This window comes from Heloderma suspectum, chromosome 5, assembly GCF_057233095.1.
Source record: "Heloderma suspectum isolate Gila_16-S chromosome 5, 16-S_ref, whole genome shotgun sequence".
Classification (NCBI taxonomy): domain Eukaryota; kingdom Metazoa; phylum Chordata; class Lepidosauria; order Squamata; family Helodermatidae; genus Heloderma; species Heloderma suspectum.
Genome location: NC_139462.1, coordinates 94,607,792 through 94,711,123, shown reverse-complemented (window position 1 = coordinate 94,711,123; position 103,332 = coordinate 94,607,792). Strand labels below are relative to the sequence as shown.

At 42.0% G+C, this 103,332-nt stretch overlaps 3 protein-coding genes across 13 annotated transcripts; 1 reads left to right on the top strand and 2 right to left on the bottom strand.

Annotated features, from left to right (window-relative positions):
• Positions 1-378: 378 nt before the first annotated feature.
• PPAT (phosphoribosyl pyrophosphate amidotransferase) lies at positions 379-62,018 on the bottom strand. Of its 2 annotated transcripts, XM_084856709.1 has the most exons (12): positions 61,750-62,018; positions 61,442-61,647; positions 19,236-19,302; positions 15,025-15,231; positions 12,400-12,512; positions 12,126-12,271; positions 10,390-10,462; positions 7,657-7,808; positions 6,661-6,788; positions 4,798-5,019; positions 4,350-4,470; positions 379-2,207 (listed from the first exon to the last, which is right to left on the bottom strand). In XM_084856709.1, exons 2-12 carry the CDS (start codon positions 61,567-61,569, stop codon positions 2,032-2,034), a joined length of 1,533 nt encoding a protein of 510 aa, XP_084712835.1. In that variant the 5' UTR covers positions 61,570-61,647; positions 61,750-62,018; the 3' UTR covers positions 379-2,031. The 2 variants fall into 2 exon arrangements, with proteins under 2 accessions (XP_084712835.1, XP_084712834.1); XM_084856708.1 differs by lacking the exon at positions 61,750-62,018 and having other exon boundaries at positions 61,442-61,715.
• On the top strand, positions 27,750-80,834 carry PAICS (phosphoribosylaminoimidazole carboxylase and phosphoribosylaminoimidazolesuccinocarboxamide synthase). Of its 10 annotated transcripts, none has more exons than XM_084856697.1 (19): positions 27,750-28,137; positions 33,847-33,933; positions 36,144-36,581; positions 39,340-39,429; positions 39,540-39,644; positions 42,607-42,690; positions 50,084-50,155; positions 51,362-51,721; positions 53,537-53,602; positions 54,273-54,403; positions 62,641-62,689; positions 68,968-69,165; positions 70,040-70,218; positions 72,396-72,575; positions 72,662-72,775; positions 74,379-74,462; positions 74,553-74,733; positions 74,940-75,098; positions 75,913-80,834. In XM_084856697.1, exons 1-19 carry the CDS (start codon positions 27,759-27,761, stop codon positions 76,077-76,079), a joined length of 3,123 nt encoding a protein of 1,040 aa, XP_084712823.1. In that variant the 5' UTR covers positions 27,750-27,758; the 3' UTR covers positions 76,080-80,834. The 10 variants fall into 10 exon arrangements, with proteins under 10 accessions (XP_084712823.1, XP_084712822.1, XP_084712825.1 ...); XM_084856696.1 differs by having other exon boundaries at positions 36,102-36,581; XM_084856699.1 differs by lacking the exon at positions 42,607-42,690.
• On the bottom strand, positions 79,469-102,358 carry LONRF1 (LON peptidase N-terminal domain and ring finger 1). Its single transcript, XM_084856707.1, has 12 exons — positions 100,561-102,358; positions 93,397-93,515; positions 92,139-92,261; positions 91,049-91,201; positions 88,117-88,357; positions 87,938-88,034; positions 87,355-87,469; positions 85,723-85,844; positions 83,249-83,407; positions 82,996-83,158; positions 82,049-82,201; positions 79,469-81,209 (listed from the first exon to the last, which is right to left on the bottom strand). Exons 1-12 carry the CDS (start codon positions 101,180-101,182, stop codon positions 81,051-81,053), a joined length of 2,226 nt encoding a protein of 741 aa, XP_084712833.1. The 5' UTR covers positions 101,183-102,358; the 3' UTR covers positions 79,469-81,050.
• Between the last annotated feature and the right edge of the window lie 974 nt (positions 102,359-103,332).

Genomic DNA, 103,332 nt, shown 5'->3' with positions numbered 1-103,332 from the left:
CACCCTAATGGCAGAAAGCGAAGAGGATCTAAAGAGCCTCTTGTTGAGGGTGAAAGAGGAGAGTGCAAAAGCTGGTTTGAAACTCAACATTAAAAAAACTAAGATCATGGCATCTGGCCCCATCACTTCCTGGCATATAGAAGGGGAAGAAATGGAAGCAGTGACAGATTTTACTTTCTTGGGCTCCAAGATCACCGCAGACGGTGACTGTAGCCATGAAATTAAAAGACGCTTGCTCCTTGGGAGGAAAGCTATGGCAAACCTAGACAGCATAGTAAGAAGCAGAGACATCACCTTGCCGACAAAGGTCCGTCTAATCAAAGCTATGGTTTTCCCAGTAGTAATGTATGGCTGTGAGAGCTGGACTATAAGGAAGGCTGAGCGCCGAAGAATTGATGCTTTCGAACTGTGGTGCTGGAGAAGACTCTTACGAGTCCCCTGGACTGCAGGGAGGTCAAATCAGTCAATCCTAAAGGAAATCAACCCTGACTGCTCATTGGAAGGACAGATACTGAAGCTGAAGCTCAAATATTTTGGCCACCTAATGCGAAGAGAAAACTCTCTGGAAAAGACCCTGATGCTGGGAAAGACTGAAGGCAAAAGGAGAAGGGGACGGCAGAGGATGAGATGGCTAGATAGCATCACCGATGCAATGAATATTTCGTTCAATGAATATGTCGGACACGACTGAACAACAAACTTGTACTCTGGAGAGGCTAAAGAGCAGTGAGTCCCTCATGATGCTACTGTTGCACTTGTCCTGAGGAATTGAATGGAAAGGTAGGAACCATGCCCCCTGATCATGTGCATTGAAGGTGGAGGCAGGTTCCTGCCAAAATGCTTGTCTAGCTCTTGACAGTTCTGACTGTAACTCTGAGCAGGCACAGAACCCATATGTGGGACTCATTGTCATCACTGTGTGGGTCTCATTGTCATATGTGGGTTTGCCCAGAAACCACAAAGAAGCAATAATTTTTGAACAGGGTTAAAATTACTTGCAATTCTAATTCAAATCACAGATTTCCAATGCAGGATCTTATAACCACTAAGGAATTATTTAGACTTCATTCATTTAGAGACATACACAAAACCACGTTAAGAAAAGTACTGAGCATATCAGTAATATATATTAAATTAAGGAACACCATTTGTTAAAATACTCAATTTAAAAAGTTTGTATGTTAATTATTCAATTTTGGAGTCTCCTTTGAAGGCTTACATGCAATAAAAACATTCATTTAGACTACAGTTAAGTAAGCATTCAAGGTGGAAGAACATAATGGAGAAAATTGTCCCCTAATGTCTAAATCATAGTATTCAAGATGGTTATCAACCTAATTTTCCCTGTCACATTCCTTTGACATACAATGAAAACACTTTAAGACAGTGTGCTTGCCAGACTTGAAATCATTACGGCTCAAGGTATTAGACAGTTTTGGCATAGTATTTCCCTGAGTCTCCCAGTCTTGGCAACATATTGTATAAAAATAACATTCAGTCTCTTTGGAAGCAAGTTATCATAGATGGATTCAGTTACATAAGCAACAGTACAGGCACTTATTTCATTTTTCAAAATAGAGAACCAAAAACACTTGGATAAAAATGGCTACAAAAGCAGTTATTAACCGTAAAAATTTGTCATGTATATAAAACCAAAATGTACATTTTTTCCTGACTCAACACTGCTTAAAATTAGAGATGGCTTAATGGCTCACAGCCTCTCTGATAACATCTTTTGTAAAAAAACAACCCCAAAACACTGTTATGAATAAAAGCCAGAAAAGAGTGCCAAATTTCTCAGCAAGAGTAGGCCAGCTAAGGAATTAAGATACTTTGGTAACCCCTGCCCACCCCCAAAGTTACAGGACTAACGTTTATCATACTGCATGATTTTTGTGTTTCATTCTTTTATGCTCCTTACCATCCCTGATAATGTTTTAACTGAAATGTTAGTGGTTTGATAACTTGCTTGATAGCAATACACTTTATCAGTTCCAAGCTTTAATTCCTTGGTGACTGCATTCTGAAAATTCACCACTCTAACTCTACAGGGTATTCTCCAACAAGACAAGCTATGCAGTGGCCAATTTTCCCAGACCAGAACTTGTTGGTCTTTAGGCTGTTTTCATTGTCATGTCTTGCTTTGATGCTTTCTTGGACAGATGATACCAGTCCTTCTACTGAAAGATAGACGACACTGTCAGCACCTAGAAGAAAGAGAAAAATTCCAAAAAATTAAGAACTGCACTACTGATCATCTTCTAAAGATCAAGCTGTTAAACTAAAATACAGGGATAGGCTATGCTAACTGCAGTACTGGATGTACTGACATGAAGCACTACTGGGTTTTATTAATATTTCACATAAAATATTGTATTTATTATTTGATTTATACCTTGCCTTTCTACCAAAAACAGCACTCAAGGTGGCTCTGCAAGAATGCATAAACAACATCCTTCACTGTTTTCTGAAGAAAAGACCTGTGATCGAAAGCTGCTGCCAGTAAAGACTGACAATGTTGAACATGTTGAATCACTGATTGAATATGAGTCAAAAGCAGTCTCTACCGTCCTAAGCTCTATGTTGCTAATCCTCATTACCAGCAAATTTGGGGTGCAGGTTTGTCTGAACTCTGCTACTGCAGATGCCTCAATGAGAGATTCTGGACTAAACATGGGGTCTCATACATGCAAGATAGGTGTATTTCCACTTTAGAAATACAAACACAAAAGGTAACCTATGTTCTTTTATTTAGATACATTAGATAATATGAATATAGAATATTTAGAGTAACTGCAATTACATACAATTTTAGTTAGATAATCTACTGAGCTCTGCAGTGCATTAATATTAATAAAAGCAGAAAAAATAATTCATACAATGAAAGGGAAAATTGGGGAAGAAAAAAACACACACACACCCCCGGCAAGCAGAACCTGCCCCCTCTTCTGCCTTGCAGATCTTCCCCATCTTGGATTGCTCCATAAAAGTATTACAATGCTATGTTATACATGTCTACCCAAAGGTAAGTCCCACTGATATTTTAAAATTATTTTTATTGAGTTTGAATCACATGTTTCCAGTGTAATCAATGAGCACATAAAAATATTCTAACAAAACACAAACATTACATAGGAAATTCAATTACAGTCAACAGGGATCACAGGAGTTTCAATGTATTAATAACCTTATATTTATCCACAGGAGTTCTTTAGGCGTTTAAGATTCAGTTGTAATTATCTAAATGTATCTTTCCATATCTGTCCATGACATGGTGGTGGTTTTCCTGGGAACCTTGTTTGTTAATAAAGTCAGTGAATTTATACCAGATTGTATCGAAGGTGTCAGATTCTTTCTGTTGTCTTTGTGCCCTTATCTGTTTGTTTGTTTATTTATTTCATTTCTATACCGCCCAATAGCCGAAGCTCTCTGGGCGGGTCACAAAAATTAAAACCAAACAGCACACAATAAAACAATTTAAAATATATAGAACATTAAAACCACAATATAACAATACAACCTCAATAAAACCTAGCAGCAGTGCAGGAGTTTAAAATACAGATTTAAAACAGCAAAGCTAAAAGTCTAGAAAGCTAAAATGCTAAAATGCCTGGTAAAATAGAAAGGTCTTCACCTGACGCCGAAAGGAATACAATGTTTAGTTAGTTTTTCAGCTAATACAATATTCCAAAGGTAGTTATACCACACAATTATTGATAGATCTGTAGATTCTTTCCAATTCTTTGCTATTAATTGATGAGACGCTACCATCATAAAGGCCAGCATTTCTTTGGTAAATGTTCATTAGGGCCACTAATGATAGTGCCTTGCTCCCATCCCGTCAAGTGGGTATAGTATTGCAGCCCTAGCTGAAAGAACTACCACAGACATGCAGATAAGCAATTGCTAGCTTTCAGATGAATTGATGACAGATGAGTGAAAGATATGGTAATAACTCAGGCAATTTTGAAAATTGTCTCTTTCCACTAAATGCCTTTCTGCAGTGCCTTATTTCTATTATCATCAGTGCAGCCTTGTTAATTGTCGTAACTATTCTCCTTTTACATAATTATCACTGTCCTGTTCTTTTTGGATTTTGTTTCCCTCCGACCTTAGTCTTCTCCATTCCTCCCACCCCAACCAAGTGGGTATATATATGCCTGCCAATTTCATGCTTCTGATGATACGAACTCTGGTCCATAAAAGCTTATGCCATCATAAATGTGTTAGCCTTTTTGTCACCAGAAGACTCTGTTGTTTTTGCTACAACAGACTAACATGGCTACCCCTCTGGAAATCATTTCCAAGTATACCTTTATTGACAGTGATTGAAAAATAAAACATTTTACCAATGTAGTTGGCCAGGTCATGAAATTCAGGCTTATTGGCAATAAGTTCCTCTTTTGTTGGAATGTTTATTCCCATGTAACAAGGAAATCTTATTGGAGGTGAAGCCACACGAATGTGTACCTGAAAAAAAACACCATGGTATAGTGATACTGACACTGCCTCAATCATTCATTTGTATTATGGCAACACCAACAAAAGTCACTACAAGGAAAGTACAAGGAGAAGCTTACTGGCTGGCAGTAGCATCAAATGAATTTGAGTTTGTTATTGAGAGAGGAGCAGAATAGCACTGTGGGATTGATACCTAGATATGGAAACAGAAAAGCTGGAGAATGCGGTCTTCCTTTTTTTTTGCTTCTCCTCCCCTCTGTGCTATGACAGTGGAGAAACTATTACAAAGGATCCCAGTCAGGGCCTCTTTAGGGACTGACAGTAATATTTACTTACCTCTTTAGCACCGGACTCTCTCAGTAGTTTAATTATGGGTGAAATGGTGTTGCCTCGCACAATAGAATCATCAATAAGGATGACACGCTTCCCTTTGAAGTTGTCTGACAAGACTCCAAATTTTTTGGCCACTCCAAGCTGTCTTAACCTCATGTTTGGCTGAATGAAAGTTCTTCCTACATATCTGTTTTTGCATAATACTTCAACATATGGTAACCCACACTGTTGGCAAGAGAAGACAGAGGGTGAAGTACAATATTTTGTATTTGTAAAACGGCTACAATTAATTTTGCATTCAACACAGATGAGTTTGCACTAGCGTTCCTTAACTTCTTTATACACAGATGTGTAAACTAAGTGGGAGCAGTTCAAGTTGCAATTCCAAGAGCTCAGCCCTAACCTTGCTAACTTAAAAAGAAATCTCATTAATTTCCCAGGATATTTAGAGTTGTACCCAAATGTTTAAGTATACTAATAATCCTGCTATGAACTTCTCTTGTTTCACTTTAGGCTATGAAGCACTAAGAGATTATTCACATGTTGTATTATGTATATACAATTTACACCGACAAGTTATCCATTCCCATGACCAAATAACATATTACCCGGTAGCTTGTGGATTTAGCCACAGAAACGCAAGTGATTTCTTGGAGAACTGGCAACTACATAAGTTGCTGCAGTGGAGACCCTTGAGTTTCAGGGCTACCATTTCACATTGTTTCTGGGAATGCATGAGAATGAAGAAATGGCCTAAGAAAATGTGGACTTCAAAAACCTTATTCTAATGTAAACCAATCAGAAGCAACACCTAAAATATGTACAGCTTTTACAGTCATGGTTCAAGGCTTTGGAATGCACCACCTGTTGAGGTAAGGCAGTGACTCTCCTTGGTGTTTTGTTTTGTTTGAAAAACGGTGCAAAGTTTGTGTTGTAATTCACACAGGTGTCGATCTGCTGACCTTTTTATCTGGCTGCTGAATATTGCGTGCATATATGCATGTATATTTATAGGCTATGGGTTGTATCCAATCAAGTCCATCTGCCAAAAGAATGGCATCTGTCAGTGGAACAGATTCCTCTTCCTCTGTGCATCACACCCCAGAGGGAGCAGTTTTTAATGGGAGGAGGGAACGGAAAACTTCTGTAATATGATTGGTTGTCTGCTCTTGAGACTAGTATTGAATGGATATTAAAATCATTCAGTGGCTCATATTTTAGTTGTGTGTGTTTTCTGTTAGCTGCCTTGAACCACATGAAGGAAAGACAGTCTTTTAAATAAACAGTACCTTCTGTCAGTAATAAATACCACAAATATCTTGGAACAACAAGACATAAATGCTTGCTTGACCAGTATTCCCACAATGGTTTCTGTTCTTTGGGTGATGTACAAATTAAAACCATAAAATACAATAAAACAATGACAATAAAACAAATCAGATAAAAACGGGATAGAAACAGCAGCAGAACATGATAAAACGAAGAATAAAAATAGCAACAGCAGACACACAGTGCAAAGATCTAAAACCACTAAAAAGTTTCTAGAATGCCCGAGAAAGTAAAAAAAAAACCCTCTTCCTTTGGTGCCGGAAAGATAATAATGTAGGTGCCAGGCAAACCTCTAGGCTTTCTACAGATGGGGTGCCACCACTGAAAAGGCCCTCCCTCTTGTAGCCACCTACCTTTCCTCATTTGGCAGGGGTACACGGGGAAGCACCTCAGATAATGACCTTAGGGTGCAGGTAAGTAATCAGCTTGGTTATATGTTTTGTTTGGTATTATAAAATGTTTATTTCTCTGTACAGGCGATGTTCTTAAAATAAAAAAGAGATAATTTGGAGTAAAGGGAAGAAACAGCCACAGTACCTTTTGTGCATAGCCGAGGGCTGCAGGCGTTGCAGATTCTGGGACTGTGCTAACCAAATCTGCTTCCACTGGAGCTTCAATAGCAAGCTGTTGACCACATCTCCTTCTTACAGAATATACCATTTGACCTTTGGAAAATGAAAAAATCTCATATTTGTTTCTGTACAACTTTTATTTAGGCATCAGTAATAGTTTCTCTCTACTGCTTTTAAAATCCCAAGATACATTTGCACAGGGGTAAAAGTTCAATCCCAGCATGTTCAGCAATCTGATCTGTCAACAAGGGCTATTTTTTTAAGTGAATGTTTTTATTACAATTTTTTGAACAATATAAATACAATAATATTCAGAGAAAAAATGAAAAGGAAGAATCAAAATAGAGAAGGGGGACATGGGGAAAGATGGCTCAAAGTGTCTTGACCATATACATTGAAAGACAAATATACTAGACTGCTGGCTATGATGTACAATTCTCAAGAAAAGCTGAGCTAACATACTCATATTTAAATGATTTGCACTCATGTCAATACATCGCCAGTTCAAATAAGAACAGGAAGTGAAAATTGCTCCGTATAAGAATGGATTAACAACTTCTCCTTCCAGTGTTGAAGCTTCATATGTCTGGCTGTCCTAGCTTATGCATAACCTGGCAAATTCATGATAAATTCCGAATTGCAAGAATGCAATTCAACAAAAAACCTGTATCTTCAAAATCAAGGGCTTTTTTTTTTACTACCTTCTATCACCACTAGAGGGGGTTATGGACCTTTTGGATTTACAAGGGAGACCTACTTAAGGTATTATGTATCCATGTCTATTCCAGATGGAGTTCACAGTGTCTTGCATAAAGCAGGAATATACTCCCATATTTGTACAAAACATCTCTTTCACAAAATATGTTAACTAGAGAAAAAAGCAGCAGACAGCACAGAAAGTGAGAACACCAGGAGTTATCAATCTAAAAGAATGTTTGACAAGGAAGATTTGGTAGCTTGCCTTCAAAGATGCTGTCAGGCCTTGCGAAATACACGTATTCAAAAATACAGAATGCCGATGGATCTCCTGCAGGTCTTGGGACAACATCCAGTGTTTGGACTTCGTTTCTGGATATCTGCACAATCTCTCCAGGCATGACTTCACGGTAATATCTTGAAAATATGGTTGCACAGGTTAAAAACCTTACCTGATTTTTAGAAACGTTGCCATTGTAAGAACATTAGTTATTAAGAGATGCTGTGCCTTTGAACTGAAAAAACCAACAGCATGTATATCCCTTGCAGCTGTTATAATCACAATTATATAGTGCATAGTACAATTTCACAGGAGTGTAGAATATGTACAGAGTGGTATTTGGCATAGAATTACACTTTCAGAAAATCTCTGATTTATGGCCTGTGAAGATAATATTTGGAAGTGCAGGAATACCAGCTCAAATCCCAGAAGCAACAGGATGACTGAGACAGAAATCCTATACATGCTTATCTGGGCATAAGCTCCATTGAAAATAGCAATACCAGGACTTACTTCTGGGCAGGCATAGGATTGCACAGTTAATTAACTTTCTAGAGATTTAGGACAGGGACTTCGTGCCCTCCAAAGATTCTTACCTCTTGCCATGATTAGAAAAACTAGAACAAATTGGATCAATCCAAAAAATTCGTACAGACTGCTGAATAAGCTTTCATTGTGAAAAATTATAAATTTAATTAGCTCAGATTTATTTATTTATTCATTAGATTTATTAGCCACCCATTTGGTCGGCTACTTGGCTACTCTAGGAGGCATACAATACAAATAACAACACAAAATACAACAAATTTACATAATCAACTGAACAAAACAACATTGCTCTAAAAAACCCTAATCCACCCCAAAATGCCTGCCTGAACAGCTAAGTTTTCATTAGAAGGCTTATCATATTTTGACACAAAAATCTTCCATAAAAGAAAGGAAAAATGCTGTTTGAGTTTCTTAAAGTAAGATCAAGAACAAAAAATTAAGGTGGTGGTCATGCTTGTCCTGACATAAAAGGAAAGGGAAATAGCAGGGCCAAGAGCAAGCTGCTTACTAGCAACAAGTGACATTTAATCATGCTACAGGAATTGACTGGAAACTCCCCTCAGATGTGTGTGTGCGCAACTGGCCAAGAATTACTAAGAGTATAACAAAAAACCAGACTCTGCTTTGGTCAACACACATCAGAAGCTGACCTTGATATGTTTTGAACACACATCAGAAGCTGACCTTGATATGTTTTGAACACACAACATTAAATCAGATTGCACACAGATGTAGGATAAAATCCCAACATCACACTAGCAGAAGGTTGTAAGCGCAACAGGAATTTCTCCCTTCCCCGCCATCCCCCACTGCAGCCCTCCTCAAAAGAATCTGCTTTTTGGAGTAGGCTTTGAGGCCACTGGGCCGGGGCGGGAGGGGGAGAGGAAACATCCCCATCTCAGTTCCACTGACAGAAGTAGTTCTGTCAGTGGAATGACACCATTGGATCCAACCCATAGTTTTAATTAACTTTTGCTGTAATTCAGAGAGATGAAATATCACAACAGAAATTAAGGATTTTTTGTTGGCCTCATACATAATTTTTTTTTGCTAGATTCATAAAATGGCTTTGTGTCCAAGCAGATGGTGAATACTACAATCCAGTTATAGGTGCTTTATTAATGGATAAATTTCCGGTGTCCATGGGTTTCTTTCTGTGAAATCTTTAAACTAGATCTCCTTTTTTCCCCCATGAGAGTGGAGGTTTCTTGAGATGAGGCTAACATTTAAAGGTGCATTTCCATGTCAAGTTTTCTCTCCATTACTGCAATATGTAGTCCAACCTTTCCCAACCTGGTGCCCTCCAAATGTGTTGAACTGCAACTTGCATCATTCCCTGCCTAGTGGGGAATGATGGAGGTAGCAATCTGACACATCTGGAGGGCACCAGGTTGGGAAGGCTGACTTACTGCATGATATGTCATCATGTAATGAATTTCCCTGGACCAATTCCATGTATAGGCTAGTGGGGCCAGAGAAACATGCCATGTAAGATGCCATTTGTAAGGGCTACTACATGTTATGGAGAATCAAGGGAAGAACTCAACAAAGGAAATTCCGTGTTTGGTGGCATCCCCACATTTCCAGTAATGTGCAGTTTCTCCCCAAATTGCAAGGATGTCTATGAAAATCTAATATTATTTTTTTCTATTCCCTTTTTCATAAATAGATGACCATTATTCTGCAGGCCATTAATGAAACATTTTTGACATTTGATTCCATCCCAAATTTTAGAGACACATATTGTGTCTCCCTTTAGAAATCCAAATGTAGGGCTAGGGGCGGGCGGGCAGGAGGAAAAAAAGAGATTCCAAGGCTCTTTTGGACACACAATTGTGGCAGTTAGTTAAATGACTGAATGAGTTGTTTCCATATCCTACATGCATAAACAAAAGCATGGAACCAAGGATTTAATAATTAATTGGCTAATAATTAGTTGGTCTTCATAGATGAACCATCTCCTGTTTTGTCTTCTAAATACAGGCAAGGTGTTCATCAATTCAGCTCCCTTAAGATGAAAGGGAGTTTTTTTGCCACTGACTTCAATGGGCTTTGAATTTTCAGACCACCACTATATTACCTTGAAATATTACTATAGTACAAAATAACAGAAACAATCTATTGATTTTATTTTAATCCATATATTAAAAACGCAGGGAACAAACTTACTGTGCACCAATAGATAAAAAGCTACAGGATTCTGAGGAAACGACCCATCCTTCAGTTTCTACATTTGTTTTTCCTGTAACAGAATTTTAAAAAGTAATAACTGCTTTTTCAGAATTCTTCAAACTTTATTGCTATGTTTTTAAAAACATCCATTACAAAAGGTCATTTATCTTTTTCAAATGATACAGTCAAACATTCATACCAGTATTGATAATTTCTCAATACAATGACTAACCTATGTATGTTTAGACATTAAAAAGTACTTTACCTCCCAGCTTTCCCCTGCCAGGCCGGTTGAGGAATGCTGGGAGTTGTAGGAAGTTTTTCTGTCTAAACATACATAGGAGTGCATCCTAAAAGTATTAACACGGTAGTGATACAACTTGTAAAATATCTTATCTTGATGATTAGCCACTCACCTCTGATGTTACTTCGAAGCCCACTTTATGCCGCAATTTACATAGCCTTTTCTGTGGTGGCACCTCACCCATGGAACTCCCTCCACAGAGGGATTAGACTGGCTTCCTCATTGCTTACCTTTCGAAGTTGTTTTTATTTGGCTTAGCTTTTCATGACTACTAGAATATGATGGTTATCACTCTCATTCCTATATTGTGCTGTTTTCAGTTTTTTTTTAATTAAAAGTTTTAAAATTTTATATTATACAGAGCTTTGAGAATCTACGGGCTGAAAGATGGTATAGAAATATTTTATTAAATACATACATTAAAAAATGTGTTTGTGGTGGCAACAGTGGTATTTCCTACAAAGAACACAAAAAGGGTGAAGGGCAAACTGGTAGTGGATCTGCCTGGGAAGCAATGGCCAAATCAGGGTTCCCCAGAATGTGCCTGCAGCCGTTTTAGGAAAGCAAATATGTCCTTCACGCTTTCCATGATTACTGCACGATATGCTGGGTGCAACACCAGTGTAACCACAGCAAACAGAATTGCTGTGAAATCTGTGAAAGTGCCAAGATAATGTAACAGGTGAGTGGCTTAACTAGGTATTGAAAGACTCTCAACACCTCAGTCTACACCAAGAATTTGTTTAGAATCTTTACCTTTGAAATGTTTCTGAAGGTGCCCTAATATATACAAATTTATTCAAGTGTGCATAGGTACACATACTTTTTGTATCTCATTGTTGTCTTGCTGTTAGAAATGTCTGTTTTCCCAATGTAGTAGAAGTTATGGGCTAATCATAAAATTATTACATAGCAAAGAACATTTTTTCCCAGGAGTCTGCTCCATTCAATATATGACTGTATGCTACTTTCAAAAGAAAGCTGGGCCAGAAAGTCAGGCAGAAGGTACACTCCCTTCATTATCCCCAGTACTCCACCATTTTAAAAATATGTGTTTTTAAAAGATGTAATGGTTTTCGTATTTGTTAAGACTGCATTGAATCCAGTGTGTGCTGGCATTATGTACTTTCCCCTACTTTATTTTTCCACTCTTGTTCTTGTTTGAATCTCTGTGCTCTTCAGAGGGGGGGGGGATGATCATCCTAATCTTCATGTGAGAGGCACAGTAATCCCACTCAAACCAACATCTCGATAGGCGGACAATGGTTATACCTTGGAACAGAATGATTCACAGAGGCACTGTGCACCAATTCAAAAGACTGAGTTAAAAAATAAATAAAAGGAAAGCCCAACAGTGCAAGTGAAATGAAAGTATTTCAAAACAAACATAAAGTTCAGCTACTCAAATTACAGGTTAGTGAAGTCATACCTTTTCCACTAATATCACCTACTGGAACGAGACGGCCAATGCAGAGCGGACGGTTCCCATAGGGATCACGTACTGCATAGATAATATCTTTGTGCATCATCAGAAGAGAATATGAAGTGGGTGTTTCATTCATCAAGTTTTTGATCCTGAAACATGAAAGCTAATTAATTAAATTCATTTTTATCAAGAATTTCAACAACTACAAGGGCTGTTTTGCATAATTGGACTAGCTGCCCTTGCTTTCCATTCTTTCCCTTCAAACCAGGTGCTTTACCTTGCTACCCAATCTGGTGTGTCATCTTGCTCTAAAGGGGGAGTGAACGCCAGCAGCTGAGTAATCAGTTCACTGTCAGAACTGGTGGACAGTCCCACTCCGTGGCGCATTAGCTATAAAACAAAGGACAAAAATACAGGATTATCAAATATATACAACTACTGTATTCGTTTCAAAAGACAGTTATGCATCACAAAGTGAAAACATGCACAAAGCAAGTACATGCACCAAGGGACTTCCCTCTGCCTTTGAAAATCAACGGACCTGGTGTCCAACGGGGGAGGGGGAAGAGAATGCTTTCACTATGTACTTGAACTGGTTAATCCCTTATTTCCAGGGAATACTGGGAACTGTAAGTACAGGAGAAGAAGGGTTAGAGAGGGGGAGCTAGGCAGCTCTAACAGGATTCTCAGCACTATGTGGGAAGCTGTGATAAGCAAAAGTGATGTATAAAACCAAAGTAACTTTCTGGAGTGAACAGAGCCGAATGGCGCAATCCTATGCCTGTTTAGACAGAGAAAAAGCCTACAACTCCCAGCATTCCCCAGGCAGCCATGATGGCTGGGGAATGCTCGGAGTTGTAGGCCTTTTCTCTGTCTAAACATGCATAGGATTGCGCCCTAACAGAGTAATCCTACACGTCTACTCAAACATGTCTACCCTGGTAACTGTGTATAGCACTTCAGTCTAAGGCTGCTTTCACACATTCCAACAAGCACTGAAACAGGAAGAGATGTGCTTTGATAAAAGGGGAGCTCATAAATCCCTTTGAGATGTATACACTTCTGATATGGGAATAGCTATGCACTCCACTCTTAACTCAGAAACTCTTTAAGCACTACACCTTACTAAGGAGTTGGTTTGATGGTGTTGCTCGAGTTGCGGAGAAAGCAGGAGCTCTTTGGACCCTTCACAAGAAAAGGGAGAGTGGGTATATAGAGTTAAATGTAGGCTTCAGTTTTTCAGAAAATGGTATGAGAAGTGCTGGAACTAGATATGGAATATGGATGAGAGAGAAAGAAGGTGGGAGTTACATATGTATTTATTTTTGCATATAATTTTCCTGCAATTTCAATGGAGAACAATATGAAGAATACTCAGAATACAACAGGCTATAAAATCCTAACCCTATTCCATTATGTATTTATTAATGGAGAATAGACACTCCTTAGGTCAGTAATCATAAATATTAGCAACGAGTGGAAGAAAAAAGAATTCTCCATTAATTCCTATTGAACAAAAGAGTGCTTAAAAGTATATGAAAAGAGCCTAAGGGTGTTGTAATCTTGCATCTGAAAACCATACAGCCCAGTGGCATTCAGAAAACCAGTGGACAAAGTAAACTGCTGTGAAGCATTTTGTTCTCTTGGTGATTTGCTTCATTCACAACTACATACACAACTATAGCAAAATGAACAACTCTTAAAATGTTGTGGTAAACTTCCAGGCTTATGTTGCAAATTATACAGAGAGAGTAGCAAATGAACTAGAAGTGGAGATCAAGAAGTTAAATGAACACAAATAAAATGTAATTACCAATTTAGTACAGTACAAGAGTGGGAGAATAGATAAAAAAATCAGCAATATGGTTTCACGACACTTGTCTTGGATTTGTAGATTATCTTAATATTCTGAAGGTTGTTTACATCTCTGTTAGTCACACTAATTAGTTATTGTTTTGACTATTCTACTAGGGCATGGCAACCATTTATCATCTATCTATCTATCTATCTATCTATCTATCTATCTATCTAATCATAAAGGCTGACATAGATTGCAGAAGAGAACCAATCTTAAATCTTCTGACAATTCCAGAACTAGTTTACCTTAAGTACATGCGGGCAATTTGTGGTCTGTGGGCCACATGCTTGCTGCTCAGCTCTTTGGTGGGCTGGGAAGAGCAGGATTGTACTGGGCAGGAGGTGTGTGGGAATGACCCTTCCTGCACACCAACCTCTCTATGTAAATCACACACCTCCTCCCTGCCCAGCTGATTGGTGCTTTCCCCACTGCCAGTCATCTGGGCAGCGGGAAGGGGGATGTGCGATGATATCTCAGCATGTGGAGAGGGGAGGTTTAAGTCTCCCCATCCCTGTATGCTGTGGTGGGGGGATAGTGTGTATGTGTCTCTTAGTGAGTGAGAGTGCATGAATGAGTGAGAGGAATGCAGCCCCTGACCCACTGTCCATTCCCGCATGCGGCCTTGGGGGCAAAATTTTGCCCACCCTGACCCAAAGAATAAAACTGAACCAGAAACATAATACATTATGTTCTAGGTGACAGAGTACCACAGTTCAAATTCATTGTTTTAAAAAATGATGAAAGAGGAAGAAAGGTGGGACAATACTTTTCCTACAGGCTTTTGCATTAAGAAAAACAAGGAAGTGGAGCGCGAACAGTAACAGAGTACTGAATGGCAGCATGCACTGCATTGCTTCTTCACATTATGTAGCATATTGTGAGGAAAATATGCCAATATTGATGCAATCTTAAAATTATCGATTTTCATATGATCAAATAAGACAAAGTCCTGGTTATGTGCCATCTATAACTGTAAATAAACTTACCGCCCCCTTCTGCTTCCCCATGCGTACGAAGGTTGCAAAATGCTTGGTTGATTCCTACCTTTCTCCTTAGCCGCATAGCATTTGTCAGCTCTCCATTGTGGGCTACAGCAATCTTCCCATGCAGTGTTTCCACAACAAATGGTTGACAGTTATCCAAGACGGAGACTCCTGAGGTAGAGTATCTTGTGTGGCCAATTCCAAGATTTGAAATATACAGCTTCTTCAGACTATCTTCACTGAACACATGATTAACCAGACCCATTCCCTGAGAAACAAAAAGGGAACTGAGTAGACGCTCTTGAACATAACACCTGGTTCGCACGACACAACAACCCATGGTGGGTTATCGGCCTTGTTTGTTTCAGGGTGGCTTGTCATGATGTCCAAACCTGGCGCAGTTCCCTCAGCATAGTTTGTTAACCTTGCACAAGTCCCCCCAGGAACCCATAGCTTATTGTTGGGTTGCTCAGGGTCACTTGTTTTCAGAATGGCTTGTTGTGATGTGCAAAACTGGCACGGTGGCTTGCAAGTGGCTTGTCGGAAAGGGCTACAGAGCCTCCTGGCAAGAGTGACAAAAAACCTGGTTGCTCCTTGTGATCTTGCTAACAATATTCCCTCTCTATTAAGTCTTGAAATTACAATAGTCAATTTATTCCTCCACTTCATTGCCTCCCTAAACAGTGACACTTAAAAAAACAAAAAAAACACCTTCAGGGAGTTTTTCGCAAATTTAACTTTGTTCCCCACCTTAGGGGAGGTTTGTGCATATTGAACTCTATTTAAAAGAAAAACATTTGGGGACATTTGTGCAAATTCACTAAAGCATAGTAGTTACTGAACTTTAGCGAATTTGCACAAATCTCCCCCAACGTTTTTTTTTTTTTAAATGCTAAATATGCACAAATCTCCCTGAAGGTGAAAAAAAAATCTACAAAATAACTCTCCTCCACTAATGTGCACATCTGCACTCATTAGCACAGTATGCTGCTGAGGTTGTGCTGAAAAAGCCCATGGGATATGTGCCAGGAGCAGGCTGAATGACTAAGGGGGAAGCAAGCCACAGCAAGCTACAGAGTGCCTGATCGTCTGTCGGAAGTAACATGGGTTAGTGAGTGAACAACCAACCCCATTGTAGCTTATTTTCAAGGTGGGTTATCTTGACTTGCAAACTGGCCCATAGTTTCCAGTGGTGCACAGAATATTTTTGCAAAGTAAAACTAATCCACAAGTGCATACAAAAAGAGCAAGTTCCTCTCACCTCAGCTTTCCATTTTTATGGGTCAAGTAAGGTTACAGATATTCCATTCATTATAATATTGTCTCCTCTTATACCAACCTCTCAGGCTACTACAATCTTCAGGACGGGCCTGTTGACTATACCATGGCCTATGGATTTCCATTTGGTGGAAGCATGGAGACAGGCCTTCTCTGCAGTGGTGCTTGCCCTGTGGAATGATCTCCTCTCCTCTGTATGTCAACCCTCAATCAACACTGGTGTGTTTTTGGCATTTATTGAAAACTTTTCTTTTTTCCTTTGGCTATCCCCCAGCCATCAGCTGTCTCAAACAATCTCTAATATTGTATTATTGTGTATTTATTATATTGTTCTATTGTTTCACGGTGTTGTTGTAAACCACTTTGGGATTTGTGCAAATGAGAAGTATAGAAATATTGCTGATAATAAATAAGTGAATAATTTGTTTTGTTCAAGACATCTTTTTCAACAGCCTTAGGGTCTTTCTAGACCAAAAAAAGAGAGAGAAAAAGCACAACTGTTATGCACCTGTCAATGGGAGCTGAAGCTTCTTTTTCTTCTCCAGCTACTACATCGCTTGCTGAAAAAATCATGTTCACTACAGTTACTTTGTTGCTGGAAAAATGTTGCCCCTCTCATGTCCAGCATGCAAGTGTTGTGTGGAATTGTGTCTATGCAAGTGTCATGGACACCTATTTCATAGAACTAGCTTTTTACAAAGTATACTGCTGCCTCAGAATCTTATAAGTTGCCTTCAAATACTGTTCAGCAAAGAAGTTCCTAGCTGGCATAAGCCAGTAGTGTTATCTTATACTTTTCTGACAACCACATCTGTATCCCCTTCTAGAAAAGGAAATCACACTTATAATTCATTTCCTTACTGCTAATGAGATAAATTAGTGTCTGTTCCCTCCCTGCACTCACTCTGCAAGCATAGTAGGCAGGGCTGCCTTGAAGTATACTCAACAGCATGGATGCTGTCTTCTCCCACTACACACATCTAGTCAGGCAGCCACATTTATATATCATAGAAGGACGACAGTACAGTTTACAGGTAATCCAATGCATTATTTGTATATAGGGAAATGACAGTGAAAGAAAATCTGCTCTCACACAACCAGTTCAGGATCAGTAGTCAAAGGATATTCAGGCAGAATATTACTGGAATAGCATCACAGAAAGATAGCTGCATATCTTGATAGATAAAAACTGCTTATACCTTTTAAAATTAAGTGATTAAGGGAGCAATCTTATGGCCACTAGTCAGTGTCTAGACGGCCATAGGATATGTTGGTTTCTGGGAACCGCCCCCGTGCTGCCTCGCAGGCAGCTCGGAACAGCCCTGTGCTCCGCGCTCAGAAGAGGAGCACGGAGCAGTGAAAATGGGGCGTTCTGGGGGGTATTCCAGGGTGGGGAAGGCAGAAATGCTGATACGACACATCCTATGTGTCGTCCGGCAGCCGCTTCCCCTGCTCCGCCTGCCCACAGCTAGATAGCTGAAATCGGCTGTCCAGCTGTGAATGCAGGGTGGCTGCAGTGCGGGGGGGGGGGACGATCCCCTCTATGCTTCTCCTGCCCTGCATTGGATAGGCGGCCGCCTCCGAGTTGGATGCGGCCACATATCTCCATAGGATTGTGCCCTAAGAGGACAATCGTATGCAGGTTTATACAGAAAAAAGTCCTACAATTCCCAGCATGCCCCAGCTGGCATAGCTGACTGGAGGGATGCTGGGAGTTGTAGGACCTTTTTCTGTATAAATGTGTATAGGATCACACCTTAAACCCTGGTGAAGTATTATTATAGTTACTTACTGGAACCTTTGCCTTTTAAAGAGAGTTTGGGGTTCAATGTTAAAATACTAAAGGTGAAAACTCAGGCTTTAAAAATGCCAAAATGAAGTATCCCCTCTTCTTTCCAAAAGTTCTTCAAAAGAAACATTCAGAAATTTTCCACACAGGTGTATAATGGTACATTTACCTAAACTGGTAGCTGTGGTGGAGTTACATTGTTTCAAATTTAAATCAGCGGGAATTATTTTCCTGACTGGAAGTAACAGAAAGGTTTATTAACTGGTACCCTTCTTTAACAGTCAATATTGAACATTCCATCACTCTCCCCTTGCTTCTTGCTTACAGCACTCAGCGTGTTCCTCCTTTTGAGTAGGTAAGGAGATTTCACATTCTCCTGTAACTCACAGTTATTTTGCCATTGTGCTGGTGGAAGTCCTGATCTTATGTAGGAAGCAGCTTGCTATTGTTCTGAGACAGGAACACATTTAGTACCCATAAGTGAGTCAAATATGAAGCAAGGAGAAATAATATATCATAAATATGTACAAGGTAGCTTGGGAGAGTTTAAACTGCAGAAACATTTCTAAGGTAAGTTCTCCTTTCACGATCCTCTTGGATGTAGTGGCAATATTTTTTGTTTAAAACCCACTGGTTGGCTTTGGGCAAATCATTCTCTGTCTGAACTGCCTTTCAAGTCCCCTGGCTTCACACTAGGATTTTCAGTGCACCAGGCCAAAAAGCACCTGACCTTACTTTCAGTAGCTATGCCCTTAATCATTAGGTGCAGAAATCAGTAAGTGAAGTTTCCCATCACAGGGTGAACATTAAAATGAAAAAAGATGACAACCCCACTTCATCCCTAATGTCTTCCGTACATCATCATGAGGACAGATAATTTGTTTTGCCATGTTTGCATACATTTGGAAGGTACAGTGACTTCATACACATGTGGCAAAAACACATACATGTGACGATGTGTACTTTCTGTATACACCTTTTTTCTACTCCTCTTGTAGGAAAACTGTCATGTTCAAAGTGGTCTTTTGTAATGCTATTTATTATACATGAGATTAGAATTATGACTTGGATACTGGAAACTCTGGTTCAAAATCCTGCTCAGCTATGAAGTTTCCATTAGATCTACTCCTGGTATAGATGCTTTGAATCATCATACTTGCATTTTCTTTTAACCACAGAAATAATGAACAAGCTTTCCATTTTACCTTGTGCACTTTGAATGAATGGGCTGACTCTCCATCACTTGTCACAATCCCAGCACTTTCTTGGCCCCTATGAGAAAAGAAAAAGCAGTTTAACACACCAAAACTACATCCTATACACCAATAGTAAACTCATTCCAAATAGTAAACTCATTCCAAATGCTAAAGCTAATAAAGAAGTTCAAAGTAGGAGGTAGTTTTAGTAGATGCTTATTCTTTTTGCTTTTTAATGTTCATGAAGATACTTCCTTCTCTATGTCACACTTCCCTTTAATGTGCTCATTTAAAAGATGAAGGAAGTGTGTTGTTTTCTGAAGTGATTAGGTGGTTTAAGAGAGGACTCACTTCCCATACTGTAAACACATTTTTTCCTCAGTCTCGCCTCTGGTTGAACAGGTTTTGAACTTTGCCAAACCAGTTTGTCAGAAATGAAAGTGGCATACACTGCTAATAGTGATCCCTCTTTCCAACTGCCTTCAGCTTAAAACAACAACTATAATTTCTCTCCAGTTTGTAGCTCAGTCATATGGTCATTGTAAACAGCTGAAGTCCCCCCCATCCTTAAGTTCAGTTAGCCCTATTAATTTAATTAATTACTTAATTACATTTCTATATTTCTATACCACCCAACAGCTGAGGTTCTCTGGGTAGTTCACAACAATTAACCATAAAATACAACACAAGAAATACAACGGCCCTGTTCAGACATTATGCTAAGCCATGATGATTAGGAGTTTTGAGCTAACTATGTGTGCTTAGCGTGATGTCTGAACAGGGGTCTGTCCCAACCATGATGGTTTATTAACCAGACTAGCCACATTCACTAACCACTTGCTGAAAGATGGTTAGTGGGTTCTACAACGGCATGACAGCTGCCATAGACCTCTGCGGCAAGAGCGGCCAAAGAAGGAGGAGCCACTCATGCCTGAGCAGCAGATCTCTATGGTCGAGATCTGCCTAGCAGCAAATGACACAGTGGTTGCAAGACCACCGATACGCCGCCCCTGGCAGCAGCCCACTGCACACCAGCAGAGAAGCGAGCATAGAGTTGCGTATTGTGGCTGCTTGTGCCCTAGCCAGCCACCACTATGGGCACGCTGTGAGCATGGCTAAGTGTCACCATGTGCGATGGTGCCTGTTACAATGTGACTGCAGAGGCAGCATGGACTCCGGGCGTGTGCTGCAGTGGCATAAACACTTTGCGGAAGCGACAGAAGCAGATGCCTGATGGCCATCCATGTCAGTTTGCGCCATAGCCAACAATTGAATGCGCTATGCCTCACGGCAGCGGATTACGGTAGTGAGGAGCGATTATAGACCTCCAGAACAGGAAAGACGGATCTCGGACCATGTGAGTCCACGCTGCGGGACATGCCCAGGGCCTCTGTGCCATGGAACAAGGGGCAGCGGGCTGAATCACTGGGCACCAAAATGGCTGACAGCGCCAAGCACCAAAATGGCTGGCAGCACAAAGGCTGCTGGGATGCATGGCCACCCATTCGGAGGCCTGTGGGTTCCTGCTGGAGGGAGGGTGGTTACAGAATGGTTTGTCGAACCACATTGCAGAACATGGTTACCTGCACGTGTGGCAGTCGCACTCGCAGTGGTTAGCGGTAACCACCATGCACCATGGTTAGCCTAACCACACTTCCTCAATGTGTGTCTGAACAGGGATAATAAAGGTTTAAAACTACAGTATAAAATAAAAAATAATAACCAAATAAAACCGAGCAGCAGTGCAAAGATTTAAAATACAGTACCAGATTTTAAACAACAAAAACTGAAAGACTAAAATGCCTGGGGAAGCAATGTTTGTTGTGTTTTTAGGGGTGGGTAGCCTGCCTGATAGGCAGGAGCGAGGGGGCATGTGTCCACCTGATGGAGGCAGTGGGGGGAGTGTTGGGGGCCAGAAGATACCGAGGCTGGGCAGCAGGCGCTGGCGGAGCGCTAGGGGCAGGCCATGCCAGGTAAGGGGAACAAGAGAGAGTTGTGTAATATCTGTCCCCTGCTCCAGGCCTGTCCAGAGCCAAAGGATGGCTGGGGGAGGCGTGACCCCATCTTCTGGCCTTCGTTTGCTGCTCTGCAATGCCAGGTCTGTTACCCAGAAAACCTCCCTCATCCATGACATGATCCTGGATGAGGGTGCAGACCTGGCATGTATTACGGAGACCTGGCTGGCCGAGGCTGCTGCTCCAACCCTTGCAGCCATGTGTCCAGCTGGATTTTCGTATGCACAGCAGCCGAGGGCTGGGGATCGGGGAGGGGGAGTGGCTGTTATCTACCGAGAGTCCTTGGTCTTCACCAGACCCCCTCTCCGGGAGACCAAGGTTGCTGAGTGCATGTACTGGAGGTTGGGCCCGAAGGGCAGTCTGGGGATTCTGCTCATGTACCGTCCACCCCGCTGCACGACTGACTCCCTGGCCGAGGTGCTTGAGGTGGTCTCTGATGTGCGTGTGCAGTCCCCTAACTTATTGGTGTTGGGGGACTTCAACGTACATTCGGAGGCCATCCTGACAGGAGTACCTCGGGACTTCATGGAGACCATGGCCTCCTGGGAGCTGCACCATATTCTAACTGGGCCCACCCATGTAGCCGGTCATGCACTAGACCTTGTGTTTGTTTCTGGAGAAGTGGGGAGTGATCTGGAAGTCGGGGGTATATCCACCACCCCCTTGTCATGGTCAGATCACTATCTGGTGATGTTGGACTTTTCGGTTCCACAACCCCTCCGCAGGGGTGGAGGACCCATTAAAATGGTCCGCCCCAGGCACCTTATGGATCCAAATGGATTCCTGAACGCGCTTGGGGATTCTCTGGGGCATGCCAACGGCCACTCGGTCGAGACCCTGGTGGGTGGGTGGAATGCCGCAATCACTGGGGCATTAGATCGGGTGGCTCCAAAACGCCCTCTCCCCCTGAACAGGGCTTGGACTGCACCATGGTTCAATCCGCGGTTACAAGCTCTGAAACAGGAGGTGAGACGGCTAGAGCGCCGGTGGCGGAAGTCTCGCTCCAAAGACAATCAGACACGGGCTAGAGCTATATCTTCAGCCTATCACATGGTGGTGAAGGCAGCAAAAGAGGAATATTATGCTGCCTCCATCGCGTCTGCAGAGTGCTGTCCCAGGAGGCTGTTCCAAGTGGTCCGGAGCCTGGTCGGTCCTGTGGCTCCGGAACCACTGGAGCATTCTAAGGCCTCCTGTGAGGCCTTGGCAAGGCACTTTGCAGATAAAATTGATCAGATTAGGTGTGTTACTCAGCACGCTGTGGATACAGTTAGTGAGCAAGAGGCGGCCTGTGGCAAACCGGTTTTGTGGGATCGGTTCCAGCTTCTTCCTCCTGATGAAGTGGAAAAGGTGCTTTCATCTGTACGGCCGACCATCTGCTTACTTGATTCTTGCCCATCTTGGCTCATTATGGGCTGCAGAGAGAGACTGGGTGAGGGGATCAGGGCGGTGGTGAACGCCTCCCTTGAGGAGGGAGTGATGCCATCAGCCCTCAAGGAGGCAGTGATAAGACCGCTCTTAGAGAAGACCTCCTTGGATCCTCAAGTTTTGAACAACTTTCGCCCAGTCTCAAATCTGCCATTTTGGGGCAAGGTGATTAAGCAGGTGGTGGCGGTGCAGTTGAAGGCACACTTGGAAGAAACTGATTATCTAGACCCATTTCAGTCGGGCTTCAGGCTTGGGCATGGGACAGAAACAGCCTTGGTCGCCTTGGTAGATGATATGAGGAGGGCTCTGGATAGGGGTGAATGCTCCTTCCTTGTTCTCCTCGACCTCTCAGCGGCTTTTGATACCGTTGACCACGGTATCCTCCTGGACCGCCTGGAGGGGTTGGGCATTGGAGACACCGTATTGTGGTGGTTCCGGTCCTTCCTCTCCGGCAGGTACCAGAGGGTAGCACTGGGAGAGGAGGTTTCGGACCCGTGGCCGCTCACTTGTGGGGTGCCACAGGGTTCCATCCTCTCCCCGATGCTATTTAACATCTATGTGAAGCTGCTGGGGGCTATCATCAGGAGGTTTGGGGTGCAGTGTCATCAATATGCGGATGACACGCAGCTCTACCTCTCATTCAAATCTTCACCAAGGTTGGCCGTAGAATCCCTGTCCAAATGTCTGGAGACGGTGAGTGGCTGGATGGGGAGGAATAAGCTGAAGCTGAACCCTGACAAGACCGAGGCACTTTTGGTGGGAGACAAGAGGAGGTTGGGGGATGTTGACCTGGTGTTGAATGGGGTACGGCTACCCTTGAAAGACCAGGTCCGCAGCCTGGGGGTCATTTTGGACTCCCAGCTGTCCATGGAGGCTCAGGTGTCAGCTGTGAGCCGGACAGCGCTGTATCAACTCCATCTGATACGGTGGCTGCGCCCCTTCCTTCCGGACCATCTGCTCCCATCGGTAGTACATGCCCTGGACTCCTCTCGTTTAGACTACTGTAATGCGCTCTACGTGAGTTTACCCTTGAAGACGGTTTGGAAACTGCAGCTGGTACAGAACGCGGCGGCTTGCCTGATTAAAGGCAGCCGCCGGCGAGATCACATCACTCCAGTGCTGAAGGAGTTGCACTGGTTACCAGTTGTTTTCCGGGCCAAATTCAAGGTGTTGGTTTTGACCTTTAAAACCCTATATGGTTCCGGCCCAGCCTATCTTAAGGAGCGCCTCCAGCAGCACCAGACAGGCTGCTTAACAAGATCAGCCTCGGATGGCCTTCTCTCTGTCCCATCAGCCAGGACAGCTAGACTGGTGGGGACGAGGGAGAGGGCCTTCTCTGTGGTGGCCCCCACTCTGTGGAACTCCCTCCCTAGGGAACTCCGTCATGCCCCCTCTTTAATGAGCTTCCGTCGTGCATTAAAAACGTGGTTGTTCAGGCAGGCATTTGGGGTGGGTTAGGGTATTTTAGAAAATGTTTTTATTATAGAATTTTATTGTTTTAAACTGTTTTATTGTATGTTGTACATCGCCCAGAGTGGCTGGGTGACCAGCCAGATGGGCGATTAATAAATTTAATAATAATAATAATAATAATAATAATAATAATGTTTTCACCTGTCGCTGAAAAGAGCACAACACAGGCACCAGGTGACCCTTAGATGAGAGCTGAACGACACATTACCTAACGCCTAGCGTGCAGCTACGTCTGTTCTTTTATCCTTACTCAACAGCAAGTGTGGTAGACTCAATTCAAATCAGGTTCCTAGTGTGTGAATAGGGGGGATCTGCCCCTTCCCCGCTGTCATGGTCCCAATCTGGTTTGGGACCCTTGCATCTGCAATTTCCATAGGAAAGGAAAGCTCCCATTGAGTTCCTTCTCCCCTCCACAATGCAAACTGCAGGCATGTCTGGGTCAGGACCACAGTAGCAGACAAAGAAATCCCCTTGTACTAAGTTCCAGGGCCTCCTGAATCTGGATCAGGGCCCCTATACTTTCTTTTGAGTAAAAAAAAGTACAGACGTAGCTGTGTACTACTTATTAAAATTAACATTTAGTTGGACTCCAAGGCTCCATTCAGACAACAGTTCCCTTACTAGGATTCTACCAAGGAGAGAATGGAGGTGGGTCTCAGGCTTGTATGCTGCTCCCCCTGACTACAGGAAGAAGAAAATAATCAAATGTATCCCATGTTCAAAATCTCCTTTACTGATGCCTCAAAAAAACCATCAGTGGGGAACAACTACAGTTCCCAACCTCCCCTCAGGTACAATCCTGAGAAGTAAATATCAGGAACTCTTTATATTTTATTACCCAGAACATGACAAAGGTTTAGCAGATTTAGTACCATCTGTTCCGAGGACACTGTAGTCAATTCAGAGGCAGCTTTTTTTAATTGACATCTCAATTCTATTAACTTAAAGTTATGCCATCACAGGAAAACCATCTCCCTGCATCCCCCATAGAGGAGGGTCTAAATATTTTCCTGTGATCAGAACATGCTTGAGGCTAACATCACACTCTCAAGGGAGCATCCTGTGAAGATAAGCCCATCCTTGTGCCTTGCTGTGTTCTCTGCACAGCTAATGTTAAAAGCCCGGTCCTGCTTATTGCCTGGATCCATTGAACAGCCCCTGCCTTGCAGGCATGTGTGCAGTCAGTGCAAGCTCAAGACATTTTGATGCCTGAAGCAGAGCTCAAATGCCCCCTCCCCTCCGTAGAGACCACATTTTGAATGGTGCAGCAACACTAATTCCTGCCTTCATCTATTGCCCCACTCCTCATGGTCTGATCTGCTTCATCCTGCTGCACAGCAGGGCCAGCCCTGTGTGCAAATCCACTGGAAAGGGTTTCCACAAGCCCATCTGCATTTGCAAGGACATTAAATGCTCTTCAGACAAAGTATGTCCAAGACTCTTTTGAACCCGTAGTAGCCCATACCAGTACCTTCCCCTTTTTCCTTCCTTTCCAGTCCTGTGTCTTCAGAAACTTGATTTGGAAACATTACTGTTACACACACCCTATTTCTACAAGCACTGAGAAGTTCCAAGGGTGCAGCACTGACGTAGATTTGGTTCCCTTTGGGAGGAGGTCACTGGAGGCTTAATGGTGTTCTACAATATTTGATTTACAAGCAGATGGATTGAGCATAGGTGGAGACTTAGCTCAAACACTCCAAGAGATAGGCAAACATCCACTGTTCTCACACCAGATCTTTAAAGGGACAGCCTGCACCCCAAAATGCTCTTAGTTTAGAGAGTCCAAAAACTCAGCTCTCACAGATCTTAAAGTGGCCACTGTGGAGCAAAGGAACTTGAAAGTGAGATTAGAGCGAGAACCACTGAATTAGAATTCATCAATAGGTTTAATTCTATCACCAGAGGCTTGAATCAGGATAATGGACTTTTATCAAACCTGTGTTAATTGGCTTATCTAGTGCGAGGATGTTTGTTATCAGCCAGCTACAGTGTAAATGACCACTGTTAATAATGCGATTGCCAGTCTCAGTACTTTCTGGATTTAATTCCTCCTGACCTCACTGTTTACAATAGCCCCCCCCCCCCCATATGTACTGTATAAAAAACCTGAAACTCTCCATAATACTCCATTCATCTGATGAAATGGACGCTAGCCCATGAAAGCGTATGCCAGAATAAATTTGTTAGTCTTTAAGGTTCCACAAGACTCTTTGTTGTTGTTGCTACAGTAGATGGCTACCCCTTCTAGAAATTATATCTTCTTCTCTGTCTGACTCTAACAGCATTCTGTTGTTCTTTCTGTTTCCTACCTTTCACACAGAGACCTAGATTTTCTTAGCAGGGGGTGGGAGAGAAAGGCATATCCCCTTTGTCTTCTTTTTCTATCCAGAAGCTTCATCCAGAACAGTCCCAAATTTCCTGTATCAAGAAGCACTTGGCTAACTATTTAGTTCTCATAGCAACATTTCCATATTATGGGATATGAACACTTTTTGTCAAGGTTAGCCAGGTATTGCCCCAGGGCAACCTACAACTAGCATTTGCAACATGTATTTTGTTGCATGAAAGCACCTTCTGGAATGGCCATATGGGGAAACGGGCACATATGCAGACCCAGGTTTAGACTGAAACAAAGTTCTATTAAAATAAAAAACTCGGATATTTCCAGCAGAATATTTACTTCAGCTTTCCCCAACCATGGTGCCTGGGAATAATGGCAGCTGCAGTTCAACACATTTGGAGGGCACCAGGTTGGGGAAAGCTGATCTACTTTACCTAATGAAATACTAGGCACAATTGGTGGTAGAAACATATGACAACAAAATTAACATATATATGTATATTTTTATCTCATTAGTTTTATTCAAACGAAGTGTATATTTGTAAAAGATAAAACTTATCTGGACACTAAACAAATACTATTCCATACGAGTTTGATCCTAGTATTTCAGTTCATTCTTTAGTACATTGCTGGTAAACCAAAATAAATGGTTACCCTCATAAAATTATTATTATTAGCTTTTAATTCTCAAAATAAAAATAGCAGTTATGTTTGCTGTGAATCACAAAATAGCTAAATTTGTGAATCTAAACTCGTAAATTTGCATTTAGAATAGATTAAGCCAACATACATACCAGATTATGACCCACAGATTTAAGTGGTGATCCTAACCTATTGAAAAAATCGCTAGTAAGCATGTATAGCACCAGTCTATTGCAATTCAGTCTGAAAAACCCAGAACATATGGTTTAATGGTTTAATGTTCAATACAAAACAGTGATTATATTTAAAGCACGTTGCGTAACAAGGGTTAAAGAATGTATTTTTGTATACTTGGGAGTAATGCTTAATTTCTGTCAAGCAGGAAAGAGCTTATTCTGGGTGCCAATTATTAACATACTTTGTAATCATTTGAGCTTGAGCTGCTTTATTTTCCTGCTTCTAATACGGAACCTGCTTATTTGGCTGTTTCTCAAGTTACTCCCCTCAGGCAGCTTGAGCCAGTAAAACTGGATCCTTTCATCTCTGTGGAGCTTACTGACAATCAGCCGTCTGGTTTCCTAGGAAACAAAATCTTGGCTAGAAATAGTGAATCATTTCCAGGTCACTTTCAACATGGAGAGTGGAGCAGGAAGGCACTGGACTGAAGAGGAGGTTAAAGCCTTGTTAAGCGTCTGGTCAGAAAAAAACATCAGAAAGCAACTCCATGGAACACTAAGGAATAAAGGAATATTTATTTACATTGCTAAAAGGCTACAGGAGTTGGGGATCTGCAGAGACTGGAAACAATGTCGTGCAAAGTATAAAAACCTGAAATATGAATATAGAACAGTTAAATATGCCCACAGCTCAGGAGATGCTACAAAGACCATGAAGTTTTTTCATGAACTGGATGCCATATTGCAACATGAACCTGTCACACAGTTAACAGGGGAAGAAAACGGCAGGTGTTCAGCAAATGACATCATAAATGCCACCAGGGAGAACAATGAAGGTAAAAAAGCTCTCTTCCTTACTATCTTTATCTAAAATACATCCAGGCTGATAGGACTCAAACCCACATAATGCACCACAGATGGCACAGTTGGTAGAACAAACTGACTTAATGCGCACCCTCCTTATCCGTGTGCATGTGGGTGGGGGGGGGGAAGGTAGTTCACTGCACCAGCGTTTCTATAAATACATAAACCTGATGAAGTTAAACTAGCTGCTAGAGCTAGCTAATGAAGCCTTATTCGGGGCGGGGGGGGAGAGAAAAACAGAACAGTAGGGGCCTCTAAACTTTTATTGCTTTTTATTAGTGATTTATGTGTAACAATTCATATATTTTTGCAGCTGTACTTCAGAAAGGAGACAAAAATAATTTGGTAATGAGCAACAATATGGTCTCAATTGCTCTAAAATGACATATTTACACTCAGCTGGAATGAAAACAAAAGGGCCAAGTATGAAAGTCACATATTAGGAATGATAGAAAGATGTTATTCCTTTTGAAGTATCATTTTTCCAAATGATTTATTAACTGCTAAGGGACTAAACACTTAAAACTGGTATGATGTCGTTCTAAGTCATCTGTGTGTTAACTACTGAAATGGCACACAGGGCAGCTGTGATTTTTTATACAGCTCTGCATGATGATGTGCGATATATATATTGCTTGCCCCTTACAAATCGGAAAATAAAATTTAGTTAGGCCAAATGCTACAAAAGAAGTCAGAATACAAAGGTACTTTTCATAATTAAATAAGGTAATTTGCATATTACTATTCCCTAAAGCAAACAAACATCACTTTGTAATAGTGGGATGAGCTTATCTTTAGAAACATGCTTGGGAGATATTTTAAACTGCTTACTTATTTCACCATCTTTAGTCACTTGGTCAAATCTCAGACTGCAAGGAGGGCCAAAAAAGCTCCAGAATCCTCTGCAATCCATATTTATCTTACATGAAAAGTCCGAAGAGATTATTTGGACGTTTAAAAAACAAATGTTAAGCAAAGTTACATTTTGTGGGGAGCAAATGAATTTCATAACAATTACCCCTCCCTCAAAGCGAACCAATATCCCTTTAAGACACAGAAAGAGAAGGTGGCTGAAAATAACCACCTTGTCTACATAAATAGTTTGATCTTTTGTTCTAGCCTGAAACACAGCACCAACATTTTCCAGTTCTGTTTTCACCACCTTTCAGTCACATTCCAATTGCTATACGAAGCATTGTTTTCTGGTATTCATGGGGAAAACACAGACTTTGGTCCTTCCCCCCACGGTAAAGGGATTATGTGGATCATATTCACAGAAATTTGCTGGACAACAAACAAGAATGAAGTGCTTGACCAATACTTCCCATCAACTATCTTCTTTTTTCATCTTTTAATAACAATAAATAATAACAATTAATGCTACCAATTATCCTCTAATCAGCTTAGGGCAGCTTGCATGGCATCCCTCCACCCTTTTATCCTAACAACCCTGTTAAATAGGTTATGCTGAGATATACTGACTGTTCCAAAGTCTTGGGTTATTAATAACAAAGAAGCTAGATTTGTAAGCCATGAACAAACCTTGGTTTACAATCCTGGCTCCAAAGGGAGCAAGCCAGGAATCCCAGGTTCAGACAACACACTAAGCAAACCATTTATGGTCTTTGTAGCCACTTGTGCTAGTGGGATGAGCCTAGTGGGAGCAAAAGGGCTGCATGAACCACCAGCTTGCTCATAGTAAACTAGGATTCACCAGAATCCTGGCTTACTGTTCTGTTTGAACTCAGTCCACAGCTGCCTAGTCAATTTCCTAATGGCGGAAAAAGCAACAATACTAATATATTGCAACTTGGATCCAAAGGTTCCCTTCTGCAAGGGGAAAGCCTCTTCTGTTTATGAAAAAGCCATTTCTAACTTAACAGAACATGTTGCACCAGAAAAGTGAACCAAAATCCAGTTAAGTTCTTCCATTTGTGCAAGCCCTTGTGCATCCAGTTGTTTAAGATCATTTGTGTCCCCCCCCCTTCTGTATTGTAAGCCTGGGGGGTTGCTACCAAAGTTGCTCAAACCTGCTGGACAGGTTTGGCCTGGCACATTCCATTGTTATGAATACTAAAGCCAATATGTTGCCATAGGAACTAAATACTTAACTATTGGGGGAAATGTTCTGGATAGGAAGAAACATCAGAGGAGACCTCCCCCTCCCCCACCCCCCAGCAAAGGAAGAGGTAATTCCTGGCTGGCTTTGCACATAATGAGAACTCATGGGTTGTTTAAACCAGGAGCTGTCGGGGCCATGAGCAAGGTAATGAGCGCACTGGCTCCCACATGCTCACCACTTCCATTTTGAATCAGCTCCAATCAACAACCCAGGAAGTGTTCCTGGGATGTGATGTCTGAACCCAGTACTCTGGGTTGTTTAAAAAACCCAGAGTTTAACCCAAAAATCACCCATTGTTTGTTGTTGGGTTAAACTCTGGGTTGTTAAACCCTACAGCAATCTAGAGTTCCAGGCTCAGACATCACAAACAACCCAGGAGTGGGGAACAACTCAGGAATGGGGCATTCCTAGGTTGTTGATTAAAGCTGATTGAAAGCAGAAGTGACGAGTGTGTGGAAGGCAGTGTCCTCGATCCGTTGCCTGTGGCCCCACCAAGTCATGGACTAAACAACCCATGTTTTGGTGTTATGTGCAAACCAGGTCCGTGTGTGCGCAGGTAAAGGAGAAACTGCAGTTTGGACTCAGTTATAGAGAAAGGTATAGAGAGATGAGTTAGGGATCTGTGAGCATTTCTTGGTGCTAGCCATTTCTCTGAGATGAGAACAATGGTCTTTACCTGCTGGAATGTTTAAGCTGTGCTTCCATCTATGCTCAACTTCTATATTTGTAAATAAATGAAAATATTACAAAATGCCAAGAAACGCCCACTGACAGACTCCCAAAGGGGTAAGCGCTGCACTCCTGGAACATCTCACTGGTTTCATTTGTACAAAGGAAGCCCTAATACTGGGGTACAAGCAGTCCCCCATCGCAGAGTGCTTGCAGCAGCTGTTTGCATGTTTAAACCTGAGTGCTTTACAATGTGGAACTGCATGCACCTTAGCCATTAGGGCTTGCTTTGCAAAAGGGATCCTCATGCACCCCATAAGGGGGCATGTAGTTGCGCAATCCCTTTGTATGCTGTGACATAGCTCCAGATACATAGTCCAAGTAGTACCATAGCCTTCTCCAATCTGGTGTCCTCCAGATGTTTTGGACTTCAACTACCATCAGACCAGCCAGCATCAGCAGCTGGCAGTTGTAGTCCAAAACATCTAGAGGGCACCAGGTTAGGGAAGGCTGTACTAGCATTTGCACAACTGTTCACCGAGGATTACTAATGGGTGAAATTGTCTACTCCTACTCTAACCCTTTTTACATGCTTTCTTCCATGGGAAGTCTGAAAAATGTTTCATATGTTACAGGTTCTTATATGGAGATTATTCATAAATTTAGGAAGCAAAAAGACTGTGCTTCCATTAACTAGGGCCATACTGTTAAATCCCACCTCATGCCTGTACATATGGATACATGTCTTATTTTTTTACAATATTTATATACTGCTCTACATTCAACAAGATTCCTGACAAGTGAATAAAATAAAGAAAACAGAATCCAAATATAGAATTAAAACAGTTAAAATCACATTATAACATGAAGAGTGGTATGAGCCAGGCTATACATGCAAGATGGATCACAGCTGCACTTTTTTCCTGCAAATGGTCACATCATTCTATTGCGTGTAAAGTTTTTGTATATTTTTATACTGCTAAGGTTTCAATCCCTAACCCATCCACTCTGCTGTATTAACTTTAGACAACGTATGAGTTTAATTGCTTATGAACTGCAACCTAATTAAGCACACCAGATCCAAATTACCTTTAGAATTGGACGTATTTAAAAAAACAAGTACTTATTTTCAGCTTTAATTTGTTACAGTGCAGAACAGGGGTTGGCAACCTTTCTGGGCCTGTGGGCATATTTGGCAATTTGAGAAACTGTCCTGGATCCATTCACAATCCTTCCCCCCCGTCCTTTCTCTTTCTCACACACACATGCGGCCACCATCCATTCAGAAATACAAGCACACAACCCTCTCCAACCCCGCAAAGTTTCTCCCAGCTGACTCCCCCAGCCCCTGCTGGCTTTCTGGTGCTCTCCTTCCCCAGCTCCCCACTCACTTTGCTGACCTGCCAGCTGGCTTACCACTGCCCTTCCTAGCTCCTCCACCCCACTGCTCTGCCTAGACCCCCCCCCATACACAGCTTATCAGACAGAAGTGACAGGAGCCCCTCTTTCTCCCCCCCCCCGGCCCTGGTGGTTGGGCATGCTGCAAAGCACTGGCTTGCAGTCACTTGCTAGCTTCATTTCATGGGCCAAAGGCATTTATGGGAAATGAAGATGGCAGCCGCTAGAGGCTCTCACTTTGCTTTGAAGTGATCCCAGCTGCCAGTAAGAAACTCTATTATTATTTTTAAAAATAAAAAGTGGGAGGGGTAGGGCACTTTGGTGGGCACCAAAAAAGATGTCTGGGGGCACACTGGTGCCCATAGGTGCCATGTTGCCTACCCGCCATGTAGAAGTGGAAGATTTGATCTTTCATCCAGAGCCATCAAAAGCCTGGCTTTCTCATTACTAAAGAATGTGAAGCAGAGAGTCATTCTTGTTTGGCCATACATTGTCTTTATGCGGTAGTTAAGATTTCCTTTTTATCAAGCTTTGTGCTTGCTTTATTTGACTTACATAGTTTGCTTTGCTTGCATGAATTGTGCCAACTTGTGCTACAGGCATCTCTATCATTTTGTGTATTCCCTTCAGTACATTATAATTGTGAAAGTAGTTAATAATATTGGATCCAATTGAGAAATGCAGACAGCTTTAGGTACCACTGAAACCAGTGGGCCTTAACTGTGCGTGTTCATCAAGTGTGACTGAAGCATGCCTAGACCTTTAAGAGATGTATGGGTATTTCATTCTTTCTTTAAAATAATTATATACTGCTTCCCTTTTTAAGTGGTTTGCAACACATTATAAAACAATGCATCATTATAAAAGCATAACAACATCTAGACAAATTAATGGTTGAAAAAAGCCAGATAAACAAGTATGTTCTTAATCATCATTGGAAGCACATGAGCATTAGTGCCTGACATAGTCTGCATGAAAGGAAGAATTATTCATACATGATCTTCCTATCCTTTCCAGCCCAACCTCATCAGATTGCTATGTTAAATGGAAAAATTGGCTTGGATCCAATGGTGCCCTGAAGAAGAGGAAGGGCACTTCCACTTACACAAGATGGATCCCTCTGATCTTCATCAATTCCCACTGCAGTCCCCCATGACACACGGATCTGGAAGGTCTCTTAGGAGTCACTTTGCGGGGATGCAAGGCAGCAGGGACTCTTTATTTCTACATCTCCTCTCTCTCATTCTCAATTGTCACATGTAGAGCTACTTTAAAAATGTAGTAGTAAGAGTTAAACTTGCCATATATATTTCTTGAAATTAGTAATTTCAAGGAGCTATGAACACTAGCTCAGTTCAAAAGATCATATGCTTACATGTCAGGCTTGTAGCTTTTCCATTAGAAAGCCATAGCCCAAGCATGGATTCACATTATATGTTTCAATATGCTGTATACCTTTCCTACATACAAAAGTCTTTCATTTTCATCTCAGGTGAAGTCTCAGTTACACTGGAAGAGGAGGAAGATGCTCCTGCAAATCCACTACTTTTTATTTCCCACTGCCGGCCCATTCAACTAGGTAATGAATGATGGCATATGAGAGAGGGGGTAGGGAGAATAGGTTATTCCTCCTCGTACGATTTCAGAAGCATTAGAATGATACTGCTATGTTCGGAACAAAACAAGTGTGTTGGAAAGGCCATAAAGTTTCTCGCTCAGATTTGGGATTGGTTTCTTACTACACATTTCTGCAGTATTGGCTTTAACTTCTGGGTAAAATATAAGACAAAATTATTTGTTGCGTGTATCGGTGCATGTCTTGGTTGAAAATAAGAACATGGGATGATTATGGAAGGCAAAGGAAGTAAGAACTAAACTCAAGGTTCTGTTTATCGCCATGCATTTAAAGCTATGAAAAACGTTCCTTCATTGTCTGAGAGCCAGGACAGACCCATGCATGTGCACAAAGCACTTCAGCTTGTGCACAAAGGGTGGCCCATTTTTTATTTCAGGGAATAGCCTCTTCTGTCCCATGGGGTGCTGATTCAAAGGGCTCCTGAGCTTTGTGAGGCTGTTCAGGGGGAGCTGAAAAGTCTCCGTGTATGTGTGAGGCACTTTGGATCCTGATTGTTTCAAATATAATGGTTGGCAAAGACTCCTAGTGGCCAACACAATGTTCAATATGTCAATGTAAACATAGTAAGAATATGAATGGGCAGCAACCACATAATCAGCCCATCCTACATAATTTCTTGTATTTACACATTACCAGATTAGTACAGGATGGAGCCACGAAAAAAACACAAACAAACCCCTGTGATAATGAAACAGGTCCCCAATTTCTCATAAAAACAAAATGAAGTTCTGCTAACAGCTGCCCTTTTATCCACATGCACAGTCCTCGAGGGCTGCACATATACCCTACTGATAGTTTATTCAAAGCTTCTTTGGAAAATTAGAAATAAATTAGTCATTCTGAAATATACTATAGTTAAAATGTGACATTTAGTTAATATGTAGACCGTGCATCTGTATTACAAAATAAAAAGTTACAGGACATTAAAAATTAGCTTGTATAACTAGCTATGTAGAGTAACTACCCGAGCCTAGTTAATGTGGACCATACTTGTTAATGTTTCAGTTCTTTATGGAAGGTATTATAAGAAGCCTGCTGAAGAAGAGAGTGTATGTTTTACTTCTGTAGGAATTACTCTCCCTTCTTAAAAGGGCTTGGCTCTTGAGAGGGCTTGGTATACCTCTGCTTTCAGTCTGTTTGCCCCCACCAGCTACTTATGGTCACTTCTGACACTACACCAGTGGTGAACATCCACACAAAAAGCCTACTCACACAATGCAAGTAGTCTACTCATGTGAAGAGTGTAACACCAGAATGACTAGTCCAGCCTTTCCCAAGCTGGTGCTCTCCATCAGTGTTGGAATACAATTGTTGGAATTGTGGTCTAACACATATGGGAGGCACCAGGTTGGGGACAGCTGGATTAGATGCAGATTCCAATTTTCCCATTCACGGAAGAGCTGTGATGAGTTCACACACAGCTCGGGCTGATGTCATATAAGTAGACCTCCCATGTGCAGATTTTTCACCAAAGACAGCCTAGTGGCTTTTCAAAACCAACTCAAAGACAAGAAGCAGAATGGTTCCTCTGGGAGTGAAGCAAAAAGACAGACTATCAATCTGAGGCAAAGTGACGGCAGTTCCTTTATTAAAAGTTTATTATACACATTATCTACAAAGTAGATCTATTTATCTATCTATTTATTTACTGCCTGTGTAAAGTGTGGAGATGCCACTCATCATAACAATTACATTAGCTGAACTGTGAGTGATTTCATAAAATAGTTAATGTAGTTATTCTCTGGACTAACCAATTTCACTTTAACTATATTATATAAAATTCTGAAACTGTATCACAGAAGAATCAGAGTCCTATGGATAATCTGCTGTCATCTCAGATTCTGTTTCTGATATTAATATTATATATATATATATATGTGTGTGTGTGTGTGTGTGTGTGTATATATATATATATATATTCTTTAATAATGCCTATAATATTAACCTTACAAGAAAACTTTTAAAATCCATTGTGTGTGCTAACCAATTTGTCCTCTGCCTTGAGTTTACTTCTATATTTTCCTAAATGTTCTTGAGAAGGAAAAAAAAGTTAATCAAAACTTCTCTCTTACCATCTCTACCTGATCCTGACCCCACCCCACCCAATGCAGGTAACACATATCTGTGTCTCTCTCCTATCCTACCTGATGCAGGTAACCCAACAGCAATACTAGACACTTCCAAAAGTCTGCCCTTCATTCCATCTGTAGCAAACGAAGGAGGAAAGCACTGGACTGTTAATGAAGTTAGAGCCCTAATACGTGTATGTTCAGACAAAAGCATCCAACAACAACTAGAGGGAACAGTAAGAAACAAAAGAATATTTGAACATGTTGCTGCTAGACTCCAAAAATTTGGAATTGATAGGGACTGGAAGCAGTGCAGGACAAAGTATAAAAATCTAAAACATGAATACAAGAGCATTAAAGATGCCCAGTATTCAGGCAACACAAGCAAAAGTATGAAGTTTTTTAGAGAATTGGACGCTATTCTGGGACATGGCAATGCAGATAAAACAAGCAGATCAGATAATGACGACAGTGAGAAGCCCGCAGAACGGAAACAAAGTACACCAGGAAAAAAAATCAGAGGTAAGAGTTCTAACTATCAAAACTGTTTCTGATTTATCAGTATTACAGCAGTTTATATATAAACAATAACAAGGCTCAATGCATTAAAAAGTATACAAAGTTTAATTCAAACTATGACTAAAACATTAAAAGACGAACAAGGAAGACCAAAAACAGCATGGGTGCCAAAGTGAAGAGGAATATGGACAGGTCTGTCCTGTGCTATAATTACAGTTGATATTCCATAAAAAAACATCTGAATAAAATCTAAAACTACAAAGCTGATATTGGGGTGGTGGGGATGGGGGATAATAGCAAGTGCCATAAAGTGCAGTTAGATGGTGATGAGGCAGAAATATACATGTGTAAACATAAATGGGTTCCTAGCCAAGGCCGCTGTTCTAGGGAGAAAAGGACTTGGGATATTCTTACCAAGCCACACTGCGCCCGCCTCCCACAATTTCCTTGCCACCCAGCATTGTAATGCAGTACTACACAACTTCTGACTCACTAAGCCAATTGCAGCCTATCACCCATGCACTGTGTCCTACTAGGGGCTTGATAAACAGCCTGGTTTTGCTGCCTGCCTGGAACTGCCAAAGCTCTTTGTGTGTGTGTGTGTGTGTGTGTGTGTGTCTTTATCCTTTGAATACAGAATACAATTCATGGCTGTTGAGCTGTGTGTGGCTTAGCTGGTCACAGGTTGTGCAAACTCGTACTAGTTCATTCTCCTCAATGTAAAAGAACTCATCTTCCAAACTGGCCCTGATCTGCCCAAGCTGCTAGTCTAGGAGTGTAGAATTACTTTCAGCCCAGGGGCCGCATTCCATTCTGGAGACGCTCTTGGGGGCCTCATCCCAGTGGTGGGCAGGGGCGAAGACAACAGGGGTGGTGCCAAAAATATCAGCATATTTTAGCTTAAAGCTCTTACTGCCACTAACTAAGCCTTAGGAGAGGCATTTCAATGTTTTAGAACGGGGGGAAACCCTGTACAAAAGCTGGGAAACCATCAAATGGGACCAGTGGAAAGGGGGATGGGGCCAGAGGAGCCCCAGAGGGCTGGACTGAGACCCCAGGTGGGCCAGATTTGGCCCATGGGCCTGAGGTTCTACACCCCTGCACTACTACTTCAGAGAAAGTTGTATTAAAACGTGAAATATAAACAGTTAAGATATTTGATATATTAAGCATATAAACTATAAGTCATTCCTAAGCGCTTACGATTTAATCAAAGAATAAAACCTTATTTGTCAGGATAGCTTGGAAGGACACGAAGTACGGATAAATAAGCATACAGGGTTATACTGGCAGGGGACTACATAGGGGACACAGTGGGAGAGTTTGGAAACACATTGTTTCCCCTGCCCCTGTTAGGTGCGCAACCAGGATTACCCCAGTTACCCATGCTGTGTCACAGATTGCTGTGTCATCCGAACCCAGCGTGCAGCGTGGGTGTAGTTCACTTTCACCCACCGTACAACCTACACTTTGCAGCATGGGTTGCAGGGTGGGTGAAAATGAACTAGGCCTGTGCTGTGCGCTGGGTTCAGCCGACGTGGCATGGATAATTAGGGTACTCCTGGTTACATGACCGGCATGTGTGGGTGCAGGGGAAACAACTGAAGCTGCATTGTTTCCCCTGCTGCTTGTCCAAACTGAGTCATTAAGTCTAATTGTAGTTCTCATGCCTTGTTACCTTTGCTTCTCTAATCCCTTCACTTGCCCTGCTGTATCTCACTGTTTAAATTTAGAGTGGAAGCTCTTCACAGTCAGAGTCCTGTTTTTGCCTAAGACTCTCTGTGAAGTATTATGCACATTGTCAGTGCTGTATAAAATTGGGATAACTCAGTTTAGATTATCGTGGGGTTCTCTGGACTTGCCTAACCATTTCCTTCCTTCCTTCCTTCCTTCCTTCCTTCCTTCCCTCCCTCCTTCCTTCCTTATTTATTTAATCGCCTATCTGGCTGGTCTCCCAGCCACTCTGGGTGATATGCAATAATAAAATCAGTTTAAAACAATAAAATTCTACATTAAGAACATCATATTTCTAAAAATACCCTAACCCACGCCAAATGCCTGCCTGAACAACCACGTTTTTAATGCGTGGAGGAAGCTCATTAAAGAGGGGGCATGGCGGAGTTCCCTAGGGAGGGAGTTCCACAGAGTGGGAGCCACCACAGAGAAGGCCTTCTCCCTTGTCCTCACCAGTCGGGAGATCCGGGTTCTAGTCCCCACTCGGCCATGGAAGCTCACTGGGTGACTTTGGGCCAGTCACATACTCTCAGCCCAACCCACCTCACAGGGTTGTTGTTGTGAGGATAAAATGGAGGAGGAGGAAGATTATGTACGCCACCTTGAGTTCCTTGGAGGAAAAAAGGCGGGATATAAATGTAATAAATAAAATAAATAAATAAGCGGCCTGTCTGGTGTTGCTGGAGGCGCTCTTTAAGATAGGCTGGGCCAGAACTATATAGGGTTTAAAAGGTCAAAACCAACACCTTGAATTTGGCCCAGAAAACAACTGGTAACCAGTGCAACTCTTCAGCACTGGAGTGATGTGATCTCGCCAGCAGCTGCCAGCAGGCAAGCCGCTGCACTCTGTACCAACTGCAGCTTCTGAACCGTCTTCAAGGGTAACCCCACACAGAGCGTATTACAGTAGTCTAAACAAGAGGAGACCAGGGAAATAACCATTTCCTTAGAATTACTGCAATAAGGTTTTTTCAGTTATAATAATTTTACAAAATGCATTGCTCATAACCAATGACATTTTATCCAGAATTGCATCAAGATGCTGGTTCGGATGATTCAGTTAGCAATACATCAGGAGACCAGGAGTTCACAGAAACAAGGAAAGTGACAGATGCAGGTGAGTAGAGAGATATTGTGGATGAGTTCCTTGAGTAAAATATGAACACTCTCAACTGTGCAGTATGATGATATCAGTATTTGCATAATCATCCCTTCTTGTACTTCTAGTGCCCTACAGCACAGTAAACAGGGAAAACTATGTAAATGGTCATTTGGAAGAGCCAGTCAGTACACACATGAAAGACGATATAAAAGAAGAAGTTACTGATTTGGGTGAGTCGTGTGCAATTAACCTGTTGTTGTTTAGTAGATTATAGAGTATATGTAAGGAGATGTGTGTTAGATAATGATTTAAAATTGTGGACTAAGCACAAGACTTTATTCAATGGTCAGCAATACAGGTGGTGATGGAGGAGGAAGAGGAGGCCTGTACAAATGCCATCTGGTAGTAGGTAGTTATGAAATACTCTGTCCATAGCAGAAACCTGCTTTATGACTTCATTGAGATCATAGGAACACAGGAGGCTGCCTTATGCTGAGTCGGACCATTGGCCCATCTAGCCCAGTACTGTCGACACTGACCGGCAGCGGCTCTCGAGGGTTGCAAGCAGGAATCTTTCCTTGCCCTACCTGGAGAAGCCGGGGATCGAACCCGGGACCTTCTGCACGCCAAGCAGGTGCTCTATCACGCTGAGCTATGGCCCCTCCCATAGATCAGGTAATGAAAAACCTATACGGCAGCATTTTACACACAAAAGTATTTGACCATCCTGATCTGTCTTCCTATGTCCCTAAAGCAGTACCTGTTGCATTTTACCACCCACCCAAAGTTTTAGTTGGTCAGCAATTGGCTTATGTACTGTACTGGAAGTCAGTGTCCTCTAACCAAACAAAATGCAACAAATTGTATGAACATCAAGTCTACTTGCAACTTTTCAAATTTTTTCATTAACTTTTGCCACATATCCCTAGAACAGTCTTCCCCAACCTGGTGCCCTCTAGCTATGTTAAACCTACAAACCCCACCATCCCCAGCCAGCATGGCCAGTGTCTAATCATATGCATGTGAACTGTTTCATGTCGTTCTGCCGCATGAGCTTTTGAGCATCCCTAATTTGAGCATGCCCTCCCTCTTATTACTCCCTCCCCCCACCACAGCACCACTCCATTTGTTGTTGGGCTCAGGATACAGATGTAAAATTTGAAGCTACAGGAAAAACCAGAAATTGGGGGAGAGGTGGGAGAATTGGATTATATGCAATATTGATGTCAAACCTAAACTTCCTTTACTGCTTTAAACCTAGTTAGTAGTGAGCACAAAAAATAGACTGTTTTATGAAGTATACATCCCATTGGACAAGATGTTCCCTGGCCCTATTTGAAAGCCATACTTACAATTCAAAGTATCATACAAATACAGCAAGATTCTAGGATATTCCTCCAAGAAAATAATTGCTACACATGTCTCTTAAAATAGCATGTTGCCACCAGGTCTTTAGCCAGTAGAGGATGCTACCATACCATACTCTACCATAGAAAATTCTGTAAAAATGTATAAGTTTGTATGAATGATCCACTCCTTCAACACAAGACCAAGCTATGAGCTTGGTTGTTTGCTCTCTGTGAAGAGACTTTTAACTGATGACAGCAGAATTTGGTTGTAATTTCAGATATGATCTTGAGTATATTGGGAGGGGCTGTAAAGTGCTACAGCTATCAATTAGATTTTCTTGCTCAATATTTGCCAACAGCATTATCTAGCAATCCCCAGAACTTGGTTTGGAGTTAGATAATGCAGTCACTGACCCCTCTGCACAACCTTGGACATTAACCTCTTTGCTGGGTCAACCTCCAGAGCTGTAATTGAGGATATCATTTCCTACATCCTATCACAAGGATGGCATCACCAAACAGCGAGAAACCAATTACATTAAAGGTCAGCACTCCACCTCCTTTCACAGAGATGAAACATAGCAACGCACAAAGAAAAAGGCAAACATTTGGAGTAATTGTGATTACCCAGCTAAAACATGTTCTGTCAATGAGCTCTCTTAGAGAATTCTTAATGCCATGCAGAAATGTAGCAATAGGGCTCCACAGTATGGAAAGAATAGTGTGTGCTCTGCATTGATGTCCCCAAGCTTGCTGCAGTCAGCAGAAAGTTTCACACTAAATTCAGTGGACAGGATACCACATACGTCTTCACAGGAAGTGAAGGAGAATATCTGGCATATCCATCCATTTACTAAATAGAGGGCATTCTGTGGGCACAATTCTTTTCAACAAGAGCACAGCACAAAGTCACATTTCCCCTGCCTTTCCCCCCTTTTATGTGCTTACTCAGTCAACACACTAGGCCATTAAGGGGAGGGATTAGGCCTGTGTGCACTTCCCACATCCCTTTCTAGCTCTCCACTCAGTCAAGGAATACAGATGGAGCATGCAGGAAGGCTAGACAGGGGATGTGGAAGGCATGCACAGGCCTTACAGCTCTTAACAGCCTGGCACACTAATTGCATGCTGAAGAGGTGGCAAAACGGGCTCTATTATACCATACGGGGATTTTTCCATGTGCAGGCACTATGCCTATATGGGAAGAGACATGCCTAATGTGTCACAAAAAGTGCCTCGAGATCTCATATGTCTCCTGAACTCATCTGACCATAATGCAAAGTCAGTAATTAAGAATTGGCCCTGAATTTTACCTTGCAGTGTAAAATAATCAATTGCCTTAGCCTACTCCTGTTCTAAAGAACTAATATGTATATTCTTTCTGGTAACTTGTAACGCAAGCCTAGAATTCAGTATTTAAAAGAGTCTTAAAAACTTACAATAAAAAAGTAAAATCTTAGGGATCATCAACATTTTTGCTCCCAACTCACTAGGTTTTCTTTTTGCAGTGTCTATTGCAGGGATGGTGAATCTCCAGCCCGTGGGCCAGATGTGGCCCTCTGGGGTTCCCCATCTGGCCAACAAGCTTCTTTTGCTGGTCAAAAGGGGAACCCCACATAAGAGTGTATTTAAAGGCAATTAACCTTTAAATACCCTGAAAAGATTATTTTATTGCAAAGACTTTGAGCAGTGCATTTTGCAGGCAGGATAGCTGTTGCATAGAACTGAGGTGTACTTTTTGTTGGCAGGGGAGCTCTATCAAGGTAAGTATGTTTTATGAAATATATGAATTTCATACAAAACTAATTATTACATTTCTAAAGTCTATTTTGAATTTACACAGTAATCCCTGAAGGTGATGATTCCATTAATAGTACTCCAGAAGGTATAGAGCTCACATGTATAAAGCAAGAGCCAATTGACATAGGTAAGTCAGCCATTCACCATGAGAATTTGTAAACAACTCCACCCCTATCCAGTACACAGGTTTTACTTTTAAAACATATTATTAGCTTTCATAACTTGCTTCCTTTTTGTTTTACTCAGTCCACACCAAGAGTGGGGAGAAGGATAATCCCACCCCCCACCACACACACTCACACAATTATACTGCTGAAATGGAGAAAGCAGGGGTGAGACAGTCACCAGGAGTGGATTTTTGTCTGGAAGCACTATGAGCTTAATTTAGTTCTGGTACTCAGAACAAATTCTTGGGCTTAAGAGCTCTTCAAGTCTAAGTGTAAGTCTTTTGCACCTGCTCCCGCTGTGAACATCGGTGTTCTAGAAAAAAACAAAGTAGATCCTGCAGTCCTGAAGACTTCCCTCCCCTAGCCTATGCAACATCTCTCCAATTATCCTAGTAATGAACACATTTGTTTTCTCTGGAAATTTCACACTTTATTTTTTTTTAAACCTTCCTAATTTTTTATTCAAACCACCATGTCTATCTACTAAATAAAAATTATTTTAATCACGGGCAACATTTTCAGATAATCTTAGAAATCAAGCTGCAACCCTAGAGAAGGATATACAGTTTCACTGAGCTTGGACATAAGAACTCCATGGGCCATATTTAAGCGTTATAAACAGATTTTTCAGCTCTGCCCCCTATCTAAGATATAGCATGGTGGGAACATGTTGGTGGCCCTAGTGTCTATCATTACTGTTGGTGAGAACATAACTTACTAAAGAAACAAACAAGGTGTATTCACAAACTCTTATAAATACTATCTAGATGATTTCCAACTTAGGTCTCTGGGGCCAATTCATGATGTCAGGACATTGTTGAAGCCATCTCCAAAGAGAAATAAAAAATGGCCATACCAGACTTCTTATTCTGCAATCCTAAATACACTTCCTAGGGAATAAGCCCAATTGGATGTAGTGGGACTTACTTCCAAGTAAATGTGCATGGAATTGCATGCTGGATGGGTGACCCGCAGTGTGGGATTCTGCCATCTGTGGTCAGAGTCTCCTGACAGTACTGTCATATTGTTCTTGGACGTGGCATCCTCGTCCCACATCATGAGCCACAAGCTGTGTCTGGCCATAGTGCTTGATGTCAATGTCTTTGCCTCAAGCTGCATAATGTTTAGAGAAGAATCTGCTCAGAAGGCCACAGTGAAGGAATCGTTTTGGAGGGGCTTGCTCAAGCCTATCAAATTGTATCAATTCATGGCACACAGACAGGCAAATCTGGAAAAAATGGAGAAACTGGAAGGTGCTTGTAATCAGAATCAGGAACCTACCTCCAGACTCAGACTCATAATGAGGCCTTTTTATTATAATAGTTCTAGTTTCTGGCACAGAATCTTCTTTTGTTCTGCAACTGCTTTAGCTTATTTCAGAAACACTGTAGTCATGTTCACTGCACATCCTCATGACCTTAAGCAAGCAATTGTACCAGTTCACACATCATAACTACCCATGGCTAACAAACCGTGGGTTGTTGAAAAGATGAACAGGATTGAGCATGCCCGCTGGTTCTTGTGTGCCCACCCCTGCTGTGACAAACAACCCAGGGACACTCCATTCCTGGGTTGTTTATCATAATGTCCAACCCAGAACTCTGGATTGTTGGGGAACCAACAAGTTTCAACCTATTATCAGACATCACAATAAACAACCCAGAGACAGAACGTCGCTGGGTTGTTTATCGCAGCTGGGCACCAGCATGCTTGCTTGCTCCTGCTGCATTTTCAACAACCTATAGTTGGGTTGTTGACAACGTGCAAAGCGGGTCATTGTCTCTTGGCTTAATTCTCTGCATCTGTAAAATGGGAACAACAACAACCTGCCACATGCAATTGTGAAAGTTAACCAGATAGTGTTATATAAAACAGTGATATCAATGGCTGCATTCAGATGACATGCTACTATGGTTTAGCAAATGAGCCTGCCTTTCCCCGGGTTTGTGCACTGCCCCTCCTTCTCCTCCTCTGGTATGGCCATGAGGAAGAGTTTGGAAGCTTCCACTTCTGATTAGCTACAGCTTGTTGTGTTGTCTGAACCCAGAAAACTATGGTTAATCTTAACTATGGTTACAAAGCTGGCTTGTATGGTTTGAAGTTGGCTTGTTTAAAACTAACCATAATTAGATTAACCACAGTTTTCCAGATTCGGATGGCATGACAAGCTATGGTTAATCAAAACCAGAAGCAAATCCTTCCAAACTTCTCTTTCTGGCTGTGTAGGAGGGGTAGAGAGGAGGGGAGGGTGCTAGGCTTGTTCACATCTTGCTAAAGCACTGTTTATCATGATGTTTGAACAGAACTGATATCATCCATCTAAAAAGGGCATGCACCATGAATTTGAATATTGTTTAGCGATCGAATTGTACTATAATCCTTATCTCAGCTGTTCTCACAAAACAATCCTAACCCACATCTTATCTCCCCAAAGAGATCAAATAGCTGTTTCTAGGGACAACCATCAAAGAAAACAATTCACATAAATGTTATGGTAACACTGGAATCAGTGCAGATTTGCATCCATATACAGATGGAGTATAAAGTCTGTGAAAGTTCAAAGACATAACTGCATCACATGAATTCAGTGAATATTCCCATACAGTAAGATACTATGAGTGATAAAAGTCATGTGAATACTGCAAATGACCCTGTTTCTGTGAAGTGGCTACTCTGTTCCTTGCACATAAATCTATCTAAGGATGATAACTGCATGAAGTCAGCAGCACACAACTCCCATTGCCAAAAAACCCCTGTAAGTTTTTTTTTTTAAGGGTGCAACGGAAAGGGAACATTGCTGAAATGGTGAATATTCCAGAGCAAGGTGCATGTTTCTCCATTGTCAACTCTATTACTGAGGGCCAAACAAAATGTTGCAAGGGAAACACAGAGACTGAATGAATCCTGTATTCGAGTCACAGTGCTGACAGGTATGCTGGGAGGGTGGATTTGCAGGGGAGGATCAGCAGGTTCTCCTCTGCAAATGAGCTCCTCCTGTGCAGTTTTTATTTTCACCAGTCTGATCCCAAAGCCAAAGGCATCCTGGGGGAAAAGCTCTTGGGGGAAGGGAAGGCATTTGAACCTCTCCTTCTTGCCAATGCTTCCTTTGTAGAAAATGCAGGCTTGGGATCACGCATTGCCAATGTGTCTAGTGGCCCTGACTCATAGGCAAGCGCCAAGACTGTGGGCTGAAGACTCGTGATGCAGCCCTCCAGCTGAAGCTGAATCGGTCTGGGTATGGTCAGCGCCTGCATGGGAAATCACCTGGAACCCGAGCGTGAGTTCCAACATGGAAGAACGGCAAGATATAAAACATATCACATAAACAGTATGCATTAGACGAGAGTGGGAAAATAAAGGGAAGTGAATGCATACTTCTACTGTGATATAGGAAGAGAACTTGCAGATGGCGCTTGCAGCAAGAACTGCGAGTCCGTTGTGACCTCTGGAGCTCACAGATCTCGCCACAGGCAAGTGCCCCAAGCCCCACTTCCCACCTTACAACAGAGGCCTGCTCTACATATGCAGCAGAATGAAGTGGGAATGGGGTGGTAGGGTTCAACGGTGGTAGAATGGATGGAACCATATCAGAGAGCAGGTAAGGAATGTTATTTTTGAATGTTTCTATATGTAGAAAGCTCACTGAAAGGTGAATGCTAACACAGTACGAAGCGAGCTAGGCTAGAACCTGTCTCCCTAATGTGCTAGTTTTTAACTCGTGGGGTGTGGTTATTGCTTATTTTAATATGGGAGGAGCATTCAAATACAGCATCCCACACCTGCAACCTCCAGTGACCACAGCCATTCTACAACTTCAGGATTTTATCATCTTCTTCTGTTCATATGGGGGGGGAGGGAGAATAAAAGAAGCATGTCAATTATTTTTCTTATCTTCCCACTTTCGTACAACATGTGAACTGGCCATTAGATACAAACCCAGATTGTACGATTCACACTGTCTCAAGCACAAATTGCTGCAGTTTTAAATACCACTTCCCAAATCACCCTAAGAAGACTTACAGGGGAGTAGAAAGTTAAATTCCAGTTCACCATGTGAATGGTGCCATCTAGAAAGAAAACAACAATATTGGCCAAACTGGATGATAATGAGGGTCGGTCCTTCCAGGATTATCTGAATTATGGCTATTTCTATGCATCTCTTTTGACACAGGCATCATGCTTCACAGTACAGTCCTGATTTTAACAGCTGAAGCAGTGTAAGTAACACTGTACGTTCTGCCGCATATCAAAAGCGCCTGAACTCAATTGTGCAATATAAAAGGGTGTTTATATAAGTCTTGCAAAATTTTTATGTTTTGTTCCAATAGCAACACTGGAATTTTGGCAAGGAGTAAAATGGTAGAAAAGAAAGTAGAAGAGTTGTTAGGGAAGAACAAGAGTCAGAGAAATGCGGACTGTAAGCCCCAAAGAAAGAAAATGCAGAGAAAACTTTCACAGACGTGCTGTAGCCATGAGCCTTATATATACACTGCCCACAAATGTTCAAGTTTTTTCTTACGCTCATGAATGCTTGAATGGGTTTAAAGAGCAATGATAAGTGCGTAAGCAATGAAGCCTCTGCATTACATGAAATGTTTTAATCATCCATGGGCTTCAACCCAGCTGCTAAGTACTGGAGGCACAGCCAGGATGTTTCCATGGCCGGCCACAGCTTGTATTCACAGATCCTTGTCTTTCATAACTGACAATGGAATTTACTTTCACGTTAGATCTACTGGATCAGGCTTCCCAGAACATACAAACTGCTTATAATCCAGTATAAGGCCTTTTTTAAAAACTATGTTTGTATGGCTGCCCAATAACATATATTCCCTGGGTGGCTTACAGGATTTTAAAGGGAAAAAAAATACAATATTAAAATGCAGTATCAAAGCAGTATTAAAAAAAAGCACAAAAATTGTTCTTTCTGGAATTTACTGAACTATTTTACTCTATTCGTATTGCAATGATATAAAAGATGGTATCTGACATAGTAGACAAAAGCAGGCAAATCATTTCCAGGCACTGCTTTTGAACTGGTCCTGATGTGTCCTTTTGCAGCTTTGCCTGCTAAGTACTCCCCACTTGGGTTGATAAAATGGTTTTGCTGGGTTGCTGCACTGATCGCACTTGACAACAACTTCCAACTTTAATTATATTTAAGAACATTGGTTTGTTTGGCATAGTTTTAAACAGTGGAGCAAGACGCTAGGCAACAACAGTGGGAGAGGGGCTTATTGACCTCACATCCCATTTGTGGACTTTCCAAAGGCATCTGGTTGGCCAATGTGGAAAATAGGATGTTAGACTAGCTAGGCCTTTGGTATGACCCAGCTCTTCTTATGTTCTTATGAAATAATACTTTCAGGCACTTTAAACATTAACAACACAAGTGCAGCTAATTCAAAACAATTTTAAAAGCCTCAGAGTCGCTATTTCATCCCCCCTGTAGCAAAGAAAAGGGCAGCAATTGGGACAAAGATAAAAAATAACAAGTTTCTTTTCAGAGACATGAATGCGAACTCAAATGTGAGTTGAATAAAAAGTGGAGTCTTTCTTGCTTTCCCAAAAATGCAGTTTTCTCTCTTCAGCTACTATGACTGGTAGCAGCTTCAAACAAAGAGCACCAAGCCATCATTCAGAGGCTATTTACATAATAGCAAAAGTGTTCACCAAGGTGACTAATTGGTCTTTGGTGCTCTGAACTATCCTGCACTTGTCACTCAGCCTGGAAAACAGTTTTCTTCTCCTAAGGGACAAACTATATATTGCATACGTGGAATAAGACCTCAGCAGTTTTGGAGTTAGTAATCTGTAGACTGGTCCCTAGCCAGTGTTTTTTAAATTTTCTAACTTAGGGTGCAATCCTATGTGTGTTTGGACAGAAAGCAATCTTACAACTTGCAGCATTCCCCAGACAGCCAGGGACATGTTTGCATAGGAAGTATTGCAGTTTGCAAAGGATTCTGGGGCTCACATAGGGCCCTGGTCCAGCCTCCTGAGTCTCACCATCACCCTACATGAAGTGGAAACATATTCCAGAATATGCCATACACTCCCCTGAGGCTACACTTTCCAGGGGAAGATCAGCTGTGGATGACAAACCATCTTTCAGAGAAGCCTGTCTGCAAGTACTGGCCCTGATATAGAAGAACTGCCCCTCCCCCAAACTTTCAAGGAACTTCAGATCATAGTTTGAATACCACTGCCTTATGTTGAAATGTCAATGCAGTTTCTCACAGAGGGGAAAAAAATGTCTCAGTCTTACCTGTTTGATACAGTGTTGGTCCTTCCCTCTCAGGGACTCAGCAGATTCCTGCTCCAAGGAAGTAATTTGTTGTATGTTCTTTACAGAATGGGAAGAAAGGAGTAGGGGGACTTCTCTCTCTTATAAACCATTTGGACATCTACACTGAAATTTAGTGTAGACTATTCCCTTGCCTATCAGAGCAGTTGCACAATACAACAAAGCTTGATATATTCTGATAAGCACTGTAGGTGAATCTGGAGGATAATTACTCATTTGAAATCCCTCTAAAAGTAAGACATGATAACTATTTAAGGGTGCAAATCTATGTACACAACTGGAAGTAAGCAAGCATGTAAGTAAGCATGCAAAGGAATGGGCTGGATAAAATCTTCATTAGGATACTGGATTATCAACATTAATGCCTCTTCAAAAATAATCTGTTTACTATAGCAAAAAGTGTAAATAAAGTCATGTTAAGTTATAAGGCAACACAGCCTCACTAGTCATGAATACTTGGAAGGGTGGGGTTTTAAAAAAAAAAATTGCAAGCAGGAGAAAGAATGCAGGGGAGGAAAGAGGCTGCCTTGGAGCTACAAACTAGCCTGACTAAGATAGTATGCACCCACACAACTGCAGAATAAGTGAGTACTGTGGACAAGGTTCTCAGCTCTGCTCAGCAGCCTTGTGTGATGCAACGTTACAGCTATGATGTGGACAGGGATACAGCTGGGCCACACAACTCCTCTTGGCAGCCCTTTGAGTGGCTTCTGCTATTTGCCAAAGATACAGATGTAGGAATATTCATTTAATTTTTTTAAGCAATTATAGCTATGTTTGTAGCTGCATACTTGAAATTAGTGTTGTACCCTGTTCATGCAGATAAAATAGGAAAGGTAGCAGGCCTCCTTCCTGTCTTTCCTCACGAACAACTCATGGTGAATGTCTACATACCAGTAAATTCTACTAACATACCAGTGTGGGAACAACAGCTTCGCATATTGCTTCATCTCTAGCCAGTTAAAACTGGGATTGATGAGAAAGGGCAGGTGGATATAATATAAGCTATGGGTTATTAAAACAAAACATATTATTCTTTTGGATAGATGATGATTCTATCAGCACAGCCTCAGAGGACGCATCTGGATTTTCAATGTATAAACAGATAACAGGGACAGGTACGTGATTACTTATTTGCTTCTGATTGAGGATGGGGGGAGAAGGGGCTGACAACTCCTTCATGAATTCCAGTCCTTGGTCTTCTGCCTCTAGTACTGCACATTCATAATCAAAGTAATCCCAGACTAAGGGCGCAGTCCTATCAATTGTGCTGATCAGAAGGCCCTGAACTCGGAGGGATCCAATCATCTAATGCAGGGTGGAAAGAGGAGCAGAGGTGATATTTGCCTCCCCGTCCTCCCACCCTGCAGATTTCACTAGACGGGCTTTTCAGCCTGTCTAGCTGGGGCGCTTCGGAGGAGGAGGCTGGAGAGGCTTCAGGATAACTCGTATTCTGGCCTCTGGTTTCCTCCCCTCCCCACCCAGCGCAACACCCCCTTTTCCCCCTGGCCGTGAGGGGGTTGGATCTCTGACCCCCCCCTTCCAAGGTCAGAGCACTGTCTCCAACCTTGGAGGGGCTTTACCAGCCATCCTATGGTCCCTGGGACACTCTAAATTGTTGCAAGCTTATTATGGGTGGTATAATATTTCCAAATCCAGAAGCTGGAGTTGTTAGTGTAGGTTTCCATAGTCCTGCAGCTGCCCAGAGGCAAATTCAACTATGGTAATTCTTGTGGTTAAAACGTATCTGTGAAGTGCCTTTTCAATTATATTCCCTGAAAGCTGCATTACCTAAACACGCTTACTAGAGAGTAAGCCCTACTGAACGCAGTGGGATTTACTTCTGAGTAAACATGCATGGATTGTGCTGTTAGTCAACCTGATTTACAAGCTTTAACCCGCTTTAATTCTTTATAGGGATTTCTCCCTCCTCCAAACCAGAGTATGTCCCTCAGCAAGAGAAATAAACTATTATGAGGGTTCCCACTTTCCATCTCATATATGGATCACCAGATTTTGAAGACTAGCCCTAAACACTTCATACGAGCAGCCTGTTCAAAATAGATTCCTGTAGCAAAGTAGTATGACAGACAAAAGACTTTCTATACAATAATCCATGGTGGACTAAGAATACTTTTATTGGTCTGACCTTTTCTTCCTGAAACACACGATGAATCTTAATTCACATTTACCGCTACCTTTACAGGGGGAAAAGTGCCTTACACTTACTTAAGATTAAGTGAATATTTAAAGTGAATAATTAAAGTGAATATTTTTACTTTAAATATTTCCAGTTACTGATTTTGCTTTCTTTGTATTTTCAGACAATCAAATATCCTCAGATGAAGCACAGCATCACTTTAGGGTTATTACAATTAATGATACGGGAGCAGGAAAGCACTGGTGTGACAATGAAGTCAGAGCTCTGATAAATATATGGTCAGATGAGGAGATACAGCAAATGCTTGAAGGGGCAACAAGAAACAAAGAAATATTTAAGGAGATTGCCAGAAGACTAATGAAAGCTGGAATAGATAGAGATTGGAAGCAGTGTCGCACAAAATACAAAAACTTAAAATATGAATACCGTGTGTTGCAAAAAGAAAGTGATCAGCTTGGCAACGCAAGGAGGAAGATGAGGTTTTATGATGAAATTGACTGCATTTTGCGAAGCCAGCCTCCAGGTATGCATGCTTCCAGAGACTGGAAAACTAATTTTGTTTTAGACCCTAAGGCCACCATGAACAAAAGCAGCTATAGTTTAGATATTAGGTTTAGTGTATGCCTTCGAAAAGTTAGTAGTATGGGTGGATGGCACTGAGTTGCTTCTAAATCTTGTAGCTCAATGGTCAATGTGTCATATCCCTACAGAAAATCACGTCAGGAGAATTGCATTGGTGTTCCGAGTTGCTTAACCATGGTTTAGCAACCAGAAGTAGGTCACAGGGTTACACACTGACCCTGTTCACACGTTACAGGAAGCTATGATTGTTAGAGAATTTGTGCTAACCATGGTGGCTTAGCATGTCATGGGAGGGGGGGAAGAAAAACCCGCTAACCATGGTTCCAAAACCACCCTGGCTAACCACCCCACTGCAGCATGGTTAAGGGGCCGCGGGGTGGTTTACCATTACAGCTGTCGTGCTCCCCTGTGGTTAAAACGGGCTCCAGGTGGTTTTTAGGCCATGACCGTAGAAACAGTAGCGTAGAGCATCCCGCACTTCCAGCGACACTCTAGCCAGCATGGACTTTCCCTATGGTTGCCAGTGCATCGTGACAGGTGGAGTGGCCAGCACATGCGTTTTCGCGGTGCAAGAGCCACTGGGATCACTGGTGCTGGCAGTGGGAGGATGGTTTCAGTAAAACGGAGGGGGTGGTTACAGGAATTACGCAGCACCACATGGTTTCCAGGCACGTGACGGGCGTGCTCGTTGTGTTTCACTATCCTCCCTCCATAGTTACCCTAACACCACCAACCCCCGTGCAGGTCTGAACAGGGCCATTCCCTCCTCTCGTTAGCATGAATTCACCCCAAGTGTAACTATGATTAACTTCTACATTGGCGCTGATGTTACCATAGTTAATCACGTCCTAAGAGTGGTTAACATCAGTGCGAACACAGCAGATAATACTGGACTCAGTCTTGTAAATAAGACCACAAGAGTTACTAGACCGCAAGTTTTTTTTTTTAAACTAGCCTGCTAAGAGGCTAGTAGCATCATGCTGTTCATGCTGGCCACAAAGGAAAGGAAGCCCCACCTTCCACTGCCACCATGGAAATGTGGGCTACTGGCCTTTTTTTTGCCTTTTACCAAGTGAACAGGAAGAGGATGAAGAGAGCTGATGGATGGCTGTCCCTTCCTCTGCAGCCAGCATGGAAGCCAAGTGACTAGCAGAAGAGGAACAGGGAGATCCATTCTTCCTCAACCAGCCCATTGATTTATTGGTTGCCTATGGTTACCAGACTTGTTAAATACAAGTCTGAGTTAATTGTGGCCCCTCTTTATCCAAATATTGGATTATGCAGGAATTCTGGTTAGCTCTAACTGTAGTCAACTCCAGTGCCATGGTTAAGCTATCGGGACAATTATGTCTGCACCATTCCAAAAAGCATTAAAATCAGTGTTAATAATAAAGCTATGAACAGGTGAAACTGGAGTTCAGGCAATGAGATGGGACATATGGCAATGGAAAAATAAACATTACAGAATTGCACACAGAGTGAGTGATACCCCCTTCCCCAAGTTCTCTACATATTGCAAAGAACATGGGGTGGGTGTCTTTTCATGTCAAATGGGAGAGATACTCCACCCCTCCCTTCATTCAATAGCACATGAAGAGATTGAGAATTTTTCTCATTGCATCTTGAATTTGGGCCATTATTTTAGCATTATTAATAATCCATAAACAATAAAAAAATAATGTTCCAGAATAGCAACTTATCTGTGTATTTATTATTAGAATGCACCTTTACACTTATTATTATCGTCTTTTTAAAGAGACATTTACAGACGCTATCACAGACAAAGTACCGCTGAGGATCAAGCGAAAGGCATCTGACGAAGGTAAGAATTGCTTCCTGCTATTACACTACATCTGTGGGTTGATTGATGTAAGCAAGCTATAAAAGATGAAAACCCAGATGCAGTCACCATCATCTATGTTGGGTGCCTTGTGTACGTGGAACCTGAACAGAATCAAAAACTCAATGGGAAGCAAGGATAAATCCAGAGATCTGCCTTCTGTGTGTAGGTTGAAATGGATGCCACTGTGTGCAGGTAAACCACCCAACTAACATAGTTGTGGGTCCATGAGACTGGATTGGTTACTTAATCAGATGGAACCCTATTCAATGCAGCCTCAGTCATTCATGCAGACTGAAGGGGAAGGCACATGCCCATCTGTCTTCCACCACATATCTTCATATGCTGTCTGGAACCACTGAGCTTCCTAGCAAGACACAATGTCTTGTTGAATGCATTTATCTCTGAATTGGGCCCCGTTGCACTGGTCAGAGGCAGTGATTTACAAGCAGGGAACTGACTTAGTATCATTACAGGCAAACCAAAGAAATATGCTTGGCTTAAAACCAGAAAATGTGTGGGAGTACAAAAAACTTACAGGGGGGATCCCCTCCCCCAAACAGCCTAATGAGAACTGGACATGCCTGCCAACATATGCTAGCTTAGAATAATCCAATGTAGCCATCTCTGAAAAGGCTTTTCTTCCCTACAGAACCCTTACCTGTTGACTTAAAGAAAAATGCTACTGAGAATATAACAGCCCAGTCACAAAGAGGTAAATCTGAAAGCATACATGACAGCAGTAGAACACAGCTGAATGGTGTCCTTCCTGCTGTGCAACAGGTTGGTTTATATTTTGTTTTGTTTTGTTTTACCAAAAGTTATCATGCAAAGAAAAATAAAAGAACTCTCAGATGACAGCCGTTTTACGGACTCATAGCTAGTAACCAGTGACTGAAACTAAAATAAGATTATTTATCTAGATTCTCACGATGCCATGACGTTTTTGTTTTAATAACATCAAGAAATTAATCTGCTGTGAGATAATCTGGGAAACTATTTCACTGTTTAACAATCTTAGGATATAATCCTATGCACATTTATCTGGAATAAGTATCAGAACATGTGGACATGACGGGGGAGTGTTTCATTTCTCTACACTGTGTGATCCATTCAGTGTTAAAAGTTAATCCCCCTGCCACTTCATAGTTGATCTGGCGAGTGCACATTTAATAAATACACAAACATTTGATCTGATACTAATTCTGTTGTGCTCAAAGATGAAAGCTGTAGCAATGCCATTTAATTTGCAGGAAGATTTTTATGACTTATTTGGCTAGCAGAGAAACTGACCACTATTAGCTGCACCTTGACTCATTTCTTATCTTGAAGGAAACAAATTTTAACCCTCTTCACTTTATACACAAGAACTTGTTAGCAGCATCCTTAATTACACATCTGGTAGAATGAGGAAAGACAGCAGTCTGTTCAATTTGCACTCCAAGGAAAACCAAGTACTAATTTTGTAATTGTTTAGGTTCCAATCCAGAGAAAGTCAGGCATGCTTAAGTACTGTAGAAATCAACTGGAGAAGTTTGCTAGGATTGATTCTAAATTCCATTGGTCTCATCAGGACTTGACATAATGGCTTGGATCCAATGGTGTCCTTCTGCCAATAGAAAAGGAACAGCTGATGTAAGGGATTCCCCCCCCCTTGTAGCTCCCTGTATACCCCCTAAATCTGCTCTGAGTTGGGGGACCCTCTGGAGATTTGTGGACTGCAGGGGATAGGACACTGGATTTAACTTGTAACGTTCTCTGGATCAGAACATCAGTTCCAATACCAGACTTTTATACGCTTGCAAATCAGATTTGAATTTCTCACGAAAAACAACTTCAGGCCCCAATACAGCAAATTTCCAGTGTAATTCAGTATTTTAAAAATATTCATGTTGCCAAAATGTATCTTGTGGAACTGCAGCCAAAGGACATAGTTGTAGCAGTTTTCCCAAACAGCATGGGAAATCTGCAAGTAACAACTTAGTAGAGGTGAGATTATATCCAAATGTGAACAGATACATTTTGTGAAAGCATGAGAAATCTTATCTCCTGAAATGAAGTTACAGTATGCATCTTCAACAATGCCAGGAAATAAAAAGGTCAAGACAGAACAGAGAGCCAAAAAGAATAAATTATAATAATATATTTGCAATAGTGGCTGAAGCAAAATTTAATGGCACGCTTTCCCCTTCTTTCCTATAACAAGTCTCACTTCTATTCCCATTAAATTTTACCAGACTGGTTGACAAAATGTTCTGATTGGGAGAAAGCAGAATGTGTTCTGAAACTCCCATAATATGTGGACATCCCATTCTTGCCAAAGAATTTCTCAAAATGGAGTATTGTTTGGAAAAAAATTAACAAGCCCAAAGCTTGTTCCAAACAGCTTGTTGCAGATCTGTCTGGGTCAAGGACTCGCATGACGTTTTTTCCTTTATTGATTAACGTGGATCAAGTGCCTGGAGCAAGATGTTAAAATATGGGCTTAGTCTTCTTTCTGTCAGGCATCCTAGTTTTGTAACAGGTTTCATAACTATTCAACTATCACTCATGCTTGTGAATAACACAACACTCTTAATTCTCTTTCATAGTAACACTTCTGTATAAGTATTTAAAATCCAGTCCTAGTATTAATGCCTGAAGAACAAGGTTTGTTTTTTGTTTTTTTTAAGAAAAAGATAGTTATAAAGTTTACCCCTAGTACAACTGGTTCCAATAGGATTTTAGTACTTTAAGGCTGCAATCCTATATTCACTTACCTGGAAGTAAACCCTGCTGAATTAAGTGGGACTTCCCCTGAGTAGAACTGTAAATCTCATTACTTTGTTAGAATTCACTGCTTGAGTGAATTGTATTCCTAGTTCCTATTTTCTAAGGCCTATACATCCAGAGTGTTAATTCAGACTGCAGTTAATACTGCAGCACAACTGTATCCTAACAGAGGAATCTACTCTTGCAGTCATCAGAAACTAACTAACAAAACTAACACAACAGTTCTGACTTAGAAGGATGAAGTGCTACTTGCCAATTCCAATCAGCAGAACACTTGTCCATCATGTTGCTTGCCACTATAGAACAACTGTCTGAAGGATGCTGTTGAATACATTCCAGATGTGCAATTTCTACTTGTTAAAAAAAATAAAAATCTTGTGGCACCTTAAAGACTAACAAATGTATTCTGGCATAAGCTTTCATGGATGCTGTCCACTTCCTCAGATGTCGACTTCCAATTGGTAGATCTATGCTGAGTGTGGGGAGAGATGTAAACTATGTTGTCAGAGGAAACTGAAATGCAAAAAGTACAGACAGTGATGATTACCTTAACAGTAGCCATTCACAAAACATTGTTGGGTGATAACACAGACATCATTGCAATGATGAGTCGATTAACGTATGCAGTTTTATTTAAAAAAAGTCCTTATTCAAGCCACAAGAAATATAATCAATCCCCTTTGTTCAATAATGGCTCAGTCACAGACTGTCCTGGGAGGTTGAAATGTATAGAAACAAAGGAATTACAAAGACACTTGAACTTGAAACTGCTGAAGTAAAATTAATCAGGAGATTAAACTCTATTTCCTGTGGTTTGAATAAGGACAAAGGTTTGGTTTTTTCAAATCATACTGTATATGTTAATTGGGTCACCACTGCAGTGATGTCTGTGTTATCACCCAACAATGTTTTGTGAATGGCAGCTGTTAAACAATCACACTCTGTACTTTCTACATTTCAGTTTTCTCTGACAACACAGTTTACACCACCACCACCCTGCTCCCAGCATAGATCTGCCAATTGGAGGTGAACCCTCCATACATCTGATGAAGTGGACAGTACCCACAAAAGCTCATGCTAGAATACATTTGTCCATCTTTAAGGTGCCAAAAGACTCTTTGTTGTTTTTGCTAATATTTAACAATATCCTAATAAAAGAAATTTTCATTTAAAAGGAATCGCATGGTCCTCTAACTTCTTTCTGCCCCCAGAAAATATGAGTCAGGAAACTCCAGTATTAAAGGGATTAGTAGACACATTCTAAATATAATTATAAAGGAACTTGTCTAATGGAGTTCAGCAGGGCTTCCTTCCTAGTAATTATTGCCAGGATTGCAGGCTAACACTATGATCCTATGCACAGTTATTAGGCAATAAGCCACATGCAATTCAGTGGGGCTTTGCTTTCAACTAAACTAGGATCATGCTGTTATCCCTATCAAAATAAATACATGTAAGTACTTGTAACTAGGTGCAAGATAGCACCTTATGTAGCAATATTTAAATCCATCTTCTGGCACATGCCCCATTTTTTTCATAGAATCATAGAATAGTAGGGTTGGAAGGGGCCTACAAGGCCATCGAGTCCAACCCCCTGCTCAATGCAGGAATCCAAGTCAGAGCATCCCTGACAGATGGCTGTCCAGCCTCGTCTTGAACACCTCCAGTGTGGGAGAGCCAACTACCTCCCTAGGTAATTGGTTCCATTGTCGTATTGCTCTAACAGTCAGGAAGCTTTTCCTGATGCTCAGCCGGAATCTGGCTTCCTGTAACTTGAGCCCATTATTCCGTGTCCTGCATTCTGGGATGATGGAAAAGAGATCCTGGCCTTCCTCTCTATGACAACTTTTCAAGGCTAAACAGGCCCAGTTCTTTCAGTCTCTCCTCATAGGGCTTTGTTTCCAGTCCCCTGATCATCTTCGTTGCCCTCCTCTGAACCCTTTCCAGCTTGTCTGCATCCTTCTTAAAATGTGGCAGTTTCAATGGCATTTATACAGCAATGAGATGTTTAGGGTAAGGCAACTCCTAGCTAGGCCCCATTCTAAGTTATTTCAAAGGCACATTTTAGATAGAAGAATCTATAATGTGCATTCAGAAGAGAATGGTTGTATTTAACTATCCACTATTAGGCTTTTAAGTTGCTTAACAATGGCTGGGCCATGACTTTACATTTTCCCATGTGGCCTCATACAGCATACATTATAATATTCATTTGCTAATCAGGTACTATTGATAAACCACATCCTGGCTACTAGTCATGATGGCAATGTATTACTGCCAGAAGCAGGAGGGTACTATGTGGGTTTGTATGGGTAGCTGGTTGGCCACTGTGGGAACAAAATGCTGGACTAGATAGGCCTTTGGTCTGATTCAGCACAGCTCTTCTTATGTTCTTATAGTAGGGGTGAGTGGAGGGGTGCTCATGGAGTGATTGTACAAATCAAGCCACATGTCTGAACCCTAATGATGGTTAGTGTATGGCTCAGGGAAAACCCAGAATCATTAATCAGAATTTTAAATTGGCTTATTTCCTAAACCATAGCTAGCACTAACCACAGTTTGTCCAGGTTTGGACATAATAAGTAACTGAAGTTAGTTGAAAACAGAGGTAAATGCAGCTGTGCCAAAGGAGAACAGAGGGAGGTGTGCAGAAGCCTGAGGCTCCCTGCTGCTTTTGCATGTAGTAGCACAAAACTATAGTGTTACATGTGGACACCATCTTTGTGTAGTGTGAATATATACTGTGGATGAACCTGTCAAGTTAACATACCCGCCACAGCAAACTGACAACACAGAAGTTGAGCAAGAGGTTAATAGAGATAAATTAATAGAGAGGATGAGGGGAAAGTGTCAGGTAGTTCTGGAAGGGCAATCTAGGTGCAGGGACAGGTCTTTCATTACGGTTTTGCATCTTCTGTCAGGCTGTAGATTTTGGGGCAACATTAAAGAGCAACAAAAAATCAACTATTTAATGTATTGTTACAGTTTTACCACCGTGACAATATTATTTTCTGGGACTTGAGTCATCTGTGGTTAGATGAGACTAAGGGCACAATCCTATGCATGTTCAGACAGAAAAAGTCATACAACTCCATGGCGGGGTAGGGACTGTAGGATTTTTTTTTCTGTCTATACATGGATAGGATTGCACCCTAAGGTGGTTTAGTGAGACTTTGATTAAGCAAGTCTTAAGGAGAGACGTGCAGAACATTCCTATGCATCTTTACTAAGCAGCAAGTTTAACTACATTTTATAGGGCTTACTCCCCAGTAAATGTGAATAGGATTAGAAGGTTCAGGTGCTTACTCCCATTGAGTGATGGTAGTTAAACAGGAAGTACCTCCTTAAACAGATACTTCTTGGTGCAAGGCTTTAGAACTAATGTTGCTAATTCACCATAAACAGTAACTGTGTCTCCCATCCCAATCCTGCTAGTCCACTAGGTGAGTAGGAATGAGGATCACCCCTAAAGCAAAGAGTTTGCAGGTGATTGGATTCAGAATATGAATGGGTTGATACAATTAAAACTTTTAGAATATAAAACTAACAGGAATGAGGGAATGAAACCATGTGGGCCACCCTTCCCTCAAGCCACTGGCCATGCTGACTGGAGTTGTAGTTCAACACATCTGGAGGGCACTAGGTTGGGGAAGGCTGATGTAAGGCCAGTAGAGGACAGGGATACAGTACATAGCCTAATCCAGAAGGAGGCTGGTGTCCTGTAGATGTTTTGGACTACAACTATTGGCCATGCTGGCTGGGGACAACCACTTGCCAACCTCTATCTGGCTAAACTCTTCCCAAATGAGGAACTTGCTACAGATTTGATGGGCAGATGTGGGATGAGGTCACCCTTGCATCTTGCTTTGGAGCTTCCCTGCAGATCAGTGACAGCGAATATACTGCATCAGCACAGGGCACTAACCATGAGACAGACATGGCCCTGTTTCAACAACAGAGGGCTTCTTGATGCAGTGCAGTGAACTAACATATCACCCCCATGCTGAAATCACGATCATCCTATCCTACCATGAATGGATAGTAAAGGCCCCTTCACACGTAACATTTTATCACGTGCGCGCACGTGTGTGTGTATATATAATCATTTTGCCAGTGAGGATCATGCATGTACATATTTTACCACAGACATACGTACATGCAACAAGAAACCCAGTACTGGCACTGGGTTTGTGTGTATGTGGAGCAAAACAAACACACTTGCTGTCTTCACAAGCAGTGGCATACTTACTTCCCCCTGCATCTGCATAGGAAAAAGCATCATGAGCAAAATAGCCCATGAAAACTGTTTGGGCCCAAGAATGTAACAGCACGAGCTAGTCTACTGGGAAACTAAAACTGTTCCACATGCTTAGCTATCCAGTGGGATCTGCAGCTGGCTGGACTGGATACGATCACACAACGCAGAATATTACCGTCTTAAGATCTGAATTCTGAGTAGATGTGATACCAGCATTGGTTGGTTAATGATGTGCATACAAACTTTGACCAGGATCAGTTTTGGTCACCCTAAAGTTTGCAGAAGTATTAGGATCTTCTGCACAGGGCTGCCCTTTAAACCTACCTGCAACATACCAAGTAAAAAAGTGACTGAGCAAATAGCAGCAAAATACAAGGGCCTGAGGCTGCAAGCCTGTGCACTAGCTTTCCCCAACCTGGTGCCCTCCAGATGTGTTGGACTACAAGTTCGAGCATCCCATAGGCAGCATGGCTGACTGGGGAATGCTGGAAGTTGCAGTCCAATGCCTCTGGAGCAAGTTTTATTGCACTTGGAAACAGATTCTACTGAATACACGGGTATAGGTTGGGGTACAGACCCCGCTCCCCCCCCCCCGTAGTTTTCGGTGCAGCCCTATGCTGTGCACGTGTACTCCGAACTATCTCCCACAGAATTCAAAGAAATCTGTTCCCAAGTTATCATACAATATTCCAAGCCTTCACAGGATCCCTCTCGAAGTTCTGACACGCGCATCGCGCCCCCGCGACCGAAGATCGGGCCTTCCAACCAGTCCCCACCTCCCCAAACCTTACCGGTGCTGCAACCCCACCAGCCCCAACGTGATCACATGGGGCACGTCCAGCTCCGTGGGCCACAAGCCGGAGGCGATGCAGCCGAAGACGCCGCACTCCTCACCGATCCCCAGCTCCTCGAATTCCATGGTGCCCGAGCAGACACGTGTTGTTGCTGTTGCTGTTGCAGCTGCTGCTGTTGTTGTTGCTGCTACTCCTGCCGCCGCCTGGGTTTGTGGGGGAGAGGAAAGAGGAGGGGGTGGCTGGCTCGAGCGCTGCGAGTTTCTCTACTCCCACCCCTCGCCCTTCTTATTTACATATATGCATACACATTTGGGGAGGAGGTGGGGACTGCCTGGTCAAACTTCCTGGGTAAGCGCAGAACTCGGTCGTCCCTGCGTTGAGCTGCGCGCCTTGTGCCTTCCTCAGAGCGCGCGGGAGCGAACGGAAGAGGTCGCTTTTCGGGGGCTACTTTGCATCCCTTCACTGAAACAAAGTTAGTTCTACACCAGGAATTACCGACACCCCCCCCCCCCGGAGATGCTTGGTACATTCCACATTTTGCCGTTTCTGGGCGGGTCTGGCTAAAAGTTTCCCCGTTGTAGCGCGTGCGAAGGAGGTTCGTGGGGGACCCGGGCTTTGTACGGCAAGCAAGGGACCTGGCGAACAGGTCGGTGAGCGAGCCGGGGAGACGCTGCCGGAGACGGAGGCTGCGTGAAACGGGATCGGGAGAGCGGACGGAGGGAGCTGTTTGCCACGAGATTACGGGGGCGGGGTAAAGTTCAGCTTTGCTTTCGCCCGGGGCAGCGGCGCAGAGTAAAAGCTGCTGCAGCGGCTATTCCGAAACGCGGGGCGGAGAAGGATGAGGGGTGTTGGCGGAAGCGTGCCTCAGATTGGAGGAACGGCGGGAACGGGATAAGTTTAACCTCCTGGGACGAGGCGGGGGCGAGGGAAGGCCGGTAGCAAGAATGTGGCCACCGGTGTGTGTTTAAGTGGCGCAACCCCTCCCTGAGCGGTAGCTATTGGCGGGCTTCGCAGCTGCTCTCCACCCCACTTTGCCAGCCCCTTCCGCCGTCCCCCCTTCTTACGCGGCCCCGCCGCTGCTTCGGCACCCCAACTGGCGCGCGCTCTCCGTCTCCTCCCTCGTGGACCCGTGCAGGCTCGCCCTACCAACGCTGCTCCGGGTCTCGGGCGCGCTAACTTCTCTTTGTGCTTTCCAGGCGCCTCGGGCTGTCGCTTCCGTCGCTGCAATGGCCCCGATACGTTCAGGTGAGTGACTGGGCCCGCGTGTACACGACTCGCAGAAAAGTGAGGCTGAGGGAAGGAGTTGCTGGCGCCGTCGAAGTGCCCGACTCTTTGCCGCTTAACTAGGCGCTACTCACGTCATGCAGTTAGTGGGGAGACTACTGATGACATACGACTTAAGACGGGGGGGGGGGTATCGCGCTTTTAACGTTTCGCGTTGTTTTCTAAACCCTGGTACAAGTGTTGGTCTGCGCTTAAAAGATTCAGGGCCCAGGACCATAAAACAGAAATCTGCATAAAATGTGCGTATGCTAATTTATAGCTATGTATACAAATTTAGAAATAACTACTAAATCTGTAGTTCCTCTTTAGTTACAATTGATGTGCAAAGATGAAGAAATGCAAAAAAGAGGATGGCTGTGTTTTTTCATGAGCACTTTCTGTCTCTTGTTTTTCTCTCTCTCACACGCACACACACCTAAAAATGATAACTTTTGCACCAAAATGCAACTTCAAAAAAAAAATTGACAGTGCTAATCCAAAAAGAAGCCAAAGGCCATTAACCCCTAGTTAATTTGTCAGTTCCTATCTGGGTCCTGCTTCAAAATATAAACAGTGCCCCTTCAATTAATTACCCTATTCATGAATCATCATTATCTCCATAAATTAAGTTCAGAATAAAATAAAGTCATACACAATTCCGCTGTGTGTGTGTATACAAAATTCTCATTGGGAGGTGGGGCAAGGAAGAGGATTAGTGGAGAGGCTGGAAGGAGTAGGCAGGCTTGAGATGGGGGGGCCGGGAAAGGTCATGGGGTGGGAAAGGTCATCGGCCCAATGCATAACACACGCTGGGCAGGAGGAGGGTGATCTGAAGTGGAGGAATTAACATCTGTCCCTTTGTCGTGGTCAGATCACTTCCTGCTGAGGTTTAGCCTCCTGGCGGCCTTCCCCCTCTGCAAGGGTGGGGGACATATTAAAATGGTCCACCCCCAGAGGCTAATGGATTCCAGAGGGCTCTGGGGGATTTTTCTGCTGGTATGGCTGATGCTCCTGTCGAAGCCCAGGTCGCTCTGTGGAATGCAGAGATGACTCGGGCGGTTGACACGATCGTGCCCAAGCACCCTCTCCCTCTGAGCAGAGCCCAGCCAACTCCTTGGTATACACCTGAGCTGAGCGCAATGAAACAAGAAGGGAGACAACTAGAACGCAGGTGGAGGAAAACTTGTGCTGAGTCTGACCGAGCACAGGTAAGAGCCCACTATCAAGCCTACTCTGTGGCGGTGAGGGTGGCAAAGAGACAGTTCTTTTCCACCAGCATTGCATCTTCTCAGTGTCGTCCAGCAGAGATTTTCCGAGTGGTTCGCAACCTGTTACGTTCTGGGCCAGGGAGAGAGATGGTGGAACCCTTGGTGGCACGCTGTAACGAGTTTGCAAGGCACTTCGAAGATTCGTCATGAATTGGACACCATGATTAATGCAGTTCCATTGGTAGAGGCGTTCAGAGCACCGTCTGGTCTAGTTTTATTGGATGAGTTTCAGTTACTGAGGCTTGAGGATGCGGACAAGGTGCTTGGCCAAGTCCGATCGACCACTTGTGTGCTTGACCCTTGCCCTTCATGGCTTATTAAATCAAACAAGGAGGGGATATCCGGCTTGGTCCAGGAGGTTGTAAATTCCTCCTTGAGAGAAGGAGTGGTGCCTGCGGCTTTAAAAGAGGCAGTAATTAAACCATTCCTGAAGAAGCCTAACCTGGACCGAGGGGATGTTAATAATTATAGGCCAGTGGCCAACATCGCCTTCCTGGGCAAGGTGCTTGAGCGAGTGGTTGTAGGACAGCTCCAGGCACTGTTGAATGAAATGGATTATCTAGATCCATTTCAATCGGGCTTCAGGCCTGGTTTTGGAGCGGAAACTGCCTTGGTCGCCCTGTGGGATGACCTCTGCTGGGACAGGGACAGGGGGAGTGCGACCCTGTTGATTCTTCTGGATCTCTCAGCGGCTTTCGATACCATCGACCATGGTATCCTTCTGGATAGGTTGTCTAGGGTGGGAGTTGGAGGCACTGCACTACAGTGGTTCCGCTCCTACTTGGATAGCCGATTCCAGAAGGTGGTGCTGGGGGATTATTGCTCTGTGCCATGGCAATTGTGCCATGGGGTTCCACAGGGCTCTATTTTATCCCCTATGCTGTTTAACATCTACGTGAAACTGCTGGGGGAGGTTATCCTGAGGTGTGGGCTGAGGTGCCATCAATATGTGGATGACGCCCAGCTCTACCTCTCTTTCTCATCAAAACCAGGTGAGGCAGTGGCTGTTCTGAATCAGTGCCTGGGCACAGTAATGGACTGGATGAGGGCCAATAAACTGAAACTCAATCCAGACAAGACGGAGGTACTGTTAGTGGGTGGTTCGTCTGCCCGGCTAGGTGATATTCAACCTGTTCTGGAGGGGGTTGCACTCCCCCTAAAGGATCACGTTCATAGTTTGGGGATGCTCTTGGATCCAGAACTGTCACTTGAGGCACAGGTGAACTCAGTGGCATGGAGCATTTTTTATCAGCTTAGGCTGGTATATCAACTACGCCCTTATCTGGACAGAGGTAGCCTAGCTACAGTTATCCATGCTCTGATAACTTCTCGTCTGGATTACTGCAATGCGTTATACTTGGGGCTGCCTTTGAAAATGGTCCGGAAACTTCAGCTGGTCCAAAATAGGGCAGCAAGATTGTTAACAGGGTCTGGCCTGCGAGCTCATTATTACGCCAGTACTTTTTCAGCTGCACTGACTGCCAGTCCATTTCCGGGCCCAATTCAAAGTGCTGGTATTAACATTTAAAGCCCTTAACGGCTTGGGGCCAGGCTATCTGAAGGATCGCCTCCTCCCATATGTGCCTGCCCGGACCTTAAGATCATCGTCAGCGGCCCTTCTCTGTGAGCCCCTGCCAAAGGAAGTGAGGTGGGTGGCTACTAGGAGGAGGGCTTTTTCTGCTGTGGCACCCTGACTCTGGAATGAGCTCCCTAGTGAGGTTCGCCTGGCACCTACATTGTATTCCTTTTGGCGCCAGATGAAGACCTTTTTATTTTCCCAGGCATTTTAGCTTTTTAAACTTTTAGCTTTGCTGTTTTAAATCTGTATTTTAAATTCCTGCACTGAAGCTAGGTTTTATTGTGGTTGTATTGTTATATTGTGGTTTTAATGTTCTATATATTTTAAATTGTTTTATTGTGTGCTGTTTGGTTTTAATTTTTGTGAACCGCCCAGACAGCTTCGGCTATCGGGCGGTATAGAAATGAATGAAAGAAAGAAAGAAAGGCTGGAACAATGACTGTGCAGCATGGAGAAGACAGATGGAGCCTGGAAAGAGAAGAGGAAAGAAGCGGCAGGGAGGTGATAGTAGAAGGATGGCTCCCTTTCTCAGTTCTGCAGTTTCTGGGGATGTCCCTCCATGTGGTGGAGACTTGTTACTCCCCCTCAACCAAACCCCAACATGTGCCCATAGACACACACACAGTGGCACAAGCAGAACAGGCTAGGAAGCCTCACACTAAGTACCACCTTTGTATGTGCCACAATACAGGGCAGGAAGACACACAAAGATCAAGAGGAGTCATAACCCCCCCTTGGGGTGCCTAGGGAACGACCTCTTGCCCAGATTGTTTAATGTTTTAGGAGGACAATAAACACATTTTTCTTTCTTCCCAACTCATCTCTCTCTGTTTCTTATCCCACTTCTCTTTCTCTCTCACCTCCTGGAGGAAAATTGCCCCCAGCCTAAGCAATTCAGCTTAGATTTTCTTCCCCATTGGCACTATGGAACGTTTGTTCCCTTAAGCTTGATTGCCTTGCAGGGAGGATTGCAGCATGTGAGGAAGGAGGTTAACCCTTCCCTCCCTGGCTGCAATCCCCCTTGCTAATCGCCCTCTCCATAACAGTTATACTGAGGAAATATTTCACATTGGTTAGGCTCTCGGGAATTGATCCTGGGCCCCATCAGCCCACCTGCTCACAAGTAGAAAAGTAGTGCAGCTAATAGAGGGCTGGTCTGTAACAATTTTGCTAATGTGTTATAGGCAGTTTCTTAAATGGGGGAGCATTCAAAAATAATATTTTATCACTGCAGTCTGAAGTGATACAAGCCACCTTTATAATCTTAGGACTCTACCACCTTGTTCTGCATGATGTGTGTACATCTGGCTTTTGTGAGAGGGAGTTAAGACCTTCTGAAAAGCTGACTATTGCTTCAGATTTCTAAAGTCAGATTTCACTTCAGTTGCTTCTTTTTGGAAGCTCCATTACTGACCAAGGTGAAGAGTTTGGGTCACCCACAACATTCTTACTCAGAACTTCTGTATAGGAAAAAAGCGTGTAAATTTTGTGTGTGTGGTGGTCTCTTTCACAGTTCTGTATGCATATGTTGGAGAATCTGAAAACATTCGTAATTTGTCATTACGTGCCATGAAATAGAAATGCATGTGATTGTCATATATGATTATTGGCCTGAGGTTTGCATGCTTTCTACGTAGGACATGTATTATTTATTAGTCTTGGACCTTTTCACTGTTGTTAATGGAATCAAACTATCTTGTTTATTTGTTTATAAAGTATATAAGTGAGACCTACAAATGTTTCATTGTGGAGTGTATTCAGTGCCCACTGAGCACTTCAGTCTTCATTGGGCTGTTGTTTTTCTAATGTTTTTTTTTAAAATTTTTGCAAACCATGGGGTTTTCCCGAGCCTGCTGTATGTCAGTGGTGCCATTTTGGCTAAGAGAAGGATCCAGACTAGGAGAATTAATTTGCTACTAGTATATAGGATAACTTATTTAAGGGATTTATATCTTACCCTTCAATAGGTTCCCAGGGCAACTTGCAAAAAGTTAAAACTACAGTAAAATAAATTTAAACAAAAAATATGAAAACTAGACCTGACCAGAATATTCTTTAACAAACATTTTCAGCATATCCATGGAGTAGGGAGGGTGAAAAATCTAGGGTGCTGAAAAAATTCTTGAATTTTTATCCACTAATTTCACTTTTGTCCCAGGAGAGGCTAAAAGAAAATTCTGTTGAAATCAGACTTACAAAGTTATTTCCATCTAAAATGTATAAGTTAATATTCCACCTTTCATTATCTTTGACCTCTGCATATCAATTCCACACTCAGTAGCTGCAGCAAAATTAAAACTGGAAACTTAAAATTACTTGTGAGTAACCCCCATTGAACTCAGTGGTTTTAAGTAAATATTCTAACTACTGTATGCCACCCCCTTCAGACTAGGAGTCCTCCCTGCTCCTATCAAGAAAGGCAGAGATTCAACAGGTACAGTTCCAACATCTCATGTAAAGATGCGAATGCCAACTTTGCCAGCTGTATTTCTGCCTGCCAGTCCTGCAGCTGTTAAAGGCACAGTGTGTCTGCCGGGGATGGGAAGGGACGAAACAACTGAAATGATCCAATCTCCCCCACCCCCACAAATATCATTGTCGAGGATTCCTGGCTCACTGCATTTCTGCTCTTACCCAAGGGTGGACAACTTGTGGCCTCCAGATGTGGTCTCCAGATGTTTTGTCCTACAACTCCCATGATCCCTCACCATTGGCTATGCTAGCTAGGGCTGATGGGAGCGGTCAGCCAAAACATCTGGAGGGCTACAAATTGCCCAACCCTGCCTAACCACTGTAGACTACTATCTTCAGTAGTCCTCATGGCTTCCAGCACTTTGAATTGAACCTGGGAACCCATGTAATTGATGAAGTACAGGTGTAATATGATCATAACATACATTCCCATTTAACACCCTTGCAACTGAAGTTTGGACCAATTGCAGTTTCCCAACTGTCTTCAAAGGCAACTGCATGTACAATGTATTAATGCTTAGCAGAATGATTCTATAAGCAAGATCGGCCAAGATCTTATTCCATACAATATCTTTGTAGCCTCTTGATATTAACTTTTTTTCTTGTTTAGTATACTGTAACTTAAAACTGCGGTTGCAGCTTGTCTTAACAGTGAAATGCACAAGTGTATTTATTGAATTGGGACCTTTGGTATGCAATTTCTCTCTCTCTTAGAATTAAGTGTTGAATTGCAGACAACAGAAAGACTGAGGGTGCACACTTACCTGGGAATAAGATCCATTAAATATAGTGGAACTTTATGAGTAAGCATTCTCTGCAAGAGATTTTAAGCGTAATGCTTGTTCTAGTTAAAACTGCACTAAGTCTGTAAATACATGCAAATCTCAAAGCTGCTTGCAAAACCTAACAACTTAAACTCCCCCCCCCCCATCTATCTACAGAACTTAAACTGGGCAAAAAAATAAATGAGGGGAAAACAAAAGAGGTTTATGAATTGCCAAATTTACCAGGATGTGTTCTGCTTCAATCAAAAGACCAGATAACAGCTGGAAATGCAGCTAGAAAGGATGTTATGGAAGGGAAGGCTGCAATCTCAAATACAACAACAAGCTGTGTATTTCAGTTGCTTTATGAAGCTGGTAAGTAGTGGAAATTGTGGGGTTGTGTTGGAGAGAACAACTTATTGGCAAAAGATTTAAAGCATTAAACAAAACCTTATTTTTTGCTATTGGAAAATCACTGAGGTTATTTTGCAGTTTTAGGGTAGTATCCAATAGGGGCTGTGCTAAAACATTTGGTTTCAACCTGCGTGCAGACCTGGGTTGGTGGGGCTGTGCACGTGTGCATGGCCCCTATTGGACATTACCCATAGTGTGACTATCCAGGGATGGGCAACTTGTGGCCCTCCAAATGTTCTAGCCTACAGTTCCCATAATCCCTCACCATTGGCTATGCTGGCTAGAGCTTATGGAAGTTGTAGGTCCAAACATCTAGAGGGCCACAAGTTGCTCATACCTGGACTGCACCCTCCACATGGCAAGATGAGATATCTGTAATGTGTTAAGTAATGATTTTGACCACTTGGAGTCATTTTCAAGATCACAAGATCAACATTTCTGGGAAAAGGTTACCCATGTAAAAGAATGATCCAGTTAATCATCAGATATAATCACATAGAATACTGATTATGGTTTCTAGTACCACTGATGATACTTACAGACTTCGCTGGAAACTTGGGCAGTCGGATTTAATACGCTACGATACCTTACTTCTGGCCAAATGAATTGAAAACGCACAGCATTGGCTGTTCTAAGATGAAATTGGTATTCCGAAATCTTGATTCTGACTTAGCATTAATATGGTGCATTTCTGGCATTCAAAGCACTATATATATAAAATCTGACTTCCGATATGTGATTTCTGTGTTAGAAGGTAATGGATTATATGTTTTGTTCCCAACCGTTAATTCAGAAATGTTTTTCAGTCATGACAGTAAAATATTTTTCCCCCTAGGAATCAAAACTGCTTTTGTGAGAAAACACAGCGACACAGCATTTATAGCTGCTCACTGTGAAATGATTCCAATTGAATGGGTCTGCAGAAGAATTGCCACTGGCTCTTTCCTGAAAAGAAATCCTGGTGTCGAGGAAGGCTACAGATTTTATCCTCCTAAAATTGAGATGTTTTATAAGGTGGGTAATACAGATGTGGCTCAGCTGTAATGGTGGTTATGTGATACCCTTTAGAAAGTGTCATCAACTGATACTAGTATCCTTGTTGGAAAGCCTGAAGCCCAGGCTAAGTCTTGCACTTGGGTAAAACTAAACATCCTGAGATAAACCACCCAAAGAAAATTCTCCTCTGGAGTGCAGTGTTTAGCAAAAAGTGTCTGCTTGGCTAGAGAGGGAAAGGTGTGTGTGTGTGTAAATGTGTCAGTGATAATTCTGTATGTGTCTCCACATGTTCTATTGGAACATAGCTTAACCATTCTGATGGTGGCTTTTATTGTTGGTTATGCAAATAGTCTTGTATGGGAAAAAATAGGATTTGTTTTAAGTATAACTTGCTGACACATCAGGTATTCAGTAGAAAATGGAACTCTGCAGCCAGGAATTTTAATGGCCTTGCCTTTCCTGGAAGCTTTTGTGGCTCTTCCATCCTTAAGCAGTTGGAAATACTTTTGAAAAAAATCTAAATGCTGAATCAGGCAAATTATAGTGGAAAGATTGTATTGTACAGATGAGGGTACAGAAGAGAATGATCTAACACCAAATCCAGGTTAGTATGTTCTGCTCTGCAGTATACATCCCCCACCCGTAAACTGACTATTGTAAATCTATGGCATTTAGATTCTTAGTTTACAAGGTACTCGCATGTTATCAAAAGGTGAAATTAAAAAGCTTCTGAAGAAGACCTTTCAGGTGGTTTGTTACCACACTTCCTCAGGATACTCATCTCTAAACAAGCATGCAGAGTACTTCTCCATGTTCAAGGAAAAAGCCCTTCTGGAACATGAATAATTGGGTGGGGGCTAGCTCAAAGGTGTGCTAGGGAAACTGCTTCCCACTGCGAACCTGGCTCTATCCTATCAAGACAGGCCGCTTGTCTTATCTGGCCAGGAAACCAGCATTTTCACAAAAACATACGGGAGCCAAGCATGTGTAACAGGAATTGTTTAGTCAAGGTAGCAGAGTGTCCATAAAAGGTACTCAGGGAGCAACAGAGATGAGATTAGATCTTTTACAGAAAATTAAGTTTTATTGAGAAAGTATAAGAAAATAGCAATTGAATAGTGGACTGTTGAACACTTTCCAGGGATGGAGAGAGGCAGGGTATGTGTGTGTGTGTGGTCAGTGGAAAGTGTGTGGCAATCCAGGCCATCAGGGTAATCCAAAAGGGTAGAAAGTAGAGGCTTTCCTTGGCAAAGATTTGCCAGGTTGAGTCTAGTGAAGTAGCGTGCATGAGTGGGCACCCATCTGGGAGTTCCAAAACCTAATCAGGCAGAGTGTTGCCATCAAAACCAATAAAGAACAAAACTAATAAAGGACTATAGAAGGACTTGTGGAGGAAGAGGTAACTTAGAGGGAAATTGGAATGCAGGAGAATTTTGGTGTTCCAGGGCAATTGTAGACTTGGCTGATAAGACTCACAAGGGGGGTTTAGTCCTGGACAATTTCTGGGTGAACCCAAAGAAATTATTGATCAATGTAAGACAGGCATCTGGATTTGCAGTGGAAATCTTCTTGGAAAATCCACTTATTATCTCAGGACTCTTTATAGCCAATTAATAGAACGGTGTTGCAGGGCAATAATTAGATTAGAACTGGAGGAAGGCGGAGCATTTAATGATCTCAGGAGGTCCTACATTTGCACATAGCTGGAGGGGCCACTCCCTTGCCCATGTCAGATGCTTTTGGCATGGATTTTTCAAGCTTAATTTCTTTTGGTTAGTTAGGTTTCCTCTAGCTCACCTTCCCAGGAAAAATGGAACCTTTTGAGTCAAAGCACCTGTGAGGGAACACACAAAATGTCTGTGGAACTTTGCTTTCTGGCAACATTTTTGTGCAGATTTTGGTCCCAGTGAGATTTAAAAAGGTTCTTAAAAACCTAATACATAGTTCTGGAAAAGCAGTCTTGAATCTTAGGCATAATTTTTTTGTAGGAAAGCATTTTTTTGTGTTTTTTAAAATTTCCTTTGGTTCTCAGGCCCACAATTGCTAATAGAGTAGGCACCATGTAGTTTAGGAAAGTATGTATTAGTATAATAAGTTTTTTAAATGTGTTTTTTCCATTAAAATTGAAAATTCAAACTGGATGCCTGGTGAAAATGTAGATTATTCTAATAAAAATCTTGCTGCTTGTTTTCCAGGATGATGCAGCAAATGATCCACAATGGTCTGAAGAACAACTCATTGAAGTTAAGTTCCAGTTTGCTGGCCTTGAAATTGGACGAACTGAAGTTGATATTATGGCCCACTCTACTCAAGCGATTTTTGAAATACTTGAAAGAGCATGGCAGCCCCTGAATTGTACTTTAGTGGACCTGAAGGTATAATAAATTAAAGCAGCTCAGTTTTGAACTTAACAGTAAAGTTGGCAGCTTGAAGTAATGTTTTCTATTTTGTGGCATTTTAGGTTGAGTTTGGTGTTAATGTAGCTACAAAAGAGATTGTTCTTGCTGATGTCATTGATAATGATTCTTGGAGGTTGTGGCCAGCTGGAGACAGAAAACAGCAGAAAGACAAACAGGTAATCGATGCACTCTGTGGGTTTTTACCTGGGCTGAAGTTTGGCAAATAATGCAATTCGTCAGAGGGGTAGTTACCTAAACCCAACCCTGCTCTACTTTCCTGGGGTCTTGTGTGTGTCTCTCTCTTTTCTCCTCCCCTACAGTGCAGACTGTATTTCCGGGCAGCTTCACAGCCTGGAGTGCTCTAGGTTTAAGGGCAGATGGAACTCTCCCCATGCTTAGCCTCCATACATAGCATAGAGCCAAGGAACTCCTGCCAAGAGTGGGTAGGCAAGGAGCCCCATGTTGGATCGACTAAGTGACTCTCTGGCAGTGATTTCAGCAAAAGCAGCCTGTCTAGGCTTTTAGTGATTTCAGCAGGATGGAATTGACCTAAATCCAGCACATTTAAGTGTTCGAAGTTGGGAGCTCTTTTACTGCTTAAACGTTTCAAGCATGACAAAAACACAATCTATGGACGGCTGCAGGTGCCAAGTTGCATATGCAACTCCTGCTTGGAGGTTGTTCTGCGAACCCTCACATGGCCCACGTTAGCTGGGTTCACACGATAACCTTGGAGCTGGGATTGCATATGCAACTTAGTGCCAAGATACGCCACAGGTCATCGAGCATTGCATATTCAAAATGGCAGCTGCACACACCCATAGCCTCACCGTGGTTTAAATAACCCACAGTGGGCTGCGGCCATCATGCAAACTGGCCCACTGTGACAATGGGTTGGATCCAGTGTCACACAAGCAGAAGTCAGCTCGCACAACAGGACTCCTCCGTCCTTTTCCCGCCTCCCCTATACAACCCCTAAATCTGCTCCAGTAGATGCAAGGGGTTTTGGCTCCCAATTGTTGAAACAACAGCAACAACTGAAAAATTTTCTTTCCCTATATCAAGTTGCTGAAAAAGAACAAAGGGGGGTGGGCATCAGGGGTGGATTTTGAAAGGACTTGTGAGGCTGGCATTGGTCACAAATTACTGGGCTGAACATGAGGTCAGAGGCACCCTGTTCCCTAACACCACCTTGATGGCTTTTTTTAAAGCAAATAAGGTGGTATATAATAATAACAAATTACATTTTTTTAGCATATGTCCACACCTGTGCCACTATTTTGGACCTGGGCTCTTGTTAGTGGACTTTAGAGTTCTAGTAAAAAAACAAATATAGATCCCACAGGCCTGAAGTTTTCCAATTTCTGTTTTAGAGCACATTTAGTTCTGTGCTGCTACCTCACCTTCACCCTCCCTGTCTGCCACACCTTTCTTGATGCTGTGAGCTCATTTTTCAGTGAGCTCATAGTGGGCCTGAACAAATGGCTTGATTCTCCTAGACATTGGTTTATCTTCTTTCATATCACAGAGATTCTGTGCAGCCTAGGGCCTAACTTCTTAGCGATAGGAGGAACTTGGGGAACCTCAAAACTGGTAGGTCCATGAGCAGCTGTTAAACTGCATTGTTGTTGCTTGTACAGTGGCTTCTAAATGACACCCATTGTACAAAACAATTTTGGAGCTCCTCAGTGAAATCTTTTGCTTGCTGCTTAAATCAGTATGAAACAGATACATCTTCTGGGTTATGCATGCAATCGGTTTTCTTTGTTTTTGTTTTAGTCTTACCGTGATCTCAAAGAAGTGACTCCTGAAGCACTGCAGATGGTGAAGAGAAACTTTGAATGGGTGGCTGAAAGAGTGGAGGTATTGGCACCAACAAACATGAGACAGATAATCATCTTTGTCCTTGTTTCAAATGCTTATAAATTGCCCTTTGATTTTCCTTTCTCTTAGCTGTTGCTGAAACCACAGAGCCAAGGCAGGGTGGTTGTACTCATGGGCTCAACTTCAGATCTTGGTCACTGTGAAAAAATTAAAAAGGCATGTGGAAACTTTGGAGTTCCTTGTGAATTACGAGTGACCTCTGCACACAAAGGACCTGATGAGACCCTAAAAATCAAAGCTGAATATGAAGGTAATTAACTTTGATTTGTTGTCTAAAACCTAGCTCGGTTTCAGCAAAACAATTGTTTAATTACAATGGCAGCCCTTCTCCTGTATCTCTCAAGGTATTCCTTCAACAGAAAATGAGTGAGAAGAAATTATATGGAACCAGTTGGCTTTTCTTAGATATATGTTATGTATGGTATTTGACACTATACTTCTTTTGTGTGCAATCAGGTGATGGAATTCCTACAGTGTTTGTAGCAGTGGCTGGGAGAAGCAATGGCTTGGGACCTGTGATGTCTGGAAATACTGCATATCCTGTTGTCAACTGTCCTCCGCTCTCGGCAGATTGGGGTGCTCAGGATATATGGTCATCTCTGAGACTGCCTAGTGGTAAGCTCTTGTCTTTGAACACATTGGAACAAAATTATTTTCAAAGAGGCAGTGTATGTTTCACGATCAAATCATAATCACACCAGCGCTTATAATTGTGATAAACTGCACTCCATTTTTAAAGCACAATAAACACCCTGCTCCTAACTGCTAATAAAATATATCTACTTAATTCTGTGTACAGTTTATGGCTTGTGCCAAGGAGTATTTGGGGTTTGGAAAGGGAAAAACTGGGGGCAGCAGGAGGTAGTTGCTATGGCAGAGGCAGAGAGAGTCAGGAGAACTTATTTCCTGGAGACCATACTTGGTCTGAACATTTACCAGATACTTCCAGCAAACTCTCAAAATGTCTATAGCTATGAGGGCTCAAAACATTAATAGGAAAGTAGAGCTTTTCAGAGCCTCCATTTTGAATAACTATAGATTTTAGGTGCACACAGTACATGTGACCTCAACATTTGACTAAAGCAATACAGAATGACTCTTTAGAGTAGACTTTTAGCATGAGACCAGAACAAGTTTGAAAAGTGTTGTACTGGCCTCTAGTGGTTGGAATTCTACACTTCTGTGAGGCATGTTAACCCCTTAAAAACTCAGTTATGGTTGGAAATTAAGTATATGTAAATACATTGCAGTCATCCCTTCCCTCTCCCCTCTTGTGTGTTCCCCACTAAGATTGTAAGATCCTTCAGAGGAGAGACCGTTGGATTTTTTTACCTATGAAACTAATATATTAGTGGTGCATTATAAATATATTGATGGCAAGTGTAATATTTAGAGTAAAGGTTGAAACTATCCTTTTCTTCTTCTGCAGGTCTTGGCTGTTCCACAATTCTTTCACCTGAAGGGGCTGCCCAGTTTGCTGCTCAGATCTTTGGGTTGAATAACCATTTCATCTGGGCTAAATTGAGGTCAAGCATGTTAAATACATGGATCTCCCTGAAGCAGGCTGACAAAAAGATGAGAGAATACACTTTATAGATGGCTTTTTAAACCACTGCTGTATTAACCACCAGAATTTGGCATGTCATTTCTAAGACAAGAACTCTCCCCTAACAGGAAGGTCTTCCTGTAGTTATCATAAAGATTAGCAAAGAGAGGAGTTTGCAGGTAACCCAAGCAACTGAAGACTAATCTCTGGCTTTCTGGAAACAGTAGAACTTAGCAAAAGCAAAATGCTATCAGTATTACTATAGAATAGTTCTTACTGATCTGATGGCTTATTAAACAGAACTGGTTATCTGTATTGATTTGTAATCCTGTACAGAATCTGTCCACCGGGTGATTCTCCTAAAGTTTTTATTAAAATCCTAGCAATAACAGCAATAGATTTGTAACCTTAGTTTTGTTTTGAAATCAAGTTTTATGTGGTACCGATATATGAAAGGCCAGCCATATCTCAAAATGGTATGATGGAAACTTACAGTATAGATGAACATAAGGCATCCTGCCCCAAACTAGTGGTATTTATTTAGCAAGAGAGAAGGTGTGGACTTATCTGTATTTGGGGGCAGGGGAATGCAAAAATGATGTACAAACTAAGTAGGTCATAGAATAGACATTTGATCCAGAACAGTGCATAAAGCATTTGAGTAATCTAGTCCAACACATTCATTGAGGCTGGGTCATACCCATAATGATGGAGCCAAACCTAAAGTAGCAATATAATACAAAAATAAATCTGATGGAATTATTGTTCCTATTCTCCTTACATCCAGTGGTCAGCTGAATAATAATGTGAGGGAGGGGTGGGGGGAAGAGTAGAGAAGAACTTTTAATGTTTTACAGACAGCCAACCTAGAGTGGAGATCAACACTATGTAAAAATTTGTGCTTGATAATACAAGCAGAACTAATCTTCAACTGAACTTTCCCCTTCATTGGTTTTGAATGTTAGATCTAGCTCTATTTCATTCAGGAAGGTTCTCTGAAACCAGCAGCCAACAAAAGAAGTCAGCTGATGGCATATTCCACTGTTGGCTAATAGCATGTTATCTCCTAAAAACACTTAACTGCACTATGATGTTATCATTTATGGTGAATACATTCAATAGCAAAGGAGTCCATTAAGAGCCACATTGAATTATATGGTCAGGACAACCTCATATAATGTGCTGAAAAGATGAGCATTCCTCCCTTTAATTCGTAGCACAGCCACCTTCATACCCTCTCATGCACAAGGTAGCAAAACCTCTAAGCAGAATTTAAGGTATATGTACCTGGCCAAGGATGGCCTCATCTGTATTGCTTTGTTTACACAGGCTGTCTATCCAGATTGGCTCATGTTCTTGAACTACAGGGAGGCTAGACCCCTCTTACCATAAGCATCCTTAGCTACTATATTTGGAAGGCTATAGGGGAATCCATGTTTTGGTTAAAATTGGGATGAGTTAGGTGTGAGGCTTACTCCCATTAGGATAACATACACACCATCGACTTTTAGAGGATACAAATGCAATAACTCTGCAGCACTGCATATTTTATGGTCTGTGAACTAGAAAGCATCTGGCCCAAATACCTAATTAGGAATCCTTGTAACAATAAGCAGAAGCATATTTTGATGACTTCAATTGCTAGAATAAGCCCAACATTCTTGCAGTTTTCTGATTAACTCATCTTTGCTTTCAAGCTCTTATAGTTAAAGGGGTTGACCAAAAAACCATAGATATGATCTCAGATGGGGCTGTATCTATCAGTAGCTCAGGGGTTTAATCACAGCGTTCTTTGAATCCGCTCCTATAGCAGAAACATTCCTCAAAAAAGTTTAGGGTAACCTGTTATAAAATGCCTGCCTGTGGAAAAGTTACAAGGCAGCCCCTAGGAAATCATCCCACAAACATTAATCTGAATGCATGCCTGCCAGTCAGCATGACTGACTGGCACTAAAATAGTTCCAAAACTTTTAATTCGAAGGAAAGGGCCTGAAAGTTTCAACAAGTCTATTCCTCAAAACAAAGATTCAGGCTTACTCAGGAAGAGGTACTTCCATCAAGTGCTAACATTAACACAAAATAGAATAAAAATGCCTGGGCATAAATCCTTCCAGCTGTTCCATTCTCATTCCAAATATATTTGAGTGCAGAACTGATCAGAGAATATAGCTAAGCCACATCCATAGGTCACTCATGTAACAGTGTATTTACGAATTGCTTATTATAAATTTCTAAGCAATGTACAAAAACATGTCTTCAGGCTGGGAACACCTGCTGTAAAAGGCGTTTTTAGTAGGTGCCCCCAAACCAGAAAGGTTGGCGCTTGCCTAATGTGTATTTGTAGGGAGTTCTGAAGAATGGGCACTATGACACTAAAGGCACTATTCCATGCCATGATGGACTGAACCTCCAAAATCTTGGGTGTCTCCTGATGAGCGCAGCAACTGGGCAGACCGGTGGGCAATTTCTTAAATTCCTGATAGGGCTTTGTAATTACACTTCAAAATCCTAATCCCAGTCCAGCAGTATAGAGGCAGCCACTGCAGTTCCGTCTGAATGTGTGTAATATGCTGGCAATAAGCCATTGCCAACCTGGCTGCAGCATTCTGCACCAACTGCAGCTTTCAGACCAACCTCAATTTTGAAATGGACCACGGTGGTCAAGCTATCCCTGTTCAGGAATGGCAGTAACTATTTTACATGTTGGAAATTGCAGTTACTCCTAGCTATTGAAGACACCTGTGCCTCCCATGTCAGCGTGGATCAATGAACACACCCCGATTACACACCTGCTCCTTCAGGGGGAGTGTAACCCCATCCAGAGCAGGCAACTGACAGATTCCTTGAACACGGAAGCCACTCATCCACATATCCTCAGTCTTGCTAGGATTCAGACTGTTTATTGGCCTTCATCCAGACCACCACTGCTTCTAGGCTTGGGTCCAAGACTTGCACAGGCTTCCAGTTCAGATGTTAGACAAATAAAGGGCTTCTGCTATGCCATCAGCATACTGATGGTACTTCACTCCAAATCCCCCAGTGACTGTTCCCAACAACTTCGTACAGATATTAGATAGTATTGGGGACAAACCCGTGCCCTGCAGCACTCCACAGCCTGAATGCCAGGGGGGCAATGAGAGCCCCCCACAACCAATCTGAGACCAACCCTGCAAAAAGGACCAGAACCACTGAAGAATGGTGCTTCTGACACCCATCTTTTGAAGTCTGTCCAGGAGGATATCATGGTCAATGGTATCAAAAGCCACTGAAAGATCCAGTAAGAGCAACAGGGCCACACCCCCTGCCCCCATTTCTCACCTGGAACATCTAATTAATCTCTGGTGATAGAAGCCCTACTATGGAGTTTCATACTACTTACAAATTATGCTCTCACTGCAGATGCTAAATAAAGCCCCCTAAACAGAGAAAAGATAGTATGTTAAGAAAATACATATGTTGTAGGTTTATTGAAAATTAAATATTAGCAAAAGCAAGATTTTAAAAGAATTTTACAAAATTATTCACATACAAGACATTCACAAACTGAAAACTACAAAAAGTACCTATTGGCAAGCAAAATGCTAACCTTTGCATTGCAGTGTAATATTCATATGAATAAGGCATGGAAGTTCTATTTGCACCAAATGTTTCTGAACTTTTCAAAAACTGGTAAAACTTAATCATACTAGTGTTTCAGTAGTTCCCAAACTTTCACATCAGTTCCCTATAAGGATACAGTGAGCTATAGCTGATTCACGGAGCTAAGAGAAATAGTCACTGATGGTATTTTCATATCTGCAACTTTGTTAACTTGTCTGGGTGGTATGCACGGATGGTTAGGAATCATTGCTGTATTCAGTGCATACTATGCTGGAAGGACAATCCTAACCATCTTGGAGAGATCAAATGTTGGAGCTTCCAACATATCCAAAGCCCTGCTGGGCTAATGCCAGCAGGACAGGAGTGAGTGAGGGGCAGCATTTTCACTATTTATTCCTGTCCCCTGGCCATTTTCTGTCTTTTAACCAACTCTTTCCTACTGAAACAAATGGAGAATTACTTTACACCAGCTCCCGGGCTGGTGCAGATTACAAGCTGGTTTGGGGACACAGCCAGGGGCAGGATGTCTCTCCTGGGCCTCCTCTTGACAACCTCCCAGCACATCTCCTTTTCCCCCTCTCCAGTGTTACGAGTTTCAAAGTCAGAGAGGTAAGGGGTGTGGATGTTTCCATGGGGGCTGGTAGAGTGGGAGATTTGAAGTGAGATTTCTGAAGGCTGAGCGCAGGGACCATAGGATTGCACAGTGAGCTTTTCTTACGTACCACAGACTCCTTTAAGTGCTCAGATGAACTACTCTGAATAGCACACACTAGTAGTCATCTCTGTCCAATCCCAGTCTCTTACAATGCACAGCTATAGGTAACATGTTCACATTTTCAATAGCTTCTTGAATGAAGTATCTTTCCATTGTTCTTTAACATGGCTCCAAATTTATACCATCATTTTTAATATGAAGTATGCAAGAAAAGTAACTTGTGCCATATTTATAGTTAAGACACTCACAAAACAGAAGTTTGCTACAACAACATTTAATACTACATTTTAAATACTTGTGCAAATAGCAACAGGGTGTTGCATCTGAGGCAAATTCTGATTTGCAAGATTTTGAATGCATCCTTAACATTGTAAACTTGGACTGACAGTTTTAAATCCTGCACTTTCCACTACTCCCAAGTAATCCGTAGAAACACTCAAATCATAGGAAACATTCTCACTTGTATATAGTGCAAATAAAGCAGAATTTTTCCACATATTTTGTTGCTCAATTGATTTTTCTTTGTGCAATTTTAGTGGTATCCTTCAAGCTGAAGGTATCCATGTGAAGAACTATTGATACAAGAAAATATGAAAAGCAGTTGTGATACTTCTCAAACCAGCGCAAAAAGTGCAAATCCTGCAAAAACCACAGCTGCTGATACAGCTAGAATAGGGCAATGTTTCAGTAAGATCCAGGAAGTTAGTCATTTGAACTGGTCTCTTGAAAAATATGTCAATATATCTTGAATTTTTATCAGGCGTTCTTTGAAAGACCTCATAGACAGCACTGAAAGCTGATATCTAGGGTCCACAGGGAGGACAGCTAGAAGCCACCAACACCAAGCAGGTCCATTAGCCATTTCCTAAAAACAAACAAAAATGCAGTATTACATTTGGAATAATTGTGGCAAAGCAAAGGACCAGATTTTCTAAATCTAAGAACACTGTTGCCTCAACCACCAAATTTCTACAAAATCTATATTAGGATAAAATAAATAAGGAATGTTCTTTAAAAAAACACACACCAAATTTGCCTAATAGCTAGACTACATGTAGACTGCTTTTGAGTACTATTCTTGAACAGGAGTTTGTATTATTGTCTTGTGCAGCTGTGACAAGGGCTTGCCTTGATGTAGCTGGAGCTATGTACAGCTTGTCTCTTCCTATCAGTTCAATCACAATAGAAACAGGTTAATACTGTATGTCAGATGCTGATGTTGAAATGGGATGGACAACCCAAAAAATCATCTGCACAGCCCTGCCCAATCATGCACCTTCTCCACACGGTGTAACAATGCAATGCAGTAGGCTTCGCATGCTGACAATGAGCATGCCAACAGTGCTCACCCATCCCATTATGGTTATGCAACGCCCTGGACTGTGCTGCATATTGCCACAAAAAGAAGAGAACCTCAAAATAGTGCAGTTTTATTCCTTAAGTGTAAAAAAAGAAAAGACTAAAAGCTGACTTTAAAAAAACAAGTCATTGCCCCAGACAACTCATCAAGCACACTGGGCTTTCTACATTTTTTCAGAAATAAATCTTAATAAGCACTAGCTCGAAGCTGCCTAATTTTTGCCTCATCATGACTACTATCAAATCGGTTACTGCACCATTCTCTTTTCTGCTTCTTTAGTAGCAATGGGACTTAGATCAGGCTGACAGCAATTGCTGGATAGATACTATATAGCCTTTAAATACCTGTATGTTTTCCTCCCTCTCTGGCATTGGACCGAAGTGCTGAAGTATTTGGCTATGAAATTTGTTTCTTAAGCTTTGGAACCAGCTGCAAGCCTGGTTGTATACAAAATCATGAAGCTCTCCAAGTTTCTTCATCTCACCTTCATCTTGAACCTATGCATGAAGAAAGACAATTTAGCCATGAAAGTGTTTACACAACTGTAGCGCTCTTTATAAAAATACAGCCAGGGTCAGATGCACAACCCTATATATGCTGCAATATATACAGAGTTCTCATGGAACTGAACTATCTACCAATGTCAGAGGCAGCTCTGCATGTCAGAAGGGAATACCTGCATGGAACTGCACCTAAACAGTGCCATCAAGGAGAAAGCCCTTCCATATGAAGGAGCTGTGCAAGTTATACACTCTAAAAACAGAACCTCCAATACTTATGCTTAAAGTGGCAGTTTTCATAGACCTTTTACTTTATTCTCTTGTGTAGGGCAAGTAGCACATGTCCAAAAAATACTCAAATGTATGCTCTTTGAGCTTTAAGACTGCAAGAGAGAAATGGGTTGTGTTGCACATGCAACACAACTCCTCCAGAGCCACACTCAACCTCATGACAGCAGAATGGCTACAGAAGCAGCTGGTGGGATGGGGGAGAAGGGATGCAGCCTATGTCAACTGAGCAGATGTGGACACCCGCCCCCTAAATAGATGTTTGCAATGCTAAATTAGATGAAGACTTTATTCACTTAGAATCAATCTGGAATTGCCATCCATTGCAGTCAGTATGTTTTCTTCTCCCCACCCAAACTAACAACTTAAATACATGGATTTTATACACAATTTGCTTCACATTTGAACAGGGCTGCAACAGCCAAGATACATAGTTAAAACAATGTTTTGTTTTAAGAATGAATCTTCTCTTCAAGCAGTAAGAGAAAGTGAAGTCTCAATACCTTTATGTCTTCTAAATAATCAATATCTGCAGTGCAATAACCATCCTTCATCCCTCTTTGAAGAATTCTGAATCTCTTTGATCCAACTGTATCTACAACAGACCTTCCATCTGGCAGATAGTCAAGATTTCTAATGTACAGCATGCAGCCATAATCTGCAAACCTAGAAGGAAGGAGGAACACTGTGTCAACTAATGCCTTCAAAATTATTTTCATACATCTTTTATTTCTTTACTGTGAAATACAGACATACCCATTTTTGGGGTCACTGATACACATCCCAAATTGTTTCGTCCCTGTTTCTATACTCCTTCGAATCATCAGTCGATACCTTGGCTCAAACACATGGAGGGGACAAGGCACAGTTGGGTAGGCCATAGTGCAAACAAAGATTGGAACATTCTTGGTTAAGCTGAAGAGAAAATACATAAAATAAAATTATAGTAGTATTTTTTTAAACTACATTTTGCTGCGGGGTGGAATTCTAACTTGATAAGCACCCAATGAAACCACCACATATATTCTTCCACACTATTAAACAACTTGCTTGCCTACTCTTCAAATGGAATGGACCATCAATTTGGAAATTTAAGCCCACACATTACATCAAGTGTTGAAGGCCACCATTCAGCATTCTCAGGCCAAGAGGTAAGCCAAATATACATATGTCAGTATTTTTCTTTTCCTACAATTAATTGGTGTTCATATGTTGTATGTAGATGTTTTGTATTAATTACTTACTACTTATTTATTTATTTATTTAGTTATTGAAGTTATATACCACCCAAGTGGGAAATGCCCTCAGGGTGGTTTACAATAATAAAAACCCCAAAACAATAAAACATTTAAGGGTGCAATCCTATGCATGTTTAGAAAGAAGAAAGCATAGCTGGCTGGGCAATGCTGGGAGTTGTAGGACTTTCTTCTGTCTAAACATGCATAGGATTGTGTCCTAAAAGAATACAAAAATGAAAATATCAGTGTTATAAATTAACACATTAAAGATATTAAAAACATTAAAGAGACAGCAGTAAAGTTAATAATCAAAGCAACAGATTAAAGATTAAATGTCTGCTGGAAGGGAAAGGTCTTAACCTGGCATCTAAATGTATAAAGCCAGATCTCTCTGGGAAAAATAGCTAGTGCACAACACAATATCCTACAGTGTCTGAAATCAACAGGAATTGCTGATTTAAAAAAACTAATTCCAGTCTATGTGAAATTGTCCAAATGGAATATGACTATTTAATTAGCAGAAAAAATATTTTCCTGTGTTTATTCTGATTTTTACCACTATCCTAAACAGCAGCAAAGGTGAACATTTGGGAAAAGTTTTTTTAAGTCGCATTTGTGGTCATATGTGCTTCAGATAAGATTAGAACATTTTCCAGTTGTAGCCTGATGGACCAATACAACAGGCATATAGAGTTCTTCAGTAAATCTTTAAGCAAGGAAATAATCCCCAAGTCGGTCTATGAGGCCAATGTAAGATTGTGCCAGAGTGCTGAGCTTATACCAAACTACATGAAACAGAATTCTGCCTATAGATGATTTGCCCTAGTCGTGTATAAAGACAGCGATTGGGTATAGTTTGTTTTTTTTTAAGTGGGGGACACGAGGTGCGGAACTCTTCCCATCACTTACTTCCCCACAGTCCCTTCCAGGCATATTTTCCTCAGCTAGGCTCCAATAGCAAAAGTGAGCTTGGCTGGAAAAGTGATACCTGGAGACAGACTCCATAGAAGTAAAGTCATGGGCAGAGGGAGATTCAGTATCCCACGCCCATGCATACCATTTGCTCTTTAATGTCAGATCCCCCATCTTTATACACAAATGAGGCAAGCCTGTATTTAAAAATGCTGGTGTCATGTGTAGTTTGGCCTGGGACAGGGGGAAATCATGTACAAATTGCCAGCTGGCTATGAAGCTCACTGAATGCCTTGATCAAATCCTCACAAGAATGCTGAGAATGTTACTACACATCACTATGAGCTCCTTTAAAGAACGTAAGGAAGACAAAGCAAGAATGACCTTCACTTGCAAGACTTAAACAGGTCAGTCTACCTTCACCCAGTTCATTTAACACCATGTAACAATGCTTTTCTGTCTTCTATGAGGTAGTGTAGTAATATTGAAGGAGTATATTGTGATACCACAGTCTGAAAAAATAACAGAAATAAAAGTAGTTTAAAGAGAACTCCTATGCCCCCTAGGAAGCATCTGGTGGGGCATAGGATTGTTCGGTTTCTGGGAACAGAGGTCAGAACCAGGTCTCCACCCTCGGAGCTCAGAAACCGTGCTCCCTGCCCCCTCATAGCCAGCGTGGTTCTCTCCATGCCAGCTACGTCTCCGTACTTGGAAACGGAGTGTGAAGACAAGGAAAAGGGGGCGGTCCCCAGGGAGGGACCACAGAAGCTATTTTACGCAGTTTCCTACTGGGTTTCCAGGCTCCTTCCCTCCCCTCCTTGAAGACATGACTAGATGGATGAAATCACCCATCTAGCCAAAATGCAGGGTGGCTGAAGCACGGAGGAGAGGATTTCCTTCGTGCTCCGGCCACCCTGCATAGGATAGTCAGCAACCTCCGATTTCAGAGACTGGTGACTATCTGGATAGGATTGCACCCTTAGTTATTTAACAGGCACACAATTTTTAAAGTTAGGTCTTGTTCCTAAACGTGTGCTAACAAGTCACTAATTAATTACACAGACACACACACATACTTACTTTGAATGTTCTGCCATTTCTTCATCATGAATTATTTTCCTCTCAGATAATTCAGAAGGCAAATACTTCACTATTAGTTCTTCCAACAAATGTGTGATGCTGTACTTTCTACTTGCGAGATACTAAAAGTCAAATTAAAAGTAAAATCTCAAGCTATTAGAACTTACAAGAATGCTGTGACTCCAAAATATTATTTTATACAACTTAAGTATGATTTCAAAGCATCCTACAGGAAACAAGTGACCTAGAAATCTTAGGCTAAACACCATCTGTTTCTCTTGAACACCAGTTCCATTTCGCAGCAGTTATATATACAAAAAAGAGAATCCTATACACTTCAAGCTGACTTTTACTAGTGCTGCAACATGAATAGATCCCATCAGTTAAAGCTATGCTTCAATTAAAGTTTAGGCCCAATTAATCCCCATGTGCCAACCTGTCTGTAGTATAAGCGTCATCGTGTGCGCTTGTGGTCTCTTTCTTCCTGGCTTGCATTTCAGATGGCCCAGCCACAAATGATGAGGCTCTGTTGATGCCTCTTGGCTGTTTAAGAGAGACCACATGGTCTCTTATAGGGTGGCTAATGCTGTATCTGCAGCAGGCAGGGAAAAGAGAAGAAGGCAGCAGCCTTGAAGAACAAAGGGAGGCCCCATGCTTGTTGTCTGTGGTTGTTAATTGGTCATTGTTAGGAACAGTTGCTGTGTAGGCATTTGGGGTGGGCAACTGTATGTTGTGATCAAGCAAGACTGTTCTTGTGTTCATTACTGGGGAAAGGGCAGATGCATCTAGCTGGCAGTTCACAAATAAAATATATAAATCACACATGTACTATCATGTGTTCACTCATTATTTTATTTAAAATATAATGTATACTTCCTGAGCAATCTTGATTTAGGCATAGGCAAATGTAAAATGAATCACTTAGGGTGCAATCTTATGCATGTTTAGACAGAAACGAGTCCTACAACTCCAAGCTAAGCATGCACATAATTGCACCATGGAGGGAGCATTCCTATGGCTGCTAGACAGCGGCTAGACAGCCATAGGATATCTGGTTTTTCGGGAACCAACCTCCCCCCACTTCTGCGCTGTCTTGAAGGCAGCGGGAACAGCCCCATCCTCCGCACTCACAAGAGGAGTGCGGAGTAGCCGAAAAGGGGTGTTCCAGAGCGGGGAGGACAGAAATGCCTGTACGACACATCCAATGTGTCATACTGCAGCCTCCTCCCCAGCTCAGCCCTCCCACAGCTAGATAGTTGCAATCGGCTGTCTTGCTGAAAATGCAGGGCAGGAGGAGTGCAGAGGGAAAGATCCCCTCCATGCTTCTCCTGCCCTGCATTGGATAGGCGGCCGCCTATCCGAAAAGGATTGCGCCCTAATATATTAAGATCTGATTATTAAGTTAAGTAGAATTTATTTAATCACCCTGCAACCCTAATTCTTACCTATGATAACTTTAACAAACTTTTTAAACTGGAAAATTGAAAGCCATTTTCATGCATACAGAAAGCATCAGAGCAATCAAGTCACTTGGTTTCCACTAGGTTTTTAGACTTTTAACAACATTTAATTTGAATTCAATGGCAGAAGGGCCTTATCACAAAGTGTTGTACAGGGAAAAAAACACAATACCTCTTTTAAGCTTTCTTTACACAGAGGACACTGAGGAGCATAGTCTAAACAACGTTCTAAACAATTCTTGCAGAATGTATGGCCACAGGGGGTTGTCACAGGGTGAAAGAAAAGCCTGAAACAAAATTTCAAGAAATTATTCATGGTAGAGTCTTATTAGTAACAGACATAATTAAGCTGAAGATTAAAGCAAACAAGAAAGCAATCCTTAGTGTGCGCACGCACACACAGACACACTGTTTGCAGCCACAGTAATCATTTTTGCATGGTGGTTCGCCATACTGGGGTAGGCATAATATTTGTAAGCATTTCACCATGTGGCCCAACATTGTTGTATTGAAAGCTTCCTTACAGGTGCTAACCAAGAATGCAGCACTGACATCGATACTATCGATACAAAGGGCTGCACACAAAGTAAATGACTTCCTAGTGCCATGCTTATTCCTTCATAGCATGGAACTATTTTACACAGAAGCAATTTTCAGCAACTTCTGTGCAAGGACCTTAACATAAGAGCTGCCTTCAGGTAGTGAAACACAATGAAAAAGGGCCATAAATACTAATAAAAACCCCACTGCATTACCTCATACACAGCGAACACTCAAAGTCTGATGCATCAACCAAGTCCTCTGGAATTGCTCCATAATCCAGTGAAAAGGCAGCATCTCTTTTTGTAGTTTCTACAAACCAACAAAACAAGGTATTATCAAAACATGAAATACTGAATAGGTCAGAAAACAATATGCATGAATAAATATTTACCTCCTTGTTTTTTATGCTTATTCCTTCCATCTTCACAAACAGCAACATCTTGTTCTGAAAGGGACAACTTCCTTTTTAATAAAGCACCTTTCTCTTTGCTAGAAAGCAGAGGTTCAGAAGAAACCCTTTTTAAGCCATCGTCTTTGGCAACTTTTTCTGTTGAGTTAAGAGAATGGGCAGACTGTGCACGATAAAGGTTTCCTCCAGTAGACTGTGATGTAACCTGTGGCACTTCTAAATCCTACCAGAAAAGAATGAGAAAAAAGTGGAATACAGTTTCAGAATTTCAGAGAATGAATTGGCAACAAATATTCCACCAGCAGCTTCACAATTTCTCATGCAAACCTTCCTTGTTATTCTGGAGAGGCGATTTTCCTGGCACCAAGGACTACTCTGAAAATATATAGATTACTCCAGAAAGTTTCATATAATTACTATGATTTGAATAAAACGGTAAGAATATCTGGCCTTAGCTGAATACTAACAGTTGTTCTGTACTTTTTAAAAGCTACTTCTGGAGACTTCCGGTTGGAACCCATGTCGCTCTGGCAGCTTCCCACGGGTTCTCCCGTGGGAGCTTTCCCAAACAGCTTTTAAAAGGTTGAAAAACCTTTTCATCTCCCCCCTGGAATTAAAGGGGGGCAAGGCGGCATCTGGACAACATCTTGGAGAAAAGTACCCCGCTCGAGATAGTGGGGGGGCTGGATTCCAGGATTATCTCCCCAGAGCTTTACCAATGCAAAAAGCTGTGATGAGACTCCTATTTCATAGGAAAAAACAGGGCTGACGTGTTCCATAATAATATATGGTTCAAGAAATATCAACAACTCCTGTGGGATGATTTAAGAAATATTAACAACATCTGAGAACATCTGAGGACCTGTAAGATCTGTTTGAGAGAAACATGAACGCACCAAGAAGAAAGGGGATGCCTTCACCGCCAACTCCCCCTGTACCTCCTGTGTCAAAAGTGTTGAAGACAGAAGATATAGGGGAATTATTACTCTGATAAAGACTTTATCTTCGCAATTTACGGAGCAAGCCAAAAGGTTGGATTTAATCCAAAATTCCATCACCGCCTTGTAAGGAGCTGTTGATTTAATTAATGTGTCATGGCAAAAAATGGAGACGAGAATTAACGAGCTAGAAGACAGAGTAGCAGGGAATGAAACTTCAACATAAATTTGTTTTAAAAATACCTCTGACAGAATTTCTCAACTGTGGAGGCCTTCATGCGAAGTTCCAATGTACGTATTATTGGGATTAAAAATATGTCTAATTATGTAAAATTGCCTATTTTTGTGGATAAACTTTTGCATGAGATACTCCCTATCCCATCTGATTATTTACTTCATATTGAGCAGGCATTTCGTGTGCCAAATGCAAAAGGGACTGGCTATACCATCACAGTCCAATTTGCAAAAGTCCACAAAGAATTATATCCTGCGTTTGGCAAGAGAAGGTGGAAGCCTTTCCTCGAAACAAGATAAAGTTATGTTATTTCCAGATTACATCAAAGAGGTGGTGAATAAAAGAAGGCAATTTATCAAAGCAAAAAGTATGGCAAAACAAATGAACTTGCAATATTACTTAAAATATCCTTGTATCGTGTCTGAAGGTCAGATGAAGAAGTTTATAAACCATGAAATGGCGGAGGCATGGCTGAACATAAAAATACGCGAGATTCCTGTTACAACCCCATGAACTAGAATCTTTAAACAAGCTTTGTTAACTGTTTGTGTTTAGTCTACATGATCCAGGCTAGGTCAGAAGATAAATGACTATATATATATATATATATATATATATATATTCGTTTATTCTCTTTCATCTTTTGTTTCTTTTCTTTATATTTTTTATTTCAAAATAGATATGGTAAGCTGTATTTAAATTAATTGTTTGAGGGTACAATGTGTACTTATATATCTAGTATAAAATATATTACTGACTGTTGAAGGTTTATTTTAAGTTTTATTATTATATAACACTATATTCCTTTTTTTAAATTATTATTATTAGTAGTAGTAATAATCTAGGCTATTGGCAATGGTTCTTTAAGGGGGAGGGGGGGAAGGGGAAAGAATCTTCTTCCTTTTTCTTCACCTCCTTTCCTCCTCCCTATGACTTTTTTCCTCCCCCCTCCCGTTCTTTTTCCTTCTCTTTTTGTTATTATGGTGTCCTCATCAGAATATTATATTGTTGGGAAATTCTAGTATTGACCAGGTTGCTGGTATGTTTGGTATTGTATATTTCATTTATAAAGATAAAATAAAAATATATTTTAAAAAAGCTACTTCTGCTCTTTCTATTGCAAAACTAGGCATATCTTTAGATGGGAACTCACCTTGCTACCACTTCAATGTGTTGCCAACTTGGAATTATGAGAAACAATATCCTAAAAGATACATACTTCACAGTGTTCTACAGCACTGAAACAAAACCTAAGGGCCATAAGACACAAAAAGCTTTCTGGAATGCAGAACTCAGACTTACTTTGTGTAATTTTCATTGTTTAAAAATTCATTAACTTGGATATTTAATTTTCAGTTTGAGGTAGTAAAGGTAACAGCATACAAGTTCAGGGTGAAGTTCTTTGTTTTTAAAGTTATTGTTGCACAATTCACCAATGTTTTGTAAAATGGTTCAGTAATTTTCATTAGTATATGTATAACTTGTGTCCCCCACCCCCCACCCAGATATGAGAGCTCCCTAGCAACAAGTCACCAGACTTTTCAAACTGGGAAACTGCCAATTCTGCAAAGAATCCTATTCCAGTACAGAAAGTTGCACTCAATTCTTTCGACATCCCTGTCAGTCCTTGAAATGTTATAAACATGACACATCAAACTAGAAGCAAGCTGTAACAAAAGCACACTGATGTCACAGCCTAAATGTGTAGAAAATCAAACTATAATAAATACTCATTACTTACTGGCTCTGAGGTGAGCAGTAAATTATCACAAGACTCTTCTGCTTCAGATTCTGAACCATGAATAAATGATTTACTTCGAACATATGATGAATTCAGAGCAGATTCTTTCAGGCTCTCTCTCACATTTTCTGGTGACAGCAAATCACACAGCATCTGCGAAATTGCCAATATTAAAGAATAAGATCCAACTATGAATAAAGACCAACCTTCTCAGTTTTCCTCTCATATATAGTACAATTACCTTAGACCAGAGGTGGAAATTGTGTAGCTCTCCAGATGTTGTTCAACGGCAACTCCCATCAGCCCTAGCCTGCATAGCCAATGGTGCGGGATGATGGGAGTTGCAGTTCAATAACATCTGGAGGATGACACAGTCTCCATCCCTGCCTTAGGTTTATTCAATTTTTTTTTAATATTTAGGCATTAGTTATGTTAGAGGTACTAAAAAATTAACTTCAATCACCACTGTCACACAGATTGACAGAAGTCTTAATCTTGTCAAAGCTTATTCCTCCTACTCTTTCTATGTTGTTTTGCATAATAGACAACATTTATATTTACAGTTCTAACGCTTTGTTAATATTTGTTTTCTTTATTATATGTATTCACTTCTTTTCAGGCAAGAGTGGTTCCTAGAACTGCTTACAATTAAAATCCCACAAGTAAGATTCAATAAAATCATAACCCATTCAATGCTGTCACAGTAGGTGATTCCTCACCCTGCCCAATTCTGCCAATATTCACCCCTAAAAACATTCCTCAAGCATTCCCTTTCACAGAAGATCCAAATAGCTCTCACACCTTATGTAACCCTCTACTCTCACTTTGCTCATTTACTACTTTATGGAATGTTGATCAAGACAGTCATTTTTAATACAATCAGCAATCTTTGAACATCATGGCTGCTTAGCCAGCTGAGCTTTTAACCAGTTCAAGTTTCCCATCTTGGTAAGATTTAACTGATATCCAAGTTTTGTTTTCTATATCAATGTTGGTAACTACCTCCTCTCACAAGAAGGAAATACATTTGGAAAAGATGTTAAAATGGGAAACAATTGTTGATCATTGCTTTATAATACTGTGTAAGTACCTTCTCCACTTCTAGCTTTGCTGGAAGAAATCCTTCATCAAGTGCTAGGCAGTGAAGAAATAGCTGTAAGGCATCATCTATAGAACCAGCATTATGAAGTATTTTTGCTCTTCTGAAGTAGACCTGAAAAAAGTATTTTCTATTAAGTGTAAGATACACTATGGTAATTATTTGATTTGCATCAAAGAAAGTTTTGCAGGCCTGATCCGAAGAATGTTTACTCTGAAGCCAGTCCCACTGTGTTCAGTGGGACTTGCTTCCTATAGCTATATTTACAACTGCATCATTTGGCTAGGATTTTATGAGGTGCCTTGGAAGAAAGTCTCTGTGAAATCAATGGAACCCACTTTGAAATAATGACCTCAAGAACTCCACTTGAGGTGGACCACAATCATGGCAGAAAGGGCACCCTTCTGAAGGAATAAGAGTTAAAATAAGGGATGGAACACCCCATGTATTCTACCATCACTACTTTCTATGTCGTATCATCTGCTGAGCTCTCAGAACTCAGCGAGGACCCAGCTTAACCATCATTAGGCAGGGCCTGTCTGGGAAGGCGGGGTAGCCCCTCCCCATAGAGAGGACTGTTTAGATCAGAACCTGCCTATCAGCCAGTGGGAGGGGCTAACCCAAATGTCTCAGAATGGCCTCCAGAAGATACAGAAGATGTTTGACAACTCATTGTTTCAGAACATTCTTCCTTGACTGTTTCATGCTTATGGAGTTTGGTTTGGAAGTTGGAACTTTTAGTGAAAAGTATCTGTTTGCACCACACTGAACTGCTTTCTTTCAACCAGTGCTGAGTGGAAATTATATTCTCTAGTTTCAAGCCAAAAAAAGGATTTGGGGAAAGCACACACAGACTAACCCAGTTAACCATTAGTTCAATTGGCATTCTCACAACTTGTCCCTAGCTTGAATCAAGGGAGTTCAGTTGTAGAACTGGGGATGGGCGATCACTGAACACTTGACTTGAATTGCTTGTAACCAAGCATAAATATGCCTGCCATTCATTTCTAGACAAAATTTTCCAACTCCTGCACAATGGTGTTTGACAATCCAGCATAAATCAGAACAGGTTTTCTGCTAGAAGTGAACTGTGCTATGCCTACTGAAAAATTCACATCCACTTTTAGAAGTAATCTTGACCACATTAGTAAGGTATCACAGCTCATAAAAGCCATTTATATGCAACTTAAAATCATGTTCTGCACTCTTAATAATGTAAGTATACTATGTATTTATACTCTAAACTTACCTCAGGCCAATTTGGCATTTTAGCAACAACAGCATTTAGGTCATCCAGGGCTGATTTAAATTCTTGGAGCCCAGCACAGGATTCAGCTCTATAAACTTGTAACATCAAGTCACTGGGATCTAAAATAAAAAATAAGTATTTCATTGAAAGTTACTTAAACATAAATTACATAAATTTCTGTTATCTCAAATACACCTACAGCACAGACTTGTAAACAGATAATCAACCATAGAGAGTAAGAATTGCCTCCAAGCAACCAGGCAGGAAAATGTTTTATAAGTTCAAAGAGAAGGGGTTCATGCTGTTGATATGGACAAGCATGTTAGAAAAGATTTGTCAACTATTTGTAATACATATATGTATTTGTAGATATACTTTTAACAATAAATCATGCGGTAATGTGGGTTTTCCAGAAAATTTTGAATTAAAAATTTTTCCAATACAAATTAGGTTAATTTACACAGGGTCACTTGCATAAGAAAATTTTCAGTTTTTACTGGAAAATGTTCTGATGCCTTAGAGCAAGGGTGGGCAACTTGTAAGCCAAAACATCTGGAGGGGACACAACTCCCATAATCCCTTACCATTGGCTATGCCAATGATGACCTGATGGGAACTGTAGGCCAAAACATCTGGAGGGATATAAGTCGCCCATCCTTGCCCTAAAGACATCTAATTTAGCATGTTTATTTTACTTGTATTTGGTAAACACTGCTAAACAAAGTACCCCATGTTAATTCTCTGTCCCAATACACTACAAGTATTTGACATGAAATATTTGAGGAGAAAAATTAAAGCACACTACATGTTATCTAAATGTTATATTATGTAGAATTTTTTTATTGGAATACTTGCAAAAAATTAAGAATTGCATGTACTTCCCTTACATAGTATAAATTTAAGGGGAAAAATACAAAGGTAATGAAAACTACTGACACACTAATAAATTTAAGCCACCCAAAGAACATATGCTGATAACCACTCATCTATTTCAACAGAGTTCAACTCTACCACTGAGGTTGTTGGGGCACCCTCAGTTTCTCTGTCATTACCTATTGGTTCTACTTCACACTGAGACATATACGTATTCTCTCACATACTTGCTAGGGATAATAACCTAAGAAATATTACAACTTTGAGACTGCCAAGCTTGCCTAATACTGTATTTGCAATTGGCATACATTCATTTTTATTCATGAAATGGAAAAATTTCCACATAAAAATATAGCACTGGAAAATTTTCTGCCCACATCACTGAATTCATGCTGGTACCTAAGCATTTGAAATACTTTTCTATCCTTAGTCTTCATGCGCATCTGAAAGCACATTATGTTCTTTGCTCATATGCTCTATGATCCTAACTGGTATTCAGCAAGAGCAAAAATGACTCAAGTCCAGCTCAAGAACTTTCTAAGACTTTTATAGATCCATTATACCAGTGTCCAACATCCCACTCAGACTGCTTCTGCAGATCAAGTCACATGCCAGAGGATTACCACCTGAATCAGGGTCATATAAATATGGAACAATAGGTCACACCCCAAATTTAGAGTTTTATCCAATTATACTATCTAGAGTGAGCAGTAGTAGGCCTTGAAGTTTTAGTTATTTTATTGCTTCTCCACACTTTGGCTGATTTTACAGCCAAGTCCCTCCCTTCACCACAATCCCAGTCTCTAAAAGACTTTTGCTAGCCCACGTACAAATCTCACTCATATTTGGATGCATCAGATCATGGACACTGACTGCACTATGCACACATATATATCCAAAAAGCTTCCATCTCATAGTAAAAAAGGATGTTCCCAGTCAATATTCCACCCCCGACACACACATGCCATGACTTCAAGGACATTTGCTCATTTTGACATCTTACCGAGTACACATATTAGAAAGAGGAATCATCTTCACATAGTTCCCTGAACACATTACACAATTTTCAAGCAATGATAAAATTTTCATCAGACAGCTAACAGCAAAAAAAAAAAAAAAATTGGCTTAGGCTCTAAAATGTGAATGATAAATTTTCTACCCCGTATCTGCTTTTTAATCTTAAAGGTAAAATACCAGGACCACCCCTTCATGGATCACTGCCTTGTTGTGGCGAAGGGGCTTGCATAACTCAGTGAAGCCATAAGCTCTGCCATGCAGGGCCACCCAAGACGGACAGGTCATGGCGGAGAGTTCTGACAAAATGTGGTCCACTGGAGAAGGAAATGGCAACCCACTCCAGTATTTTTGCCAAGAAAACCCCATGGAACGTATCACAAGGCTAAAAGATATGATGCCGGAAAATGAGCCCCTCAGGTCGGAAGGTGTCCAATATACTACTGGGGAAGAGCAGAGGGAATTTCCAAGTAGCGCCAGAAAGAGAGAAGCAGCTGGGCCAAACCCGAAAGGACACTCAGCTGTGGATGTGTCTGGTGGTGAAAAGAAAGTCTGATGCTGTAAAGAACAATATTGTTTAGGAACCTGGAATGTAAGATCAATGAATCAAGGTAAGCTGGAGGTGGTCAAACATGAGATGGCAAGATTGAGCATCAACATCTTGGGAATCAGCGAACTAAAATGGACAAGAATGGGCAAACTTAATTCAGGTGACCATCATATCTACTACTGTGGGCAAGAATCCCTGAGAAGAAATGGAGTAACACTCATAGTCAACAAAAGGGTGGGAAAAGCAGTACTGGGGTACAATCTCAAAAACAATAGAATGATCTCAGTACGAATCCAAGGCAAACCATTCAACATCACAGTAATTCAAGTCTATGCCCCAACCACTGAGGCCGAACAAGCTGAGGTTGATGGGTTCTATGAAGACCTACAACACCTTCTAGAACTAACACCAAAAAAAGATGTCCTCTTCATCATAGGGGATTGGAATGCTAAAGTAGGAAGTCAAGAAATCACCGGGATAACAGGCAAGCATGGCCTTGGTGTACAAAATGAAGCAGGACAAAGGCTAATCGAGTTTTGCCAAGAGAACACGCTGATCATAGCAAACACTCTTTTCCAACAGCACAAGAGGCGACTCTACACATGGACATCACCAGACGGTCAATATAGAAATCAGATTATGTCCTTTGCAGCCAAAGATGGAGAAGCTCTATACAGTCAGTCAAGACAAGACCTGGAGCTGACTGTGGCTCAAATCATGAGCTTCTTGTTGCAAAATTTCGGCTGAAATTCAAGAACGTAGGGAAAACCACTAAACCATACAGGTATGACCTAAATCATATCCCTTCTGAATATACAGTGGAGGTGAGGAACAGATTGAAGGGATTAGTCCTGATAGACAGAGCACCTGAGGAACTACGGACAGAGGTCCGTAACATTGTTCAGGAGGCAGCAACTCAATCCAGCCCAAAGAAAAAGAAATGCAAGAAAGCCAAGTGGCTGTCTGATGAGGCTTTACAAGTAGCTGAGGAAAGAAGGGAAGCGAAAAGCAAGGGAGAAAGGGGAAGATATATCCAACTGAATGCAGAGTTCCAGAGAATCGCAAGGAGAGACAAGAAGGCCTTCTTAAATGAACAATGCAAAGAAATCGAGGAAAACAACAGAATGGGAAAGACTAGAGATCTCTTCAAGAAAATCGGAGATCTCAAGGGAACGTTTTGTGCAAAGACGGGCATGATAAAGGACAAAGAAGGCAGGGACCTAACAGATGCAGATGAGATTAAGAAGAGGTGGAAAGAATACACAGAAGAACTATACAGGAAAGATCTGAATGTCCCTGATAGCCATGATAGTGCGGTCACTGAACTTGAGCTGGACATCCTAGAGAGTGAAGTCAAGTGGGCCTTAGGAAGCATTAGTAACAACAAAGCTAGCGGAGATGACAGTCTTCCAGCTGAGCTATTTAAAATCCTAAAAGATGATGCTGTTAAAGTGCTGCATTCAATATGCCAACAAATTTGGAACACTCAGCAGTGGCCACAAGACTGGAAAAGGTCAGTTTACATTCCAATTCCAAAGAAGGGCAATGCCAAAGAGTGTTCAAACTACCGTACAATTGTGCTCATTTCACATGCCAGCAAGATTATGCTCAAAATCCTACAAGCTAGGCTTCAGCAGCATGTGAACCGAGAACTACCAGAAGTACAAGCTGGGTTTCAAAGAGGCAGAGGAACTAGAGATCAAATCGCCAACATTTGCTGGATCATGGAGAAAGCAAGAGAATTCCAGAAAAGCGTCTATTTCTGCTTCATTGACTACGCGAAAGCCTTTGATTGTGTGGATCACAACAAACTGTGGCAAATTCTTAAAGAGATGGGAGTACCAGACCACCTTACCTGTCTCCTGAGAAACCTGTACTAGGGACAAGAAGCAACAGTAAGAACCGGACATGGAACAACCGATTGGTTCAAAATGGAGAAAGGAGTACGACAAGGCTGTATATTGTCGCCCTGCTTATTTAACTTATATGCAGAGTAAATAATGAGAAACGTTGGGTTGGATGAATCACAGGTCGGAATTAAGATTGCCGGGAGAATTATCAACAACCTCAGATACGCAGACGATACCACACTAATGGCAGAAAGCGAAGAGGATCTAAAGAGCCTCTTGTTGAGGGTGAAAGAGGAGAGTGCAAAAGCTGGTTTGAAACTCAACATTAAAAAAACTAAGATCATGGCATCTGGCCCCATCACTTCCTGGCATATAGAAGGGGAAGAAATGGAAGCAGTGACAGATTTTATTTTCTTGGCTCCAAGATCACTGCAGACGGTGACTGTAGCCATGAAATCAAAAGACGCTTGCTCCTTGGGAGGAAAGCTATGGCACACCTAGACAGCATAGTAAGAAGCAGAGACATCACCTTGCCGACAAAGGTTCGTATAATCAAAGCTATGGTTTTCCCCGTAGCAACGTATGGCTGTGAGAGGTGGACTATAAGGAAGGCTGAGCGCCTAAGAATTGATGCTTTCGAACTGTGGTGCTGGAGAAGACTCTTACGAGTCCCCTGGACTGCAAGGAGGTCAAATCAGTCCATCCTAAAGGAAATCAACCCTGACTGCTCACTGGAAGAACAGATCCTGAAGCTGAAGCTCAAATATTTTGGTCGCCTAATGCGAAGAGAAAACTCTCTGGAAAAGACCCTGATGCTGGGAAAGACTGAAGGCAAAAGGAGAAGGGGACGGCAGAGGATGAGATGGCTAGATAGCATCACCGATGCAATGAATATGAACTTGAGCACGCTCCAGGGGAGAGCAGAGGACAGGAAGGCCTGGCATGCTATGGTCCATGGGGTCACGAAGAGTCGGACACGACTGAACAACAACAACCAGGACCACAGATGCAAAAGTGCAAGATAGAAATACTGTAATGTTCACAAAGAATACTGTAATGTTCCCAAGTATACTAGGTGCCAAGCATGATTTGAACAGAAAACCAGAACTGCACAAAGAGTGTCACAGTTACTAGCAGCCCAGATCCATCATCATTAGGAGACACAGAAGAATGTGTATGATTAAACCACCCTTAATTTCTTTCACACAGTATTACAAGTAGTTACTCAATAATGAACATGCTGTAAAGTGCTCCTTGAATATTATACTAATCATATCCCTTGACCTCACCATACTCCATGTCTTTTCCCAGCAATGTGTTGTGAAAGGCCCAACACGCCCACCTGTGATGTCACGAGCATTATTATACAACCTTTTCCCCTTCCACGCCCCCATCTGCTTATGCAACTAGCCCTGGCCTTCTGCAAATTGTCTCAGTAACACTTGAGAAGGAGAATCAAAATAAGCCTCTCTCTGTTAAAGTAGATTCAACATGAGTGATTACTGGTCCTCCGTATCAGCGTTCCAAGGTTTCACAGCCAAGTGGCTCTCCCTTCACCATAACCCCAGTCTCCAACACACACTTGCTAGCCCATCTACAGGCTTCACTCATATTTGGATCACTCATGTTAGAAGCGTACAGCACTTATTTTAGCTTTTAATTTTAAATATACTCTGAAGATGAGTTCTGAAATACAGAAGTTCAAACACTCCCACAATCCATTAGGAAATGATAGCATTACAACTCTTGTGTCTTAGCCACTACATTGTCTTAAAAGGCCAATCCTCTGGAATACATTCATCAAAGATTCCTCCTTATTTGTGTGTCTGCTGTAAAGAAATACCAGGTTTTGGAAACCGGAGTTTACAGAAACAAGAAGACTCAAACGTTATTTACTCTGCTATAAAACTGAGAATCCTAAGAAAGCTGACTGCCCCAAGGTGCTCTTTCTCTCGGTCACTTACCACATTAAGTTGTGCAAAATAATTATAATGCTCTCCCAATCACATAAAATGTAAGTTTATGTGATTATGTAATTATATTTTATGTGATTATGTAATTATATTTTATGTGATTATGTGATTATATTTTATGTGATTATAACATTTAACCGTTAGGATAACCTCTTTAACCCTAAATACACACTGGAAAGGTGAAAAAATCCACATATGAGGCTCCTGCACAAAAGTAAATGCTAGGAATTTCCAGTATTCCTGTATACAGACTGCCATGTTTTGGGATCATACAAGTTTGTCATTTGATGTGCATACTTTCAGTAGAAAGCTCCTCACAGCTCCCAGTGCTAGATCCCAGTGGGCCACTTCACAGGGGCATGGAGAGCACTTGAGTATGCAACACTAACTTGCAGATAAATATATATATGAGTCCATTTCATTCAAGAGGAGGTTATATGGAACATCTCATCTGCAATGGTTTATTTACAGTTAGCCCATGATGCTATAGTCATCAAGTAATAGACACAGATGTGCGAACCAGCTATAGCAATATACATGTGTGCATACAATAACTACTCATGCCAACTGCTCGCGGAATTCCCAGATTTCTCCACGGGAGTGGCTTCGGTGTAAAAACTTTGCCATGTGTAGTAGTCCTCCAGAGCCCAGTTCTATGCACGTTTACTTACAAGCCCCATTGAGTTCAAGGAGCCTCCAACCATAGGATGGCAGTCAGGCTAGGAGGCACCTTTTCATTTGCAGCAAGGCCCATTGAACTCAATGGAATTTACTTATGAGTAAAATATCCCTACGCTCGGATGGGCAAGTCTTTCTCTCTGAGGTGACGCGGCGAGGGGGGAAGCTTATCCCGGGGCCCAATAACGCCCCAGATGCTTTCAAGGCCCGAGCTCCCGTCGCTTACCCTCCAGGAGGGCCCGACTGGCGGCTTCCTGAGCTTCCCGAAGCTGCCCGAGCGCCAGCAGTTCCCCCAGGCGGCGCCAGGTCCGCGCCCTCTCGCACTCCGCCGGGAACCACTTCTCCGCCAGCTGCCCGAGGACGACGGTGACGGACGAGGTCCCGAGCGGGCCGCCGCAGCGGCGGCAGCGGGCGCGGAGCTCCTCACGCAGGCAGCGGCGGCAGGAGGTGTGCCCGCACGGCCCCGTCACCGGCTCGGCCAGGACGCCTCGGCAGCCGCAGCAGCGGAAAAGCCCCGCCGTTCCTCCGCCTTCTTCCCGGCTGCCTGGCGGCGGCGGCGGCGGCTCTTCCTCCCGTGCGTCTCCAGCCGCTCCGGCTTTTTGCCCCCGCTGCCGGAGGCGATAGTGCAGCACCAGGCAGTCCACCAGCGTGCCCAGGCGGCGGCGGGAGCTCGAGGGCGGCGGCGGGCCGAGGCGCAGCGCCGCCGAATACGTCTCCAGCGCTTCTTTCAGGCGGTTGCCCAGCGCCAGCAGCTCCCCGCGTCGCAGCAGCCGCTCCTGCTCCGACTGACCGGCACCGCTGCCGCCCGGCTCCACGGCCGTCTCGACGGCCACCGGCGAAGACGCCATTTCTTCTCCCCTCCACCTCTTCTTTTTCCCCCCCGCGGCCCGTCCGGATCCCGGAGGGGGGTGTGGCACGAGCCGCCGCCGCCGCCGGAATAGGGCGAACGGAGCCGCCAGGCGCCTGACCTGGGCGCGCGTGCGCGCTTCCGACAGGACGGCTTTTCGGTCGTTATCAGCTGCTGGCGCGCGGCTCCACCCGCACGCCCCTCCTCTTCTTTTAAAGTTCAGCGCGCGCCCGCGCGCCCCATTGTCCTAACTGGTAACTGTAAGGGCCGGACGCCCCCACCTTCGAAGCGGCGAGACAACGCCACAGGCTTACATAAAACGACGCGTCATCGTACTTTCCACGCAGGCTTACTTCCGATTGGCCGACAGACTGCAGCGGAGGACCGCGACAAAGGAAAGGGGCGTGGCGGGGAATTATAAAATATGGCCACGTGCGCGCGCTTCTCCCTAACTCTGCTCAAGAGGCGCTGCGGAAAGTGAGGGCGAGCGCTGGTCCGGTAGGGATGCAATAGGGTGGGTGGAGTTAGAGCGTGGCCCATGAGAATTCAGCGCCCCTGCGCCACCGACTAATTCACTTTTCATCCCCGCGCGTATTTGCTTGTGAGGTAGTCGCATAGAACTCTTCCAACTAGGGTCGGGCTGTTGCAAGTGCTAGATCAGCGCGAGTCTTTATATCTTCATTTATAGAGGCTTGCAGCAGGAAAAGCTCTGCCTGTTGAACTTCTAAGGTGCACGGGAGGTTTGCTGCAAAAGTGGTGGGGATGCTGCTGATATTTGAAACTTTCCAAGAGGTAGAAGATATCTAAACAGTTAACTGGAAGAATATGACATGGATCCTTAAAAACAAAACACAAAAACAAGTACCAAGCATTTTTGCTTGATACTACTTAAGTAATTGGCTCCTGCCATACCTTCAAGTTCCATTTTCAAACTTTTTTTTTTTTACGTTTAACTGTCAGTATGGAGCCAGCCCTTAGCCTTGCCCACTGCACATAGCACAAAGGTAGGGTGAACCTAGCCTGAAGCTTGGTGAAAGGTGTTTGGGGGGTGCGCCAAAAAAGTAGGGGTGCAATTTATCTGCTCTGCAGGCCTTTTAAAGACAAAATTGTAAACTGTTCTTATTTAACCCTTATTTTTGCACCCATACTGCAATTTATGTACATTAAAAAATTTTCACTGAGCAGCTTCATTATTTATTATGGTTCTTGCCACCAATTAACAAAAAAGATAAGTCAGGAATAAACCACTAGTAGAAAATAAAGAATAAGCTACAACAGGAGTATTCTTATCATAAAACATTGAGTTGGGCTGTTTAGGCCATCGAATCAAAACCCCTGCTCAGTCCAGGAATCCGGTTTAAAGCACCCCTAACAGATGGCTATCTAGCCTTTGCCAGCGACTGAGAGCCCACCACCTCCCTAGGAAGTTGGTTCCATTGTCTGACTATTAGGAAGTTTTCCTTGCTCTTCAACTGAAATCTGCCTTCCTGTAGCTTAAGCCTGTTATTTAATGTCCTACAATCTTGGACGACAGGGAACAGGTTGGGGCTCTCTTCTGTGTGGCAGCCCTTTAGTTGCTTGTAGAGTGCTATCACATCTCCCCCCAGTCTTCTCAAGGCTAAACCCAGTTCCTTCAATCTTTCCTTGTAGGACTTAGTTTCTAGTTCCCTGATCATCTTTGTTGCCCTTCTCTGAACTCTCCAAGTTATCTGTATCTGTCTTGAATTCAGATAAATGTAAGACAGAATCAGATAATCTGAATCCAGAACTGGACACAATATTTGAGGTGGGGTCTGAGCAGAGTAGCATTTAGCTATTTACTTTCCATGATGTAGAAACTATACTTCTACTAATGCAACCGAGGATTGCATTTGTGTGTTTTTATTAGCTATTCCACCCAATTTTGTGTCACCTCTTAAACTCCTCTTCCTGTTGGCTTTTTCTGCCATGGAATCCTTATCAGTGCTCTGAGTTTATTAAAATCAGCTTTCCTGAAGTTCAAGAGAGTTTACGAAGACGTTTTGTTGGTGCTTCATGGACAGCGGATTCACATGCTTTCATAGCTGCTTCAAAAGTATTGTTGAAAACAGTATTATTTTGCATTTCTTGCAACTTTATTAACAGTCAAAAAGTTTCACCGCTGCCTCAATA

Coding starts and splice junctions, on each gene's coding strand:
- LONRF1 (XM_084856707.1), bottom strand. CDS start 101,182: ATGGCGTCTTCGCCGGTGGCCGTCGAGACGGCCGTGGAGCCGGGCGGC. Junction 88,358..91,048: donor TACTGCTCACCTCAGAGCCA/GTAAGTAATGAG, acceptor CTTTTCTGGTAG/GATTTAGAAGTGCCACAGGT. Junction 88,035..88,116: donor TAAGCATAAAAAACAAGGAG/GTAAATATTTAT, acceptor GTTGGTTTGTAG/AAACTACAAAAAGAGATGCT.
- PAICS (XM_084856696.1), top strand. CDS start 27,759: ATGGAGAGTGGAGCAGGAAGGCACTGGACTGAAGAGGAGGTTAAAGCC. Junction 54,404..62,640: donor TCCTTCCTGCTGTGCAACAG/GTTGGTTTATAT, acceptor TGTGCTTTCCAG/GCGCCTCGGGCTGTCGCTTC. Junction 70,219..72,395: donor AAATTGAGATGTTTTATAAG/GTGGGTAATACA, acceptor CTTGTTTTCCAG/GATGATGCAGCAAATGATCC.
- PPAT (XM_084856709.1), bottom strand. CDS start 61,569: ATGGAATTCGAGGAGCTGGGGATCGGTGAGGAGTGCGGCGTCTTCGGC. Junction 7,809..10,389: donor TTTTTATCTATTGGTGCACA/GTAAGTTTGTTC, acceptor CATATTTTCAAG/ATATTACCGTGAAGTCATGC. Junction 5,020..6,660: donor CCCTCGGCTATGCACAAAAG/GTACTGTGGCTG, acceptor TCTTGCCAACAG/TGTGGGTTACCATATGTTGA.